Source organism: Myotis nattereri (genome assembly GCF_964212035.1).
Source record: "Myotis nattereri genome assembly, chromosome: 1".
Taxonomy (NCBI): domain Eukaryota; kingdom Metazoa; phylum Chordata; class Mammalia; order Chiroptera; family Vespertilionidae; genus Myotis; species Myotis nattereri.
In genome coordinates, this window is record NC_138075.1 from 223,864,948 (window position 1) to 224,009,126 (window position 144,179).

A 144,179-nucleotide genomic window follows, 5' to 3' on the forward strand; every position below is an offset into this window, starting at 1 on the left:
AGGACACTGAGAGCGAGGTGAAAGGAGGGACTGACTTTAGACTGTGTGGACACAGGAGGCCTGTGGAAGCTAAATCTGAAGACTCAGAAGTGACCTTGGGGAACAGCATTGCAGGCAGAGGGAACAGCTCATGCGAAGGCCCAGTGGTTCTCAACCTTGGCTGCACATTAGAATCACCTGGGAATCTTTTTAAAATCCTGATTTCTGGGCCTCATCCTCCGGAAATTCTGTTTCTTTGTTATGGGGTGGGGCCACAACATTAGTAACAAAGAAACAGAATTTCCGGAGGATGAGGCCCAGAAATCAGGATTTTAAAAAGATTCCCAGGTGATTCTAATGTGCAGCCAAGGTTGAGAACCACTGGCCCAGAGGAAGAAAGAGCCTGACAAGCTAAGAGGCATCCACACAAGACAACTGGGCACGTGAAACAGCATTTTACCTTCGTGACTGATGTGACTGAAGAGCAGCTGGCATCGTGCAAACCAAATCCCCTTCCTGATGTGGAGGTTGCATCTGCTTTACATGAGGAAGAGTCACAGTGCGAGGAAATGCCTGCCATCACTCTCAGACATCCATCCTCTTCTGCCCTTGGACCTTCGAGTGTCTGGTTCTCAGGACTTCAAACTGGGACTGAATTATGACACTGGCCTTCTTGGTTCTGCAGCCTGCAGATAGATGGTGGCATATGATCGCATGAGCCAATTTCCATAATAAATCTCCTCCCATATATCTCCCTACAGCCCATTGGTTCTCTCTCTGGCAAACAGACTATTGCATTTGTATTGCTAACAACATCTAACTTAGCTGATGGCTTTCCTTGCTTGGCAAGTACTCAGTTCACAGGTAATTGGGTGAGCAGGTGGGTGCAAGACCCAACTTCACTGTTTGGTAGAAAATACTTTTCAAACGTACCTTTAAAACATTGTAAAGTATTCAAGGGTGTAGTTCCTAAAATCTCAGGAGCCTATTGTTTCTGATTAAAAATTTGCTTAACATTCTGAATCAGACAAATTTGATGTTTAGATACGAACAGAAGTTTAACTTTGAGTTTGCCATTGCTAAAGCTGACACCCATAGTTGTAAAGAACTATAGTCTTTTGAATTATGATAGAACTTATGTAGAGACAGAGCCCCCGTAACTTACCATGTTACTACCTGTCTCTTGATATAATTGCCCTGTGTCTGCCATGTGGCATCTGATGCCTGGATGCTGACACAGTGCAGCTTCTTAAATCTCAGACACGCAGATGAGAGGAGACTGCAGAATGACTGGTCGCTATGACACACACTGACCACCAGGGGGCAGACACTCAATACAGGAGCTGCCCTCTAGTGGTCAGTGTGCTCCCACAGGGAGAGTGCTGCTCAGCTAAAAGCCAGGCTCAAGGCTGATGGATGAGCACAGTGGCGGTGGCAGGTGGCAGGAGCCTCTCCTGCCTACACGGCAGTGCTAAGGATGTCTGATTGCTGGCTTAGTCAGACACCCCCCCCCACCCCCCCCCACCCCCCCACCCCCCGCCCAGAGCTCCTGGACTGCGAAAGGGCACAGGCTGGGCTGACGGATACCGCCCCCCACCCCACCCCCAGTGCACGAATTTCATGCACTGGGCCTTTAGTTATAAGAGGGTAGCACTAGGGATAGAACTCATGTCTCTTAACTTTTCCTAATATGCCCAACTTTTTTCTCAAACCTGTTGTGATCATTTTCCAGACCATAGCAAGCAGGCATATATTTGTTAAATGGTTGCTTTTCTAACAAACTGGATTAGCACTGTGGGAAGCCCACTTCATGATCCCACCGGATCTGGGCTCTGTCCTGAATGCCCTAGACACAGCCATCATTGCTGCCCATGGAGGGCCAGGATTTGGGCATGGAGAAATAGCAAAGCAGTGAGGTCGAGAAGATGAGAAAATGGTGATCCCAGCTTGAGTGGGTCGGGAGTGGAGAGGAAACTAATTCAAAGGCAGCTTTCCTGAGAGAGGTGGCAATGAAGCTGGGTCTTGAAAACTGCAAGCTGGCACTGTGAGATCTCCTGCCTCGTTGTCTGCCATACTCAGCTTTGCAGTTTGCCCCAGAGAAGCACAGAGTAGGCTGTTTTGAGCTCTTTGCTCAGACTCTTACCTCTCCCTGAAATACTCATCTCACCTGTGTTCTTGTGGTTGAGTCTTACATATCCTTCATGCCGAACCTGTGTTCATCTCTTCCAGGAAACATTCTTTAAATCATTAGGTTGAGCTACTTACCTCTTGTGGCCCATTGTATGCATCTCACCCTTATGTTAACACTAGAGGCCCGGTGCACAAAATTTGTGAATGGCGGGGTCCTCTCAGCCCAGCCTGCGCCCTCTCCAATCCGGGACCTCTCAGGGGATGTCCGACTGCCTGATCCTCAGGATCGGGCCTAAACCAGCAGTCGGACATCCCTCTCACAATCCGGGACTGCTGGCTCCTAACTGCTCACCTGCCTGCCTGATCACCCCTAATCACCTCTGCCTGCTGGCCTGATCACCCCTAATTGCCTCCCCTGCCGGCCTGGTTGTCCCCAACTCGCCCCCCCCCCCGCCCCCCCCCCGCCAGGCTGGTTGCCACTTACTGCCCTCCTGGCCGGCCTGTCATTTGTCCCTCACTAACCTCCATGCAGCCTGCTGTTCATTTGTCCAGTTGTTTTGGTCATGACAGCCTCTGGCTTTGTGTATATTAGGATTATTGAAATTGTCAGTCTGTTACTAGAATTAACCTTGTCTTTTTCATATTTATATTTCCATATCTATCATCTATCTATCCATCCTTCTAATCTTTATATCCACTGTCACATGCTTGATAACATTTTGAAGTTGAACTGCATGATGACTTTTCACTAAAATTCCCCTTAAACTCACTGCAGGCTTGGTTAATGTTTGCTGGAGTGGACCTTGGCTCTAATGTGGAAGTGGTCGGGAAGCCTTGCTTTATTGACTCCTGACCTTGGTATTCTGCACAGCTGTTGCTTACTGGGAACTGAGTGCAATACGTAGGCTTAACAGCTTTTGTTGGCATGGCAACTGCTTCAACGTGTTGGGTACTGTCACTGACTTCGCAGTGTTGAGTCTCTTCCTTATTGGTCTGTGGATGACACATTCTTTTAGCTAAGCTGTTCTTGGCTGGTCTTTGGAAAGACCATCACATGGACGTGCTCAGGTAGACCAACAGCTAATTCTAGAATCTGAAGCAGTTGTTCAAGGACAAGTGGATTTAGCAGCTGTTGTTTGCAAATGCTAGTCAAACAGTAATCCAGGCTGTGTGGTACTGATATGACGACAGACATATAGATCAATGGTTTTAGGAGCTGTTGGCCAAAAATGAGGACTAAGTATGTATTTCTTATTATAAATCAGTGTTGCCGTCTTCCTGTTTCCTGGACATGTTATCTCTCCCTTTTGGTGGAATAAATCTCCAAGTAATTCTGTCAGAAGTGGTTTGAGTCCTAAACTTTGAGTTCTTTCTATTCTTTGCTCATTCCAAAACTGAAGTCAAATGCTAACTCCTATGTGAATGTTTAATCAAGTAACATCATTTTAAAGACATTAAATCCTTTCAGTAGAAAATCCTTCCGATCACACCTGACAATTACTATAATGTATTTTATCTTTGAGAGTATATTTCATTGATTTTAAGTTAGCCTGATTTTTCACCTACCAGGCTATGAAATGGCCTGGCAACCAAGGCTCCCATATGCTTATTGTCCTATGCTTGATCAATATTCAAAGTGTAGTCTTTTCTTACATAACAAAGGATAGGGGAGCCCAGGGAGATAAATGGTCTTCATGCCAGCAGCGAAGACAATGTGAATTTCTTGTCAAGTCTTCCAAATAAGCCAGACTGCAGAGCAAAGAGGCTTTTGGCTTTTGTTATGGAAGGGGATTTGTTAGGCAAAAAGAAAATAAGATTCCAAATCGAAAAATGGCAGCATATGCTGAATATAGACATGTGATGATGCATCGTTTTCTTGGAGGATTTGGATGATAGCAGCAGGTTATGAGGGGCTGAAAAGGTCAAGTTAGCCAATTTCAAGAAATTTTGATGTCTTGCAGAATATGAAGAAATACTGTTTTACCTTCTCTGGGATACCTATGTCCTCAGAGGTACAACAAAAAGTTGGTTTTGATCTCTGATTCTAAAAAAGGATTGGGCTACTTTCCTTCGGCTGCCCCATGCTTGCACACTGATTTTCAGTTAGAACTCCAACTTTGTTAAAGTTAAAAGTAGAGGTGATCGAGTTATGAGCATGAGGAACTGGGTCCCAGATTACGTACTGCTATACCTCTTCTCTCTCTACCATGTTTTCCTGAAGAGCTCATAGGCTGTGCAGAAATCAAGTAGAAAAATTACAAGGAGTGGTTTCCAAGTGGAGGGTATCTGAGGAAGCATCATGGAAATTGTGCATTTAGTAAAATGGTCAGCAGTTTTTCATGTTTTTTTTTGAGTACTACATCAATTTAGATATGGTCACAATGATGATCTGTCATGACTGCAATACCTACCCACCGTGGTACGTATGTGGGGGTGGAGGGTGAGTGTGGGAGAACTGATGCAAAAGGTCTTTGGGGCAGAAACGCTAGACTGGACAATCTCCACAAGCCCCTCCCAATACTTGTTCTAAATGTCGAATTGGCCTGGGCCTCCTAATATGTTCATGTCACTAAACTCTTAATAAGAGTTTACTAGTGGTTGATGGTTATTTTGATAAATTTGAAGAATAAGATTCTACAACTATGCCAATAACTTAATAGTTTATTAGTCAGTCAACAATATTACAAATATTTAAAAATTACTTAATATAAATAGTTGGCAGCAAACTATTCCATTACAGAGTTAAATTACCAGTACAACAGACAGACTGGAGATTTAGACACCTGGGAGTTAACAATAAAATAAACTAAAATATTTTAACAAAAAATCTTAAGCTGAAGGCGTTTACCTAGTGTCCATAAAAGCATGGGTTCTCTTTTTATTTAGAAAAAAATAAAAAACGGCTTTAACACCCCATTAGGAATATAAAATAAAATCAACTGAAAATATTAATTTGCATATCAAAGAACCATTTATAATTACAATCCAAACACTCCATAAACCACTTGTGCGATTCTATACAGAAACTGGGAATTAGAAACTAGTTGCTTTAATATTACAAAGATTTCAGCTCCAAAAATAATTCAACATAAAATAAACTTTAGCAATTAGTGTCATAAAATTATATATTTCCACATAAAAATACAAAATAATATTAATGACAAGAATATGAAAAATTATTCCAAGTATTTTACTACTATTAAAATAAAATAAAACCCAAAAAAACAAAATAGAAATATGCATGAAAAAAGTCTCTCCTTTTGTTAGCAAAACACTATCCAAAATAACTACAATCATTTACATCAGTACAAAGATTTCTGGATTTAAAAAATAGTTGCAATGACAAAAGGGGTATCTTTTCTGACAGTAAAAAATGACACTGTGGATAAAATCTGCAAAATATGCAATGAAAAAAATAAATTTGCATTAAAAAGGTTTACACTGTTATTTTTTTTATACAAACATTAGAAACAGTATTGCACATCACAACACAGAATCGAGGTTAGTCAGCCTTCCAAAATGTGTTATATTCAAGTTTTGTAGCATCTTTGAGGAGAGGCTCTATGCGGCCAGATGCAACAGGGATAAAATATCAAGTGTTTTCCATACACAAATATATAAATGCTAAATGTTTCCTTCTTAACAAAAAGTGTGGATTTTTAAAGTATTTTTTCCTCCACAGTCATACTTTTGGGCAGCAATAAGAACATTTAGAGAACACAAGTGAAGAAGCTTTGAAAATACAAAAATACAATCAAAATTAATAATTTTCTACAAAAATAGTAAAATAAATATGATCTGTAAATTAAAAAAAAAAATTCCAATACAGTGTTCAACAGTTAGAAGATAAGAATGTAGTACATAAAAGGCAAAAAAAAAAAAAAAAAAAAAAAAAAAGAGGTAGGGGTCAGGTGGGGAAGGAACAAACTATTAAACTAGTAAGCTTCAATTGTAACAGAAATGAAGGTAAAACAAACCATACATTTCTGTCATTTTTACCCGTGGCGAAGAGGGTGTTCTATTACATTTCCCTTCATTCCCAATATTCATTTGTTTAAGAAGGGAAAGTGATTTTCAACATCTCCAATTATTTTCATCATATAATTTATTTCTAGTGTTCATTATTTAATACATGAAAAGGCTCTTCAATTTTAAACATTAAGCAGAAATTATGAAAATAAAGTTTTAAAATCTGCGAAATTAAATATCTAAATAATTAACATTGCAAAACTACTGATTTCTTTTCTAAATTCCAAAAATTGAGGTATAGCAAAGGAGATGTCATCAGTCAAAAAAAGTGTGCCATAAAATAGCTGACTGTTGGAAAAATCTCTCACAGAGATATAAAAATAGTGCATAACAAATGTCAAATGGATCAAGGTTGGCAGGGTTAAGGTTAGAAAAGAATACTCCAAAAATCTGGAGGATCATGGTTTAAGTAACAAATAGGGAACATCGACAAATAAATTAGTAAAAAGCTCTTCTGAAAACAGCATCAAACTTTAAACATTAAAAACTTGAACCACAACCACAATTAAAACAGCAGAGTTAGACATGAACCGTATTTTACAGTACAAAAGCACACCAGAGACAACCAATGTTAAGATCAACACTTTGCTCACATGAAGGATTGTCCCAAGGGGTTGCTCGAAGACAATACCCCTTGTAATTTTCTCTCTTTAGAGTCAAGAATCTTAGTTCTGCATTTTTTAAAAAAAACATTTACCATTGTTGGTGCTTTAGATTGCAGAGTAACTCTGACTTTAAAATATAGGGGCTGGTTACATTAAAAATGCTCTAAAGAGAAAAAGCATTCCTACTGATATTCTAATAGTGTTCAGTACCAAGAGAAACTGATTAACTCTCGCTTGTTTCCATGCCACTTCCCCAAAACTGCAAGCAAAGCCATTACCAAAATTCCTTCATCAAAATTTAAAAAAAAAAGCAATTCCTAACCATTAACAATGTTCCATGCAACAGTGACCCCAGTTTAGACAGAAGACCCCAAAATACATAGGTCAAACATGTAAGCAAGTTCAAACCAGATTTCACCATTGTCTTTAAGGTAAAATTGAATTTTATGCAACTAGCCATCTGTATATTTCCCCATCTCCATTTTGACTTTACTTAGGTTTACCAAAGTTTTGCATTCTTCTATCAAGTTCGCTCGTTTAAGTATGGGCTTCTTGTGGGTCGTACATTTGGTGACTGGTTAGCAGTGTGCTGGCCATCTTTGGTTTATAAAGGATGTCTTAACCATGAACTATCAAAGGGGCTAAAATCAACTTTCTTTAAAACTCTAGTATTTCTTTTATTCATTCTTGTATCTATACTATATCACTGCACATGAATTAGAACCGCACATCACAAAATTGCACAGAGATTACAAGTATTATATCCAGTCTGCATAAAAATCGAGTTCCACTAGGGACCAAATCACAAAATGGCTGCACTCTCTAAAACTAATATGCATATTGTACACATGTAGGGCAATTTTTTAAACTTGAAGTCACAATAATGCATGCAAGTTTGCTTTTTTTAAACAAATTTTATAATTTGTTCATGCTACCTAGATTCAAGAGAGCTGTTTTTGAACATTTGCAATACCTCACCTCTTGTTATTAATAATTCTAGTGCATGCATATGGTGTATACAGGTAAGTAAACATGCATTGATTTTTCACATTCTAAAACTATGGCAGTTTAGGCCATATTGTGCTGCCTGCATTTTATCTGCAATGCAGTGTGTCTCTAACGTTTTCAATCCCGTATTAATAGGTGGCATTTACACATAACACCTATATAGCAGCAAAGCTAATACAGCTTGTGATTAAAAATGTTTAAAAATAGCTAATAAATCAGATTATCTTGAGGTATTATTTCTTGCAAGTCAAAATGGAGAGCAAAAAAATCAACCCTAATTTTAGTTTATGTATACACTGAAAATAGCAACAATAAAAATAAGCATTTGTAGCAGACATATTCCATCTTCACTATTATTTTGCTACCTTTGGTAAATTACTGGGGCAGATCTTGAAGTTAAAAACCCACGTTTAGAAATAAGTGCACGCTTCACCCACTATATAGCAGCAGACTGTTTGCCCCTACGCAAAACATTCTCATATCTAATTTTAACTTTACATATAAAAATAACTTGGAGAAAATACAAAAAAACATTTTATTTTAACATGAAAATATCACAAAAATTAGTAAGCCTGAGATGTAGGGTTTTGGTGAAAAACAAGAGGCTTGTAGTGTTTTGGCTGCTGATAAAGATGCATGTATTGAGTTGGGTGAAAGCAGAAGAATGCACTTATTTCTTCCGCATGTCAGTATCTTCAGACACAGTAAGCCACATGCAGCCTTTCTCTCCTTGTCCAACAGAGGCAGGTTTGCTACTCCTAGTTCCAGCGGAAGTGGATCTGACGTGGGCGGTCAGCACCTTCCTTTACCAATGGCTTATGGAACTCACGTCCTGCACGAGAGTGGATATTTGCCCAACAAAACTCACAGTAATACTGCAGGCAAGTGACATTGGCACAAAAAAAGGGAGCAAATTTTCCACCACAGCGTGCGCCCTGGCATTCATCACACATCTGGTCATCTAGCACATATGGCTTTACCTCCACCTAGAAAATGAGAGAAAAATGTCTTAGTAAGTCTGCTTCAGAAATCATTTTAGTAATAATTTAAAATGTGTTCTAGAGAAAAAACAACAACACAGCATTAAATGTTGAGAAAGTAGGCAGTTTCCCAGGGAAATGCTTTACCACACAGTAGGTAAAAAAATTGATTTTGTTCTTGAACTAATCATTTTTATATTGTTTCATGCTCATAATTGACCATGTGATTAAATAAGCACTTAGTTTGGTAATTTTGCTGTATGTTTGGCAATGTAATCTTCAGAAGACTATAAACTGAATGGTACTTACTATATTTTCCACTGACAGAAAATAATTTTAAAAACTACAAAAATCTAACTGATTTGTAAAACATTCCACCCTGACTTTCTGTGTGTTACTATTTTCAGAGGCTACTGTGAGTGAAAACGCAAAGGGATATCAAGCAGTCATGGCAGACAAATGGTTTTTACATCTCTGTCCCTTTGTTTTAATACCACCTGTGCACCGGGACGGCACCGACCCTGGCAGCATTTCTCCTCCGCAGGAGAGCTGTGCCTGCTTGTACGTAACTGGTTCAGAACCAGGACTGTGGATAATGTTGTTATGGGCATGTCTAGACTTTTGTGAATTTATAAGATAGAAAGTCAAAATCCCACTGTGAAGGCCTGACTTGGTAAAAGACCTCAGATTGCAGTAAGGTCTGATTCCTAAAACTCTTAACCTCATCTGTTAAACAAGGATTAAAGAACCTGCTCAATCGAGTGAAGACTAGATAATGCAAGTAAAAACATTTAAGACAGTGCCACCGTAAATACTCTGCAAATTAGCATTAGCTACTATTAGGTAACAAGATGGCCTTGTTTTCTTGCTTCTTTCTTAACCAAAGGTTACTACTACCTTTGTCTGAGTGAATAGTGTCAGGCAGCCTAAGACCTCAGCCTTTCCTGAGGTGGGCAGAAAAATTGGAGTGTTTTAATAGCTTGGCTTGAGATAAGGTAGTGTTTGCCCACAGTAAAAATCAGTGACCCAACAATTTCTACTCTGGATGTATTCTATTGAAATATTTGCATTTGTGCAGAAATTGTATATATAAGGGTGTTTTCTGCAGCATTATTTGTACTAACAACAATTATAATTGGAAACAACCTAAAAGTTGATAAAAAGAACAGTAAAAACAAACCTTTCACAGGAAGGCAATGGGTTTGCATTGTTGATATTTGCAGTTCATTTCAATATTTATTTCTTATTAATACTAATCTCTAACTTTGTATGTGTGAAACAGTTTCATCAGTTCTTCACCTAGTCTTATTTTCCATAATACCTTAGTAGCACATATCTGGAAAAATAAACTTCTCTTAGAGATTCCACTGCCTGTGTAAGAAGGAATGTTTCTCAATTCACCTGCTCTGCATATGAGTTGCTACTTAAGAATCAATACTCTGCCCCAAATAATTGTCCTTCATTCTCATTTTTGAAACAAATAGGTATGAGGTATGACAATACAACAATCTTTTCCCTCTGCTTCTGAATATTAAACAACTACAAATATATACAATATAAATAATTTCCTCTGTGACTGCAGCACCTCTCTGCAGGAGTGGGGTCGGCCTACATCAGAGGTCTATAGCATGGCTGCACATTCGAATCACCTGGGGAGAACTGGCTGCATCCCAGACTAATTACAGCAGAATCTCTGGGTGGGACCCAGATGTCAAGGTTTTTTTAGAGCTCCCATGTGACTTTAGTGTGCAGCCAAGGTTCAAAACCACTGAATCAGAGAAATTCTAAGGTTCAAAAAAAATTTCATATGCATATTTGAATAAAAGCAGAGCCCGTTCTCAATTTTTTCCCAATACTTTAAGTAACAATGCAAACAAACAAAACACTCTGCATGTAATGAACAGAACTTATGCTATACTTCTTTTCTAAATGGTATGGTTTGGTAATTAAATTAATGACACTTCTAAAGTCCATGGTCTAGTCCAGTGGTTCTCAACCTTGGCTGCACATTATCATCTGGGAATCTTTTTAAAAATCCTGATTTGTGGGCCTCATCCTCCGGAAATTCTGTTTCTTTGTTATGGGGTGGGGCCACATTAGTAACAAAGAAACAGAATTTCCAGAGGATGAGGCCCAGAAATCAGGTTTTTAAAAAGATTCCCAGGTGATTCTAATGTGCAGCCAAGGTTGAGAACCACTGGTCTAGTCAATTAGCATTAATCAACTCCCCTGTCCCCCAAATAGTCTTTTATTGTGCAAAACAGTCTCCAAGAAGAAGCTTCAAAACACTGTTACACTGGAAAATAAGAACACACTTAAGTTAAAGCTACTAATTAGAATATAAAAAGTTAATTTACTTAGTAGTCCTAGTACAGTGGGGCCTTGACTTACGAGTTTAATTCCTTCTGAGACCGAGCTCGTTAAGGAGCTTGTTAACTCAAATTACTCTATCAACTCAATGCAAAAAATTGGCCAAGAGACAGCTGGTATCTCAAAAAACTCGTTCGTCGGGACACTCGTAAGTCAAGGACCCACTGTATATCTCTCATCTGTACTATAAATGTAAAACATGATCATTTTAGAATACTGCTTAGGTTTATATAGAAACAATTCACAGATTTTAGTATGAAATAGATTTGTAAGTGAACCACTGAGTTTTGTCCACTCCTTTCCCCTATTTAAGATGGTAATCTGTACTCAGAATTACACAATGGGGCGGCTGGCTTTCAGTTAGCATTTGTAGGACTTCCTAAAAGTTCTTATTGTGATGATCTCACAGTACTACTAAAGAGTAACTGTTTTAAAGTTTAGGACAATTATTTTGTATATGCAGTTTATTTGCATATTTATTATTGTGTATCTTTAGATAAATATGAATACATTTTTATTTTAGACTAGAGGCCCAGTGCATGGATTCCTGCACCGTTGGGGTCTCTCAGCCTGGCCTATGCCCTCTTGCAATCTGGGACCCCTTGGGGGATGTCAGAGAGCCGGTTTTGGCTCAATCCCCGAAGGCCAGCCCTCTAGTAGGCATATAAGATCTTTAGTTAATCTCTTCCCACCCTTCCCCCTCCACCCTTCCCTCTGAGATTCATCAGTCTGTTCCATGTTTCCATGACTGTGGTTTCTACTCCTGTTTTGAGCTCCTGTCCCCTGGTGGTCAGTGCATGTCATAGCTATCAGCCGGTTTCTTAGGCATATATGTATATATTTCATACATATATATGAAATTTGTGCACAGCGGGGTCCCCTCAGCCCAGCCTGCACCCTCTCAAATCCGGGACCCCGCAGGGGATATCCAACTGCCAGTTTAGGCCTGATCCCTGGGGATCAGGCCTAAACTGGAAGTCAGACATCCCTCTCACAATCCTGGACTGCTGGCTCCTAATCACTCACCTGCCTGCCGGCTTGGTTGCCCCTAACTGCCCCTACCTGCAGGCCTGATCACCCCTAACTGCCTCCACTGCCCCCTCCCTGCTGGCCTGGTCACTCCTAACTGCCCCCCCCCCCCGCCAGCCTGATCACCCCTTACTGCCCCCCCTGCCAGCCTAATCACCCCCAGCCAGCCTGGTCACCCCTAATTGCCCACCCCTGCTGGCCTGGTTACCTCCTACTGGCCCCCCTGCCAGCCTGGTCACCCCCAACTGCCCCCCTCTGACGGCCTGGTTGCCCCACACAGCCTGATCAACTGCCCCCCTCTGACGGCCTGGTTGCCCCACACAGCCTGATGCTCAGTCATTTGGTTGTCCCTCACTAACCCCTTGCCGGCCTGGTCGTAGGTAGCCATCTTGTGAGGGTGTGAGGGTTAATTTGCATATTATCTCTTTATTATATAGGATAGACTTTATAACAAATGAAAAATAAGTAGCACTTAAATAGCACTTAGTACCAAGCTCTGTTCTCAGTGCTTCAACATATGTGAATTTATTTAATCCTCAAAATAACTGTGAGCAAGCCCAGCCAGCATGGCTCTGTGGTTGAGTATCGACCTACAGACCAAGGAGGTCATGGATCGATTCCTAGTCAGGGCACATGCCTGGACTGTGGGCTTGCTCTCCAGTGTGGGGCGTGCAGGAGGTAGTCAATCAATGATTCTCTCTCATCACTAATGTTTCAATCTCTTTCCCTCTCTCCCTTCCTTTATGAAATCAATAAACATATATTTAAAAAAAATAACTGGGAGGGTCCTAATATTACTTTTTCCATTTCCTAAGTGAGGAAAAAGAGACACAAAAGGGTTAATTTTGCCCAGAATTACAGAGCAAATAGTGGAAAGGAGACCCCAGGCAATTTGGCTCTAGAATATAACCTCTTAAACCAAGCTCCACCTCTATGGTTAGAAGAATATTAAGACCTTATTGGTTAATAAAAATTTTTAACATGCCTTAAAACGACACTTATATTTTTTATACTATACCTAAAGTTCAAAGTATGTTGAAAACTTTGACATTTCAGAGTATAAAATATTCAATATTTGAATTATATTAACTCATCATTATTATTATCAGCACCTTATCATAGGACAGAAGTGATTTCCGAATTACAACTTACACGTTTATCAATATCACCATGCTGAAGCTGCACAAACCGAGCACTGATGGCAGCAATATAGCTCTGTTGATTGGAGAAAGCAACTCGACCAGCACCTTTTGGGTATTTTAGCTCAGGATCTGTATCAATTCCTGCATAACAAACTCCACCATACAGCCGGTCCATGATCATAGCAAGTTCCACTTCAAAAGAAAAAGAAATTTAATGAAATTCGAGAGAACACAGTAAATCAACAACTGTTAAATGCTTTTTTAAAAAGTAAAAGTCAATTGGATAAATAGTTTTGAAACCATTGTAATTAATCTAGTTATTAATAAGTAGAGGCACGGTGCATGGGTCCCTAGGTCTGGCCGGCAATCAGGGCCTTTTGGGGCAGTCTTACCCAGTCCTGATCAGGGCCAGGATGGCCAGGGCCTGCTGGACTGGGGGAGGGACTGCGGGAGGTTGGCTGTGGAAGCACATGGACTGGTTGACTGGTTGTTCTGGTCACTTAGGCTTTTATATACATAGACTAGTGGCCTGGTGCACAAAATTCATGCACATTAGAAGAGGATTAATTAGAGGAAATATTTTAATATTGCTATTTTCCCTTTCTCTATAATAGAAGTGTCAGAGATGAAAGGAAATTAGTAAAATGTATATGAAAATCTTCCTCCTGTCAGAGTATGGGGCACACCATGGGACCCAGAGTCAGGTCCCTGCCCACCCACAGGTGCCTCAAAATCGCACGAGACCCAGACCCGGCCAGCCACACCCTCATTGGGCTAGATACAGACCTGGCCAGTCCCACCCTTGTCAAGTCCTGCTGGGCAGGGGTGCAGCCTCAGGTCCCCTGGCCCCGTGCCGGGGTGGGGGGCACGGCCTGAGGTACCCCAGCCTGGGCCGGGGCACAGGAGGTGTGCTTTGAGGTCCCCCATCAAGCCCCACCAGGTGAGGGACGCGGCCTAAGATCCCCTGTCAAGCCCCGCCGGGCAGAGGGTGTTGCCTGAGGTCCCCTGGCCCAGCAATGGGGTGGGGGTCGCACCCTGAGATCCACTGTCAAGCCCTGCTGGGCGGGGGGCGCAGCCTGAGGTCCCCCGGCCTGGTGCCAGAGAGGGGGGTGTAGCCTGAGGTCCCCCCATCAAGTCTTGCCAGGTGATGGGCATGGCCTGAGGTCCCCCAGCCTGGCACCAGGGTGGGGGGCACTGCCTGAGGTCCCCTGTCAAGCCCCATTGGGGCGGGGGTGGGGGGGAGAGAGCAGCCCCAGGTCCCTGCTGATTGCTCGTTAAGGCTCATTACGGGAACTCAGCCTCTGCTTTGGGTGCAGCTATCTTGTGTTACGGAACCACCCCCCCCCCCCAATGGGTGCCGCCATCTTTGTGGCAGAGTGATGGTCAATTTGCATATTCCCTCTTTATTATATAGGATAGGAGAGGAGAGAAGCAAAGCGGGAAGCCAACCATTATAGGCATGTCATTTGGACAGCTTCACCAGAAGCTACAACTTTACACTCCTCAGGAGACTGGACAAAGACAGGTACATGCCCAGTAAAGTTGGGGGACTAGGGAAGGCACTTACTGTCAATCATTCCTGGGAGCAGAGGTCACTGGCCAGAATGGGCATGGCCACTGCAAGGGGGCAAATTTGGGATATTTAATCCCCTGAACAAAGGAATTCACTCCGTGTTCTTGGTTCCTCTTGCTGCTCTTGGGAATCTTGAGATTTGTGTGACTCTGGGCTGTGGGGCTCTCCTGCATTCACACCACACAATGGACTAATAGACTGCAACTAGACTGATGCTGAACGGGACCCAGCTCCAACATGGAAAGGAAACTCTGGACACTGACTCTGCTTCTAGCTTTACCGAAGGGATGTGATTCCACAGAAATGGAAATAAAGCTTTCTACCGCAACTCATCTTCCCATGGGGCTTCCAGAAATGCTTATGCCAGAGGTACCCCCCTTCCACCTAATAACAGTTTAATGGTCTTTTTTTAAACCAATCCTTTCACTTTACACTAGGATCCCAATTGCTCTCACTACAGAAGAATTACTTTAGCAATTCTCCTCTCAACTTTCTGTACCACTGGTTTTTCTCTCTATACTGGGCCTTTCCCAATATACTGCAATTTGTCCCATCTTAAAAATATATATATATATCTTAACTCTATTTATTTCTCTATGTGATTGCTTCATTTCTCTGTTCCCCTAATTGCTAAAAAATGTTTTCTGTACTCCCCAGTCTCTTGCGTCTCTTCTTTGTTCAACCATTCATAATCAAACATTCACCCGATAACTCCAATTTAATTGCTCCTGTCAAGGTCATCTCCCCCACTGTCAAGTTCAATGGTCAATTTACCTGTAAGCAGCATTAAATATATTTTCTCCATCTAGCTCCCAGGATACGTTATTCTACTAATTCTCCTTCTACTTCATTGTAACTCCTTCCTGGCCTTCCCTGCTAGTCCTTCCTCAACTCCTTCAGTTTTCAACATCAGAGTACCCCAGGTTTCAGTCGTCCTTGGACTTCTCTACAATCGTGGATTTGGTGACTTGATCCTGTGTCATGGCTTTAATTACCACCTGTTTCTTCTTAGCTGCTACATTCCTCTAGTCCAGGCCACCCTCTAGACTCCAGACTCATCTATGCAACTGTCTACTGGACAACTCATTTTGTCAATTTCATAGACACTGCAACACTCAGTGTATTCAAATGACACTCCTGATCTTCCACCATCCCATTAAACCTAACCATTGAGTTTTTGCTGATTCAGTAAGTAAGCAATGGAAAAGATGAAGTTGCCAAGTCATAACTCTTGGCTTCATCTTCTTCCCGACTGTACATGTACTCCTGTGAACCCTATTTTCAAGTCGTATCTAGAATCCAATCACCTCACTTCCATCACCAACATCCCGTTCCAATTTTCACCTGTATCATGGCAATAGCCTTATCTCTTTGCTTCAGATCTCTCCCCCACCCGAAGTTTATTTGCAAAAGAGCAGCAACTGAGACTCTCTCAAAAAATATACAGGTTTCCCTCCTATCTGAAAGTAGAGGGTTCCCCATGGAAACTTTTGTAAAGGTTAGACTTATTTTTCTCTTTGTATTTCTTTTGGTCAGCCAAAACAGGTACTAGTTTAAATGTAATGTAAGTACTAATGTAAAAGTGAAGTAGTATCAAGTAAATCAGCTCTTGAAAGGCAGAGATACCTGTATTACATACCAATGGCTTAACTGAAATTTCTACTTAGGAGCTCTGAATGGTGCCATAGCTTTCAAAACCAAGACCCAAATCTTCCCTCCAACTGGCTCCTTCTCCAGTGTTCCTTAATTTGTAAAAGGCACCACTATCTATCTAGTGTCTTAAGACTGAAAGCAGAGATGCAACCTTTGCATTCCCTTACGGTAGCTGTTTACTTGACTCTTTCTCTACTACCACCACTAATCCAAGCCACCACTATCTGAATCCTGGACTTTGATAATAGGCAACTAAATCTGTCTACTATCTATTCTCAACTGGGCTCTCCCTCTGTGAGTCATTAAAGTCAACTTTCAAAAGTGCAAATGTGATCATGTTTCCTTCTATTAAAACTCTTCACTGGTTTTCCCTTGCTCTGAGAATAAAGACCAAATTAACCTATTAAACCTGTCTGTCCAGACTCCTGCTTATTTCTTCAGTCTTCTGTGTCTTTCCACTCACTCCTTATACCTCCAAGTCAGGCACTCTGGGCTTCTTTGGTCCCTCCAATGCATTCTGCTTCCCTCCACTGAAGACCTTTGAATATGCTGTTCCCTTTATCTGATAACTCCTTCTAACCTTCCTGACCACCCCAAACTACTTCTGTGCAATCTTTACAAGTCAGCTCAAATACAAATATATTTAAAGCATCAGACTATATCACATTCCCTTGCCATATGTTCTTCTATTCCTTACTATCTTTCCTTATAGCAGTTATGTTCTATTACTATTTATATGTGAGAATGGTTCTTTAACCTAAATCTCCCATACTGGATGAAGATGCAGTAATGGAAGGCACTAATATACTTTACAGGATATATGGTATCCTAAAATGAGCTTGTATAGTGGGCATTTACATCTATAATTATGTTTCTCTATGACATCTTCCAGTAAATCTCTGGTTCCTGGTTACTGACAACATATGTTTATCACTTACCTAAAGTGCTAATTTTTTTATAAAACAAAAAAAATAAATAAAGGAGCTCGTTAACGCAAAAAAAATAAAGTGCTAATTTTTTAAATTCCAAATTTCTTCCGTAGATATGAAAATCAATCCACATAAAATAGACAGGTCCCAAATTCTCATATCTTAGCAAGTTACGCTTAAGAAGTCAGAAGTATTTGAGTGGATTTTCCTTATGAGTCTGTTTGGAGTTAGCTATTAATATCGATAGATAACTGCTCAATTCTCTAGTTACTTGATGGTTTCAAGAACAGTTCTCAGAATTCTGTAGTTAGCAACTATTGGAGCATGAGGAATCTGCACCTCACCTGCCCAACACGCCATGCACACAACAGCTACCAAATATTTACTCAACTAATTCATAAATGATTTTTTAAAGCACACAATTTGTTAGTATTCTACTTACCAGCTCTTAGTGGTCTAGGAACACCTCCAACAAAAATTGTTTTCCGGGGATCCAGAGGCTGAGAACCATCCATCACAAAATCACTATCACTTAAATTCCAAGGACGGATCTGAACCTATTAAGAAAAGGACATTATTTTATTGGGTCTTATTCGCTTTACAGCTTATGTTGTTTTGCAGCACTGGATTTTTCATTGTTTAAAATTTTGGATAGTAGGATTTAGAAACAAATTATCTAGGAACTATAAATTATTCAAACTGACATGGTGGTTTAATTGTTTTCCACTAACAATCACTTCAAAACGTTTTTGGAAAACTTTATCTTTGTAGCTTAGAGTTCATGTGGTGCTTACTTACTGGTTTGTCTTTGATGGTGGGACTATCTTTGTAGCTTAGAGTTCATGTGGTGCTTACTTACTGGTTTGTCTTTGATGGTGGGACTGGAAACACACAGATAGAGTTTTCCATCTTCTTCAATGCAAGCGTCAATCAGTGCCTGAACTGAGCTCTCTTCTTGAAAGAGAAGGAACGCATAGCCTGTAATAATTATGAACAATGAGGCAATATGTTAAGGTAAGTGATTGCACCCCAAATTTCATTACTGTTTAGAAAATTTAAGTTTTGTTAAAGGAAAAATCTTATAAATAGAGGTAGCATCATTATATTTTCTATAGAACACAATATACTATTGGAATGCCCATGAAAACATATACTCAGTAAATTAGCTATTTTATATGCAGCACTTACTATTAAGTACTGTGCTAAACGTTTTACATTAACTATTTTATTTGATGCTCACAAGTCTGTGAAACATTATTCCCACTTTATAGAGAAAACACTGAGGTATCAAGTGGTTAATTACTTGTTCGACATCAGTCATATAAGCAAGTACCTGGCTGAATAATTTCAAATTCTGGTCTGTCCCATTCTCTTTCTAGTAGTGATACCTCCTTCTCAAACCATTTGGAATGATTAATCAGTTGAAAATATTAGGGCCTGAAGTTTCCTATAAATGCCTTTAGGGTATGAAGATCTAGAGCACACTTTTGGACTACAGAACACTTGGAAAGGCCTAGGAATTTCCATACACAGAGAGAAAATTCCCCAGGCAACTTGACAACTTTCACATGATACTAAAAAACTATCTTAAGGAGGCTAGAATAAAACCGGTTCCTTCAGGGTGGGTCAGAACTTTTAAATCAAGTCTCAACTTGGACAAACAATTTTTCAGTCTAGAGACTATTTAGACTTGTAAATCCAAGCTCTTGCTTAAATTCCTCTTTCACTGGGAAATATGCACTTCCTCCTTTCCTTGGGATACCAACTGTCAATCTTTAATCAGCCATGCATCCAGCAGGCAAAGCAGACTTCATTATAAAATGGCATCAGCATTTACATTCCTGGTTTACTACTTTGTGATTTTCCCAGCAGTTGATAGCTATGAATGATCTAAAAACATCCCTTTCCTTGACAAGATTCCTGTGCAAACAAACATGGAGACTGCCACCCAGTTCTAATATGAAGAAGCCATCAAGCAGTCCATGCACATCTGTTCCAATAAACAAAGGGAAGCATGAGGTCATGTTTTACATAGAAATCAAAAACATTGCTTGCTGCCAACAATGGCTTTTACTGCCACAAAGGTCTGATGTGACACAGAAGTACTTCATTTTAATAAAATTACATTACTCGATTGCATAAATAAGACATCAAACGGACCCACACAAATAGAAATTTCCAAAGGTACAATTATGCAAGATTAAGAAATGCATTTTAGAACTATTTTAATTACTAGAAGCAATTTAAATATGGTTGAAAAATTTTTTAAAAATAAAGACTGGTTTTCTTTAAGTGAAAGCTTTAATTTTGATACAAAGCTGAGCATTTGAGAAATATAACTGTTTTATAATAATAAAGAGAATATGAGGCTAATTTAGTAAAACAATACTTAAATTCAATATTTTAATGCTGCTTATGTTTTGTGATATTATTTTTTGATATAAATTATTTTCACAGTACTTAATTTTAAAACAATATTTTAAATTCAAAATTTTTAATAGTGCTTAATTATTTTTGTGATTATTAGGGAAGAAATGTTTATATTACAAAAATTAATTAAGCAAACATGGCAAATAAACTATGATCTAGCTAAGGAAAGCCATTAAAGATGAAAATACTCTTACCAGAAACAAACCCTCTATGGTTCTCTAGAATTTATCAGAGTAAGCTAATATTCACACAGGTGAAGCTCACATACTGCGAAGTGAAACGTACATACATGTGTGGCTCAGTGTCCAGGGCGCAAGTCACTGCCTTAATTACATGTTAGCTCCACAAACTGGAGGCTTCTACAACCAGTGTTTTCCAAACCGTGAAAAATTATGAATTACAGGAATGATAAAAATGCTTGAAAGAACAAGGTTTGGGAATACTGGTCTTTGGCAATGGCTACAATTACCTATAATTAGACAAAAAAAACAAAAACCCAAAACTATGATTTGCCATACTAATATATATATTTTTTGTTATAAGTTTGAGGAAATCAACTGACAACCACCTCAAAAGCCACAATAACAGCCCTGGCTGTTGTTGCTCAGTTGGTTGAGCATCACCCTTTACACTGACAGGATGCCAGCTTGATTCCCTGTCAGGGTACATGCCCGGGTGGCGGGCTTGGTCACCCATAGGGAATGTGCAGAAGGTAGCCGATTGACGTTGCTCTCTCACATCAATGTTTCTCTCTCACTCGCACTCTTCCTTCCTCTCTCTCTCTAAAAATCAATAAAAATATTAAAAACACACACAGTAACAATGACAACAGTCACAAAGACAGCAAGTATTCTGTTTCATTAAATTTGTGCCAACCCATTTTCCTAGGCTTATAGTTCACCATTCCCTTAAAAGAATATGAGATTCATGTAAAAAATGTTTATGTCTCCACAAAAACCAATTCTAATTCCTTTTTAAAATTATATTTCAATTCCTGCCTGGAACTCTGTTCAACAACTGTTTATTTAAGTTGCAAAGCACCTTTTAGATTTAGCTCAGTTTTAATAGAAAAGAAAACACAAAGTAATTTATATTCTCTTTTGCTTATATATAATTGATTCCCTAGCAAATATCAGCAATAAAAACCCTTACCTTTTGGTGGAAAATAGGACTTGCTTTCTGCTTTATGAGGCCAATCTACTACCAGAGGCCCAAATCTTCTGAAGCTAGCAGTAATTTCATCTTAGGAAAGTATAATAATATGCATTAGGAATTAGTTTAATAATTCATTCTAAAACCCCATATTTTATAAGTTACTTTAAATATTTAACATTGAAAGTACCAAATGGCCTAAAATAAGCTAGAATATAAATACTAAAAACATGTTCAATATCCTTATTAAAATTATTCATAAAAATAGATATTTTGTCCAAATAAATTCATTTTCAAGTAGCACACTTATCAGAAAAATCAACATAAAATTATGTGGATAATAATGAACATACAGACTACCAATCCTTAAATATCATTGGCTTGAAAAACATGCCAACATTATGTTAAATTAAATAAAGAGATCAATTACTGCTTGACAAGTAAAATCTTGTAGAAAAAAGAATGCTGAAACAAGATGTGAAAAATCTATAATACTCATAAAATATACTACAGTCTAGCACAGGTCAGGCAGTTTCATTGAAACACATATAGGCCAAACCCAATATATGCTCCAGGTAATTTCAGGCCATAGAAATCTTATTACATTGATTAATACACAGAATAATCTATTAGTTGTGAAAGAGAATAGCACCAAATCATCAACTTACCTTCATCAATATCTGGAGGGAGACCACCAACAAAAACTTTTCGAGAGAAGCGTTCTATTCGCTCTCCATTTTGATGAGCTGAGTAACATGTGGGTGAGTTTAAAACCCCAACTTGATCATTATGACCATCATCCAGCAAGCCATCATCGATTGGGAAGAGGGAAGAACGACCTAAAATATAAGAACAAATATAACTTGAATCTCAGATGTGAAAAAAGAGTAAAAACAGCAATGACAAATTCAAAGACTTAACAATGAAGGTGACATATGCATAAAAGTGTAAGGAAATTCAGATAGTTTGAGGTTTTAATTAGTTAGATTCAAGAGAGAAGCAGTCTGAGAAATGACTTAGAAATAAACAGTAATATAACAATTAAACCACAAACACTAGATCACTTCAAATTTTTATGGAAAGCAACAAGAATCTAATGTATGAGGATGGTCAGACTGGATATGTAACTGGAAGAACTTTTAGAAACTGGTAGCAGAAAGAAAATGACTAACTAGATCAGAGGACATAAAAAAACCACTTGCAGACTACAGGAAGGGCAAAGGCATCAAGCATTACTTGCATATCATGTCTTGAATTAATTATACTTGTCAATTATATGAAAGGATAGGCAGGGCTTCTGCACATGTGCAAAACAGAAAGCCACTCCCTCTGGAATTGGTTCCGCAGCTGAGCTGGCCCTTTGGGAGTGCACCCTATTAGAGGGCACATCCTCTGCAGCAATCATGATGAGCTAGACCATGTGGGGACAAAGAAATAAAAGTGACCTGATAAATACAATCCCTGCTCTCCAGGAATGTACATCAGAAAAGATAAGAACTCTGTATGCACCTGGGGCACATATCCAAACGAAAACTTCCCAATGCTTCAGAAGTATGGTGAAGGGAGGGAGTAGTCTAAGCTTATAAATGGTAATTTCTTAAATCCTCAAGTGAAACTGAATAGCATCTGTGGTGAAATTGGAAAGGTCGCAGTGCTTACTGAGAGCATTAGAAAGGACAGAATTTTTAAAAGTAAAAATATTGCTCTAACCGGTTTGGCTCAGTGGATAGAGCGTCAGCCTGTGGACTGAAAGGTCCCAGGTTCGATAGCGGTCAGGGGCATGTACCTTGGTTGCGGGCACATCCCTAGTAGGGGGTGTGCAGGAGGCAGCTGATCAATGTTTCTCTCTCATCGATATTTCTAATTTTCTATCCTCCCTCCTCTTCGTAAAAAAATCAATAAAATATATTTTAAAAAATAAATAAAAGTAAAACTATTTGTAGGGGCATGGTTTTGAGTACATTTTTCAAGTGGGAGAAAAAAACATAAGAGAAAGTAGGAAAAATAAATTTATTTGAGAAGTAGAGTAGTCAAGCTGGAAAAGCACTTTGAGGTGAGAGTACTCATCCTTGAATGCCAGTTTAAAGGAGATATTTCATTTAGTAGGTGAAGGATACAGGGATTCAAGCAAGATGATAACTTTTTTCTTGTTCTTTAGTAAGACAAGTTATCTTAAGTATTTGCTATCAGAGATAAGGACTAATAGAAAGCAAATGTCAATATTTTTTGTAATCAATGGAAAGAAAGCTCTTCAAAATGAGCTATTTTACTTTACAAAATGAACCTTATCAAGATCTATTAAAAACAATATTAATTGTAATAAAATGGTTCAACTTTCTAAGGTTGGACTTTAAATAAATAATTCTATATTTAAAAAAGGAATAATATAAGGTAGAGAAACAACATGTATGCTAATTTTTGATTAAAAATGACAGATCCAAATGTTATACGTATTTCAGATATGATAATACTTTGAAAATTATTTCACTTTAAAGTGTTCTAACATACATACTAATTTAGCAGTCCCATGAATACAAAGTCTAACGTATTTTTATCATAAGAAAAAATGTAGATCATAAATATTTAGGATTCAAGAATGCACTGACGAAGGAAATCACTAGATAAGCAATGTCAGATAGAGGGGTGACTCAAAATGACACTTTTTATGCTAATTATGATACTATAAGTATAAAACTACATTGACAATTATTCCATACTGCTAACTATAATAATGTTCTAACTATAATAAATAAAATATTATAGTTAATAAATAGTAAATATCTATATTCTATTAACCAGAACAAAAGATATAATGAAAAGGCTAAGAACATTCACATACTAGCCATACTAAGAATCTTCATTGCTAAAAAATAATAACTGCTTTCTTTCTAAAGCCATAAAAGCTATAGTTATTTAAAAGAGAAGTTAGCTGAGTAAATACCACTAACAAAAATATCACTTTTTGCCTTGCCAATTATCCTTTCATATAACCCAAATTAATTTGATTATAAAAGGGAACCACTAAATAATTATTCATGTCTTCCATATGCAGTATATTTTAAACATATTTTCCAAGAATTATACACACATATATTTAGTGCATGAAAATGGCTGGTGATAAAGGTAAAATCATATGTGCTTAGAGAAGTAGAATTTGTTTAAAATTTGATTTGGACTAAAATATTTACAATAGTTTTCAACCAAAATTAAATTACCTTTCTTCTTTTTTACTCTGAAACTAGGATACGTTTTCAGGTTTTTACACCCGAAAGAGTGAAACTGAACAATAATAAAAGCACAATATAAAATCTGTGGGATGTAGCAAAGCTACATATGTAGAGAAAAATCTGCATACTTAGCAGGAAATTTAGTTTTAAATGCATATTAGAGAACAAAAAATATTTAAAGTAATCCTAGTTTATGCCATAAAGAGAAAAATAGCAAATTAAAAACAAAAAGAATAAAAGGAAAAAAATGCAAAAAAACATGACATAAAAAAGACTAACAGGCCCTAACTGGTTTGGCTCAGTAGACATAGCGTCGGCCTGGGCACTAAAGGGTCCCAGGTTAAATGCCAGTCAAGGGCACATGCCCAGGTTGCAGGCTCGATCCCCAGTGTGGAGTGTGCAGGAGGCAGCCAATCAATGATTCTCTTGCATCATTGATGTTTCTATCTTTCTCTCCCCTCTTCCTTCCTCTCTGAAATCAATAAAAATATATTTAGACTAACAGAAAGATAACCAATAACTTATCAAATTTATATCTCCCTAAGTTCAAGAAAGAAAACTCAAATTACGAATACTAGGTATGAAAAAGGGGACATTAATCAATATAATCTATGAACATTAAAAGGCTAAAATGGAAATATTATAAGCAACTATGCTAATAAATTCAACTAGAGGAAAGAAATTCGTTAAACAAATAAGCTTTGAAAATTGACACAAGAACGCACGCACACACACAAAATATATAGATACAGAATTGAATAAACTTTTGTTCTTAAAATTCTGATTCGATCACCACTAAAACCATCTAGGGCTGAAGCTTTTTTTGTAGGAAGTTTGTTTTTAAATATTTTAAATATTTCATATTTTTAATAAATGTAGAACTATTCACACACATGCATGTGTATAAACATACTGTACACACAAATAAAAGGCAAATCAAAGTTTTGCAATAGGAAAAGATAGAAACAGAAAATATAACAATAAACATAATGTAATATGAGATTAGTTATAACTAAGATTACACTGAGCTTCTAACTCTGGCTGTGGTGATTATGCTAATAATATGCCTAAACATTAATACTTATATTTGACTTTTCATATTTTTAGTCTTATTCTGGAAGCCCAGAATAAAGACATTTCCCAACATATCAATGGGTAAGGCAGGAAAGAAAAAAACATTTGCACAATTATTCAATTTATAGCTTGAAGCATGGTTCTTTGCTCTCAATGTATTATCCTGCTCTTTTATTTAATAAAAGTTGTTCTAAAAATAAAAACAAGACAAATTATATGAATTAAGTATGAATAGGAATATTCACCCCATCTTAAAAGATCCAGAAATCATTCTATTAGGTAGATAATCCACTATTGTGATTTTTATTTAATAGGCAAGGATAAAAAGACTATCAAAGCAAAAGGAGTAGGTCCAGGACCGATTTCTCTCAAACATCATCTGCTTAATCAGATATAATTACTTATCAAATCAAGCATGTTTCTCCAAAGAACTTAGAATGAAATTATAAGGTACATTCATCACTTTAAAATATTTTGCCCCATTAATAGGTTTGTTCTTTTCTCATAGAGGATGTAATAAGATATGCAAACTGAATAGAAAGGGGGAAAATGAGTAAAAAATAGGAAGAGAACCAGGTTACTTCTAGACCTTTCTGAGTCATTCCTTTGTGTGTGTTTTTTTATATTATGGTATAAAATATTTTCAAATTCATATCAAATCTACCAATAACTATTTCTAATGGGCATTCTTTTCATCTGACCATAAAAATAAAAATTTTAAAGAAGACTTCTACTATTCACAGAATATCAACTAAAAAAAATTACTGAATGCTATATAATTTGAGAGGAAAATTCAGGCATTATATCCTCCCATAAGCTAAATAAGTGTGACAACTATCACTTCTGTCCCAAAGAAAGCTTCTACTTAAAACATGAGAGTCTTCTTTCTTCCAATACTGGAGGCAGCTTGAAAGCAGAGGAAATCTTTATAGGTCTCAGAGGATACAGATATTTAGGAGTAGCAGCAAGTTCCTATCTAAAAGCAGAAACTGTTGCTTTTCCTTAAAATTATAACCATAGTCTACAATTACAGAACTGAGATGAAAGAAAACAACTAACATGATAGTCTGTTAACTTCCTCCTAAGAACTTCCTAGATCATGACATTTACACTGGCATATGCCTAATAAGACTAAACATAAATTGTTAAGGCTAATTAGATAAAAAGTATATAATAAGAAAATAATCCTAAATTGCTCTATAGTTTCAAAAATACTTTAAAATCACAGGTTGGTAAGTGGATCTTTTTGCAAGAGAACTGAAGCTCCATATTAAAACGGCACAGTGAAATGAGACAGTCCATAGATATGAAAATAGACACTAAAATTCTAAACTTTCCCTCTCCTCAGTTGCTAATAACCATCTTCAGAGAGTTATTTAGGTTGTTTTCTATAGCTCTAATTTTTTAGATAGAAAACTAAAGAACCAAAATATTCAGTCAAGCATTTGAAGCTTCAGATTCCAAAAATAATGTTAAATTCACACAAAGTAAAATATAAAACTATAAATCCTACTTAAGAATTCAAAATACCAGTTTCTGTTCTCAGTGGTGGCAAATATTTTTTCTTGTTTGTTTTCAAAGTACATGCACTCATGACTACATAAAAAGAAACTGAAGCACTCACACACATGTAATATTTATGAAAAGGCACTATTATTGTCTATTCTCCATTGCTCAAGGGGGATTTTAGGGGTCAAGGAAAATCCTTTCTATTTAGTTTGCACTTTTAACAACTATGTAAATATCATGATCATCGCTCACTTTAAGAATAATGTAGTAGTATAAAGTTACTTTTACTACTTCTCCTGACAAAGACATTTTTCCCTCTCAAATTCTGCACATGAAAAAAAAAAAAAAAGGCCAAGTTTAAGCCACAGAAACTGTCAGCTGCTTTCCTAGAATGTTTATTAGTCCAGCATCACACAGTTGTAGCTTTTTCCTTAAGATAATAAGAACCCTGAAGGGAAGACTACTCTGTGTGTGTGTGTGTGTGTGTGTGTGTGTGTGTGTGTGTGTGTGTGTGTGAGAGAGAGAGAGAGAGAGAGAGAGAGAGAGAGAGAGAGAGAGAGAGAGAGAGAGAGAGAGAGGAAGTTTTGTGTGTTAGAAGGAAGGGAGCAGTGTGTGGGGGAGGATTATATTCTTAGAAGACAGAGAATATTAGCAACATGATTTCTATATATCAGTGTCAATTTGTTATTTTCAACTGGGTCAAACATTAAAATAATAAACTCGATACATAAATCATATACCATAGCTTAGGTAATCAGTTATAGATTTAGAGTAGAAAAATCATATTGCATGTCATCTTCACTAGTATGTATTAAACATATTTCTTAAACAAACTATAAATGACAGCTTTATTTTAAAAGATAAAATAACTTTAAAAAGAGTTAAAATCTGGACAGTTTAAAAGGGATACTTTTATTAAATAACCTTATTAGTATGAAATGTTCTTTAAAGGTTAAGAGATTTAGATTGGAAACTTTGATAAGTGCTCAAATCAAAATACAATTCTTCTGTGAGTTTTCAGACATCGCATAAGAAATCTGTGATAATTAATACATTGATCAGTAAAACCCAATTAGAAACATTTATACCATAGCAAACAGAAATGAATTACCTCGTCTTCTCCCATAACTCCTTGCTGCATGTAAACAAAGGACAAATTGTAAAATGTCAGAACTAAAAATAAGCCCACATATACAAATATCTGTGACATGAAAAGCTGTGTGGGCATCTGAAAAATTAGTGCTACTTTGTTTTCAAAGCTACAATAACACCAATATATAACATGTGCATGATGTTTTACCATTTACAGAGCACTTTTATTATATATCCCACCTGAACTGTATAAAAACTGTGAAATTAAAAGGAAATATACATTTTATTCTCATTTATGTTAAAATTCATGAATAAGTATTTGTCTCATGAGAGCAGCATAGGAATATGTAACACTTAAACAGCTAAACAGTTAAACAGCATCACAGTTAAACAGCATCACAAATAATTTTTCCAATGAATGGCAACAATTTGAATTAAATCTTCATTTTCCTACTTATTATATATAGCATATATAGTCCAACAAATAATTATTCAGATTCAATTCACATTATACCAAACTCTGCTTGGAAAAAGTACTGAAGACACAGTAAAGAAATCAATCCATATTCAAACTTGCTTAGTTGAAGAAATTATCAATGACATACTATAGCTAATAATGTTTTCTCTTCTTTTAGTACATTTTATACAGCTCTCTAAAGTGTTTATGTCTTTACATCTGAGATAATAGGGATTCATATACAAACTATTATTGGTATTATCATAGAATAGTAGGTATGTTAAATATTGTAAAGTATAAATTAGTAGGACATTTTAATCTGTGACTAGCAGTTTATATAATTCCTTCTGAAAAAAAAATATTGCAATTTATTTTTCATAAGAAACTACCAGTTAGATAAAATTCACCACTCGTTTTTAAATAACTCCTTCCCCCCCAAATTTGAGTATACAGCAAGTACTTTTACCCTGAAATTGATATATAGAACCAAGGCAGTAAACAAAAAATGACTGTTGAATTTCAGATCTTATTTCATGCTCACAGTGTCTTAGGCCTGGGAAAAATTGATGTTGAATAAATCTCAAATCGAGATATATATTACAGTTATCAGAAATGTCTCCTTAAAAGTATAAAACTTAAAGACCAAAAGAAAATATTTCATCTCATTAAATATATTCTACTAGAGGCCCGGTGCATGAATTCATGCATGGGGGGGGGGGCGGGGGATGTACCATGGAGGTTGGCCGGCCAGGGGAGGTTGGGACTGCAAGAGGGATGAAGGGAGGTTGGCTAGCCGGTGGAGGGACTGTGGGAGGTTGGCCACTGGCCCCAAGAAGGAAGCCGGCTCTTGGACCCCCTGGGAAAGGGGCTGCATCCACTGCCACCCAACCCTGGTTTCCTGTCCTAGCCCGGGCCCCAGGGCCCCAGTGGGGTCGGGAGAGGAAGCAATGGTTGCTGGGCCAGGTGCGGAAGAAACAGACGCAGGTCGGGGACACCACTGCTGGCGCCCTGACACCACAGGGTTTCCCGCCTGCCCCCCTCCACTTTCCTCGCTGCCACACCGGCCACCGTGGCAGGCTGGTGGCCCCCAGGGAAGTGAGAGGACTGGAGCAAGACAAACTTGTGTTGAGCGCTGCCTTTCAATAGATTGCAGCAAGGAGCTGCTCTGCTACATATGAAACCCTGACCCAAGCAGGTCTCTATGAATGATTTAACGCCAGGGGCCGATCGGTATTATCATATTGGTATTATCATAGAATAGTAGGTATGCTAAATCTTGTAAAAGTATAAATTAGTAAGGGGGTAGGGGCCATGGGAGGTTGGCTGTGGGAGCACAATGACCACCAGGGGGAAGCTCCTGCATTGACTGTCTGCCCCCTGGTAGTAAGTGAGCATCATAGCGACTGGTTGACTGGTCGTTCCTGTCATTGGGTCATAATGGTCACTTAGGCTTTTATATATATACTAGAGGCCGGGTGCACAAAATTTTGTGCACTCAGGGGGTCCCTCAGCCTGGCCTGTGCCCTCTCACAGTCTGGGACTCCTCGGGGGATGACCACCTGCTGGCTTAGGCCCGCTCCCCAGGGGATTGGGCCTAAGCTGGCAGTCAGACATCCCTCTGGCAGCACGGGAGCCCTCGGGGGATGTCCACTTGCCAGCAGGGAGCAGGCCTAAGCTGCAGTTGGACATCTTTAGCGATGCTGAGGAGGCAGGAGAAGCTCCCACCACCACCGCTGTACTGGCAGCCGTCAGCCTGGCTTGTAGCTGAGCAGAGCTCCCCCTGTGGGAGCGCACTGACCAGGGGGCAGCTCCTGCATTGAGCGTCTGTCCCCTGGTGGTCAGTGTGTGTCATAGTGACCAGTCATTCCCAGTCGTTCTGCTGTTAGGGTCAATTTGCATACTACTCTTTTATTATATAGGATAGAGGCCTGGTGCACGGGGAGGGGCTGGCTGGTTTGCCCTAAAGGGTGTCCTGGATCAGGGTGGGAGTCCCGCTGGGGTGCCTGGCCAGCCTGGGTGAGGGGCTGAGGGCCAATTTCAGACTGGCCACACTCCCTTCAAGGAGGGGGGTCCTGCTGGGGTGCCTGGCCAGCCTGGGTGAATGGCTGATGGCTGTTTGCAGGTTGGCCACAGCCCCTTTAGGGTGGGTATCTCCGCTGGGGTGCCTGGCCAGCCTGGGTGAGGGGCTAATGACTGTTTGCAGGTTGGCCAAGCCCCCCAGCGGGGACCCTCACCCCATGAGGGTGTGGCCAGCCTGGGTAAAGGGCTGATGGTTGTTTGCAGGCTGGCCACGGCCCCCAGCCACCCAAGCTCCCAGTATAGGCTGGCTGGAAGCAGGTATCTGGGATTTATTTATCTTCTGTAATTGAAACTTTGTTGCCTTGAGCTGAGGACACAGCCAGCCAGGGCAGGCGGGAAGCTTGGCTTCCTCCATCGCGGGGTAACCAAGCCTCCTGCTTGCTCCAGCTCCGTAGCTGCTGGCCGCCATCTTGGTTGGGTTAATTTGCATATAGTTGCTCTGATTGGCTGGTAGGCATGGCTTGGGTGTAGCGGAGGTGCAGTCAATTTGCATGTTTCTGTTTTATTAGAATATGTGTGTGTGTGTGTGTGTATGTATATACATATATATTATTGAAGTTTTCAAAATGCATTTTAACACATTGTATGCAGGAAACGTATTTATACATTCTACCAGTGTAGTAGAGCGCGGGACACGTATTAATATGTTTTTTATAGACTAGCGGTGGAATGCGGGTAACGTATAAATACGTAAACTAAAGTTATCGTAATTTTACTGAATGTTGCCATTTGTGCAAAAAATTAGCAAAAATGGCCCGTGCCACCTGTTAGCGCGCGATAAAAACTACCCGCAAACAATGTGTTAAATTTTCGACCAAGGCTTTAATATAAGGTATCTATAAGGTGAGAATATAGCATTAGTTCCTCTGTAATAAAAAGGGAACAAATAAATTTGTCAACTACCTTAGTCATTTACAGTTCAAGAAATAAGTAAAAAAATATATAAGGTTTACATCAGTCTTTTATGGAAAATAACTTCATTTGCAAATCTGGCATTCTATCTTTATCCTATATAATAAAGAGGTAATATGCAAATCGACTGTCACACCCTTGCACAAGATGGCCACACCCATGTGGTCACAAGATGGGCACCACAAGATGGCCGGCAGGGGAGGGCAGTTGGGAGGGACCAGGCCTGCAGGAAAGGGCAGTTGGGGGTGACCAGGCCTGCACGGGAGGGTAGTTGGCAGGGACCAGGCCTGCAGGGGAGGGCAGTTGGGGGCAACTGTACCAGCAGGGGAGGGCATTTATATAGCAAATAAAACTATTCTCAAGTTTAAGTCACATTACAAATTTTGATGAAGTTCATAATCTGGCACATAATTCTTAACTTACTGAAAATTATTGATACCATAACCTGTTATGTTCTTAGCTGAAGCTGCTCAATACTAAAACAGTGAAGATAAATACAAGTGTTCACAGCACCTTAGATTTCATCTCATTCCTGGGCTTGAACACAATTATTTAGAAAATTTCTCCAACTATCTCATACTGAGGAATTTTAGAATCCTATAGAATTATTCCACTTGTTTTTTGGACAACTCTCAGATTCCAAGTCTCTTCATTACCAAAAATAGAACTGACTGCACATGGAGTTAAACCATGTGAAACATTTCCTATTCCTTGTCATGGAAATAACCAATCTGCTGCCATCACCCAAAACAATGATGGGTGTACTCATTTCCTACCAATGTTTCTACATGAATTTCTGGGGTATATTCTGCTATAACTTTATCAAAAAACCCTAGGGAGAAAAAAATTCAGTAAATTACTATTTATTATGTTTTTAAAAAGTCTTCTTTAAACAATATACCCTTCCAATCTCATTTATAATATGATTTAGAAAAAAGTGAGTACTTTTTTTAAGTATTAAAAACTGTATTTAGAACATACAATTTCAGGTACATTATAAAAATACTTTATACAAAAATGGGGAATTGGCTATTTAAAATACATGTATAAATATATATTTTTGTGTGTATACACATGAATGTTAAAATTATATTATGTATTTACATATGTATCTTTTCTTTCCTTTAATGAAAATAATAAGAGGGGCTGTAAGAAATGCCTGAAGGCCTTTCCTATGCAAGTGGCTTTACAATTTGGTCCTGGGTTACCAATATTATTATTAGGTTCTAATCCACAGCTACAAAAAACAAACAAACATGCCCTAACCGGTTTGGCTCAGTGGATAGAGCATCAGCCTGCGGACTCAAGGGTCCCAGGTTCGATTCTGGTCAAGGGCATGTACCTTGGTTGCGGGCACATCCCCAGGAGGGAGTGTGCAAGAGGTAGCTGATCGATGTTTCTCTCTCATCGATGTTTCTAACTCTCCATCTCTCTCCCTTCCTCTCTGTAAAAAAATCAATAAAATATATTTTTAAAAAAACAAACAAACAAAAATACAAATAATTCTAGCATTCTCTTTAGGATCTTTTGCCCATATGTATTGGCTCTTAGCTCAGTTGTGGTACTTGAGTTACTACAGCAGGAGGAAGTGACAGATAAACAAATCAAATCAGGTGGAAATACTTAAAGGTTAAAGTTACCTTGGTGTGAAGCTAAAAAAAAAAAATTCTTATTTCTTAACTCTAAAATCTTGAGCCATAACCCAGGAGAAAAATATACCACCCCCTCAACTCTTATCATAATCCTATTCAAGATCCAAAATAAGTCTGTTGTCTACACTCACTTCCATCAGCATAAAAAAAGAACTGATTGCATGCTTAAGTTGCCTATGTTTGTGACTTAATATAGTCCATTTAGAGTTTCTGCCTTCAGAAACAGAATTTCATTTCTGAGTTAATTTTCTTAAAAGAAACATAACTTCTTTCCTCCCAAAAGCACATCAAGCTCTTGATTACAAACATGGTTCTAAGTGGCTAATAACTGCATATTTAAATTTCAAACTATGCTGCTAATCCCATCCTCCCATACTTCTACTCTATCTGTTCTCGTTTCGAAAAGCCTTATGCATTAATAAAAATACTACTTCCTTGATGCAGGGGTTAAGGGGAAAACATAATTCAAACAGAAACCAATACATGAATGTTCTGTACTACTATGAAAAAGAGAGTATTTCTGTTTTGTATTTTTTTTTACTATTGATAATAAGAAGTGTAAGATTTATACACCTATATAAATGTAAACATTCAAGCTGTTTCTGACTTCAAAGTGTACTTAACCTTTGGTTTTTAAGCATCTACCAACTCCTATGCAAGGAGGCTTTCCTAAAAAGCCTCTGGATGTTCCAGCTGGACTCCTACAACGTTTGGATTACTCAATAGTGGCAGAGTCTCCACCAGTCAATTCCACCTGATTTCCACTTGATTTGAGGAATATGGTCTGTTCAGAAGTAGAAGCTGCTTGCAGTTATATTTCTTTGGTATTTTTTGTTGTTACAATTAAAAAAAAATTGATACAACTTCATGAGACATATGGGTGTGGGATTATACCTCTTTTACTCTATCTGTGTTAACAGAGGCTCGGAGTTAAAGATTTATCAGAGATACATCATAGTTTTACCAACTTCCCGACCTTTATCCCATACCTTATTTGTCCCTTAATTAAAGGAATATTTAAAAGTTTAACCATAACACTAATTAACTAGGAAGATAGGATCATAAAATCTTTATAATATTCACCTTATCTGCATAACAACTATACTATTTATATATTATTTTTTATTAAATGGACACAAGCCTAGTACTACTGGAATATCACAGATTTCTGCCAGTTCTGTAATTTCTAAAGAATGACCTTAATTTGTAATGCATTTATTTTAATGCATATTTGTGTACCATCAAAAGTCATTGTAACACGGGCAAGCACACCACTCTTTAGGAAACTGAGTCATTTTGCTTTTACTGACCCAAATTTGTCCCTATATAGCTTCTTCAAAATGGTTCTGGTTTGGCTTTCTGCAATAACAAAAAACAAGCCTCCTTTGTTCATTATATGTAACATCCTTCAAATAATTGAAAATATAAGTTTATGCTTTCTTTAATTTTAAATTATTCAAAATAAACAGACCCAACTCCTTTTTCTATTAATAGGACATGATTTTTACTCTTTCAAAGTGATTTTTGTCACTGTTCATCATCACCCACTGCCACAGCTAACGTTTCCTTCCAGGAACTGTTCCAGATACATACTTTATATGAATGAATGCTTTCACTTCTCAAACAATCCCTTGGGGCAGGCAGCATGCTCTCTCTTAGACAGAAAGAATCTGAGTCAGAGTGAAGTTAGGTAAGCTGCCCAAGGTCATATAGCTAGAAAGGGCAAATGTGAGCTTAAGCTCAGAGAATCTGGCTCCAGAGTCTGTGGTACCAACCACTATCAACTACTATTAAACTACCACACAAAATACTAATGTATTATTAAATATCGATTTTCAAAGTAAGTAATATTAGCTATGCTTATTGGTTAAATAATACAACTTACTTAATCAACTGTCTTATAGTTAAATCTTTGACATACTAGAGTGTAATTATTTTAGAAGCAGCTCTATGCATGAGATCTACACTTTCTTAAAACAGTCAATAATATCCTAATATATAAAAACCCTGGGTTGTAACGATCAGTAACGACCGAGGCTTGACCTACTGGAAGTCAATCCTGCAGTCACAGCACTGATTGCTTCAGCTGCAGGTGCGGTGCCCCAGCACTGACTGCTGAGGGGGCTGCGAATCAGGGCCAGAGAGAGGCCTGAAGAGAGAAGCAGGGACTGATCCACTGCCTCTGTGGCAGCTTTTGATCAGCACTTACCTCTCTCTTTCTCTCCCAGTCTGGCCAGCAGCCACTCCTCCATTTCTTTCCAGGCCTCCACCAGGGCTTCTGATCAGTCCTACCTTTCTGATCAGGCCCCGTTGATAGGCCCAGAGATGCTGACTGGCATAGGAACTGACCAATCAGAACCAAATGTGGGTGCTGTGGGGAGCCAATGGCTGCCTAGCAGGCAGAGCTTTTGATGCTGGCATTGAAACCAACCAATCAGAACCAAATTGGCCAGCAGAGGAGGGCAGTTGGGGGTGAGATCAGGCCTGCAGGAGAGGGCAGTTGGGGGTGATATCAGGCCGGCAGGGGAGGGCAGTTGGGAGCAACCAGGCCAGCAGGGGAGGGCAGTTAGGAGTGATCAGGCAGGCAGGCAGAGGCAGTTAGGGGCAATCAGGCAGGCAGGCAGGTGAGCAGTTAGGAGCCAGTGGTCCCAGATTGCAGTCAGACATCTCCCAAGGGGTCCCCAATTGGAGAGGATGCAGGCTGGGCTGAGGGAACCCCCGCTCAGTGCACAAATTTTGTGCACCAGACCTCTAGTTTAATAATAATTTACCATAAGTAGAGGCTTGTTATTAACATCACTTAATTTCCACATTTCTCAGGGAGACAATTTGTTAAAAATATAGTTGAATTACAAGCTGTTACAAACTAGCTCAAAAAATTTCCCCTTATGTTTTAGTGCCCTTTGCCTAATTTTCAATAAATCTTGATGTCTACAAAAATCTATTTAAATTTTTAATATTTAAATACTTCTTTATCCTATATATATACCCAATTTTCTGACTCTTGCTTCCCCCTCTTAACCAATGATCTCCAAATGAGCAAAATGAATGTTTTGTCTTTGAATAAAACTGTCTTGCTGCCCTAAACACATTTTAATGTCCTAGCTTCATGATCTTTTATCTGCACAGTCTCTTATCAGAAAAAGTTTTAAAAATTTTCAGGATGCTAACTGAGTATGTAATGTGGCCATAAAGTGGCAGACTATGAAGACTGCTCACATGATTAAAAAAACAGATTTGCCCACAAGATGCAACTCTTTCCTGAAATAAAATGTACTTATTTCTACTATGTGATGAAACATTTTCAATCTAACAACTGGATTATTTAGAAAAATGTAAGCAACTGTTGAAATAAATTCATTTAATTATGTTTAGTGTAACCAAAAGTATAAGTTGTAAAAACAGTTCAGCAACTAAGCCCTTTGCTCGCACATAACTGACATTATTCTAATGTGACTACAATATACTTCTAAATTTTCCTAGCTTATTATACATTTAACAATCTAAGAACATCTGTGAATGATCTAACAGATTATCTCAGATATATTTTCCTTCAGATGGATTTTGACAGATTATATGAAACATTTGTAAATTCAAAATTTTCAACTGAATTGCTTTGTTTAGAAGTTAATATAGAAATGTGAATGATCATTATTTATCACAAAGAATATTTTTTAAAAATGTTTAAAGAAGTAAGGATCAATATATAAATAATTTATTGTTACCTAAATCTATCATTATTTTATAATTCAAGCCACAAGAATAAGAAAAATTATTATCTATTTTTGGTTTTGTAAACTCAATTTCAATAATATAAGTTATAGTCATAGATTTAAAGGTCAGAGACCAGCTACTCAAATAATGTTTTTTTAATTCTGTGGTAGAAAAACAGTTGAAGTCCTGGAATGTAATTTCTAGTACCAGAAGGTCAAAGTCTATATAAACACTGTGATTCACTGGATTAATAAACTTGGCCTAGTGGACTGTTTTTGAGGTCCAGGGTGGATGCGGCTTCAGTGTAGAGTACACAGTCTGGCCCCGGAAATAGAACCTTGACAGTTCTACCTCTAACTGTCCTTACAAACCTTCACTGATAGATAACCCAGTGCTCAGGCTAAGCTGACGTGTGGTGGGCAACTCAATACATAATGGTCAAACACAATGAACCGATCACCATATCTAATGCTTTAGTTACTCTCTCATTTGAAAATCCATTCCACCTTGACAATCCCCCAGGTATCCTGGACTTTATTTCCACCTTTCTGTTACTAAAATAGTCTTCACTTATCATTGGTGCACATGGTCTAGCTTTACATTGGCCTTTTTTCAGCATTTGTCCTCCAACTTCATTGCCATCTTTTTTCAACTAAGGTGTAGCTGAAATAGAAGTCAAGCCATTCTAATGATATAATTATGTATTTTAAAGTAAATACTATCTCTATTATTACTTCTTCCTACTTCCTGCTCATCACCCACCTTCTGATTTAAAAATACCTTTCTGAAGGATATTTTAATCCTTCATGCCTACTCCCACAGTCATGAATGTGTTAGTACTGTAACTCTCTGAATACAATGTTTGTCTAACAGAAAGAAAACAAAGTTTAATGAAAGTTTATTCTTTTCCTACCTTTGGTGAATTTCACATTGTAAACGTTCTAGTTAGAATAAATAAAGTTAGTGTGACCACCATGTTTACAAAATCACCAGTATATTCCTTAGTTGGACATTAACAGAAGTGCTATAGTAATAACAAATTCTATATATTTGCAAACATTAGCTCATTTAATTCTCCTAATAAACCTTTAGATGTTATTCCCATGCTCACAGAAGTTACTTCATCAAGGTTACTCCCATTGCCTGGAAAGCTAATATTGAAACTCAGGACTGTCTCCAAAGACTGTGATAACTGAATTAGGTCATACTATCATAAATATACTTCAATGGCTGCTTTGCCAGCCAGAATATATTCAAACACCCAATTCTGCTTTCTGTACAGAAAGATTTGTAGCTTTATTTTTGTAACTATAATATGACTAACATATAGTATAGGAAAGGTTTAGAGAAAGGCATTCAATCATCTTTATTTATGTAAATTGGAAAAATAAAACGGTTTCGTACAACTTACCATTTAACATCAACAGATTGTCAGTTCCTGGATGTGGATAGCTCAATCGACCTTTAAAAAGACAGGAAAGTTTGAAGATTATTGAGCTATTTGCAAATTAAAAAAAGAAAGGGGTAGAAGGGGAAAATTATTGAACACAGCATATTTCTTAAGGACTAAAAAGGTAATGCTTAACTCAAAGTACATTAACTAAAATGATCTTTGAAAGTTGAAAACAAAAACAGTTAACCTACTTCCTAGATCATAAGAGCACAATGAGATTTGGAAAAAAAATCCCTATAGAATAAAGCCTATTTATTTTGAAATGTAAAAACAATGTAGGTATCCTAGTCTTTCAAACTTAATAGAGGATGTGAGAATTTCTTAGTATTACAATGTTTGTAATTTTGTTTTTCTAAAAATAAAATTTGAAAAAAGTAATTTCTATTTTTAAATAAAAAACCTAAATATTAAAATAATAAACATTAAAAATTCATGATGACTTGCCATTTAATTCCATATCATTTTATATAGTTGTATTTGAAGAAATTTAATGAAAATGTCTTAGAAGTATTATTACAGATACTGGAAATCTAACTTGTTTTAAGTTTACAGATGATATAAAAATAAAAATATAAAAAATGAAAATAGTAAGGCTTAAGAGAATAGCATAGTATTTCCTTCGAGTCATTCTTCAGTTAGGAGTTTTGCATTAGTAAATGCAGAAAGGACAACAGTATATAAATTAAGAAAAAAAGGTATGCATGAACATACTGTAGTTTATCCAGCATTTTTACATTCTAGCTTGTTTGGTGAAATGCCAACAGTGAGGATAATCACTGTTTTTAGTTCATTAAAATATAGGGCTTTTCTCTAACACCTAAATCTCTGATAGACTATTTAAGAGGTACATTAAAAACCATTTAGAAATCTGCTGAAAATTAAATGTCTGTGAGATTGCATTTTAGCAACTTTCAGCACAGTCCCTTTAAAAAGACATTATTGGGACCTGGAGAGTAATATGCTGAGCAAAATAAGCCAGTTAGAGAAAGACAAGCATTACATGACCTCACTCATATGTAGAATGTAAAGAACAAAATTGATGAACCAAATAGATCCAGAGACACAGAAGCATGGAACAGACTGTTGAATCTGAGGAAAGGAGCGTGTGGGTGGGTGGAAAGAGATCAAAGAACTTGAATGCATATATGCCTAACCCATGGAAACTAACAATAGGGTGGTGAAGGCCTGGGGCAGAGGGCGGGGGCAGGCTAGAAGGGGTCAATGGGGGGGGGGGGAAAGAGGACATATGTAATTCAACAATAAAGATTTTAAAAATAAATAAATAAATAAATAGGGTAAAAAGCCATTATGATAACAAATAATGTATTGCCACCAGAGGGGTGACCAATAAATATCTGAATGGAGTTGGTGTGATTAGTGAGGAGTACAGATGAACTGCATTACCTTTACCACCTCTGCAACTACTCTACATTTCTGGGCCCTTTATTCTGTCCAAATATTCCATACAAGATAAATCTTAAACAAAGGTGTCACTCTAACAGCACAGAAATATGTTTATTGTTGTGATAGCTTAGTATGTACAGAAAGCAGAGCCTTCCTAAACAGGATTCCAATAGCATGGAACATTACTTTGAAGTATCATAGTTTATTATGGAAATATGCCTGTTTCTAAACATCTTGTTGCAGATGAGTAAATTTAGAAAACAATATAAGACCACAAAAAATTTACTGTTATTTCTGACTTGAGACTGAACATCAAAACTATGAAAGTGGCAACCTGTGTTGCTGTTCTGTATAACAAGTTCATAAAGTCTTGCACACTGACAGTGTGTGGGAGGCTGAGAATACAAATATGCATAATATACAGTCTTCCCTTGGTGCTTATGATGTAGTAGTGAAGACAGACACAAATATACAATTTCAATAAAATCTGCCAAATATGAAGAGTTATGTATAGTATGCTATATAAAGCCCCCCACAAAGGTATTTAACCAAGTCCAGGGATTCAGGCAAAACTCCCTGGAAAAAGTAAACTGAACAAAAGCCTTAATCCTCGCTCCACTTAAAAAACCCCACTAACTTTCAACTGCCACATAACTACCTTCTAACAGATTCATTGTTCATTTTATTTATCCCAAGACACAGATAACAAGATATTTTTATTGCTAATAGATTTTGACTTCTTGGCTCTAAAGGGACTTAAAAGGCACACATGTGGAAAGTTCAAAAGACAGCTACCTATTTACAAATGAATATATATACTTGTGTATATGTTCTAAAATATAGATCTCAAAATGAAAGAATTTAGACTATGTTGAAATTAAACAATTACTTTTTCTCTACTTCAGTGAAACTACATCTTTACAAGTTAACTTTTACAGTTACATTTTACTTAGGATAGTTTAAAATTACTTTCACTAAGAACCTGCCAATTGATAACTTAACATTTAAGGGCTTGTGCCAGAAACTTTTCTAAGTTCTTCACAACCAGTTATTTAGCCCTCACAACAATCTATGAGTTAGGTACTATGATCTTCCCATTGAAGATAAAGACTCTGTGCCACAAAAGATGAAATCACTTGCCCAAGTTACACCTGTCAGGTAGCTCTGGCAGGACTCCAACCCTGACAGTTTGGCTCCACACTCTTAATCACTATCTTATAATGACTTCCTAGGAGGTAACGTAATTCAAAAGAAGGTGTATATGGCTAATTATAGGAAAAAATCAGCCATTAAAAAAATTCACAGAATTTTCTATAGTATATTAGAAACATACTTCAATATAGGTAAAAATACATTGCTGTAAAACCAATTTCTTCTCCCTATTGTCCAAAAGCCCTGTGGTGCAGAGACTAGTAGTCGTATACTAACACCTGTTCCTGTGAATAGCAGGACCCCCAAATGCCTAGAGTAAAAATCTACATTTCTCAGCCTTCCTTGTAGTTACATGTGCCCATGTATGTAAGATCTGGCTAATGAGATGTAAAGCAGAATTGGTATGAATAGTTTCAGGGAAGATATTACCTTTCCTTTACCTTTTTCCTGCTTGCTGGAATGAAGATGAGATGGCTAAACTAAAACAGCCACGTTATATCATGATGCAGAAGCTGGGTGTTACGGATAAAAGAATCAGACAGAAGAAGCCTAGATCCATGAAAATCACCATAACACTTCTAGGGGCCCTATGTTTATGTAAGAGAAACAAAATTCTATTTTATTTAAGCCATTTATGAGTTTTTTGTTGTCCCAGAAGATCCTAATCTTACAGATAGTCCTCTAGTAATAAATGTGGTCAAACTGCTCATTATTGTGAAAATATAATGTGTAATTTTATAATAGTTTAATACACCTATAAATAATAAATATATTACCCCTTGACACTTCTTTTACATTAAGGTATTATGAAATTTAAAATAAATAATTTTGAAAAATATATATTTATTCTTAGGTGTCAGTGAATAGCTAGAGGACCTACAGTATCTTGAAATTATCTTATTAGTCTATTTTGGTTTAATAGTAATGTGTATAATACATATACATGATATAATTCATGTTAACCATTTTAGATGTATATTTGAGCAATGAAAACACTGAGAAATTGACCATTGCACTGCATATAACTTATCACATATAGACAAGTTGTCACAGTTACTAAAATTTTAACAAAGCAGTTTTTTTAAAAAAATATACTTAAGTCAGGCCAACATTAATGAGTTCTTTCTCTAAAACAACTGCTACCAATTTTAAAAACATAAAATAGTGATGATAAAATAATAAAACTTCTTATGCCACTTCTTTGGATTTAAACCTTTTAACTTATAGAAATGTGAACTAGAAAGAATGAAAATGAAGTCAAACACTTCCCTGACATCTCTTCGTATTTGTAAAACTTTAAGCTGAAGCATCTCATAACAGGAATATATCCATTTGATGAAGCATCATCCTATTTCTCTTCCTGGATATCACATTTTCTTGGTCCTCCTCTATCACCAGCCACTCTTTAAGTCCCCTTTGCTGTATCCTCCTCCTCTTCTCAACTATTTAATAGTGAAGCCCCCATGTTCAATCCTTGAATGTGATGTCTCTTTTCACATGTCCTCCCCTAGGTGATATCATCTATTACCAAAACTGCACTCATCACCTCTAAGCAGAGGAATTCCACATTTATGCCTCTACCTGCAATCTTCCTACCTCAACCCCCACATCACTGAATAGCACTCTCTTCCATCTGGATGCTCATCCCAAAACCTTGGGTTACTTTTACCTCTCTGTCTAATTTGTGTACACATCTGTCACTAAATCCTGCCTGCTCTATCATCAACACAGACCCAAATCTAATTGCTCTTTACCATCTCCCTGTTTCCCTAGCTCAAGCCATTCCCATCTCTTCACAGACTATGTGATCCTGTTAAAACATAAGTCAGCTGCTGTTGCTCTATTGCTCAAGACCCTCCGACACTCAGAATAAATATCTGTCTCTTCACCCTCTACCATTCAGAAACACTGGCCTCTTTTCCATTCCTCAAACATGCCACTCATATTCTCATTTCAGGGTCTGAATATTTCTTCTTTATGCATAACATGCATTTGGCCAGATATGACCAAAACTTGCACCTTTCACTAAATTCTGGTCCTTAGGAGATGCCATCCCAGACCATCCTGTCTACAACAGCAGCTTCTTTCTCTCTCCCTTGACACTATGATTCTTCTTCACACCACTGGTTCTTTTGTCTCTACCCTTCACTAAAACAGAAGATCAATAAGGGCAGGACTACGCATTTTTGTTTTCCTCTACTACATCTCTAGCATCTAAAACAGAGCCTAGTGTATAACAGGCTCTCAAATATTTGTTAATGGATGAATAAAATCTCATTCCATTATGTGAACCATGTATATATATACATACACACACACACACACACACATGCACACACGTTTTTTATTGATTTCAGAGAGGGAGGGAGAGGGAGAGATAGAAATATCAATGATGAAAGAAAAACATTGATTGGCTGCCTCCTGCACGCCCCCTACTGGCTATCAAGCCTGCAACCTGGGCCTATGCCCCTGACCAAAATTGAACCCTGGGCTCTTCAGTCCACAGGCCAACACTCCATCCACTGAGCCAAACTGGCCAGGGCTTGGTAGAGTTTTCTAATATTTTTTTCATTGTCTATATTTCATCTCTATTTCCAAATCTAATTAGAAAAAAAAAATGGTTCATAAGAAGTCTGGTAAAATCCCCATAGAATGTGGTCATTACCAACCTTGAAAATCTCTAATCTCTGTGCTCAGATCCAAGAGGCAGGACAGTCATTCCTACTTCACTCCCAAATCTCAATACATACCACATAAAAGCCTAAGAATAAGATCATACAAACATAGGAAAGACCCTGGATCCAAAGAACCAATACAATAAAGAGGTAATATGCAAATTAACCCTCATGCCCTCACAAGATGGCTGCCTACGACCAGGCCGGTGGGGGGGGCGTGAGGGGCAACCAAGCTGGCAGGGAGGACAGTAAGAGACGACCAGGCCAGCGGGGGGGCAGTTATGGGTGATCAGGCTGGCACGCAGAGGCAATGAGGGGCGATCAGGTTGGCGGGGAGGGGGGGCAGTTAGCAGTGACCAGGCAGGAAGGTGAGCGATTAGGAGCCAGCAGTCCAGGATTGTGAGAGGGATGCCCCACTGCCGGTTTAGGCCTGAGATCGGCAGTCAGACATCCCCCAAGGGGTCCCGGATTGGAGAGGGTGCAGGCTGGGCTGAGGGGACCACCCCCATGAACAAATTTCATTCATCAGGCCTCTAGTCCTATCTAATAAAGAGGGAGTATGCTAATTGACCCTCACGCAAAGATGGCGGCACCCACAGCCAATAAGGAGGGAATATACTAATTGACTGCCACGGCCTAAAAGATGGTGGCACCCAGTCCCCTCAGTCCTACTGGGGCAGCAGGAGTGCCTGCCTCCAGAGACCTCCAGTCCCGTCAGCCCCTCAGCCTCTCAGGGGTGGCCCGAGGTGCAGGCAAGCCTCAGATGTCAGCTGCCCAGCTGCCCAGCGCCGCCCAAGGCTCAGGTAACCAGGGACGGCCGAAGCTTGCGCTACCAGCAGTGGTAGCAGCAGAGGTGTGATGGGGCGTCACCTTCCCCTGATCACCGGGTCGCCTCCCATTCCTGAGGGCTCCCGGACTGTGAGAGGGGGGAGGCCAGGCTGAGGGACCCCCCGCCCTCCAATGCATGAATTTTCATGCACTGGGCCTCTAGTATCTAATAAAAGCCATCAATCTACTTTAGTTTCCAGAAAAATTACTGTTCAACTCATTTTTAAATCAGGATCCCATCATAATTGTTTTACCTAATCATTATTTATAACTCTTAATGTTTTTATGTGATCTATACGAAAACGTATATCAAGAAATATCAAGAAATACAGAATATCAAAAATTTTGTTTCTTGTAAAATATAATTACAAAAGACTAAAGAGAAGTCATTAATCATCTAGTATGATAAAATTGGTACTAATTAAGATATATGCAATTAATACTGAAATCAAGTTGAAGTAATGGTTGCAAAATTTTACATTGTAGAAAGGCAAAGATCATATTAATAAGCAATGGACATTCAAATTTGCCAATGGCAGGGTAAACTGGCATAAAACAAAAAGTTGGTAATATATGCCTAGAGCTTTAAAAACAATTGTATTAAGTCTATTTTATGAAAATAAAAACAGAAAAAGCTTAGTAAATTTTATTTAAAAATTTGAAATAACTAAATGTCCAACTGTACGGGAATGGTTATACAAACTATTTCACATGCATGTTAATAATTTTTTAAAATTCTAAATAAATATTGAAAAATATGAATAATTTTGGAACATGTGTAATCATTCAGCCAATGGTTTATTAAGCCCCTCTTATCTGCTTGACATGTAACATCTTGTTGATCATAAGCAATGGACAGATGTTGATCAAGATAAAGCCAAAACAGAGGTTGCCATTGGTCCCATGACACAGTATCCTGTGGAAGATGTAGGAGCTGTGAGCATGTATGGTTGAGTGATAACTGACTTTATAGACCAGAAATCACTGAACACACTGAAACCTAAACTGGTGGGTGCAAGGGGAGACTTGCAAGAAACAAGCCATTTACTGTAGCAGATACCTGGGGAAAGGCTCAGAAACATGAGGCTCTGGTTATCACTGAGAGTAGATGTGGGAAGGCTGATGAGTGCTTGTTAGTTTTTACCTGAATGGGAGACACACAGCCTCTTCTTGGCTCTTTTAAGGATACTGGCAACCAGGCGTACAGCTGGTTGAAATGAAGACCACAGATCCAGGCCCATTTCACAGACCAATAGAAAAGACTGAGACACAGACATTCTGAGAGTTCCAGCTGACTGGCTTACTTACAGCAATGTTCACTACTAAACCCCAACTACTGTCTGTACATCAAACTTCCAACCATCATTTCTGTCTTTGCTTTAAATGTGAATAGCAAAGAATCATAAGATATTTGATGAAAGCCTCCAGCATGAGCAAAAAAACCCCTAAAAAACAAAAAAATAAACAAACAAACAAAAAATAGAAAAGAGGAAATTAGAAGAAAAATAAATAATACAAGGAACTGGAAAAATAACCTTCCAACACTATAATATAGTATTTAAAGATAGACACTCCAATGAATAAGGTAAAAGAAGAATAATGAGAAAGCCCTAAGAATATTTTTAAAGAGGATCTTAAAAGGTCAGAGAAAAATTTTAACTGAAAAAAAATTATAGAAGGATTGAAAAGTAAGACATGAGGAATTCACTCCAAAAGCAAAACAACAAAAGGAAAAGCAACAGAAAACAGAAAATCTGATGATGAGAACAGGAAGTTTAGAGTTGAAGAACAGGAATTACATAAAGAGGTAATATAAAAAATAGAAGGAAGTAAATTATCGCAGAAATACCAAAATTTTTAAGAACAGAAGGAAATTAATGTCTGAAATAAAAGTTGACCATAACATGCATCAGAGGAAATAAAACAAAGAAATGAAAGGAAGGAAGACAGGCAGGCAGAGCCTTCTACCCCCACCTCCCTCCAAACACACACTGAAAGACCCATATAGTAAATGTATATAAAATTTCAGAACCACAGGCATGAAAATACCCTGAAATAGCTTCCAGAACGAAAAGCAAAATATTCAAAAACACAAAACAACCAACCACCATCCAAGTGGACAGGTTTCAGATGGTATTACAGTAATTCTGAATATAATGAAGATTTGTTCGTCCAGAGTATATAGGACTTTTTTTTTAAGTTTCTGTTCTTACTACAAAAGTGGTATTCATTAAAGGAAATCTAAAAAAATGATAGAAAAAAAAGTTAAAATTATAATTCTACGGTTCCACAAAGTAAAATAACCATGTTTGATATTTTTGGTATATACTTTTGTAATCTTTTTTTTTCCTATTTTTGATTAAGATATTCTCAGTATTCAAATCCGCCTTCCCTCCAATCTACTTAACTTAAAAAATGAGTTAAAAAATGTATGTACTTAGACTAAAAAGTTATATAGTGCCATATGGCTCATATAACAAAAAACAGAAATCTTCTCCCTCATTCTGTACTTCTGATTACCATTCATTAGAGGTAGCTACCTGCAACTTTTTTAACTGATTCTTCATGTCATTATCTGTAAGTAATATGCTTCTGCTGTTTCCTACATTTTAGGTATTATTTGTTAACTGTCTAATTTGACTTACCTATCCCCTAACACTTTCTCTGCTTTGTCCTCTCAAAATGATTATAGAACCATTTTTGTTTAAATTAGGAGTCATGCTACTGTGATAATGCAAATAACATTCATAGATGAACCATATGTTTTATACTATAACACAGCGATTTTCAACTGATATGCTGCAAGAATTTTTAAAACATGAAATACCTGACTATTATTTAGTCATGGGCACTGGCCTCTTTTCCCTTAGATAAAAAAATAAAAAATAAAAAATAAATGACAACTGCCAACACAATAGCCGTCTACTGTGAATGAATCAAAATTATACCTAGACTTTGTCAGATCAGCAAAAAATATATTTCTTGGTGTGTGTATAATTTTATTAGTTTATGTGTGCCATGAGATGAAAAAAGCTGAAAATCGCTGCTATAACATATTCTTTTTCCTATAACTGTTTTTCCTGGAATTAATCATTGTTTCTTGTTATGTACTTGTCACTAATTTGTCCCAAAATTTAGAAGAACTCAAACTTTCTCTATACATGAAAAACCATCAAATAATTATCTAGATGGAGTTTTTTTCTGCCATCAAAGGCATGCTTTTTCTAGCTCTCTATAACTGTCATTTTGATAAACATGCTCTCAAAGTTGAGAACCTCTGTCCACCTCAAAAGTTCACAAGTCTAAAATGTAAGTTCTCTCACAAAGACTTTCAGAAATTCATACAAGTTATTTTGTGATTCAAAATGGTAAGTTCAGGTGAAGAGAATCAGAGGAAAAAGAAAAGTATAAAGAAAGAGGCAAAACTATTTGGTATTATCACAACAATTTAGTAACTCAGAGAAGTATTCCTTGTTTTCTCAGGGGTTATTTCTGTCAAAATTAGGCAGGCATTCTTACTTCAGGAGCCTTGGAAATAGGTGTTGAACAGTGAAGTAATAAGAATGAAGCTAGATACAAAAAAAACCACACAGTCAATAAAAAGTTTTAAAAGCATCCGCTTCTGAACATTTCTTGGCATAAAATCATGCTCTAAATTATTTTTCCTGAATTCCTTTTAATTGTTCAGGGAACGCTGGTAATGGCATTGTGACTTGCCAAGACAGATCCTCCCACGAACTGTTATATAAAATGCATTTCATCCTATAATGTTCAGTCAACTCTTACGAGCTAAAATTAAATTTTTTTGTTTGCCCTTATACTTTGAGCAAGGGGTAAGCAATTTTTGGCAAAAATGCTTACACAGTAAGACCTTTTTACAAATTGCTGAGGGCAGGAAGAGAAGAACGCTTAACAATAATCACTGTCTTGTTCTTTTGTTTAAAGTAGAGTGAACTGACCCACACATACATAAAAGATCCCAGATTATTTAATATAGGTATGCAAAACAAAACTGCAAAGTCACAAAAGTGCACTTGGCAAAGCATGATTTACTTTGGCCATTAAAAGAATCCATATTTATTTCTTTGAAAAGGAAAATGTTTGCCAAGAACACAAACAGTTATCAGAAAATGGGATGTTAATGGTAAGAAACGCCTGCAGAATAAACAGTTGGTCAGTGCCACTCATACTAAGAAAAACACAAAACAGTGTGTTCGTGTTCACAATCTGGAGCCCAACACAGCACACACTCCGCAGGGCAGGCTGGGCAGTGTTGCACCCCATCACATCAGGCTCCCCTAAGGAAGCTATGCCAGGACTAGTCCGCTTTCAGTTCCTCAAGTGACAAGCTCCTCCATACTTCTGGTCCCTTCATCTAGTTGGCACTTTCCCTCAATATTTTTCACCTTTGTACTGCTTAGGGCTTCAGGTCTCAGATTCCTTTACTTCACATCTAAATTAGGTACTCTCTTCTCTCCATTTATTACCTCCCTAAGCACCTTATCACCTTATAATCTTACTCCATAGTATTCCTGACACTCTGTATAACTATATATATGTAACTATATATTACATCTATATGTTATATTATGTTAGCATATTATGTTTATACTAGAGGGCCGGTGCACAAGATTCGTGCACTCAGGGAGATGATTCCTCAGCCCAGTCTGCACCCTCTCGCAGTCTGGGAGCCCTCAGGGGATGTCTGATTGATGGCTTAGGCCCGCTCCCCGCAGTCAGACATCCTTAGAGCTGCTGTGGAGGCAGGAGAGGCTCCCGCCACAGCTGCTGTGCTCACCAGCCTTGAGCCTGGCTTCTGGCTGAGCGGTGCTCCCACTGTGGGAGTGCACTGACCACCAGGGGGCAGCTCCTGCGTCAAGTGTCTGACCCCCTGGTGGTCATTCTGCTGTTCAGTAGATTTGCATATTAGCCCTTTATTATATAGGATATTATATATACATATACATGTGCATATATATATATGCATATTATACACATAACTATAAAGTTTCTCTTTCCCCAATAGGCTATACATTCCACAAGAACAAAGTTCATGTCTGTTTCACATAACATATATGGCCAGAATCTTGGACACTGCCTGGCACAAAAGCAGGCACACTTAGTGGTTGCCATCACTTCACATCCATAGAGCCCCTACAAGATATGTTTAAATTAGGGGTCATGCTACTGTGATAATGCAAATAACACCTTACCCATTTGATATGCTAAACTATAAAAATATTAACATTAAACAATGGAAGTTCCCTACTGACCAGTGATAAACACTGGAAGGGGGAAAATAGAAATAAGCTGTAGTAAAGCATTTTGGGCTTAAGTAGGGATGGGAGGGTCCCTCTGTCAGTACAATCAGTTTTTAGCCAGGCCAATAATCTGCCACTGAAGTTCTTTGGATTCCAGAGATCTGCTTGATTGCTATTCTTTCTAACGACACTAACTCTTACCTTGAGTAGTTTATGCCTTTTCCTTTAGAAAAGAATTGAATACAACTTTGCAGCTTCTGCCACCTCTGTGGAAGCCAGCATCCATGATGGCCTCCAGTGGCCCCTACTTCCTTGTCTTCACCTCTCCTGAGCAGCAGACCCTTCCCCAGTTGAGCAGGACTAGTAGGATATCCTGGATGATGGTGTGAGACTTCTAAAACTAGGTCATGGAAGACACTGGGGCATTCCCCTTGAGATTCACCATTCTCTCTGGGGGAATCAAGCAACTACACTGTGAGAACACTCAGCAGTCCAGTCGGAGGTCCTTGTGGTGATGAACTGAGCTCTCTTGCCAACAGCCATGAGTGAGTGATCCTGGAAAAGGATCCTCCTGCCCCAGTCAACCCTTCAGATGACTGCAGCCTCAGCCAGCATCTTGACTGCTACCTCATGAGATCCTCAGCCAGAACTGACCAGCTAAACTGCTCCTGAATTCTAACCCCAAAAAATTGTGAGATAAGTGCTTATTCTTGTTTTAAGCTGCTAAATTTAGGGATAATTTGTTATGCAGCAGTAGATAACTAACATCACTCAAGCACAAAAGCAGTAGATAACTCATCACTCAAGCACAAAGACATTTTTCAAGAAAACGTTCACCATTAATATAAAGGGAAACAAGAAATTCATTGAAATTTTTTAACCTATAACTCCCTTCTCCTTTTTTATTAGATCCCATAAGGCAAACAAAGTAACTGTCTGGTTACTTGAAAACCCTTTTAAAGGATAAAGTAAGATTCATCCTATTTTCTGGAAAAAAGAACTGCCTGTGTCAAACAGAAGACAGAAATTTCTGAAAGGGAGGAGCAGATGAGATATAAGAAATGGGGCAGAGGTGAAGTGCTGCCCTAAAGATCAGGGGTGGGGAAAAAGGGAAAACAAATCAAATCCAGGAACTGGATTTGTCACAACCTTGCCTTAGCAGATTTTATTGAAGTCAAGCCTCCCCTATACCCCACAAAAAAAAAAAAAAAAAACAACACCCATGAAATGATCAGAGTGCAGGGAGGAAGTATCTATCTATCTATCTATATAAAAGGTAGGATGTGAGGGCGATCTGGCTGCGACATCTGTCACCCCATTGATCGCCAGGGTTGATTCGGCTGATCTGGCTAGGCGGGTGTCTCCCTCCTCCCTCACCGATCCATGTGCGTCCCTCCCGAAGCTGCGCGCTCGGTCGAAGAGGACGACCTTCCCCCCCGAGGAGAGGACCGGTCTTCGGTCAGGGTATACGAGTAGCTGCGCTCCCCTGCTAGAACCTCCAAATAAGCTCTCAAGGTCCATTTATATAAAAGGTAATATGCAAATTGACCACATAGCAGAATGACCAGTCGGCTATGACATGCATTGACCACCAGGGGGCAGATGCTCAACGCAGGAGCTGCCCCCAGCCTGCCAGCCAACCTCTATGTCCCTCCCCGCCACCGGCAGGCTCCAATAGCCCAATGGGGAACAGGGATCCAGGGGTGGGGTGGGTGGCAGCAGATGCGGGCAGCGCCGGGGCCCCAATCGCCCTGCCAGTTGCCCCACACACAGAGGGCGACCGGCAGTGGAGGCAACGGGGGTACAGGGCCAGCTGCCGGCAACAGGGGAAGATCGGCCCTGACTGCAGGCCAGGCCTAGGGACCTGACCTGGGTATGAGTTTCATGCGCTAGGCCTCTAGTATAATATGATACCAGAAGCTAGTAGAGTATACCTATTCTGGTGAGAAAAGCAAGAAAAAATTTCAAGTGCCAGCACTTGGGTATCAAAATTGTTTATTAGGTATATGATGGCAATTTACAGAAGTGCTAGTCTGTCTTCTCTATTCTATGTACAGAAGGTTTCTCAAATGTTTTTGTCTTTTTATTCCCTTTCATAATAAATGTGGAACATAAAATACTCCAATTAAAAACAGATTTGATTGCTAAAGGTAGTGGTGAGCATGTTTTGACCATTTACATGGTCAGAGATAATTTTTCTAACAAAAGGATTTTGAATTTACTTGAGATTTTTTAAAAATACATTTTATTGATTTTTTACAGAGAGGAAGGGAGAGGGATACAGTTAGAAACATCCATGAGAGAGAAACATCCATCAGCTGCCTCCTGCACACTCCTTACTGGGGATGTGCCCGCAACCAAGGTACATACCCCTTGACCGGAATCAAACCTGGGACTCTTCAGTCCACAGGCTGACGCTCTAGCCACTGAGCCAAACTGGTCAGGGCTACTTGAGATTTTTTATTTACTAAACTCAACTTAGCCTTGCACTGCTTCCATTTGCTTTTTCAGTCTTTCTAGGTTTCCCTCCACTTTCATCATAACACAGACTAGAGAACAAGAAAGTCTGAGATAATTAATAGTGCAGCAGAGAATGTTTTCTCTGAACATCTTCAAAAGGCCTTTTTAAATAAGACAGGGAAACAACAATAAAAAACGTTTCATTATCCTTTGGTAATAATTAATGTTGGCTTTATATTGTATTAATTTCCAAGAGTTTTCTTTCTAGGTAGTCAAGGGAATAGAAATTCTTCATAATCAGAAGTTACTGGATTCTATTATTAAACAGTAGATCCAAGACAAATGCTACTGGAACTGTCAACATAACAGTGAAAAATAACAAGACACCCAATACTGTACAAAGATTTAAAAAATTATGCTAAATTTTGGTTAAAGCAAAGAAAATACCCACTCAGAACAAAGTATAATTGTCTCCATTTATTTAAGAGAATTACCATTGCCACATGTTGTCAACAATCACTAATGATTCCTTGAGCTTCTCAAGCTCCTTACTAATAAAGAAAGTAGAAAAACCAGAAACCCCTTTACAAGCAAAATCCAGAAACAAAACAAAAATGTTTAGATATCTAGTATTGTCAAGTCAGTCCTGAGCGTGCTCCCCCTCCTTCCCCCCGCCTTCCCCCCCGCTCCCCCCCGGCTGCCCACCCTTGCTGCCAACACTGAAGTCTAGAGTTTTAAGGTTAAAATTTGTAAGGGAATTCTTACTTGGCTTTATAGAACTAAAAACATGAAAAGCTTGCAAAGTAACTCATGGTTTTGATTCAATGAGCGATCCTGAGGCAAACCAACCAGTGAAGCTGCTCCTGAATTCCTGAGTCACAGAAACCACATAAAGTAATAAATGCTTGTTGTTTTAGCTGCTAAGTTTTGGGATAGATGCTTTATTGTGCAGTAATAGATAACTAATATTTCTCATCACTCAATCTCACAGTTTGCTAGTTTTCACCAATAATATGAAAAGCAATGAGATCTATTTATAAAGAAATGTAAATTAATTTATTAAAGACAAATGAAAACAAAAGTGTTAATGAAATTCTTCAGATACAGCTAGTTAACAATAAGGCTGATTATTTTCCCTCATCTGCACCAACTCTTTGAAAATCTGTTCTATACCTCAGAGAAGCTACTGTAAATATCCCCTTTCAAAATCCTATGATATGAAGAAGAAGAAAAATAAGGAAGTAAACCTAGGAAAATTCTAGGTTGGAATCACTGCAGATTGTGAATGAAAGTACTCTTAAGAAATTAAAAAAAAATGTGTCTGGTTTTTATAGAATTCTAGAAAAGTGACTATACTATACACTTTTGTTTATTTTATTTAAATGCTAGAGTCCTGGTGCATGATATTCATGCACAGAGGCAGGGGTCCCTCAGCCTGGCCTGCACCCTCTCCAATCAGGGACCCCTTGGGGGATGTCCCACTGCCAGTTTAATCCCTGTGGGATCAGGCCTGAACCGGCAGACAGACATCCCTCCCGCAATCCGGGACCTCTGGCTCCTAACCGCTTATCTGCCTGCCTACCTGATCACCCCTAACCCCTCTGCTTGCCTGATCGCCCCTAACTGCCTCTGCCTATCAGACTGATTGCCCCTATCTTGCCCCCCTGCTGGCCTGATTGACCTTAACTTGCACCCCTGCCAACCTGATCACCCTAACTTGCCCCTGCCAGCCTGATCGACTCTAACTTGCCCCCCTAACAGCCTGATTGCTCCTACCCTGCCTCCCTGCTGGCCTGATGGACCCTAACCGCATCTGCCTCTGCCCCCAGCCTAAGCCACAGTCTGGCCTCCCTCTGTGGGAGGCGACCTGGCAGATCAGGGGAAGGCGCCTCCCCCATTACTCCACTGCTGCTGCCACTGCCGGCCTGAGCCTGGGCCCTCCCAGCCACTGTGGGTTTGTCCGGAAGGATGTCCAGAAGATGTCTGCTGTAAGTAACACATTACCCTTTTATTAGTTTAGATGTTTTTATTGATTTTAGAGAAAGGGGGAGGGAGTGGAGAGTGAGAGAGAGAGGGAAGGAGGGAGGGAGGAAGGAGGGAGGGAGGGAGGGAGGGAGGGAGGGAGGGAGGGAGGGAGGGAGGAAGGGAAGGAGGGAAACATCAATGTGAGAGAAAAATCAATTGGTTGCTGAACCTACAGCCTGAGCATGTGCCCTAAGCAGGAATTGAACCCACTGTGACCTTTAGGTATATGGGACAACACTCAACGAACTGAGCCACACCAGCCAGGGCTATACTATACACTTTTAGATCCATTCTTTATCTTCTGGTGGACTTCAGAGTATCTCTAAATGGTATCTTTGTCTTAAAAAAACAAGCCCAGAGAGGTGGGTTTATATTTCTCTCTATATAAATCAGCATAAATTAAAATAAGCTTTAAAGAAAAAGGTATGACATTTCACCAAAACAAGTTTCTTATTAATAGTTATCATAGAATGTTATAGGCGGCACAGGTGCTACTTAGTGCTGCTCGAGCTCTAAACTTCTTTCATATAAAAATGGTAAAATAATCAGACAAATCGGTAGATGTATAGAATTTTTTCAAGTCACCTACCCTTCAGAGGATCATGCTCTGCTCTCATAATATCAATAAGCGAATTTTCCAAAGAGTGCATATTCAAACTGTCATACATTCTACTTCGATCCTAGAAGAGAAGAAAAAAAAAAAGACTCAATATAATCTATGCAATTTTTCCCAAAGTATTGATTACTATACTATCTTAATCTTCTTACATAAAATAGGACATCTGATTGATATACTATTACTAATGAGTCTGCATCCCAAGAAAATATCAATAACTAAGGATCTTATAAACTACAATATTTCTTGTATAAAAGAACAATATATTTAATATGTTTATCTGCAAAATCACATATCAAAAGCAATCTTATTTCATTGGCAGTATTAATTCAACACAGTAAAATAATTTCTATTGCTATCATTCTCAGCTTATAAAGATGATTGAAATGTGATACACACAGAGAGCGTTTTTAGCTATTATTTAACTTCTATACTTTTCTCATATATCTAGGAAGACTAGCACTTGAAAAAAAATGTTGGGGGAAAGGATTTAATTCAATTGCACCATACTTTAAACATCTATCAAACATTGTACATTATTTGACTTATCAGAATTTCACAGTAATGAATGCATAAACATATTATACACTAAAAATCAAAAGCATGAAATACCAGTATCAAAACAAAAACACATTTCCTACCTCATCAAGTCTAAGAACAAAGTCTTTTGTGTCATTAGAAGTCGTTTGCTGAATAATGTTAAATCCCCTCAACTTGCCTAGTAGATTCTTTAATGTTCATTAATGTATACAGTATTTTGCCACTATAAAATCAATATACTTGAACAAACATATATAGGGAACTACCACAGCAGGTTCTGCCCAGGCCCTCTAAATCACCCGGGAGATTTTTACCAAAATATATCATCTCTAACCTCCACCCATTTGTGTGTGTGTGTGTGTGTGTGTGTGTGTGTGTGTGTGTACATGAGTTTGTGCAAGCATATGAATATGTGGGAGAGGCAGGGCAGGCGATTTTTGACTCTTAAATATGGGTCCATGAGCTTCAGGAAGGATCATGGCATATCTGTATGTGCATGTACACACCCTTTTTTTCTGAAGAAAGGTTTATGTGTTTCATTGGTTTTCCAAAGGGGTCTACAATCCAGAAGATTCAGAACCAGTCTTTTAGAAAGCTGAAGAAAAACATAAGAAGCTTTCCTGAGAATATGTTGATTTATTTACTCTACCTTGACATTTAAATTAGGGTTGTGAGCTTTATAAAGCTAGAGGACTGGAATCAGTATTGCAGATTAAACAAATTGCTGTCAAGGAACTTAAAAGTAACACTAATGATGAAAAGGTGACTTACTAAAACAGAGGCTCTTATTCCAACTTTATTAGTGATGAACTATAATTTAACCCCTTATTTTTAGTTGGATTCCTCAGGTAGAACACACCCATCAGTAAGAGGAGTTCACTAAACAGTGACCTTGATTGGCGAGAGAGGCACAGAGAATTACTGAACTGTTACAGCAGTTCTCAAACTTGAGCATGCTTCAGAATCATCTGGATTGACTCCTGGGACCCACCTACAGAGTGTGATTCAATAGGTTGGGAGTGGCCCCTGGTGATACTGAGGCTGTAGACCTAGTAACCATACTTTAAGAAGCATTGAGCTTCTTGATCTTAAATTACTAAATAAATCTCTTCAGGCTCCGTTCCACCTTCTAGAAAAGAAAATAACCATGTCAGACAAGATGATGCCTAAAATCATCTTTTAAAATAATAAAAGTAACAGAAAAGCAAGACCATCTATATATCTATCTATATATATATATAAAAGCCTAAGTGACTGAATGACCAGTCAACCGGTAGCTATGACGTGCAATGACCACCATGGGACAGGCACTCAATGCACAGGATCAGGCTCCCTCCTGTCTAGATTGGGCCTACGGGGATTGGGCCGAAACCAACTATCCAACATCCCCCAAGGGGTCCTGGATTTTGAGAGGACACAGGCCAGGTTGAGGGACCCCACTGGTGAACGAACCCGTGCACCGGGCCTCTAGTAATAAATAAAACTGGAACAGAGAAGAGCACAGCCCTTCAACAAATATAATTTTAGTAATCTATGCAAATATTTTCATTTTCTATGCTTCCACTATACTTTGTTCACAACTAAAAATTGTCCTACCTTTCCCACTAACTTCAAAGTTAATCAGGGAGAGAGACCTTTTAATTATGGAATACAGCTAGTTCTCAAATGTTTGTTGAATACCACTTTTTCTCTATCATAAAAACTTAGTAAAATTGTTTAAGGTGAGGTCTGTGAGGACAAAGACTGAATTTTGATATGGAAATAGCATAAAACTAAATATAAAGCCTCTCAGAATCCTCCCCAGAAGAGGTACTCAAAAGTTAATTAACTAAACTGAGACAAGCATCAGATTTTAATGTGGCCTGTCAACTTGAATTTCTGACCACACAAAGGAAGATTATATGCTAATATATTCAAAGTTTTCAGATGTATTTAAAATAGATTTAAAAATATAAACTGTCATGATAGAAGCTTTATATAAGTGAAAAAAACCTCAGAAGGTATGCTATAGCATATAGGTTCTAAGATACAATACATTATAAATTCTTTATATTCTTTTTACCTTAAATTCTCACAAATAAAATATTATATAGTTCAGGGCTATCTTCTCAGGGTGATTTTTTTTTAACAGAATCAGACTATGTCTCATCTTTAGTCAACCTATGAACTTAATGGTGACTATTAACACCACCTAAATGGTATTTCCCACACAACCTTTTTTTGTGGCCACCTTCTAACTCCATTTCAAGGACTGTGATCCTCTCTTGCTTTAGAGCACAGTAAAATTTATGAGATAATTCTAAATATTTTTAATATTTTTTTTATTAATTTCAGAGAGGAAGGTAGAGGGAGAGAGAGGTAGAAACATCAATGATGAGAGGGAATCATTGATTGGCTGCCTCCTGCACACCCGCTACTGGGGATGGAGCCTGCAACCTGGGCATATGCCCTTGACTGAAATCGAATCTGGGACCCTTCAGTCCGCAGGCCAACACTCTATCCACTGAGCCAAACTGGCCAGGGTGAAATAATTCTATATACACTGTCAGTGGCATGTGCAATATTTAGGGTCTGAAGGGGAAAGATCTAGGCAAGCTATTCATAAGTATCAGTCTCCACTATACAATCAACTCTGACAAGTATTATGCAAAAATGCTGATATGTATTATGAATAGCTTTAGCTTTAATGCTTATATATCCAGCTGAAATAGTGAGATGCCTACTTACAAGGTCTCTTATTTTCCTTCCCAGACAAGTCTTTCATCACAAAACAAAGTCCTACTTTAGAAAAAACAAACAAACAAACAAAAAACCTGGCAAAACTATTTAAAAAGGATTAGCTTAATTAGCTTAGTTTACTTTTGTTACTCATCAGCTGCTTCCCACATGATTTTTAAAACACCAAACACAAAATAGCCCTGAGCAGGCAAAGAGCTCATGACACCCCATGTTATTTAGACTTACATGTTCAAAACAGTACAGACAATTTTATTAAATAGAATGAGGGAATCAAAATATGACTTCTGAAAAAAACAAAAGGCAGAAACAAGTCTGATTATAAAACAAACATTATGCATCCTTAATAAACTACAAATATAAGAAAAATTTGTGATTACACAAACTGCCATTGGTTTAAAAAACTAAATTGCGCCCTGACTGGTTTGGCTCAGTGGATAGAGCGTCAGCCTGTAGACTCAAGCGTCCCAGGTTCGATTCCGGTCAAGGGCATGGACCTTGGTTGCAGGCACATCCCCAGTAGGGAGTGTACAGGAAGCAGCTGAATCAATGTTTCTCTCTCATCGATGTTTCTAACTCTCTATTCCTCTCTTTCTCCCTTCCTCTCTGTAAAAAAATCAATAAAATATACTTAAAAAACAAAAACTAAATTGCAATCCTGAAACCATTTTAAAGTAACCATGAATATGTCAATGCTGATTAGCATAACTAGAAAATCATAACAATGTAACTAACATTTATTACTACATGACTAACTGAAAATGGCCAAGATATTTAACATAAGTAGGAATCTCTATGAGGAAAGTTTACTCCAATCTATTTTAAATATGAAAACTATATGGTCAAGAATCAACTAACCGGGCTTTCAGAAAATTAGTAGTTTATGCTCTGCCGCTCTGCCTTACTACTGAGATTACAGAATCCCACAACAGGCAAAAATTAGAATGCACTGGTGGGGAAAACCAATAGTATTTTATATTCTAATATTTTATTGTTTTTTGTAAACCAAGACACATTTGTCACAAAGACTTAGAGGAGTGACAATAAAATCCTAAAAAAAACTAAAAAACACAACGTATCTACAATCTTAAAAGGATGGCCTGAGAAAAAGATTATTAACACTGAAAAAGAACGAAGGAAGTCAATGATATTACAACTAGTTGCCCTGCGCAATCTGTGCGCCAGTAGGTCACTACCGCCCTCCTGTAGCTCTCCGCCCACTGCCCCACCCCCCTGTAAGTCCCCCTGCCCCCCTGCCCCCTCCCCAGCCCCCCTCATAGCTTGCTGCCCTGCCCCCTCCTATAGATCTCCACAGCTGCTTGTACCTTGCTGGCCCACCCTCCTGCTGATCCATGATCTGGTCCTGATGCACTTGGTCCTTACTCCTCAGGGGTAATGGCTAATTAGCATACTCCTCTCTTATTATATAGGACTAGTACAAGAGGAATTCCAACTGAAAGGGAACTTTTATGGCATGTCACAGTTTTGCTTTGACATATTCAAAACCCTGTGCTATTTCAAGTTAAGGAAGTGGTCAAGTAGAACCTTTCCCTCTTGACAATGAAGTATGCTTCCAAAGAAAAAGAGAATGGGTTATAGAAAAACCCTATATCCTCATTTTTAAAGATATACCAGATGCTTGAGCATGTGTTCTTCCGCACAAGTAGAAAATTCAGCTTTTAAAAACTCTATTTTTTAGCTTAGTTCTCCAGTTTTAAAATAAAATAGCAAAGTTGTGCTAATATTTTCCTCAATTTTAATACTGATTATCCTCTCCTCATCACACACTGTTATTGCATGGTATTAGTAGTTTATGCTCTGCCGCTTTGCCTTACTACACAACCCAGCACTCTCATATTCTGTAGTTGTTCCAAACAGATACCCCCTCTCTTCATCCCACAGGACTTTCACGTTTCAATGGTCAAGAATATTATTACACTACCACATACATAACGGACATTCATTTCTCAAACTCTCTATTATTCTGATAATAAGAATGCTGTAACAGTGATTCTGATTTTTTTTTAAAGACTCCAAATGGCCAAAGCTATTCTAGTACCTAAAAGAGTTAAAGAAAATGGAGAGGCAATAGAAAATATTGGTGTAAGAATATTATCAAGTTGCTCTGGCTGGTTTGGCTCAGTGGATAGAGCGTTGGCCTGCGGACTGAAGGGTCCTAGGTTCAATTCCGGTCAAGGGCACATGCCTGGGTTGCAGGCTCGATCTCCAGGAGGGGGTTGCAGGAGGCAGCCAATCAATGATTCTCTCCCATCATTGATGTTTCTATCTCCCCTCTCCCTTACTCTCTGAAATCAATAAAAATATATATATTTTAAAAAGAATATATCAAGTATAATTAAAGAACTGGACACAGGATAGAACATATAAAAAAAAAGTATCCATTTACCTATATTGTATGTGTAAGAGAGCCCGTTCTCTTTCATTTTTCAATAGGTGTAAGGTTTGGTAACTACCAATGTCCCTAAAGCTCATCTAGTTTAACCACCACAATTTAAGAAATCCTTTATTAAATAAAAAATTGGACTTGGTCGAATACAGTACATTTTTTGTGTGTGTAATGTGAATAAAGACTCTAAAGAATACATTTTTCTGAAAGAGATGCCCACATTATCATTATAAGCTAAATTTTAAAGATTGGTGAAAAATACCTTCAATTACTCAAGGTGGTTCATGTGACATGCTCAAAAGCTGCAGGGAGAACTTCCATAAGAACAAAAATCTAGAGATGAATATATTGATAATCACTCAGATTAGAGGACATGGCAACACACATCTTATAGGCTTCATGGGCTATATTACAGTTTTAAAGGCCTGATGTTGTTTTGTTTGCAGAGAACTGATGGGCCATATAAAAACTTGTAATAACCTCAGCTACTAGTATATTTACTCTTTGATTTAAAATATTCAATTGTTAATGAATAAACATATTGCAACCTTAATATCTAAAGGAAATTTAAACTCATACAACTTAACAAAAAAAAGATAAACAACCCAATCAAAAAAATGGGCAACGGACCTAAATAGATACTTTTCAAAAGAGGACATAAGGAAGGCCAAGTGTCATATGAAAACATGCTCAAAGTCACTAATCATCCGAGAGATACAAATCAAAATGACAATGCAGTACCATCTCACACCTGTCAGAATGGCTATCATCAACAAATCAACAAATGACACGTGCTGGCAAGGATGCGGGGGGGGGGGGGGGGGTCGGGCGGGGGGGGGGGGGGGGGAAGGAACCCTCCTGCACTGCTGGTGGGAATGCAGACTGGTGCAGCCACTGTGGAGAACAGTATGGAGTTTCCTCAAAAAGTTAAAAATGGAACTGCCATTTGACCCAGTGATCCCACTTCTAGGAATATATCCCAAGAAACTAGAAACACCAATCAGAAAGGATATATGCACCCCTATGTTCATAGCAGCATAATTTACCATAGCTAAGATTTTGAAACAGTCTAAGTGCCCATCAGCAGATGAGTGGATTAGAAAACTGTGGTACATCTACACAATGGAATACTACGCTGCTGTAAAAAAGAAGGAATTCTTACCATTTGCAACAGCATGGATGGAACTGGAGAGCATTATGCTAAGTGAAATAAGCCAGTCAGAGAAAGATAGATATCACATGATCTCACTCATTTGTGAAATATAATGAACAACATAAACTGATAAACAAAAACAGATCCAGAGATAGAGAAGCATCAATCAGACTATCAAACCTCAGAGGAAAGGTAGGGGAGGGGAGGGGTAAGGGGGAGAGATCAACCAAAGGACTTGTATGCATGCATATAAGCATAACCAATGGACACAGACACCAGGGGGGTAAGGGCATGAGTGGGGGAGTAATAGGCGGGATAAGGAAACATATGTAATACCTTAATCAATAAAGAAAAAAAATAAAGGAAATATTAAGGTAATTTAGAATTCACACTTTTGAATATGATTTCTTGCAAGGGTAACTAGGTAACAGAGTTTTAAAGAAAAGGAATTCTTAGCCTTAACATTTTAACAGAAATATATAATATTCATTTTAAAGTCAGAAATATGCAGAAGAATTTATATTTGTTTTTTAAAAGTTTTTAATTTGAACCTTTTCCATAAAAATTGATTATTTAAAATAAGGTCATACCAACCCGAAAAATTTTACCTACATCTGAAATAAAATCAACCTATAAAACTATTTCTTTTCCATTTACTGAATTCAATTATAGGTAAGGCCTGAAGTAATAACAATTAAGACTTCAATTCTAGAATTTAGTATTTTTTAGGCCTAATCAATACTAAAGGAAATAAAAACTTAAATGTTTTAAAATAATGTATTTTTAACTAAAATTTTAGTATTGAAATGTTGTAGATGATGCAAAAAGATGAGAGATGAAAATAATCTCTCCAGATATTTCATTACCTAAGTATTTTCTATAATTTTAACTTTGCCAAATAGTGAGGAGCTACACCACAGTTTAAGACGCCAATTGTAGTTTGTAGCCGCTGCTATATTTTTAAGAATCTCAACCTTTTACGGTAGAAACACAGAACAGATTTTGTGTAAGTGCCCTCGGGGCACTAAAAGGTGACGGCAACGTTGGGAAGTTACACACTACACTCCTGTGGCTTGGGACCAATACCCATGCCTTCAACCCCAGTAAACCAAGGCCCGTGGATTCTAAAAATGAGGGGGAGGGATGGGTAGCAGGGTCCAGGGAGGAGGGAGAAAAAGCAACTGCCAAAAGAGACCAGAGGATGTGTAAGAACTAAAAAGGTCTTACACGACCTACTCCAAGGTCCTCTCATAATAGTGACCCAAATCGGTGAAGGCCCATAAACTGCGGTGTAATGTCATGAAGATTGTGAAAGGCAGGGGAAGATGACTCAGGTTTCAAACCTCCTTCTAGTTTAGTTCATTTCTCACTATCTCTTTGTTTTCATTGCTGTTTCAATTTATAACATCACACCTCTTGGTCAAGAGTCCCTAGGGAATGCCAATATCTCAGCAATTTACAACAAAAAATCTTTAATTACCAAAATGAATTTACCTAAAACCCTAGGTTATAAAATAGGTAAGAGCAGAGTGGCTTTGATTGTGGTCTACGTGGGAGGGTTGGAGGCCCTTGCACTGGGGCAGCCCCAGAGGCACCTCTGCAGAGTCCAATTTGCAAACTTGCCTCTCCTTACCACCTCTGCTCTCTAGCATTCCAACAACTGACACCATCTCAATAACCTATTTTCTCAACATATGGTCCCCCCCACCAACCCACAGACCCTTTATGTAGCAGCTAATTTCTCTTCCTTCTCTGGAGAGACATATCCCTCTCTCATGTGTATTCTGTTATCTTGGAAAATATTTTGTCTCATCTGCACTAAAAATGTGTATCTTGCCACCTTCAAAATAATTATCATTATTTTCCTCTTCTAACACACCATTTCCTAGGCATTTATATATATTCAATACAAACGACATAAAAATCCAAACATAAAAATGACACTGATATGGCCTAAAGGAACCAAGGTGAAAAGGATAGTAGAAATAGATGGGTAGCTAGCTTACATTAACAAGACAAGAAGTTACATATTACATGAGACAGCTACTTATTTCTAAGTGAAGATCCTGGCAGGACTACTTTGGTAAATAGGTAGAACTTATAAAAACAAGTGCTAATGCTTGATTATTAAAGTTACTGTTAACCCTCCAGGTTAGAATGCTAGATTAACGCATATTATTAATCTGTTTACACAGTCCTTACTTATAAAATAATCCCATATTGATGAATTAATTAAGGAAGAGCTTTAGCTAAGGATAATAGCTCCATAATGTCAACTCTGCTCAAACTTGGGTTCTGTAGAAAAGAACCCCCATACACAGGACTGAGTTATCTATGTATCCTGTAATAATCACCCAGTGCCCAGTATGCATTCAAATTTAGTCTGCAGGAAGAGAGATAACCTTTTGTATAAGGGCTTGACAGTAATTTGATTAAGACTGCCTCCCAGTTTTCTGGCTCACGGTTTTTCCTAGAGTAACCGGTTATTTGGAAGAAGATAATATATAAGAGCAGTAACAAAATTTAGAAAAAAATATTGTATCGAAGTTTTTTTACCAAGTTGAAAAAGCTAAACTAAGATAGGGCTTTCTAAGAAAGTTTATCAAGACGAACATAGCAGGGTTTATGAAAAATGTTACTAAAAATTATGTAAAACATTGATGAAATTGTAAAGTTGGAGATTGAGTAAAAACAAGATTTTGTATCTAATTGCAAATAATTCTGAAAGGAGATAAAATCTCTGTTCCATTTGACTGATGTTTAAAGCCAGGTGCTCTTGGGTGTATAATTCCTTTTTTCAAAAAGTAATTTGTTATGTTTTGGAAATATTAAATGATTATGAATTACATTTAAATATAAAAATGAAGCATTTTATATTAAATAGTTTAAGTCAAGTGACCCTTTAAAAATAAATTGCTTTAAAGCTCTCTGACATATGCTTAAATAGATACTGAAAGTAAGTAACAAATCCTCCTCGTTATATAAATACTACTAAAATCCTAGCCAAAGTCCTGAAAAATATACACTGTGCAGCCTACCTGGTCTATTCTGGATGTTCCGGCTGCAGTGCACCAACTATCTTGGAGTGAATCTGAGCCCCAAGCTGGCAACTGCAAACTAGATCTCACCTTCAACAGCATAGAAGTTTTCATCAGAAATATGCAGTTCTCTTTCCCATACCCAACCACATCAAAAAGAAAAAAGAAAATAAAACAAAAACCAAAATTCTACCTTTATTCCTTTTTCTAAAGGTTTCAGGAAAAGAAAACCACCAAAAAAACCAACCACCTCATTTTAAATAGCCATAAGAGAGTTTCATTAACCTGCAATATCAGCAAAATACTAAAAGGCCTGAAAAACTGTCAATCATCATAACTATTAGGCCACATTTAGAAAAAAAAGTCATTGAACCAGTAAAGACAAAATTTAATTCTATGTAAAAAGCCATATTATTTTGCCACAATCATAGCTGTACTGAGTATATTCTAATACACTACAGCTGATCATAGCCAAATCTATGCACGATTACGAACATTTTAGTTCAGCTATACTGTAGGAAAAACTCATTTTGGTGGCCCATTAAAGATTAATAAATTAAGGCATTCTTAAGAAGTTGCTAATTAAAAGCTTCAATATGTATTTAAGAAGTGCAGCAGGTGTTTCTACATTTTTTGAAGCTTATTTACTATTGTGTGTTTACAGATTTTTTTATAGTGTCAATTTTCTTCATGTAGATATTTTATCCTTTGATAATGAAATTATATATGCTTAAAAATGACAACTTTCTCTTTTTGAATCCATTAATTTTACCATACTACTGCTACCACCACTCAGTTTCCAATCCTGAAAGATTAACATTAGAAATAAGCCATTTACATACCATTCTTACCTGCAAGGGTAAGAGTGTATTACTATTGTTGTCTGTTCTGAACACATTATCTTCAATCCAAGATTTTGGCGTCAGTGATGGAGTAGAACGAGTAAATTTCGGTGGTGCTATGACATTACCAGAGAACGGTTTTTTCAGTGGAGATATCTGATTCATAGTTCCTGGAATCCCCATGTTTCCAGTTCTACGATGATCTCTGCCATGCATGGCTCCCCAGGACATACTTCCGGTGCCCCAGCCACTGCTCTGGTGGTTGCTCCAAGGAGACTGTTTCAGAAGAGGCTGAGAAAAACATATCTCTTTAAATTACAGGCATTTAAAGAGCTTATCATCGAAATTCAAATTTTAGACCTGAGCTAAGATTTTTAAAAAATAAAATATAGAATACACAGAATATATCCTTAGCTAGATAACAAAAAGTAACAGGCTTGAGATCGTGCTATAATATAATATTAGCTTAATGTGAGGCAGTTTTCATCCTCTTGCCTACTATAAATTATACTGAACAAGCAGATATTTAATGACAATGACTAAAATGGAAGCATGTGGTTATTTTCTTTCCCTTCAGAGAGAACCATATACTGTACATGAGATATACATTTAAATTGAAATTATCTCTGAAGATCCTTAAAATATACCCTACATTATGTTCTTAAAGCAACCACATTCCACTAGGCACACAACTAAAAGCATGATCTTTATTAATCAAAATATATCAACCATATGGGTGAAATATTTAGACTTTGGTTTTCCACAACAAGTTGCATCGCTGCAAAAGTGAGTAATAAGGTTTGGTATTATTCTGTTGTACAAATTAATAAAGGCCTTTTGGGATGGGGACAAAATAGGAAGTATGTCCTTTTCTGTACTGTTTACTGTACTTTTAAGATCTTTTATTCCAGATTGAGTGTAGCTTCTTTTAAAATGTTTTTGTTTCTTTTCCCTTAATTATCCATGAACTGTTAAGCAATTATCTGATGTCGCCCATAGGTGGATCCACTGAGATATACAAAAACAAACAGCTATTTGACGATTCGGGTAAAGATCCTAATAACACAAGTCTCCACTAACTTCATTTTAAAAAGTAAACTGTATTCCAAACTAGAATGCTATGTCATCAATGAATGGAAAACCCACCAAAAGCCTATTAACTGTAGGTTTTTAAAATGTTTTCATTGCTAGCAATCATATGGTCAATAAACTTATACTCTAACAATTTTGTGCTAACTTGTAGCCAAAGCAAGTATGAACCGTGGCGCTACTGTAAGTCAATAAATAGAGCACCCTTAAAATAAACCTGTTTTTTTACAAGACAAAGAAACCTAACCTGATACATAGTACCTATTTTAAAAATCAATTTGAATGGGAATATAATGACGAATATATACAACAACAGTTTCACCCTCCACACAGTTCAAAAACACAGGCGTGGAGAAACCGCTTGTCACGGATACATGCTCCAAGTTCCCTTCCAGTGACCTAAATTCCATGTGACAGTAGTGCCACCGCTCACACCCGACTGCCGGACCCACCTTTCCACAAAAAAAACAAAACAAAAACAACACACACACACACACACACACACACACACCAACTTAGAGCTAAATATGGATCATGGCATATGGTCTTCCAATGTTCTACAATCTACATCATGTCTTCAGGAAATAAATTTTATAAAAACCCCACAAGACCCTACAATTTTCTGTGGCAAGTTTCCAGTTAAAAATTATGCAAATCATGAAAAAAGTGGAGCATTATTTCAAAATTCCCCATTTTCAATCTTCATAGACCACATTCTCCTTTCTCAGGGAGAAACCTTAGGTTCAACAAAAAGCTGTTAACTGTTCCTCGGGTTCATTTAAATAGACTGTTAACTGTCACTTTTGTTAAATTCAGACGGGTTTTCACCCTTGACACTGGCTCCTCGCTGGGCACTTGGGTCAAAGGGAAAAGCGAGAGGCGTCAGAAAGCCCTGGTTAAGGTCCCTCCATCAGGAACTGGCCTGGGGCGGCGGGGTCCCCGCAGCAAAGGCTGACCGTCTCCGAGATGCACCGAACCGAGGCTCGGGCTCCGCTCGCCGGCCCGTGGGCGCTCGGACCCTGTCCCGGGGACAAACCAGAACGCGGTCGAGAAGGCCCCGGATGAACGACCAACCCGCGGGTGAGTTCATAATTACAGGACCCACTCGAAATAGAAACGCCCGTCACCCGGGGCGAGCGGCTGGGTCCGCGGAGCTGTCTCGGGGCCCCCCCTCTCCAGGCAGCGCACCGATGCGGGACTCGGATTCAGTTTGGAGTTAAAACCCTCCCCCGGTCCCCAGGCGCGACCGAGTCCAGCACCGGGGGCACCCAGCCGGGCTGCCCGTTAAGGAGTCGCCCGACGGCGCGGAGGCTGCGGGAGCCGGTCGCCCCCGCCTCCTCGGCGAAGCCCCCACGCTGGCCGGTTCAGAACGAAACAGACCCGACACGCACCGTCCCCAGGAACCGCGTCCTCCCTGGCCAAGTTCGCTCCCGCCGCCCGCGCCCCCGGCCGGTCCCCGCCGCCACTCGCCGGCCCCGGGAACCCGACAGCGCCCTCCCGGCCCCGGGCGTCCGCGGGTCGGGGTCGCCGGTGGGCGGCAGCGAGGGGGCACGAGAGCCGCCGGCCCCCACCCCGGGCTCCCGGCGTTGGAGGGGCACCCGCCGGCTCCCAGCGCGATCCGCCCCCGCGCCCGCCCCGTCCCTCGCTCAGGCAGCCCGTCCACGTCCCCGGGTCCCCGCTCGCGTGCCCGGCCCGCGTACCTGGTGGTGGTTGTAGGAGTTGCGCTGCTGCAGGAAGGCGGCCGCCGGGTGCTGCTGCTGCAGCTGCGGGCTGACGGGCGACCGGCGGCTGGGCTGCGGCGCGGCGGGCGGGGGCGGCTGCTGGGGGACGTTCAGGGCGGGCGGCGGGGGCACCGTGGCCGCCGAGAAGGGGCCGCCGAAGCCGCCGCCCCCGCCGCCGGCCGGCACGCTGAGCCCCGCGCAGCCGTGCGGGGACACGGGCGAGAAGCTGGGGAAGAAGGGCGGGTTCATGGACGACGGCAGCCCGGGGTAGAAGCCGTTCTCCGCATCGGGGCTGGGCGGCGGCATGGCGCTGAGCGAGCCGCCGCCGCCGCCGCCGCCCCCCGGGGTGGCACTGGACGAGCCGGGCTGCGGCGGCGGCGGCGGCGGCGGCTGCTGGGGCGGCGGCGGCTGCGGCTGGGGCGGCGGCGGCGGCGGCTGGGGCTGGGGCGGCGGCGATGCGGTTTGCACGGACCAGGGGGTGCCGAAGCCGGGCAGCGGCGGCGGCGACGCGGAGCCGCCTCCCCCTCCGCCTCCCGGGGGTCCCCCTCCCCCGCCGCCGCCCGGGTGCGGAAGGTCCGGACTCTGCAGGCTGCTGAAGGCGCCCGCGCCCAGCGCCCCGCCGGGCAGGAGGCTGCCGGGGCTGTTGAGCAGAGGGTGGTTGGGCGACTCCATGGAGCCCGGCGCAGGGTTCACGGGCGGCGTCGAGGGGGCCAAGCCCGCATTGGAGGGCTCGGCGGCAGCGCTGCCCTCGCCCGCGGCCGGGGTCCTGCGAGGGCTGCCCGCGCCTCCGTGGCGGCGCCGCGGGGCTGCGGGCGGCGAGGGCTGGAGCTGCGGGAGCGAGGGCAGGTCCGCCGGGCGCTGCCGCGGGGCGAAGTCCTGCGGCGGGAGGTGCGGCGGGTGCGGGAGGCTGAACGGCTGCGGGCGCTGGGCGAGCGGCGCCGGCTGGAGGGGCGGGCCGGGCGGCGGCGGCGGGCTGAACCGGCCGGGGCAGTGGAGCGGCGGCGGCGGCTGCGAGTCCGGAGGGTGGGGAAGGCGGGGAGGGCTGAACTCTTTCCTCTTCTGGCTGCTCAGCTGCTGCTGCTGCCGCTTACTGAAGTCCTGCGGGGAGGAGGTGCGGCAGCCACAGCAGGAGGAGGCGGAGGAGGAGGCGGGGAGGTGCAGACTCGGTTTGAAGTCCTGGGAGGGGAGGAGGTGGGTCACACCCGCGTTCGTGCCGCCGCCGGGGTGGTGGTTGGGGAGTTTCTCCGCGGCCGCCGCCCCCGAGAGCGGCCGCGCCGGCTGCGGTGTCAGCCCCAGCAGCAGCTCATCCTGCATGGCCTGCGGGTGCGCCGGGAGCTGGGAGGAAGAGGAAGCGGCGGCCGAGCTGCCCGCGCGGCCGCCGCCGAGGGGCGCGGGGAAGGGGGAGGCGGCCTCCGAGAACCCGGTGACAGGCAACGGCGGCGGCGAGAGCGGGCCGAAGGGCGTGGCGGAGGGCGGCGGGGCGGCGGCCGCGGAAGGCCCCGCGGCGTAAGGACGGTACGTCCCGCCGCCGAAGAGGGGCGCGGGGCTGCTGCCTCGGAGCGGGGCGATCTGCAGCACCCCGAACCCGAAGTCCCTCATTTATCAGGCCGGCGGCAACGGGAGGAGACGCGCCCCGTCCGCTGCCCGCCGAAGTAGCCGCCGGGTCTGGGGCGGCGCGGCCGTAGTGGAAGGAGGGGGAGTCAGGGAGGGAGGGGGGGACACCGTGACTGAGGCTGGGGCACCCACTTCGGCCCCGCCACCCCTCTCGGCGGCCACCGCCACCTCCCGAGACCGGCTCGGGCGCCGCCGCCTCCGCCGCCCTCGCCGCTTAAGAACCCCGGAACGTGCGTCAGCGCCACCTCACAATCGCCCCGCCCCCCGCGGTGCGTCCCAGCACGCGCTGGCGCGAGGCCGCCGCGCCCCGTGGCCCCGCCCCGCCCGCGGCCCCGCCCCCGGATGCCCCGCCCCTCATTAATATGCGCGCTCGGCTGGCGGCGCGCGCGGGGGGCGGGGAGCGCGAGGACGAGCGGCGCGTCCCCCCTGCTCCCCTCCCCAGCCCTGGGCGAAGGCATGGCCGGTTGGGGCGGCGGGCGGCCGGCTGGATTCCGAGCCCGGGCGCGCGCGGAGGAGGAGGAGGAAGAGGATGAGCACGCGCGGGCTGAGTGCGAGGCAACGGCCCCTCCAGCTCTGGGTGGAACGCGCTCCCGGCCCCGCCTCCTTCGTGTCCCCCTCCTCCCCACTCTCGGTCACGTGGGGCCCGGCCTCTGGGACCAGGACTTCCCTGCGACGGGGACTGGGACTGGGCCTTCCTTGGGTGGGGCTGGCCGGCAGGGGAAACTGAGGCCGGGGAGTCCGGCTGGGTGCGGTCCCTAGTCCCGGAGGAGCTGGGACCCCGACCCCTCCCCCGGCCTGGCTCAGTCCTGGGGTCTTTGGCCAGCTCGCTGGTGCGGGCTCTGCCTTCCTTGCAGATGGCCAGCTGGTTAGCCTGCACCTGTGTGGCCCCGACCTGGCGCCCTCCTGGTTGTCCTAGAAAGTGCCTCGCAGGCTGGGTTCCGTGCTGTCACCGACCTTCCTACAGCCACGTGGAGGTGTTTTCTGCAAGGGTAAACCCGCGGCTGCCGCGGTATACGGAGCGTTTTCACTCCGGTAATGAGGAACAAAGTCCTGGGACCTAACACGGCTCCCTGCGGGGTTTTACACACACATATGCATATAATGGGTTCCCAGACCGGCTCCATGGTAACCCTGGGCCGGCTCCAAGTCCTCCTCTTTCATAAACGCGCTCAATGTGCTATGGTGGGGACTGCTGTGTGTGGGACTCCTCCCTGCCACATGCAGTCTGCCATCCCCACCCCTTCCCTCTAGGGAAGCTCTAAACATTTCCGAAGCTTTATGAATTCCAGGGAGAAGGATTTCTCACATCAGGGGGAAAGGAGGCTCTGACTCAGCAACAGACTTGTTGAGGCTTGCAGAATGGAAGGGGCAGAGCCTTCCACGGTAGGGCTCTGGTTGGAAGTAATAGAAGAGGAACGAATCTTGTATATGTCCTGTCATAAAGAAAAACTTTACATACAGAAAAAATCATGAGTGTCTACATAAACAATAGCAAAGTGATCCATACTTCATAAAATAAATTGTGTGTGTGTGTGTGTGTGTTCCTGTTTGGCAATTTTAACATTTTCTGAGCACTTAGAGAAGTGAAACTGCTGAATGAATCCTAGAATAGTACTCCCAAAGACAGAAAATGGATTCACACTACTTGATTTGATTACAACTGGGCTAAGATTAAATAGTGTCATAAATTAGCATACACTTAGTGATGTAGGCAGCATGTACATTTTTGAGCCCTCATTCTTTTAGTGAAATTTCATTTCCACTTTTGTTACTCCAGTGCTTCAAATTTAAATAAATCAGAATAAATACAGTAGAAAGAGAACAACATTGCAAGGAGAAAATACATTTTATATACAATGTGCTTGCATGTCTGATATCTCGTCTAATGAACTAACTTTGATACTGCCTTTACAATAAGGAAAAAGTACTTAAGAACTCATAAATGATTCAGAAATTGGTCAGGTGCATAGAAAATTAGTCCCAGTGAATAATTTCAAAACCATTTTCAACAATCAGGCAAAATATGGAGCTGGAGAAGTACTTTTATTATTCTAAATTACATTGTCTTAAAAAATAAACTGAGCTCATTAGAATTAAAACTATAAATAGTTATTTTCACAGCACCTATTGACACATTCTTAACTATTATTCATTAATGTATTTTACAGAAAAATACTTTCAACAATCAAGGCATGTAAAGTCTTTAGAATGAATACTTTTTTTTTTCTCAGTAAAGTTATAATTGATTGGAATCAACAACAAATCTTGAAAGAGGAAAGATACATAGGCACAAACTGTAGCCCAAGCACCCATTAAAATGGCAGAGAGCATACATTTAAAAGACAACTGGTTCCATTCTGGGCTAAAGTTTGAAGAAAAAAAGATTTTTTTTGGTTTCCCGATACGGGTCTTGTTTTAGAGAATTTAGAGCTCGTTGAAATGGAAGGAAGCCATCAAGGTTGGTATTACATAATAAGGTCAAACTTCATATGAAGTACACCAAATTCCAGACTCCCACTGCCAGACCCTCCACACCGCAGAGAGTGTTCATGAAGGCCCCACTTTTTAATAAGAGGGAATGATATTCTGAAATCTAAAACTTTTAATCCGGTGAGCATCCTGTCATTGAAGATATTCACACAAAAAGGTTTCCTGTAGGGTCAGTGGTGGTAGGGAGGGTTTGGGCTCCTCTAAGAGGTCCAATGTTTATATGAGTCTATCTTATAATCTTTTCTCGCATGAAAATGTTGGCTCTATAACTGTTACCTTGGTCCCTGACTTTATTTGACAGCCCCTTGTTCATTTCTTCCCACTGTCCTGGGCCAGTGTTTTAAATTTTTTTTTTTTTTTCCTAGCACCCAGGGAAGACTCAAACACAAGCACATACTCATGCACATACACAGACATGCAACTGAAATAAAGCTTTTATTAAGCAAATCTTACTCTTAACACATGCAATAAACTCTACTTTAAAATTCTGTTCACTGTTCCTTTTTTAATTTAAATTCTTTATTGTTGAAACTGTTTGCCTTTTTAAATCACTAAGTTGATATTGGGACCCACAATTAGGTCATGAGCTGACTTTTAAGCACAGTGTCCTAGGAAAGTAGTTCACACCTTCTTTATCTTAAAACCGTGTCTTCCTATTCTCAGCTGCTGAACTGGCTTCCTGTGAAACTGAGAGAAAGCAGCAGTTACAGGAGAGCTTCCACAGGTTCTCGCTGCCCCCTTTTCCAGTCACTCTGCCCCTATCCACCTCATCTTCCTTCCTGCTACACGAAGGGCCTGCCCATGCCCCACGCTCCCATCTGAGGTCTAAGGCCTGGCCCTCCGATGGTGCACCAGATCCTCCCCCACCTGCTAACGACATGGCCTCAAAGACATCTATGTCTCATAACATCCCAAATCTCACATATCCAAAATTGAGCACCTCCCGCCCCTTCCAACCCCCCCCCCCAACTCCCCCTCCCTTCCCGCCCCCGCCCTGTCTCAATCCCCATCTCAGGGAATGGCACCATGGCACTCCATTGTGCCGGCTGCTCAGACCAAACACCTTGGGGTCATTCTCCTATTTTTCTTACAGCATATCTAAACCATCATTACAGGCTGCTTGGCCATCTTTTATATTTTATCCAGAATCCAACAATTCCTCACCACGTTCACCACAAGCTAATTGGCCCAGGCCATCCAGAAGGACTGACTCAATGATGAAGGCAAAGGTTTAGACTCTTGCCCTGATGATGAAGGATAGCCCTCAAACATGATGAAATAGCTTCCAGGCGGCGTCACTCTTTGGAGTGCTTGGAGAGTTGGCATACCGTTTTAGTGAGCTCACCTAAGAGAGAATCCTTCCACCTCCCCAGGTGATTCTTTTCATTATGCTCATTGGCCACTTGTGTAGACTGACTCAACTGTTCCATTGCTTCTTGCCTTTTGTCTTTAATCCAAATCAACTTGACTAGATTATAAGTCTCCGAAGGGAGTGGCTGTGTGTAATAGTTCTTTAATTTCCTAGTTCTTCTTGATGCACTTTTGTATCTAGAGAGTATGTGTTGAGTACCTGCCATATGCCAGACACTGTGCCTGGAGACCTGAGATATAACTATGAACAAAACAGGAGACACACGTTATTCTCTGCATAATCAGAGAGGCTGTAAATAAGTGTTTGCTGTTGATTCTAGTTATGACAAACCCCAGCCCTCATGGTCTAGACAGAGTCACGAATAGTGAGATTCTAGGCTGAAACTGACCTACTAAATTGGAGTCCTTGGCGCTGCAACATAGCCTTGCTGGGCTGGTCCTGGGTGGAGCCCTGAGATGACTAGGGAATGTTGAGGTAAGGCAAATTCAGCAGGAAGGCAGAAGAAATTACATACTGGCACACATTGTAACTGTAGCTTGAAGTGAGATTTCCATTTATTATCTCCTTGTTACAAGATACGTTGTGAGTAGAGAAAGAAAACACTATTCCCATTTTATAGTTGGAAAACCAAAGCGGAGAAACAAAGTAATTTACTTAGTGTGTACGGCCTGGGCTTAAGATTCCTATGGGCCCATTTCTCAGTCTGCTGCTCCCTGAGTTATCGTCCCTCAGGCTGTCCCCGGAGGTGTGCAACATATCTGAGCAAAGCAGAGCCACGGTGACAGGCCCTAAAAACAATGCCTGCCACTTCTATCAAAAGGAGGGACAGAAAGGATAATCCTTCAAACCCTCTCAGCGACACCTAACTAAATGAATAACAGTTGGCAGCGGTGATCTCAGAGTGGAGCCATCTTCTTTTCAGAATACATATGTCACGAAAATCCAGCAGTGCTCCTCAAATGCGCTTCCTCATTTTTCTCCGATTAGAAGAATGAAGCCTGGTGGTATAGGCCGGATATCCTGCATTGTATTCTTTTATTTTTACACCAGAGGCCCGGGGCACAAAAAATTGTGCACTCGGGGGGGGGGGGGGGGGAGGGGGGCCCCTCAGCCCGGCCTGTGCCCTCTCGCAGTCTGGGACCCCTCGGGAGATAACGACCTGTTGGCTTAGGCCTGCTCCCGGGTGGCAGAGGCCAGGCCCAATCCCTAGGTGCAGCCACTGGTCGGGCTCAGAGCAGGGCCATTGGGGAGTTGGGGCACCGTCCCCTGTCACACTCAAGGCAGGGTCGATGGGGAGGTTGTGGTGCCACCCCCTGTCACGCACAGAGCAGGGCCAATCAGGGGGGTTGGGGCTCTGTACCCTGTCACACACAGAGCAGGGCCCATCAGGGGGTTGGGGCGCAGCCCCCTGTCACGCACAAAGCAGGGCCCATCAGGGGGTTGGGGCGCCGCCCTCTATCACCCACAGAGCAGGGCCTATCAGGAGGTTGGGGTGCCGCCACTCTCACACTCAGGGCAGGGCCGATGGGGAGGTTATGGCTCTACGCTGTCACACACAGAGCAGGGCCTGTGGGGAGGGGGCGGGGGGTTGGGGCGCCGCACCCTGGCACACACAGAGCAGGGCCGATCAGGGGGTTTGGGCGCTGCCCCCTGTCACGCTGATCCCGGTACCGGGAGGCCTCGCGGCTCTGCTGATCCCGGTGCTGGGAGGCATATTACCCTTTTACTATATAGGGTAGAGGCCTGGTGCATGGGTGGGTGCCGGCTGGTTTGCCCTGAAGGGTGTCCTGGATCAGGGTGGGGGTTCCCACTGGGGTGCCTGGCCAGCCTGGGTGAGGGGATGATGGCTGTTTGCAGCTGGTCACACCCCCTTCAGGGTGGGGGTCCCCACTGGGGTGCCTGGCCAGTCTGGGTGAGGAGCTGAGGGCTGTTTTCAGGCTGGGGGTGACTGAAGCTCCCAACCGCTCCTTTTTTTCTTTCTTTTTTTTTTAAATTTTGGGCCAGCTTTAGCTTTGAGGCTTGGCTCCAGCTCTTAGGCCTCCTCATGGCTGCAAGTAGGTTTCTGGCCTTTGCTTACAATGTTGCGATCCTGCTGGCTGGTTTCTGGGGTTTTGTTTAGCTTCTATGTTTGTTACATAGTTGCTTGCAGCTCAGAGGCCTGCAGCGGCAGGTGGGGAATGTTGGAGTCCTCTGTCAATGAAGCAAGCAAGCCTCATGTTAGTTTCAAGCTGCCTGGCTGCCGGCCGCCATCTTGGCTGGTAGTTAATTTGCATATTGCCCTGATTAGCCAATGGGAAGGGTAGCAGTTGTACGCCAATTACTATGTTTCTCTTTTATTAGATAGGATTCTAGAAAGCTAACTCCTTCAATTGGTAAGTTGATCTATGCAGAGAGAAGTGAAGATGCATTTTGATTAAATATTAAATATTCAGGGTTTATGAAGATGAAGAGTATTGCATCTATCAAGTTTGTCCTAATATTTTTAGAATCTTAGAGAGAAGATTAAAAGTTTTAAATGTTTATTTTGTAGACTGTGAATGTTCAGTAAAAAGGAAAACCCAGGAAGTCTATTTGGTAGCAGGCATTATCACCAGCCTTTGTTTAAGGATTCACTAATTGGAAAGACAATGAATGAAAAGCATTCTGAGGAAAGAGGAATATTTGATTTCAGTTGAGGTTAGTACCTCATCCTCACTGCTCTCAATTCACTTTTACTAACTCTCTACGTTGGGCCTGGTGCTTTACACAGTACTATGGGACTTTATCCCAAATTCATACCAGTGCATGTCATTGCATTAGGTTTGTAGGACACAATAACAATACGAAGAAAAACAGAGCTCAATTGTCCATGGAAAAAATGATAAACATTTTATAGTAAAAAGAAACTTCAGAAAATTCTCACAAGGGTGTGAGTCATGTGAAAATACTACTGTTTTTAGGCCCACAATTGATCCCTAATTCACCTGGAGGAGTGGTGTGATGAGCTGGGAGGGGCTGTGGAGCCAGAGACCTGGCTTTTAGGCCCAGCTCTCCCTGTTACTGAGTAACTTCAGCAGTTAAACTTTGAGAACCTCCGTTTTCTCATCTTTGAAGTGAAAAGAGCAACAACCATCATCTGTGAGGAAGGGGTTGCTGGGAATGTGATTAGCAATCTTTTAAGTGGAGGGTCTTCTATAATGTTTGACTCAGAATAGGTGCTTAAACAAATACACAAACCTGTGCGGTCATCTGCCAGGCAGCTTAAAGTAAAAAGCCAGCTAGAAAGCCATGTGGAAAGAGTGGCGGTCCTGCGGCCTGGATAGCAAAAGCAAAACCAAACCAAAACAAAAATTACCAAAGGCGTGCAAGGGGATGATGGTAATGGTAGTAAAACCCCATGGACAGGAATGGAAAGATAAATCCAAACGAAAAATGGGAAATGAGAGGCTAAATTCTTTATGTGCAAAACAAGAAAGTAACACTAAAAGTTAAACATTAAGCATATTCAACGACTACTCCATCTCCAAGGAAGACCAGAAATCTAAATAGGCCAAACTCTGGCTTTCAGAACAGAGCTGAATTCCAATACCTGTTCTGACACTGGAGTGTGTTAACCTGCTTATGTTAACCTTTCTTAGTCTTGGTTCGACCTCTGATTAGTAAACTAGGGAACTATGCATGAGAGACCCCGGCTGCAGTTAAAGCACTTGCCTTCAAACTAAGATACATGGAGACCGTCCCAGTCCAGGAGAAGTATAATGTGCGCCACCAATGTGAGATAGATATAGAATGTGAAGTTTTCTAGTAGTCACCGTATTTTAACACAACATATACAAAATATTATCATGTAATCAATAAAGTTATCACTGCTTTTTCTGCATGTATTGGGAAGATCGCGGATCGACTCTCTTATTATCATGTCCCTTTTGGGGGGACACCCTGTATATGTATAAAATCCAGGGAGAGACTAATGGAAATGTGAGTTCAAAGAGAAAAAAAAAAAAAAAAGGTCTAAAATTTCCAAATGTTACAAAAATAATGTTTTCATGTATTTTGGAATAGCTAGTCATGGGCCCTCTTAATAAGAAAACGGGAAAGAGAACAATGATATGGAATTTCTACAGGCACTTTTTTAACTGAGTCCCCTACCACACAGAGACGCTTCTTTGATGGTTGGTCCCCTTAGTTGGAAGAGACCTTCTGAAGAGTTCGAAGGACATGAAAATGAGATAGATAATAAGGTTTACACTTGTGCTCAGCTTATTCCAGTTTAGGGGGAAAAATGTATTCTGGTGCATCCGACATTTATGGCCCCGTTTGACTTTTAATGAAGCATAGGCAAGGCTGTCCCACCACCTCTCTGCCATCTTGTCAAGTTTCAGCATTGCTAACACAGATGCAGCTTAAAGTAAAAAGTAAGCTTAGAAAGTCATGCAGAACAGAGCCGTTGTCCTGGGGGCCGGCTAGCAAAAGCAAAACCAAACCAAATACCACAGGATTAATAGATGGGAAATGCTGTTTAGTAATTTGAGTGTAGACGTTGTCATTTATACAGAAGGTGAGTCTATAGCTTCAATGTGGCCAATACATTCAATCTCTTAACTTCTAAAATAAGCATTGCTGTGCTAATGAAAGCAGAGGCAACTACATTTTTATTTATTTATTGTTTTTTTAATGTTTTTATTGATTTCAGAGAGGAAGGGAGAGGGAGAGAGAGAGAGAAACATCAGTGATGAGAGAGAATCATTGATAGGCTCAGAGGCACCTACATTTTTCCCATTTAAGGAAAGATGGAATGAAGGAAGGGAATTCAGTAGTTCTTGTCTATGACCTTAACTAACACATAATATTAACAATTTATAATATCAAATATTGACATGGATTTAGTACGCTTCATGTGAGGAGCTATTCCAAACATTTACTCTACTCTACAAGTCCAGGTTAAGAACTGTTACTGTCCTCATATCACAGGCGAGCAAACCTGTGCTCAAATTATTGTGAGTCTTATGACTTTGGCTCCACTCAACTAAAAAGACTTCCAAGAAGTGGTGGGACCTTAGAGAATCTTTCAAAGAATGGGAATACATTTAGAAACCTGGAAAGCTAGAGAAATTGCAGTGTTTGAAAATGAACTCTCTGGTGTAGCTTTGCGGGATTCTTCTTTCACTGCCTCAGACCACTGAGTGTCACCAAACTCTGGACAGAGTTTCTCTGTGCAGAGGCAGGACAGTATCCTACATCCATGAGAAGCTGATGGGTTTTGTGCTAGGATAGTTTTCCTGTTGATCTTACTGGAACCCAGGGGCCATAGATACCCACTGATGTGTTCTTGCCCACTGATGGCACCCCTCCTCTCTGTAAAAAACCTTACAAATGGATGCCATTTCTTCTTTCCTCCCTCCCTCCCCCCCTCTCTCCCTCTCTTCCTCCCTCCTTCCCTCTCTCCCTCCCTTTAATTTTCTGAGTTAATGAAATTAAACTATCTAGGCTCTGTTGCCAGGTGCTGATTCTTAAATAAATAGATATGTAGTAAATAAGACGAAGACTCAAACATGGTTTTAAGAATGGCCACTTATCTGTTCAAGGGATAAAGAGGTATGAAAGAGGGGCTGGTTACTTAAACCTGGGGCGCTGGGGAAAGCTTCATAGAAGAGGTTAGTACTAGAACTGAGTCCTACCAGTAAAAGATGTGTAGGTTGGGGATGGGATGGGCAGAGCAAAATGAGAAGAGCATTCCAGGAAGAGCATCAGCAAAAGCAGCCAAGGCTGGGGCAGAAAATAGCAGGACTGGTGGGAGAAGGGGAGGGAAGGTTGTCTGGATGGAGGACGGTGTGAGGCAAGGCCATTAGAATAAGGCTAGAGAAGTAGACAAGGGCCAGACCAGGTGAGACAAGGAGAAGACCCATCGCTGAAAATCCACCTCCAGGACCTGAACCCAACAAGGCAACTATAGATGGTGATCATGTTTTTAAAATTCTTACATAAGGTCTGAGCTTCAGTGCTTCAGAAATATCGGATACTTCAGCTAACATAATTTGTGGTATCTTATACCGGTCCTGGCAAGATGAACACATTATCTCCCTTGATGAGAGATAGGTAGTTCGAACTGAGGGCCAGTTTCATCTTTGATATAAGGTCTAAAGGGTGTTGGCTTTTTTTTGTTTTGTTTTGTTTTTGTTTGTTTTTTGTTTTTTGTTTTTTTTTAACAGTCATCCCAGAACTTCCGTACAGAGCCTATTTTTCAGTTCTAATTTAATGCAAAAATATGTTACTGAGATTCAATATTAACAGCTAGCATTTCATTTTGAATATTTCCATATTAATATTTTTAAACAAACATAGTACTTACTACATACCAGGCATTGTTTTAAGCACTTTACAAATATTAAATTTCCCAATGCTCTGACAACACAGTTGAGAGGTAGGCACCATCCTTACCCTAATTTTACAAAAGAGGAAAGAGTGATTGAGAAACCTGACTGAAAATACAAAGCTGTGAAGGGTAGAGAATTGAGTGCAGGCTTCCTGTTACAGAGCTGCTCGACCACTTCTGTGTTCCTGATGGTCATTTATCTACTCTTCCAAGTTACTTTCCCGCCCAAAACTAAATTACTAGACAGATTTTGAAATTCTTTTGTCCATTTGTTTAATTGGCAACACACTACTAGTATATCATGCGGATATCATTCAATACAAATATTAGATTTCTATATTTTATGTACAAGTTATTATAGCTCGGTAGTTCTCAACTCTTGCTACACATTAGAATCACCTAGGGAGCTTTTAAAAAAAAATACAGATATGCTGATTTAATTGGTTCGGATAAAGCCCGGATGTCAGTATTTTAAAAACTCCCCAGGTGATTATAATATACAGGATTGAGAACCTCTGAAATTGATCAATCATGTATTGATTACTTAAGGTGCATGCTACATATTTTACACACATTATTGTCATTTATTATGACAGCCTGATTGGATATGTATTATAATTATGTGTGTTCTACAGATGAGGACATTGAGGAACTGAGAGGCTATATAATCGGCCCAAAATTACACATTTAGTAAGTAACAGAGACAGGAAGTATAAAGTGAAACCACATTTTCTTAACCATAACCACTGTGCATCTCACAGCATAAAAATTAACCTACAATGTCATAAATGGATCAGCATTCTAGAATGTATTTATTTTATATGTAGGTAGTAAGACAGAAAATCTGAATAATTTAACTACCTTACCATTCAGTTTTTAAAAAAATACTTTTTAAACTAAATTATGCACAGATACACACTTTTTTTCTGTTATATACATCTATTTTTACTAGAGCCCCAGTACATAAATTCATGCACGGGTGGGGTCCTTCAGCCTGGCCAGTGATCAGCCAGAAGGACTGTGGGAGGTTGGCCAGCCAGCCCTGATTGGGGATGACTGGGGCTGGCTGGCCAGGTAGAGGGACTACAGGAGGTTGGCCAGCTGTGGGAGGTTGGTTGGAGGAGCCCTCCTGCTTTGAGCATCTGCCCCCTGCTGGTCAGTGCACATCATAGGTACTGGCCAGTCATCCAGTTGTCTGGTCTTCCAGTCATAATGGTTGCTTAGGCTTTTATATATATAGAATATTATTCTAGAGGCCTGGTGCACGGATTCATGTACTGGTGGGGTCCCTCGGCCTGGCCTGCAGATATCCCCCAAGGAGTTCTGGATTGTGAGAGGGTACAGGCCAAGCCGAGGGGCCCCACCAGTGCATGATCAGGGCTGGAGAGGGACTGCGGGAGATTGGTCAGCTGGGGAGGGATTGTGGGAGGGCTCCAGGGTGTGTTCAGCCTGTGTCGCCCAGTCTCGATCCACTGGACCCCAGCAGTAAGCTAACCTACCAGTCAGAGTGTCTGCCCCCTGGTGGTCAGTGGGTGTCATAGTGCCTGGTCGAACGGTCGAACAAACAGTTGGACACTTAGCATTTTAGGCTTTTATTATATAGGATATTTTATATATGCCATGTGTTTGTTATGTTAGTAGAGGTTTTGCTCTATTCCTTTGTATTTCTGTATACAAATACATAAATGATCTAAATAAGTCTCCAAATCATGACTAGCTTATTAAGACTACCAAGCGCATTACTATTGAGAAACACATGATAGAAGTTCAATTTGTCTTTAGTAGAAAAGACTTGAGTTACACTGTGCGAAGAATGTCCTAACTGTAAGCAACATCCTATGGGCACATTTGCTACATGACAAGTGAAGTATCTGCTACTTTCCTGCCGGAAGCCGGTCCACCCTTGCTGCTTGACACAGTCGCTGCAGGGAAGAAACATCTGCACAGCATGTTTCAAGGGACCTGGCATATGGCATACTGTTCTTAATATGTTTGTTCCCCTTCTTGGTGCTATGTGTTTTAACCAAGGTCACCTCTCCGAGAAAGGTTGTTTCCCCAGGTAGGGATTTTCCCCTGAAGTTAGGGAGGGAATAAAACCCCTTAACTAAGTGCCAGGCGGGTAATTAATCACTTTAACTATGAACAATCATGCTTAAGCTACATAATCTTTACTCCCTGGAATGGAGATAAGAAACGCTCTAACCTTTGGAATAGAGATTGATAGGATTAAAATCAACTGGTATAAATACAGATGTAACAGGACAATAAAACACAGACTAGAGTCTGGTTCTCCAGGCTGCAGCAGCAGCAGCTGCAGTGGCTCCTGAGGGGCTCCAGCGGCTCCTCCTCTGGTGGCAGCACTGCCCCCAGCTCCCTCTCTGCCACACCACCCCGAGAGCCCCCTCATCCTCCAGCGCCTCGGGGGAACAGGAGGCTCTGCTCTCGGAGGCCTGCAAGTGAGTGACCCTCGTCCCCTGTCCCCCATCTCAGCCCGCCCACCTGCTGGCTTGGCCGCTTCCCCCACACACAGCCCCCAACCCCCCTCGCCCAGGCAATGGCAGCGGCTCCATTGTATCCGCAGCAGATCAGGGACCGGCTGCTGCAGGCCATCGATCCCCAAAGCAACATCCAGAACATCGTGGTGGTGTTGGAAATCATCTCCAGCCTGGAGAAATACCCCATTACCAAAGAGGCACTGGAGGAGACGCGACTTGGGAAACTCATCAATGATGTCGGCAAGAAGACCAAGAATGAAGAGCTCGCCAAGCGGGCCAAGAAGCTGCTGCGGACTGGCAGAAGCTCACTGAGCCTGTGCACCAGAATGAGGCAGTGCTGCGGGGGCTGGCAGGTGCCCCTGGCTCTGCCAACGTGGGTGCCCGCAACTGCCGGCCAGAGGCGGGGGTGGCCAGCACACCCAAGAGCATCCATGACCTGAAGCACCGCAATGACATCCAGAGACTGCCCGGGCTGCGGCTGGACAGGCTGGGCAGTCCCAAGCGCCAGGGGGACCAGCATGACCTTGCCCACCCTGGGCTACCTCCCAAGGTCTCCAAAGTAACCCATGACTCCCTGGTTCCCAACTCATCACCTCTCCCCACCAATGGGATAGGTGGGAGCCCCGAGAGCTTCCCAGGTCCCCTGCACAGTGGCAGGCACCAGGGCCCTGAGGGCAGCTGCCTGGAGCAGGGCGAGAATGACAAGCAGGGCATCAAGATCCCCATCAATGCTGTGAGGCCGCACACCAGCTCCCCACGTCTGGGCAAGCCCTCCGGGCCCTGCTTGCAACGCAAGGCTGCAGTGCTACAGCAGCTGGAAAGAGCGGACCAGACCTCGGGACCTCCCCACCCCAAAGGGCCACCTCGCTGCTCCTTCAGTCCCCAGAAATCACGGCACGAGGGCTCCTTTGCCCGGCAGCGGAGTCCATACTCACTCAAGGGCTCTGTGCCCAGTCCCTTGCCTCGGCCCCAGTCGCGCGATGTCATGCAGGTACCATCACCACAACCACTTGCCCAGCCATGCACACGCCCTGTGCGGCGGCGGCTAGAGCTGTTGCCCAGTGCTGAGAGCCCAGTGCACTGGCTAGAGCAGCCTGAGGGCCACCAGCGACTGGCAGGGCCGGTCGGCAAGGCAGGGCTGTCATCAGCTGAGTCCATCCTACCCCGGGCTGGCTTCTCCCCAGACTCCTCCAGGGCGGACAGTGATGCAGCCTCCTCTGGTGGTTCAGACAGCAAAAAGAAGAGGAGCCAGCCTCGTGACGACACGGTGAACTTGGGCGGCCAAGTGGCCAAGGCCGGCGTCAAGCCTGCGTGGTTAAAAGAGCGGAAGCTCACCTTGGACCCCTTGACAAGACAGATCAAACCTCTGACCCAGAAAGAGCCAGTGCGGGCCGACAGCCCTGTGCACACGGAGCAGCCCAGGACAGAGCTGGACAAACCCGAGGCCAAGACCAGCCTCCAAAGGTCCTTTGAGCAGAGGAACTGGAAGGAGCTGCCGCGCAATGAGATCATTCAGTCCTACCTAAGCCGGCAGAGCAGCTTGCTCTCATCTTCGGGCGCACAAACCCCAGGGGCCCACCACTTCCTGTCTGAGTACCTGAAACAGGCGGAGAGCGCCCGGCGTGGGGCCAGGACTCCACAGGTGCTACTGCCTCCAGGCCCATCCACTGACCTCCCGGGGCTAAGCTGCCAGGTCACGCAGAACGATCTGGACAGAATCCACGCCCACCAGTGGCCAGGGGTGAATGGGTGTCTGGATACACTGGGTAACTGGTATGACTGGACGCAGTGCATATCGCTTGATCCGCAAGGTGACGGCGGGCGATTGAACATTCTGCCTTATGTTTGCTTAGACTGATTGGCCCCTCAGCCTCTAAGTGCATTCCCACCTTGCAGTTAGCAGGAGGGTGGCCAGGCCTGGAAGCCTCCAGTGGTTTGGAGCCCAGCTGAGGCAGAAGGGAGGGGCGGGGGTCTTAGGTCTCTCTAAGCTCTTCCCTCAAAATTCTCCTTCTTTTGTGAAATGCTGCTACCAGTTTACTAACAAAATTACAAAGGAAGGACTGCGTGGAAGGGAGGCCGGCAAAGTGAGTTCAGAACTCTATAGCAAACCAGCTATAAAACGCATCAGCTCCCCACCCCAGGAGAGGTGCGGACACTTCCCAGCATCCATGAGCTGGGACCTCAGTTGCAGGCAGGCACAGAAAACCTGTGGGAGAAGTTACCTTTAACACAGTGACAGAAGCATGCATCTCATCTATCTGCGCTTTCTGTTCTTTCATTTGGCCCTGAGTGTTTGAGGCAGTGGGCAACCCCATGGCCTATGGGCACCCCATCCAGCCCGTGTTTCCATCATGGTGCCAGATGGAATGAGCTGCTGGCATCGGGTGGGCCCCTGGCCAGCCTGTTTGACCCACACTCCATGGGCATCCACACATGAGTGTTTCGTTTCAGTTCAAACTCACGTTTTAAAGAAATGCTGCAAAAATGTGTTTTCTAGAGTTTATTCCATTCCATTTCACCACCAGCCAAATAATGTTCCTTTCTATTTTTTCATTTTCCCTTTTCTGCACATATCTAGAAAACGTCACCTTTCTAGAGTCTCATCCCCAAAACAAAATGCCCCCACAGGTGCTACCGGTGTGTAAAGCTGTGCTGTTGGCAAGGAGACCTGTCTGTGCGCTGGAAACACTCGTGACCATTCCTTTAGATTCGTTTGCCTGATGGTTGTCATAACGCGATTTGCAAAAACAAGGAGCCTTAGTGAATGTACAGTATCTAGACTTCTGTGTTCTCAGGATGCAGAAGGGAGCAACTTTGCTATTTGGTCCAGTAAGTGGACACCTTGTGATATAAATGTGGAAATAAAAAATAAAATAAAAACCATTTGCACAAAAAACAAAACAAACAAACAAACAAAAACTCTATAAAAAAACAACAACAACAAAAAACACAGAACCTGGCTGGAGAACCAGGATAGGCTGCTGATCAACTGAACGCTGTCTCAGAGGCTGTCTCCGTAAAAAGAACCTGGCTATGATGATCGACTGAACGCTGCCTCCATGTCATTCCTTCTTTGCTGACTCCGTCCACACCTTTGGGAACCCCTGGGCCTGCTGGGGTTGGACCCCAACATTTTCCATGCATTATTTCCAGTAAAACATTTAATGCATAAATTCATCTCACCCATCTCTATATTAAAAATGCCCACACCTACGTATCTAGCTCAGGACCCCCTGCTGAAGTACAAACTTGTTTGTCCAGCTGCCTACATGGTGGCTCCACTGGAACATTTTTTAGGCATCTCAAACACAACATGTCCAACATGAAACTTCAATCCTTTTTTCATTTTTAAAATCCCCTCAGGCTTCCCAATCTCAGTAAATGACTATGTCGTCTATCTTGCTGCTTCAGGCCAGAAACCTAGGACTCATCCTTGATTTTTATTTTTCTGCTCTTCTTAAAAATAGTCTTGTTGGATTAATCTCCAAAGTGTTTCTCAAATCCATCCACTTCTCTACACTGCCATTGCCACCAAGATAGTTCCATTCATCAAAATAACTTAAAGGACCATTACCATAGCCTCCTAACTGGTCTTCTTGCTTCTTCTGTGCTCTCTCTCTCTCTCTCTCTCTCTCTCTCTCTCTCTCTCTATTTTATTGTTGACAGTATTACAAATGGCCCCTCAACCTTGCCCACCTCCACCCAGGCCCCGCCTCCTCTTCCCTCTGGTCATCACCTTACTGTTGTCTGTGTAGATGGGCTATGCATATATGTTCTTTAGCTAATCTCTTCACCTTTTTCATCGCATCTGCCCTTCCCACCTCCCCTCTGTCAGCTGTCAGTCTGTTCCATATATCCATGTCTCTATTTTGTTCATCAGTTTATTTGCTCATTAGATTCTACATATAAGTGGGATCATATGGTATTTGTCTTTCTCTGACTGGCTTACTTCACTTAGCATAATAATTTCCAGGTCCATCCATGCTATCACAAAAGGTAAGAATTCCTTCTTTTTTTATGGCTGCATAACATTCCATTCTGTTTCTACCGCGCACCCTGCAACTAGTGTTGCATTCGGCTTCATCATTCACTTGCTTAAATCTTTCAACGGCTTCCTGCCATGGCCTGTCAGGTGCTGCCTAATCTACTATTGACCCATCCTACTCTCCCCATCACTCACTATGTACAACCACACTGGTCTTTCAGTTCTTCAGCGACTCCAAGGTTCTTCCTCTGCTCAGCACACTCTTCTCCCAACTGCATCATTGGATTCACATCTTGCAAGTCTCATCTAATATGTCATTTCCTCCTAGAGACCTTTATGGACTCTCCTCTCCAAACTACCTCACTTCTCAGACCAGCCTTTATTTCCTTAATAGCATTTATCACCAATTTATAAGATCCAACTTATTCATCTATTTTATTGTTTATTTTATTGAATGTAAGATCCATCATACACTTATCTCTGCCTTGTTTTGACTTATCCTCAACTGGTTCCTTAGAATACAGCACAGACAAGACTCACAAAAGAATATATTTTAGTTCTGTTAAATGCATGTAAATGTTATGAATCTTTGATGTGTAATAAAAAAAAGCCATAGTGTTTGTTGTTCATTATATTTCAGAAATGAGTGAGATCATGTGATATTTATCTTTCTCTGACAGAGACAGAGAATCATTGATCAGATGCTCAAACCTCAGAGGGAAGGTAGCGGAGGGTGGGGGTAAAGGGGAGAGATCAAACAAAGGACTTGTATGCATGCATATAAACATAACCAATGGACACAGACACCAGGAGGTGAGGGCATGAGCGGGGGTTGGGTGGGGGGAGCAATGGGGGAATAAGGACACATATGTAATACCTTAATCAATAAAAATAAATAAATAAAACAAACAAACAAACAAAAACGCATATAGTGATCGCTTCTTGAGCTTTTAGGAGAAAATGCTAGACTAGTGGTTCCCAAGCTGTATTTTATGCAGTGATGAATTAAGAGGGAAAAAAGGGAGGAAAAATTGTGTTGCCAGGATTTTACCATTACTATTGAGTAAGTGTATATTGAAACAACAATAAAAAAAGCCACACTTTCTATATCCACCTTCATTCTACCAGACAGAATAGTGGAGAGCTAAGGAAATTCTAGGACAAAGACACTCTCAAGGCATGGAAATGGAAACAGTATGGTGGCTTTGCGAAAAATCTGTAAGATTGTTAGAAGAGAGTTACCAATAAAGAATTAGAAAAATTTGATAGGTTGAGAGCTTTATGCACTATGCAGAAGCATTTGGACTTTATCCTCTAGAATGAGCAAATCTGTAGGAAAATGACATGGTTCAATTTGCATTTAAAATTATTGTTTTGTGGCCAATGTAGCAAATGGTTTGGAGGCAAATGAACACAAAACAGTTAGAAGGTTGTTATAATAACTTATGAGCAAAATGTTGGCTCAGGCTTGAGGTAAGGCAGTAACACTGAGGATGATGGGAAAAGACAGGTTTTTTTGCTCTGAGCTCTTCTTGGAATGGTTTCTCAGAGGCCTCAGCTAAGTCCCATTTCCAGTTTTGACTTGTATTATCTACCTCTGGGCTTTAGAATGAATGTCATATTATTTATCTGTTGACCTTATAGCTCCCTTTTTTGATGAATAATATATTTTTAAAAACCACTACACTATAGAGCCTATACTGTGAGGATTAAAATAATAAATGGATGTGAAAGCACTTTGCAATGTACCACACAAATGGAAACTATTTTTATTACCAGTAAGTCAATTTAGTTTGCAAAGAGAAAAATCACTTTCCCACATGTAAGCTCCCAGAAGCAGACTCCCCAGGCAGAATGAATCACTCTTATAACCATAGCACTTTTTCTTACTTCTATCATAACACCTCCATTAATTATAAATTGTTTATGCATTGGATTTTCTTTGTAACATATAAATCCTTTAGAGGCAGGGAGAGAGCCTTATGAATCTTTGCAGCCTGGTTTGTGGTAGACAGTAAGTGCTCAGTAAATGTTAATTGCACGCATGAATGAATGATTCGCTCCCAGAAAAGGATAAAGGCAGGTGGTAGGGAGCTGATAGTGACTTCAAAGTTAAAATAAATAATAGAGTAAATACATTAAAGTGAAAGGCTCAGAGAGATGATCATATATTTTATTTTAGTCTAGACAGGGGTGGGCAAACTTTTTGACTGGAGGGCCACAATGGGTTCTTAAACTGGACAGGAAGGCCGGAACAAAAGCATGGATGGAGTGTTTGTGTGAACTAATATAAATTCAAAGTAAACAACATTACATAAAAGGGTACGGTCTTTTTTTTCAATAGTTTTATTCATTTCAAAGGGACCGGATCCGGCCCGCGGGCCGTAGTTTGCCCACGGCTGGTCTAGAAGATATACATAGATTTACTATACTGCCAAAATACTGTAACAACTTGATCTTAGTAAAGTTATATATTTTATAACACTGATACTTAAAAATCCTTTTGTAGTGTTGTATTAATTTACCCATTCATTTAGCCAATCTATTTCCAATGGCTAAATACAGAGCATTGTGCTATGGGTTTTAAATAGACATGTCCCTGCCCTCATAATGTTTACTATCCAGTGGGGGCTGGGGAATTTTATTAATTTAACTGAGATCACAGAACTAGGAAGGGACCAAGGCAGGTTGATTGACTACAGTGAAGAACCTCAAGGGTTATTTTTTTAAAATTTATTTTTATTTGTTGATATTAGAGAGAGGGAGAGAGAGAGAAACATTGGTGTGAGAAAGAAACATTGATCAGTTGCCTCCCACATGCTTCCTGACCAAGGATGGAACCCAGAACCTGGGTATGTGCCCTGACTGGGAATCAAACCTGCCACCTTTTGGTATATGGGACAATACTCAACCAATTGAGCCACACTGGCCATGGCAAGGGTTATTTTTTGTTTCATAATTAGTGACCCAGTGCACAGATTCATACACATTGAAAGGAAATTAATTAGAAGGTGGCTGGCGGGGCGGGACTGGGTGATATGGGCCAGACACACCCTGGAGTCAACCTCCCTTAGTCCCTCCCTGGTGTGTGGAGTGAGCGGGGTCCCTCTGGCAGGTGGAGTCCCTTGGTCTGGCCTGTGGGGATCAGGCTGAAACTGATTCTCCAACATCCCCTGAGGGGTCCCGGCATGTGAGAAGGCACTCTGCAAAGTTGCTGTCATACAGGGTGTGGACGCAAAAGCAAGTGTGCAGTAAACCAGATTCGGGGCCCACAGTGTCCCAGCAACAACATAACCCATGCCTGAAGGTGGAATCGCACGGCCCTGCACTCTGGTTTCAGGGTGCATCACCTGAGAACCACCACTGCCAAGTCACTGCAGCTCAGCAGCTCCTGCGTTGAACGTCTGCCCCCTGGTGCTTAGTGCACATCATAGCAAGTGGTCAGACGGTCAGACACTTAGCATATTAGCCATATTAGCCATTAGTCCCTTGCAGTCACTGAGGTTAAGTCAATAAGTACTAATGAAATACCAACAGGGACAGATGTATAAAATTATAATGAATTATAATGATAATGTTTCCATCTCGTGGAGTTTTTGGTTTGGTGGAAAAATTTTAGAAAACTGACCATAATCATAAGATGGGATTTTAATAAAAGATTGACAGATCTTTTGGGAGAAACAGCTTGTAGGAGCTGAGCAGGATCAAGGTGTGGTCTACAATGTGTCCTGGGCATACAGAGAGAAGACTACTATTTCAGACTTTGCTGCACTTAGTATAATGCTCTCCTATGCTAAGTGACATAAGCTGGCCAGAGAAAGACAAATACCATAAGATTTCACTTTTATGTGGAATCTAATGAACAAAAGGAACTAACAAACAAACAAAACAGAAACAGACTCATAGCTGTCAGAGGGGAGGGGTTAGAGGTGGGTGGGTGAAAAAAGATGAAGAGCTTAAGCAATAAAATGAAAAAACCCTCATAGACAGACAACAGTATGGTGATTACCAGAAGAAAATGGGGTGGAGAAAGGCAGAAGGTAAAGGGGGAATAAGTGGTGATGGAAAGAAACATGACCTGGGGTGGTGAGCATCCAATACAATATACAGATGATGCATTATAGAGTTTACCCCTTAAATCTATGTAATTTTATTAATCAATGTCACCCCAATAAATTCAATTTAAAATGTTCTGGGTAAATAAATAAATAAATAAATAAATAAATGACTTTGCTCCAGTTCTCCTGGTTGGAGGACTATGGGAAAGACACTCACATTTTTGGGCCTCACTGTCCTCATTTGTCAAATATGAGCAATAACAGGTAATGTTTCTACTTTATTTTAAGAATTAATTGGTTGAGATAAGGGAAGGAAAGCAGTTTCTAAAATGCAATACAGATATATGATAAAGAAAGCCAATTTCCTTGAACCATTGTTCTGGCATATGAGCCATCAAATAAGAAAAAGCATAGAGAAGTGATTTATAAATTCTTATCCTTAGTATGTAATGTGGTGCCTGTCACATAGTAAGTGCTTAATAAATACTTGTCGAGATTGGTTCCTGAATGGCTGAAACCAAGCCTTCTCTCCTCTGGCTTGCGGGGAAGACATATTGCACCCAACCTCTTGTAACCTTTTCAACACATCGAGCCATTGTCAATAGAGTAGTTATAATCCAAAGTGCCCTTTCAATTGGGTATTTTTGTTTGTTCATTTGGTTGTCAGAGATGCATGTGTGTGACTGTGTATGTGTGTGTACAAGAACATATTGGAGAGACCTGGTGAACTGTCTTCACATCTATTTAGTTCCGTTAAGCATCTCTTTGCTCCTCTTTACTGGTGAATATTCATTGCCTGCAGCACTACTGGTGTCTAGAATAATAGCACGCATTCTCCGTGGATGTTTATATTTCAGCAGGCATTATAGACATAAGCTAAGGAGATAAAGCTTAAGCCTGGTAAGGCTATCCACTAGCCAGAGAGAAGATTTATCTGAGGAAGGATGGCTTACTTAGCACCAGCAAAACACACACCCATAGGCAGTTATCAGTCTGCCTACCAAGATAGCCGTTAGCTTGGATCAGTGGCTGGACATGTCCATGCCTTTGATATGGATATATTGCCTGCAAATCTTAATCTCACCTGTAATTACAATGTTAATATTAGTAAAAATTATAAGAAGTTTTTTTCTAGTCTTAACATTTATTTAATGTCACTCAAAATTGTACAATAAAATGTTATTAAAAGAGAATATGCAAAACTTTTGCTTCCATGAAGATGGAATAGATGATTTGTCCCTATTCCTTCCACTAAGAACAATTAACAATCATTGAAATTCTGTCTAAAATGAATATAGAATATCTAAAAGCTGGAGAGAAGAAGGAAAATTGCCAGGAACTTGGAACCTGCGAGACAATAATATGGTGAGGTCCTTGGGTGTTCTTTTGGCTCATATATTCTAAAATTGGATCTGGAGAAGCTCGAGCACTAAAAATGCCAGCAGGTACAAACAAAACGGCCCCAACCCTAGCTGGTTTGGTTCAGTGGATACAGCGTCAACCTGCGGACTGAAGGGTCAAGGGCACATGCCCAGGTTGGGGGCTTGATCCCCAATAGGGGGTGTGCAGGAGGCAGCTGATCAATGATTCTCTCTCAGCATTGATGTTTCTATCTCTTTCTCCCTCTCCTTCTTCTCTGAAATCAATAAAAATATATATATTTTTAAAAGGCCCCAACAGAAGCCTGCTGTCTGTAGCCCAAGGACCAAGGAAGGGCAGTCTCACCAGCTCTATTCCAGCCAAACACTGCAGAAAAATCATGGCTTCACCCTCACTGGTATCAGCAAAGACAAGTGGATAGCCTAGAGATTCACTCTGGCTGGGATGTAACAAGGGTGGTATGAGAGAAGGTGAGCAGGGAGCCAGGACTTCCAGTCCTGCTGAGTAGTCACAAAGCTCTCCCTTCCATCCACAGTGTCAGGGGAGACCATGTGTGAAGCATGGACTTTCACCTGCGCCTGCAGTAATGAGGCTCTCCTGCCTCTCCCTACTGGGCTGATGGCAGCGGAGACCTAGAGAAGAGTCAACCACTGGCTGGTGTGGCCCACTGGTTGAGTGTCTACCTATGAACCAGGAGGTAAAGGTTCGATTCCAGGTCAGGGCACTTGCCCAGGTTGTGGGTTCAATTCCCAGTAAGGGGTGTGCAGGAGGCAGTCGATCAATGATTCGCTCTCATCATTGATATTTCTATCTCCCTCTGCCTTCCTCTCTGAAACAATAAAAATATATATTTTTTAAAACAAAAGACTTTTATCAGTATCCAGTGGTCATGCAGCATACAAGTCCTGTGGTAACAATGGAGGACATGTGGGGATGAATAATGGGCACTCTTAATCCTCCAGGTCAGGGGGTCAGAGGAGGCCTAGAAGGCAGTGGGTCTCCCACTTCTCCCAGTAGTTCTGGGGAGCCCCTGCCCTCCTTAGGTGTCAACAGAGGCCAAGAGGACCCTGCGCTTCTCTCTCCACCTGGCCATCATGAAGCAACACCCCACTTTCCCTGACAGAGCAATACTACAGAGAGGTAGCCAAGATAGAAATAAATCTGGAGTTTCTTAATACAACCCCGAAAATGTCTAGGTTCAGGATGAAATGATTCATCACAGAGAGAACCAGGGAAATTTCCACAAGAGTGAGTAAAGGCAATGAATGCTAACACCGGCATAACAGAGATGCTCGAAGTCTGCAGCCACTTTTTCAGCTCTACCCTCCTTTTCCTCTCTTTTCCATATCCTGGTGACACAAATGTTAAAGCTTTTATGATGGTCATGCAGGTCTCCGAGTGCCTGTCTGTCTGTCTCTCTTCAGTTTGTTGTCTGTTATTCAGATTGGGTAATTATTGTTCTTCCTTTCAGCTCACTAATTCTTTTTTTTTCTGTCCTTACATTCAGCTGGCATGATTTTAAAGCAGCCATCATAAAAATGCTTCAATGAGCAATGACAAACATGCTTGAAACAAATTAAAAAATAAAAACCACAGCAAACAATTAGAAGTTATACAGAAACTTAAGTTTTAGAACTTTGAAATACAATAACCAGAATAAACAATTCCATGGATGGACTCAACAGCTGAATGGGCAATCAGAGGAAAGAAGCAGTAAACCGCAAGAAAGAAGGATAGAAATTACCCAGTCCCAATAATGAAAGAAAATAGGCTCAAGTAAAAATGATCAGAAACTCGGGAACTTGTGTGGCCAGCACAAAAGACCTAACATTTGTGTCACCGAAGCTGGGAGGAGAGGGGGACGAGGTTGAGACAAAAAAGTGTTTGAAGAAATAATGGCTGGAAACTTCCCAAATTTGGCAAAAGACACAAACCTATGGATTCAAGAAGCTGAGAGAACATCAAACAGGATGAACAACAACAACAACAAAAATCCATGTCAAAACAAGTCATGCATGTAAAAATTAGAGATGAAGAGAAATCCTGCAAGCAGTGAAAGAGAAATAATGTAATATCTATACAGGAAAAACCATTCAAATAACAACAGATTTCTCATCCAAAATCACAGAGGCCAGAAAGAAGCAGCACAACAATTTTTATGTGATGAAAGAAAAAAACAACAACTATCAACTCAAAATTCTAGATCTGTAAAAATATCCTTCAGAAATGAAGGGGAAATCCATGGTAAGGCAAAGGACCTAAAATTGCTAAAACAAATGTAAAAATTAGGACTGGAGTATGAGGAATCACCTTACCCAGTTTCAAGATTTCTATAGCTATTGTAATAAAGGCTGCATATTACTGGTGGAAAGACCAATGGATTGTACTGGAGAGTGAATTCATAAGTAGACCACAAAATATTGCCCAACTGATTTTTGGCAAAGATGAAGATTCAATGGAGTAATGATAACCCATTGGACAAATGGTGCTAGGACAATTATAATCTACTAGAGGCCTGGTGCATGAAATTTGTGCACTGTCCCTCAGTCCAGCCTGCACCCTTCCAATCTGGGACCCCTCGGGCCTAAACTGGCAGTCGGAAATCCCTCTCACAATCCGGGACTGCTGGCTCCCAACTGCTTGCCTGCCTGCCTGCCTGACTGCCCCTAACCACTTCTGCCTGCCAGCCTGATCACCCCCTAATAACTCCCCTGCCAGCCTGATTGACGCCTAACTGCTCCTCTGCTGGCCCGGTTGCCCCCAACTGTCCTCCCATGCCAGCCTGATTGCCCCCAACTGCACTCCCCTGCTGGCCCGGTCACCCCCAACTTCCCTCCCCTGCTGGCCCCATTGCCCCCAACTGCCCTCCCCTGCAGGCCTGGTCCCCAACAACTGCCCTCCCCTGCCGACCATCTTGTGGTGGCCAACTTTGACCACACGGGGGTGGCCATCTTGTGCGAGGGCGTGATAGTCCATTTGCATATTACCTCTTTATTATATAGGATAGACAAATAAATGAACCTCAACCCAAGCTTCATACCTTATACAAAAATTAGTTCAAAATGAATCATATATTTAAATACGAAGCACAAAATCATTAATCTTTTAGAAGAGATCATAAGAAGAGACTGTTGTGACCTCGGGTGGGGTGAAGAGTTCTTAGACATAACACTGAAAGCATGAGCCATAGAAGAAAAAGTGGATGAATTGAACTTCATCAAAATTAAAAACTTTTGCTTTGGGAATAATATTCTTAAAGAGATGAGAAGGCAAGATACAGACTTGGAGAAAATATTTGAAGACCACTTATCTGACAAAAGACTAATATCTAAACGTCTCAAAAACTCAACAGCAAAGAAACAAATAATGCCATTACAAAATGAGCAAAATCCATTAACAGATATTCCACCAGGGAGGAAAAACAGATGGAAAATAAACTTACGAAAGATTGTCCAACATCATTTGCCATTCTGGAAATGGAAATTAAAACCACAGTGAGATAATACTACACAGCTATCAGAATGGCTCAAATGAAAAACAGGGACAATATGAAATGCTGGTGAGAATGTGAAGAAACTTGATCTCATGCATTTGTTGCTGGTGGGAATGTAAAATGCTACAGCCACTCCTGGAAATGGTTTGGCAAGTTATTTATTACCTAAACATACAACTATCACATAATCCAGCAATTCTACTTTGGGATATTTGTCTCAGGGAAATGAAAACTTATGTTTACATAAAAGCCTATACATGAACATTCAAAGACACTTTCCTTATAATAGGCAAAGTGGAAACAGCCTAGATATCCTTCAATAGGTGAATGGTTCAACTGAGGTACATCCATATGTTTATTCACCATCTGGTGTCAGAACCCTACCAGGTGCTTAAATACTTTTGTGACTTACATCTCGGAAGGTAAATATTATTATCCTCATTTTGTAGATTAGAAATTTGAGGCTTCGCCAGATTAAATGGCTTATTCAAGGTTATTCAGGGCAGAGGCTGGAATTTGCTCATTCGCTTTCCAGTGCAAAGGGTGTCATGTAAGTTAGGTGAGGAGACTGCGTGTTTGTTATTCTTTCTGATCTGGAGGGATGTAGCTAATGATGTAATATCCTGTCTGAGGACTGGTTCTGTCAGCCGACCTTCAGTACAAAACCACTGCCTAAGAACAGACTTTCCTTCTCTAGAGTCCATGTCCATTGCCTTTACCTGGATATCTGTGAAGTTATGTCATAGCATTTGAGGAGTCTTACTTCTCTAAGAAAGAGGGTGGGCCCAAACAATCTCTCCTCTGTTGACTCATTCCATCATGTAAAAGAGTAAATGCTGCTCTTCGTCCTAATTAAGTTTGCGTCTGTGGAGCCCAAAGCACTTAACAGTGCTTTGTTTGAAATGACTTTGTTTTGCAATGTGTATGCCTGTCCTTCAGCATCAACTAAAACAAGACCTGGATGTCCATAATTATCCAGCAGGTGTGACTAAAATGTTGACGCATCATCACATTTTGGTGCTGGAAGGAATTAACATTCAATTAGAACAATCACCTCATTTCGTAGAGAGGCAGAGCGACTGGTCCAAGACACGCCTATGTGCTGAAAATTACAGCACAAGTCTCAGATTTTTCATGAGGCTTAGATCGGAGTGTTCCCAACACTCCTTTCTCCACTCTGTACTTGGAGCTCTAGTTGCTACCAGTTCAGGTTTTGCAAAAGCAGTTCATGTTTTGTGACTCAACCATCAACAAAATATCTAATAATTTATTTAAAAATGAAAAAGCAAAACTTCATGGTCCTCCATTTTAGAAGAAATGGCAGCTACCATATCAAATGGGGGTAATCAAAATCTTATGATTAGATGATTCTAGAAATTGCAAACACAGTGTAGCTGGAAAAGCCCAAGAATTGGGAGTCTTGAGTTGGATGACTTGCTATGCTACCCAAGTATCTCTTTGTCCTCAGCCATATCTTTTAATTTTTATTTCTTCAACAAACAAATTCTTATTCAGTGCCTGCTTTATACCTTGCATTTTGCTTGGTTCTGGAGATTCAAGTGTGATCAAAATAATAATGATGCCTGCCTTTACCTAAGCCAGTTTTGGTGCATGAAAGAAATGAGATGGTAGATATGAAAGCTCTTTGTAAAGTGTACAATTCCATCAAAAATTAGACATAACCGCATACCATTTCCAATTGCAAGTATATACGGTATCACAAATGGGGCTTTGAAGATAATGAAAACTCCCTGAGCATAAACAGAAAACACATTTATATTGTGAGATTGTGAAGCCCAAAAATTGAAATTGGACAGAATGCTTAATAAACAATTGCCAAGGGCCAATCACTTGCTTATCATCTATGTATTCCCCACTCAAATATAAGAACACAAAACTTTTCTCTCTTTTACAACTATTATTCCAACTTTTAAAACAGTATAGGCACACAGCATGCACCAAATATTTATTGAATATGTTAAACTTTTAATTAATCTCTTTTTGTGTATATGTGTTATATTTTTAGGGTAAATGGCTAGAAGTAGAATTAGTGAACATAAGGTTATATACATTTAATCTTGATAGATATTGCTAAATACCTCCTGTAATTAACTAATATTGCTAAATACCTCCTGTAATTAATTATCTAATTTATTAAAAAAGGTATTTTATGCCTATGTATTTTGACCCCTTTTATATCTGGCTAGCGTATTTCACTTCTAGGAACAGCATTGCCTTCTTCTAGGACTTATGCCTTCTCTTATCCTCTGGTGGGAGATGCCAAGGAAATGTGTACTCATCTTCTGATAAAGTTGATTGTGTCAGGAGTGGGCCCAGATTCAAGGAATGCTATCTCTCTGGTCATCAATTATTGGTCTTGGCATGGTCATTGATTCTAATCAGGAACAGTGAGTCCCTTCCTTAGGATTTTTGGACTTGGAGAATTTGATACTTAATCAGTAATTTTCTGTTACTTGGAGCTGTAAGACATAGAACTCAGCTCCAACATTGCTGGTTGCCATGTTTTCCATCCAATGGAGGAAGACAGTCAGCACCAAAAAAGAGAAATCTGAACCCAAATAACAGAGAAGAGTAGAAGGGATGAGTCCAAATGCAATTTGAGTGCCTGGTTCCCAGTCTTTCTGCAGTCAAACCGCATGAGCTTCAGGGGATATCCTCACCTCTTTATTATGAGAATAGTAATTATCCTCCCCTCTCCCCTCCCCCCACCTTACATTAGTTGAAGGGGTTTGTCCTACATCCAAAAGATAAGAAGTCTAACTTTCCATTTTGCATATGTATACATTTATTTTCTACATTTCATTTTACTTTGCCAATAGTCTTTGCCTTCCACGTATATGATTTAATACATAACATTGCAAGATGTGTTATCCTTACTTTTCAGATAATGATGAGAAAAATGAGGTTCACGTCCAGGTCATACATGTGGTCAATGCTGAGAATCATGACGCAACCTCCTTCTCTTTCAACCTTGCCATCTGGGCAACATGCAGCTGAGAAAGAAGGTCCTTTGTAATTACTGGAATTCACCTTCTTTATCCTTCCATTCATTCCCAAAGGGATCCGAGTTGGCTAATATTACAAGTTAATATGACAGAATAGATACTTATTATGTAAGGAACCTGGTGTTAGTACAAGCTGTGATCTAAGTGCATTCCGTGCTTCCTATGTCCTTCATTAAGGATGGGTGGAGGATGGATGAGTGAATGAATGATGGTATCACTCAGGGGTGGGGTGGCAAGGATCACACTGATTCCGTCTGCACTGGGAGAGCCAAGGTTAAGCTGGAAGCCAAGGTTTGGAGTGAGATGAGGAAAGAGCTGACTGTCAAGTGTGTGCAGCAGCCTGTCAAGGCAGAGCCGGCTGTCTGGAGGTCGCAGCTAATCACTGACATTCCCAAAACCATTATCTGTGACTCACTCCTCTGAATTCCCAGAGGACTTCTAAACATTCGTTCCGGCTGTTTTGTCCTTGTCTGTTCACTCAGCAGTCTGTGTCCTCCCCGGCTTGGCACTGAGTCCTTGTGTTCTGTGCCTTTACAGTGCCAGGTACAGTAGAGATGCTGTCAGCGCACAGGGGAGAGCCAGCTGGGGCTGCCCAGTTTTGGAATCTTACTTGTGATCTCATTTCAAGAAGAAAACTTAGAAAGTTACCTTATTACTGATGCTTTAAAAGAAGTCTGAATGTTACAAATTTGGTGGCTAAAAAGCAATGCCAACTTTTCTAATGACATTCTTCTATTCAATCAAATAGGTAATTTAAGTTCCAAGAATAGATGTATTGTATGTGGAACCCAGTAAGGCTATTTTTGTTTTGAATGAAAGAAATACAGTTTCTAAATACACCTCCCTCATGCATGCACCCACACACATAGTCATATACATACATACATACATACATACATACATACATACATATTATTCCTGAATTTGCCTTCATGCAAAAAGTGGTTGCTCATCACTGGAGTCCATGCTTAGCAAACACCTAATCCAGGAAGGTTTCAATGAATTAGTTCCCAGACACATGCCACCAGCAATGCACTGACTTTCCCTATGGATGGGACCCATCAGAGGGCCACTAGCTTCAGCTGCCTCTTCCTGGCTGGTCCCCAAACAATAATAAGGAGTGTAGTAACACCCAGTGTAGTGTCCACCTCCCAGCGAATCTCTTCAAATGATGGTCCAACAAAGTGTTCAGCAGACATTACATTCTGTGTGCATTTCACCTGCATAAATGAAATCCCAGGGCTTTGGCAGGCATGGGGGCGTGCCACCCAGACCTTCCTCAAGAGAACCTACTTCAGGGAGCTCAGCTGAGGGCAGCTGCTGGACTTCTCACAACCGAATGCGCCAAGGCTGTGCTTCCCCTGGGCTCCTCCTAGTCAACATCCGAGCTTGGCAGGTGCGCTGGAGCCTGACACAGGGTTCCTCTAACAGACAGTGCCTTCTTTGGATGCCCCCTGGCCTGGCTGAGACTTTGTGAGAACTGCTCTGTAATCTGTGGCTCTTCCTAGTCCATCCTCCCTCCCTCCCTCCCTCCCTCCCTCCCTCCCTCCCTCCCTCCCTCCCTCCCTCCCTCCTTTCCTCCCTTCCTTCTTTCCTCTCACAGGTGTCTGACCTGTCTCATGTCCAAATGCTCTCCCTACCCACTCCTGCTCCTACAAGTCATTCCACCAGTGAATCTCCTGTACATCTAATCCGTTCCAGGTGCCTGTCTGCAGGTCATGAAATGGGGTGAAGCGGGAAAAGAAGATTGATTTAATAGAGTAGGCCCAGTTGTCTGCCATCTACTGAATGGGAACATGCCCAGAGCAGGGATGCAGATATGCTTTGCTCTTCCCTCAACCAGTTTCCATTTGTTTCTCTAAGTCCATTTTTTTTTTTTGTAGCATAAGTATTTTGTAGCACTTACTCCATGTCAGGCATAGTTCTAAGCATTTTGTACACCCTGAACAATTTAGTCCTCGCATCAGCCCGGTGGCAAATCGTTACTTCCATTGTGCAGATGAAAACACAGAGGTACACAGAGGTTAATGTAAAGTTGTCCTACCTCACGGCGCTAGTAGGTGGCAGGGCTGGGATTTACCTCCATTGCACTGTGTTCTCTCTCATGTTAGGAGCTCTTTGCTGCGCTGAGGTTGCAGTACCTAAAGATAAGTATTTTTAAGTAAAATATGTCCTTAAACTTTAGTCAGTTACCTTGCATGACACCCAGCTAAATAAATGAGGTGTTTTTTCTAATGCTAAAAGAAAAACTGGCTGTACTGAATTTGCTAAGAAATTCTTCAATGTGGTAACTTCCTAAGGGAAAAGAATGTTGAAGTCTCTCTCTCTCTCTCTCTCTCTCTCTCTCTCTCTCTCTCTCTCTCTCTCTCTTTCTCCTCTCATTTTCTTACATTAGAACATACCCCCTAGCCCCTCTCTCTTGTCCTGCAACTCCCTGAAAAACCTTGTCTGGATGAAACAAGTCTATGAATTTTCACTCTAAACAGCTGACTTTTCCAGACTGCTGAGAGTAATTATCAAGTAGATGCTAAGCTCTGGATAACATACTAGGTGATGTACATGCATCTGATAATTTAAACCTCACAGCCACCTGTGGAATTGCTCCCCATTTCAGAAAGAAGAATCTTGCCTTGTAGGTGTTAAATTGCCCAAAGTCAGAGCCAGTGAGTGGCTGAGTCAAATGAACACCCAGCCTTAGTATCATTTTTGCTCTCATCTTTTTTTTTAATTTTTAATTTTTAAAAATCTTTATTGTTGAGATTATTACAGATGTCCCTCTTTTTTTTTCTCCCCATTGCCTCCCTTCACCTGGTTCCCACCCTGCCCAATGCTTTCATCACCCTATTGTCTGTGTCCATAGGTAATGCATATATGCATATAAGATTTTTTGTTTAACCTCTCCCTGCTCCCCCAACCCTCCTTCTCTCTGAGAATTATCAGTCTGTTCCACTTCCATGCCTCTGATTCTATTTTATTCACCAGTTTATTCTGTTCATTAGATTTCTTATTCATTTATTTGAATTTTAGATTCAATTGTTGATAGGTATGTATTTGTTGCCATTTTGTTGTTCACATTTTTGATGTTTTTCTTTTTCTTCTTCTTCCTCTTCTTAAAGATTACCTTTCAGCATGTCATATAATACTAGTTTGGTGGTGATGAACTCCTTTAGCTTTTGGTTGTCTGTGAAGCTCTTTACTGACCTTCAACTGTAAATGATAGCTTTGCTGGGTACAGCAATCTTAGTTGTAAGTCCTTGCTATTCATCACTTTGAATATTTCTTGCCACTCCTGGACTGCATAGTTTCTGTTGAGAAATCAGCTGACAGTTGTATGGACATTGCCTTGTTGGTAACTAACTGCTTTTTTCTTGCTGCTTTTAAGATTCTCTCTTTGTCTTTTGCCCTTGGCATTTTAATTATGATGTGTCTTGGTGTGGTCCTCTTTGGGTTAGTCTTGTTTGAGACTCTCTGTGCTTCCTGGACTTGTAAATCTATTTCTTTCCACCAGATAGTGGAAGTTTTCTGTCATTATTTCTTCAAATAGGTTTTCAATTTCTTGCTCTCTCTCTTCTGGCACCCCCATAATTCAGATGTTGGTACACTTGAACTTGTCCCAGAGGCTCCTTACACTATATTCATATTTTTGGATTCTTATTTCTTTATGCTCTTCTGGTTGGGTGTTTTCTGCTTCCTCAAATTTCAAATCACTGATTTGATTCTCAGAATCCTCTCCTCTACTATTGAATCCTTGTTCTTTATTTCAGTCAGTGTATGATTAATTTCTGACTGGTCCTTTTCCGTGTGTTTGGCATTCTCACTAAGGTCCTTGAAAGTCTTACTAAGTCCCTTGGAGGTTTCTAGAATATTCTTGAGTAACCTTATAACTGTGGTTTTGAACTCTATATACAGTAGTTTGCTTTCTTCCATTTCTTTCATTGGTGACATGTTTCTTTGTCTCTGCATTTTGGTTGCTTCCTTGGGTTTGTTTCTATGTATTGGGTAGAGCTGCTATGTCTCCTTGAGTTGGTAAGATGGCCTTGTATAGTAGGTGTCCTATAGGGCCCACTAGCTCAGCCTCCCCAGTCACCTGAGCTGGAAACTCTCGGTCAGAGGTCCTCAAACTTTTTAAACAGGGGGCCAGTTCACTGTCCCTCAGACATTCCACACATGCGCACTGTGGGCCCGGGATGAGTTGGCTGCTAAGAAGGACAGGCAGCAGCGGCAAAAACACCCAGCGGGCCAGATAAATGTTTTTGGCGGGCCATAGTTTGAGGACCCCTGCTCTAGGTGCACCCCTTTGTAGGCTGTGATCATAGGCTTATAGTTGAGACTTGATTGCTGTTGGTATCACTGGGAGGAATTGACCTCCAGGCCAATTTGCTGTGAGGATCAGCTGTGACTACAATGCTTTACTGGGGCTTTGGTGCTCACTGAGTCTGCCCCTTGAGTGTGTTGCTTGTAGATGTGTAGAGTTGTAATCTGGTATGGTCTGATACTGACCACTGAGTATACTGGCTCTTGGGTCTCCAGGGAGGTGCAAAGTCAGCCACTGCCTGGGGCTACCCAGAAGGAGCTACAGAGAGATCTTCAGATTTCTCCTTTTTGTATCAGGTTTGGAAGGGCCCAGACGAGGCTCAGCTGTGAAGCAAGGCAGGTTGATGCTGGTGCAGGATCTTGGGTCTTTTATTGATAGGTTTGGGCACCCTGACCCAGCTGTAGCTTGTTTGAAACTTTCAAGGATAGACCATTCTTATGCAAAAGCCACTGCAGGCAGGTTGGGTAGGGTTGTAAATTGGATAAGGTGGGGCCTTAGGGTATCACCTGGGTGAAGCAAAAAGAAATGGCTACCAGTCAGCCCAACCGGGAGGTCCCAACACAGGAACAATGATCCCTGTAAGTACCTCTGTCTGGGAGAAAGTCACCCCCAAGTTCCTGTCCTGATGCCAGATGAATGTGTCCCCAAGTGCCTCGCCCTGACACTGGAGCTCAGAGGAAGAAGGACCTTGTAAGTTCAGTTTGTAGTGCCGGCCTTTTAAGAGGAACAGCTGGGTCTCCAGAAGCCTCTCTGTCACTGAGCTCCAATTTGCACTGGTGTTTACAGCCTGTAGTTATGGGGACTTCTTTTCTCAGCTCTGGGACCTGAGGCTGGGTGTCTGCTGTGGGGCTGGGATCCCTTGCTTGTACAGGCAGTCTCTGCTGAGAAGATCTCCCTCCCAATTAAAAAAAAAGCCACACAAATGGTTGCTGGGCCAGCCCATTCTGCACCTCTGCACCTCCTTCCAGTCTCAGTGTGCTTTTTTCTTTACTTCTCTAGTTGCAGTACTTCCATTTAGCCAACTTTCCAATGGTTCTGGAGATAGTTGTTCTGTATTTTAGCTGTAATTTGATGTGGTTGTGGAGGCGGCGAGTGCAGGCGTTTGCCTATGCTGCCATCTTGGTTCCCTCCTTTGCTTTCATCTTTTTAAACTTTGTTAGCTAATTAGAATTTAATCTTTCTGAGCCCTAAAATGTAAAGAAAAGATAGTCTTTCTTTGATGGAGCATGACAATTCATATCCACTTTAACAATTTTTTAAAATATAGGTTTTTATTGATTTTTAGGGAGAGAGAGAAACATTGATCGCCTGCCTCCTATATGCACCCCAACCAGGGACTGAACCTGCAACCTGTGTATACTCCCTGACTGAACTACAACTGTCCAGTGCCTGGGGCTTTTCTCGACCAACTTGAGCCACACTGGCCAGGGCACACTTTAACCTTTTCATGATGTCATAATTCCTTCAATGCTAACACTTGTGAAATTATTAATGATTTTAGATGAGCACATTTGTTATTCATTGTTTTTAATACAACAAATGCTTGCAGAATACCTTCTGTGGTAGTCACAGTTCTACAATGGGCCAAGATTCCCTCCCTGTGGTGTGCACATTTTATATAATCCCCAGAACTGTGCATATGATGGATTTAGATGGAGTTATGTTACTTGGCAAGTTGACCTGAATATATGGAGATTATCCAGGTAGGCCTGACTGAATCACATGACTCCTTTGAACACAGAGAGTTTCCCAGCTGGTTATAGAATAGGAGGTCAGCCCAGCTTGAGTGATTCAGTGGTTGAGTGTCAACCTATGAACCAGGAGGTCATGGTTCGATTCCTGGTCAGGGCATATGTCCGGGCTGTGGGCTCAATCCCCAGTATGGGGAGTGCATGAGGCAGCCAATCTATGATTCTCTCTCATCATTGATGTTTCTATCTCCTTCTCACCCTATCCCTCTCTCTCTGAAATCAATAAAAATATATATTTATTTAAATAAAGAGGAAGTCAGATATTCAAAGCACAAGGGGGATTTGACATGCCCTGCTGGCTTGAAGAAGGAGGGGAGCCCTTGGTAAGGATGGTGGGTGGCTACTAGGACCTAAGAATGGTTTTTGGCTGACAGTCAGCAGGGAAATAGAGATCTCAATCTTACAGCTTTATGCCAACAAGCTGAAGGAGCTCGGAAGATTCTTCTCCAGAGGCTCCAGACAAGAACTCAGCCTGGCTGACACCTTGATTTCAGCTTCTGATGCCCTGGCCAGGTTGTAACACTTATCCAACTTACCCCTGGATGCCTGACCTCCAGAACTGTGAGCTAATAATGAGTGTTGGTGTAACTCACCAGAATGATGGTAATTTGTTATGCAGCAATAAAAAACTAATTAGCCCTTTATGTTCCAGGCACAGTTCTTGGTGCTGGAAATATAGTAGCCTCCACAATCACAGAGTTTATATTTGAGGAGGAGGATGGGGGATGAAGGAGATGCAATGAAGGGAAAGTCATACAAAAGCACACGGTGAAAGATCAACTTGTAGTCAGTGCTGTGGAGGGAGTTATAATGGGGCTCGAACCAGAGTGATTGGGGGTTTCCTTCAGATCACTTGGTCAAGGGAAGTCTCTTGTGAGGCAGCTGTATTTGAAAATGCTTGCATGACAAGAAAGTTCTAGCCAAGTTCAGTCTGGGGACAAAGCTACCCAGGAAAAGAGCTTCATGTGGGAAAGAACTTGTAATTTTTACAGCATGTTTGTTCCTGTCTTAATAATTGTTACTACTGGGTCATATTAAGTGAAGCAGAATATTAACCTGGAATTTTGGGCTTGGAGCAAATAATAGTACTACTGAATTTTCTCTATTCTTCCATGGCAAATGAGCTTGAATAGAAATAAACTCGTTGTTGCTAGTTCTGGAAAAGAACTTTGATTTAAATTTGGCTTTAACCTCTGGGAAGTCAAAGGTCACTGGGATTAAGTGACCTCAAACCCATGATTGAGAGAGTTCCCTTTTCGGTCTTTGCTTGGTGTAAGGAGCACTCAGCTACTGAGAGTAAAGAAAAAAATTAAACAATGGGAATTACATAGAGTAAGGCGCTGAAAACAGAAGTACGTTGGCAAGATATGGAGGTTGAGTTTACAGGCATGGTTTGGTTGATTTGGTAGCATATCATGAAATTGGAAACCTTTGTCCTAAGTGTAAACCTCAGCCAAAGTTCATAAGTAAATTCAGTAGCCCGGGTTTGCTTTTTAATGAAAAAATTTAAGATACTAATGTGGATGTTTAGTTCACAATAATTAATTCTTTCTAAAATAAAATTTCACTTTATTGTTATCTTATTACTTAGCCATCACCTTGATTTTCTGCCTAATGTAGAAGGCTGCCAGATTATATTATTAAAGGAAAAAGCATATCTTAAAATTATGAAGTGTTTAGAGGCCTACTTACTCCTTCTATGGGGAAATGTGTACTCCATTATAAGGAAAGCAAGAGACCAAGGAGATTCACACTTGGACTCCTGTTATGAGGCAGAAACTATATGAGGAGTCTCTATGTGCATTGCTTTGGTTTTCAATTTAGTTATGACATATCATTGATCAAGATGAAGGAACAGAAAGAAGTTAATCAACTGGGCCCAAATCACACAGCCAGTTACCATCAGAGCTCATATATAAACAAGGGTGTGTGTGTGACGCTGTCAAATCTGACCTAGGAGGGAGGCGTGTGTGCAGAAGGAAGCTCTCATTCTTATTCCTTCGACATAAGAATTGTGTTGGGGACAAACAACTTCAAATACTTTTGAGAGCAAGGCAGAACATAAATAAATAAAACAAGGTTAAAAAGTGACAGTTCATGTCAACAAGAGCAGTCACTCACAGTTGGATCTCAGCCCACATCTCCAACCTTGTCCCTTTGGTATATACTTTTCTTTCAACTCTGTCTCACCTGCAGGAGGACTGGCTGTTCTCTGGATGTGCCTTTATGAGAGCACCTGCTGCCACCTATCACCACAGTATCTTGTTCCTGAACCTTAACAGGAGTAAGCACTTCTTGAGGAAGGTACACCTGAGCTTATCTTTTAAAAATACATATATTTTTTATTGATTTCAGAGAGTAAGGGAGAAGAAGAGGGAGAAAGAAACATCAGTGATGAAAGAGAATCATCCATTGGCTGCCTCCTACATACCCCACACTGGGGATTGAGCCCACAATCCGTGCATGTGCCCTGACCAGGAATCAAACAGTGACCTCCTGGTTCGTAGGTCGAGGCTCAACCACTTCGCCATGCCAGCTGGGCGTCTTTGTAAAAAATGCTCCCTGTACACCTTGTACACCATCTCTCCATTACTGCAGCCACGAGAAGGCTTTGTAGCTGGTTATGTGCCTCCTTTAGGCAGGAAGTTCCTCGAGGGCATTCACTGGCTTCTTCACCTTGAGTGCCTGGCAATTAGCAGTCCTCAGTCTACTTATAGAGTTGGTTGTTTTTCAAAGTAAGCAACTGAAAACTGAGAAACAAAGATTCATTGGGTTCTTAGGGATAGAAGAGGTTGAATCCGAGAGAATAATCTACCTTGTTCTGAACCGTGGAAAAAAAGCTCAGAAAATCCAGGTTGGATTCTATTATTTGAGTATTAGAAGTAGGAGGGTCCTTAGTTTAACCTTCTCAGTTTTCAAATAAGGAGGCTGAGACCCCGAATGATGAGGTGACAGGCCCAGGTTATATAGCTTAGTAGACTCAGGGCCAAGAAGAGAATTAGGTTTCCTTTCTAGATTGCTGCTCTCAGCCCCTTCTGTGACCTTGACTTCAGTCACCTAAACCTGGCCTAGTCTTTGTTTTTCCATTGCAAGAACAGAATTATTCTCACTGGATTACTAGGTAGAACCAAATGATATAAGCGCCTGAAAGCCCTTTGAGAAGTAAAAATGCACCATCAGAGTATGAGATTTCATCATAGGATGCTTTTCGACCCCAGGTCCTATGCAGAAAAAGTCAATCACTCCCTTCAGTGACAGAAAAGTTTTTAGAGTCCTGCATTTTGGCAAGTCTACAAAGAGTGAAAGTTAAGACATTACAGAGAGTATCTTTTTTTTTACATTTGCTTTAACAAGCATTGTTTCATTTTAATCATCTGCGACACAATGTCTAGCTACTAAGAAAGTATGATATGTGCATTAGGTGGAAAGAAATACAGTTAGCCCTGTAGGCTTTTTCGGAAACACTTTGCTACCAACCCTTTTTGCAAAATGGGGGACCAGTGCTGCTGGGGAAGCTCCCGTGGAATTTGCCAACCTGGGAGATTTGTGAAAAGAGTTGGAGTAAATTAGGTTGTTTTGTTCAGTGCTGCTCAATGTGCCTAGTTTATGAATAAGACACTTCGTAAAAAAAGTAACTAAAAGGCTGAACACAAACTATTTACAGGCATGTTAGGACTTGAACATGAAATGAAATGCATGCTAAACTTCCCATCACCTCATTTATTTTAAAATGTATTTATTTAGAGAATTTACTATAAAAATGATTGAGTACCAGACACTGTGCTAGGTGCTGGGGATGTAGATGAGAATTAGACCCCCTGGGTCCCTCCCGTTAACAGTGATGGTCTCTGTGGGGAAGAGAAGAACAGATAATGAGATGTTTAAGATATGTACAAGGCCCCTGTAGGAGAAAATAATGGGAATTTCTGTAGGGAATTGGATGGAATAGAAGAGTGTACTGTTGGCCAGTTTTTAAGCCTTTGGTGCTTAATCTCAACTTTCCATTTCTGAACTTTGAAAGTGCCTTATTTGTCCTACTCTTATCGCATGTAATAACAATGATAACAAAATAGCTACCACATAATGCATACCTATGTGATTGGTTCTAAAGTAGCACCTTACACAAATACTCATATTTAGTTTAAGTGTTCAGATAACTCCAGGAAGCAGAATCCAATGTGAAGCTTTCATAGCTCTATTGCCGATTTTTCAAACAAATTTCTTTTCTACTCATCTAAATTATTGTTGCCATTCTCTTTAGTCAGATTTTTTCTATTATGGTGTATTTGCATTGATAATGATAATGTTGATGATGATGATCATTTGTTTATTTGGTGCTTACTGTTTTGCTAGGTAGCGTGCTACACTCTTCACAAAGCATTGCCTCATTTAAATGGCTCAGTAAGTTTTGAGGTCGATCCAGTTGGCCTCCATATTTGACAGTTGAGGAAATGAAAGTCTAAAGGGGTTAATTTTTCTGGTAGATACGTAGGTACTAAGGGAGAGACCACAGATGAAGTCTGTATCCCTCCAGATCTTGAGCTTAAAAATTAAGTGCTGTGCTACTTCGATGTCTCTTCTGGAGCAGTTAGAAGGTCTTCCCCATGGATAGATCATTTTATGTGTCTGCCAGGAGATAACCATGCAGCACTCTGCCTGGACTGCTCTCTTTTCTTCCTTTGACTAACTCCAATGTTCCTTCACAATGGATAGGGTTCTGGTTAATCATAATGCTTTGGCCACACACGCTTATCTTTCCCTCCTCCTCAACCCTTGAAATGGTGGCAGAAGAGTAAAGAGACTAGTCTGCAGGGACAAGAGGACTAGTGGGAGAGATAATAATGAAGGAAGAATTCAACCGCTTTGCTGATTATAGGAAACAGAGGCAGGTGTGGCAAACAGCTCAGCACAGTGGAGAAAATTCTCACTTAAATGCCTCCGTTGACTTGCCCAGGAGCCTCTGAGTGGCTCTGTAGGAGGAGTATGGGGAACAGTGGAAGCTCGAACAGACTAAAACTGGGTGACCAGCAGACCCCCTAGGTCCTTCCATAATCCTTGAAGATTTCTTCCTTGCCTTTGGAGAATTAAACTAGTGAAACTCTGGTTTCAGGGACACTTAGATCTTGGGAGAGCAGGGTAGTGTGGCATTGGGTTGCAGTAGAGGAATAAGCATAATCTAGGTAACAGGAGACCCTCAGCACACTTCTGCTTTTGCCTTAGTGGGCCAGCGCCCAGACATACAGCCTTTTTCAAGATCTCTCCAGCAGCAGACTGGAAGGCCACTTTGCAGAGAAATGAAGTAGGCCCAGAGAAAAAAGTTCCAGAGACAGACATTTGGAGCATCTCTTCAACAAGGATGACATGCCCTTCTATTACCCCCAGTAAAACCCGGCCAGTCAGTCTCTGCCCATGCTCACAGAGCTCCAGGTAAAACATTTGGCGCTTTACTCTTTAAAAAACATACAAATGTACAATCCAAGAGAACTATTTATTTGAGACGGTGTTCCACATGAAAGAGATGAAACTACACCAAAACCCTAACTAACCACTGAAATAAACCACCAGAAGACAGCGATGAAAGGGAACTCAGTAAAAGAGAGACCATGATGGCAGTAGAGGAAAACGTTTTAAAAAATCTGCAACTAATATTTTCAGAAAGATCAGAAAACTGTTGCATCTATGGAATACCAATAAAATACTTGGGAAAAGGAACCATCAGAAAAAACAACAGCTCTTGGGGGAAAATAATGTTTTTATTCCTCCCCCAACCCCAAAGAAGTGTAAAAGCACATAAAAGTTTTGCAAAATAACTTTGTTGCACGATTAAAGGCAAAATGATAGTCAAAATGGAAGAAAAGATAAAAAGAGTAGATGCTCAATCCAGGGACTTCCACATCTATATATTAGGAGATTCAGAAAGAGAAGACAGAGAAAATGGAAAGGATGAATTATCAAAGGAATAATGCAGGAATCTCTCCCCTAGGTGACTTATATAAATGTCTTGTCAAGTTCCCTGACTGATCAGCACACTGTGTGCTAAAGGACATTACACCAAGGCATGTGGTTGTAAAATTTAAGAACACCTGGAATAAAGATGTGTGTGTGTGTGTGTGTGTGTGTGTGTGTGTGTGTGAAAGAGAGAGGAGAGAGAGAGAGAGAGAGAGAGAGATTCACAATTCACAATGGCTTCAAAATACATCACCGATGGATGCTAAAACAGAAGAGCAACATTGTCAAAATGCAGAGGGATAATTATATTTAACCTAGTATTCAATATTCAGCCCAAGTATTGATTGTAGGTTCAAAGTAGTATATAGACATTTTCTAACATGAAAGGCTCAAACATATTACCACTACACGTCTCTTCTTAGAAAGCTACAAAGGGGTGTAATTTATAAAATGAGGAGCTGGTAAAGAAGAAGGAAGGCATGGAATTAAAGACCCAGGACATTTAATGCCTGGTGTAGAGAAAGAAGAGTTGAGAGACAAGGCTCAGCAGGAAGGCTGGATAGGAGGCCCAGAGATCAATAGGCCCAGATAGGAGCCCAGGACTGAGGGCAAAGGGAGAGAGGATGCAGGGTGAGTGGGAGGAGGAAGGGAGAGAATGAGGCAGAAATGGACACAGTATTTGAAATTGTGGTTGAACATTTGTAAAAATTACTGATAGATTTTGAAATGTCTGTTGGGGTGGTTGGGAGAAAAAGTACAATGATAAAAGTAGTGATTTGTTTATTGAAAAAATGAATACATTTCACTTAGCATAATAATCTCCAGGTCATTTATGCTGTTGTAAAAGGTAAGATTTTCTTTTCTTTTTTTTTTATGGCTATGTAGTATTCCATTTGTGTAAATGTACCACAGCTTTTTTTATCCACTCATCTACTGATGGGCATTTGGGAGTAGGACTGGGAATTTGATGTGAATGAGGCAGGTGATTACCATTTTTTAGTATAAAATGATTTATTTGATTTAAAAAGAACATTTATTATTTAGGTAAAATGACTAATCTTAGCAATATTCTTCCTGTACATTTGTCTCATTCCTTCCATATCACCTAATTACCTGTCTTCCCCACATCCCCTCCTAGTACACTTCCTTATTTTGTGGTCATCTAGAATGTGTGATTTATTACGCATTTATTACGCTTGTTTCATTGATTCATTTATGGTCTCGTTTTTGCCTCTAGACCACAAGCTATTTGAGTGAAGGGACTATGTGAGAAGTTTCTGCCAAATCCCCTGGTTCCCAATGCTCTTATTGTCTTAATAATTTCTTTATGGGGTCCCTAGTCTAAATACCTAACATGTCTGCTTATTGAGTAACTAGAGGCCCTGCGCGGGATTGAAATCGCGCAAGAAGGCACCCCGCGAGGGGGCTAGGACCCGAGCCTGACCCGAGCCTGACCCGTATAGCGCCAGCCCCTGCATTGTGTCCGCTGGGGTGGGGGCAGGCGCTCCTGTGTGTTGTGCCTTGGCTCAGGCCCACTCCCAGCCCCAGCCTCCCTGCAGCTGCCGCGATTGGGGCAGCAGGCAGTCCCCTCCCACCCATCTGTGCGCAGCTCCTCCTGAGAGGTCGTGACACTTGACTAATTAGCATATTCCCTGAATAAATATATATATATTAGGTCCAAACAACTTCAGATTATCCTTTATAAAAAAAGTACTTTGAGAGGGCACACTAACAGCTTACAGTACATGTTCATCATATTGGAGAGGCCCCAGTTTGTGCTCCTCAGAGTAGGAGCAGGAGTTAACTTCCCGACAACAGGCCTTGCTTCACCCACTAACACAATGATAACAGAAATCAAAAAATTAAAAAAGAGAAAGACTAACCTAGAATTCTGCCAGTCAAAAAAAAATCACATTTTCATTTCTCTATAACTATCTAGTGCTTGCTCATATGCCTGTGCAGACCCGCAGGGCGATCAGGGGGTTGGGGAGCTCCCCCCTGTCACGAACAGAGCAGGGCGGATAGGGAGGTTGTGGCCCCGCCCCCTGTCACACACAGATTTTTATGCCCTCTCAGTGAAGATGTAATGTTGTGTTGTAATTTATTCACTCGATATTTTATCGCATGCAATTTTTCTTGCTGGTACATGGTTTTCATAATGGTCATTTTAAGCAGCTGTGTATTTAATCACGTGGTGTTTATTTAACCATATCCCAGTATATGAAAATGGATTTAATTTTTCTTAGTCTACAATGAACAGCTTCTTACACATTTATCCATTATTCTTTTTGATTATTTGCATAAAATAATTTCATAGAAGAGGCTAAAATGGGTATACATTCTTACAGTTTTAGAACTTAAAACTGGAAGAGAAGTTGCTACATCAAATCTCAAATTCGAGGTAGAGATGCCTTCTAAAGCAACATGTCTCTTCCTTACTCCTTCCAATAAACCTCATTTTCTCATGTAGAAGTTTGTCCAATTTAAAAAAAAAAATTTTTTAAATCGTTACTCTTAGGAGCCCAAAGTGGCACCATTTAATCTACTTATTGGTCATAATTCTACCCTCAGGTGCGGCCCACAACTGCTATGTTCTCTCTTTCCACACAGCAGCCTGGCAAATATTTGAGGAAGAGGCTCATGGACAAGTGACCTTTGCACATTCTTTCCACTAAAATATTCCCTGTCCATGACTGTGAATCTTCCTACTCGTTCACCTTTGCCGTTTTCTGCCCCCGTTACCCAAACCTCTTCTCTCCCTGCCGTTCACCTGCAGATTCCCCCAGCCCCCTTCATGACTGCCTTTCAGGTCTGAACCTCTGCATTCTGTTGGGTCAAAGATGCCGTCAGTTCTAAGATGCACTGTTGCTTTTATGACTCACTAAGAAACAAACAAAAACCATTGCCGATTAAACTCCGGCATGACATCAATTGTAAGGCACACTTCATTTAAAGAAATGTTAAAATGTGACAAAAATGTGTGTCTTAGGATCAGTGAAATTCAGCGAGGGCTAGGCCATTGTTTCTTTCTAGGTCAGATTCAGACTGTCAATATGCACCAAGCTGTGTGGCTCTTGGATGTGGAGATAGTATTCAGGGTGGTTGGCTTCCCCTGACAGTGGTAGCTGTTCTACCCAGGCCTGTTCACAATTTGTTCCCTAGTAAGTGGGGCAGTGAGGGGTTTCCTAGTTCTGTGTGATGTGGTTATGTACTGTGTGTGTGTGCATTTCAAAGGCATGTCCCTCTGCTCTAAATATAACAATGCAATTCGAGCCCAGTAATCACTGACAATGAGAATAATAGAAACCATAATGCCAAACTGCTTCATTGCAAAGTCTGAGTTCAGGAGTGGAGAAACTGTGGTCAAAGTCCTGGGGGTAGATATTGAATCAGATTCAAAACAGATCAAATCTGAAAACCTGTTGAATTTATGCTCACAGTTCCAATTACTAATGACATAGCTTCTGATAAGGCTACAGTAACCATGTAACACACTCGGGGTGAAAGGTGGAGGAGAGATGTGTATGCCAGCAAGTATGTATGTTCCACTGTCCGCGTATCAGAGGGTCCGTGAATGGTGCATTGAAGCACAGTGTACAGGTATGATGTCTCCAGCCTCTTGGTAAGTTCAAAATCATTTTCATCCCTTGAGATTTAATAATGTAGAGGGATCATTTAAAAATTGAGCCCTGCTGGTGTGGCTTAGTGGTGAGTGTCGACCCATGAACTAGGAGGTCATAGTTCCATTCCCTGGTCAGGGCATATGCCCTGGTTGTGGGCTCAATCTCCAGTAGGGGTTGTGCAGGAGGCAGACAATCGATGATTCTCTCTCATCATTGATGTTTCTATCTCAGCACTGATATCGTGTTAGGAAGATAATTGAATAATTTTCAGCAAATCCTTTAATTCTACACGATTTATGCTTTTACTGTTAATTCAAGTAAAATGAATTTAATATTATTAATAGCACTTATAACATGATCCATTAAAAAATCTTATTTCTAAGTTTTCTAAAGCACAGCCCATTCTTGATATCCATGGTAGTTATGTGCTACAGTCATGGCAAAAACTTAATTAGCAAATATGGAACCATTGCTCATAGGGGGAAATACAGATTAGGTTCCTGTGAGCTTCTGATCACAGCATTTTCACCCACTGATCAGCACATAACCCTGTTTTATGTGTGTTTCTGTTTTAAAGAGACCTTATTCACTATTGCAGGCTGTTGAATCCTTGACAGGGAACTCATGGCCATTGGCACTGCAACTCACCTCCGAACACCCTTATCTAACACATGGGTCCTTAAGGCACATCACAGCCTTCCTTCACTTAGGAACACTGGCCAACACGTTAGCCCTTCAACACCTAGGGGCCAATTTAAATAATTAAATCACTCTAAAATGCTCAAAAATGCAGAGCATTTGGCACTAAGTAAACTGCCCAGAGGCCACTTATTCTGAAGCAGGAAGGCAGAACATTTCCTTGTGTGACCTCAGTGGGGAACAGTGCAAGTCGAGTGACTCAAATATTTTGCCCCTTTGTGCATGTCAGGGATTGACCATATAAAGCATCAAGAATATGGATGTGGGGGTTATGAGTGAATTATTATTTTTAATTTGTTTTTTCTTTAAAATTTTAAATCAAGATGTAGTTGACATATAGCATTGTATTAGTTTCAGGTGTACCGCATAAGGATTAGGTAGTTGCACATATTGTGAAATGCTCACCACAGTGCCACATGCAGGCAAATGTGAGAATACAGAATCCACCAGTAATGAGAACTGACTATTCCTAATCAAACTTTATTTCACCCTCTTCCTTCTCTTCCTATCTAACTACCTGTCTGTCCTTATAAAAGATATCTGAAAATGTACTCAGAAAGAGTTGACAATCACTATTATTAGATGGTGAAATTCAGATTTTTACTGAAAACAAAAATATATAATAGCACATATTTTTACAAATATAATAAACTAATCATTAAGCATTGATATTAAAATATAGTATTACATATTACAAAAATAAAATAATAAGATTTTGTGAGTGTGTACCGCAATGGTATTTGTGATTTTTTTATTTCACACTGCAATTCAATATTTCTTGAGAATGTGTGAAAATAAGCAATTATACACTAGCAATTTTAGTGTAAATTAGGGAGTGTTTTTGGAAGAGAATTTGGCAAAATGCATAAAAAGTTTCAGTTGTTTTAATTATCTTTTATCCAGTAATTCCATTTGGACATTTCACCCATGGAAATAATGACAAATTTATTAACAATGCTATTATGGCTGTAAACATGTAAATCAGCCCATAGACCACCCATAAGAGCTCAGAAAAAAAGAAATAGAGCTTTTATAAGTCCTCTTCTTTAAGAATTTGAATGACATTATTAAAATAAGAACAGGTTAAAATACCATACATACATGTTAAAAAGGTGTGAAAAATATGTAACCAAATTGCCAGCAGTGATATCTCTGGGAGGTAGGTAACTTTCATTTAAAAAATATTTACTCTATCCTATCTAATAATAGACAAACATGGTAATTGACCGTACCTTCACTATGCCTCCCATTGGCTAATCAGCACGATATGCAAATTAACTGCCAACAAAGATGGCAGTTAATTTGCATATATAGGCTCCAAGCGGTGGAGCGAAGCCTGATGGCCCAGGGCCGGCGGAGCAGTGAGGCCTGATGTTTCTGGGGCTGGCAGAGCAGCGAGGCCTCACGGTTCCGGGGTGGTGGAGCAGCGAAGCCTGACATTTCCAGGGCCTGCCAGAACTCGGCCAGAGCGAAAGCCTGGGCCCCGGGTGCCAGAGGCAAACTGGTGCCAGAAGCTAGGGGAAAGGAAGGCCTATTGCACGAATCTCTTCATGCAACAGGCCTCTAGTAAGTTATATAAACGTCTAAGCACTAGGTTATACACCTGACACTAATTTTGTATATAAAATGTAATTGAAAAATTAAAAAAAATATTTAATGATTATTTTAAGAGTTCACAATTTTTATTTACCATGCATTTATGATTAGGATAAATAAATGTTATTTAAAGGATAATAAATATTGTTTAAAACTGTACTTGACCTCTTAGGAAAGCATAAAGATCAATGGCATAATTTACATAAATGCAGATGTCTGCATTTTTTTTTTTTTTTTTGAGGAACTTGTACTTGATTGACAGGCTCATAAGCATGGTATCATTTAAAGCAATTTGCATTATAACCTTGTGAGACTGGTTTAATTATTTTCAATTTATGGATGAGAGTATCTGAGTCAGAGAGATTATAAAAGTAACCTAAGGTCCCCCATTTAATAATTGGGAACAGAATCAAAACTTAAACACAAACTTTCTGACTTCCACCTACAAATGCCAATGTCAGAGTTTTTGTGAGGTCATTATCCTTGCAGAGACAGCAATCTGCCATTTTTATTACACACACAAAAAAACAGACATTTTCTAAAATGTCTTATTTAAACCTCCCAGTAACCCAATAAATAAAATGGTAATACTACTAAAGATGATTCTTTATAGTATTAAAATTATTTTAATCAGGGATATATGATGTTCAATATATCACTCGTTCATCGAACCAACATATTCTAGGTGCCAGTAATGTGCCAGGCACTGTTCTAGGCACTGATGATACAGCCATTAACAAGACAGAGCCCCTGTTCTCATGGAGCTTTCAGTCTTGTTTGGGAAGACAGATAGTAAAAATACTAATGTATGGCCCAGCCAGTGTGTCTCAGTGGTTGAGCATCTACCTATGAAGCAGGAGATCTCAGTTCAATATCCTGTCGGGGTATATGCCTGGTTGTGGGTTTAATCCCCAGTGTGGGGTGTGCAGGAGGCAACCAATCAGGGATGCTCTGTCATCATTGATGTTTCTCTCTCTCTCTCTCTCTCTCTCTCTCTCTCTCTCTCTCTCTCTCTCCCTCCCTCCCTCTCCCTCTCCTTTCCTCTCTGAAATAAATACAAGTATATAAAAAACACACAAAAAAACTAATGTATGGTACAGGCAATGGTGATAAGTTCTGTGAATAAAAGCAAAAATGGAAAAGGGCTTTCACCATTTTATGATCTTTCTCTATTTCTGGGTTTGGGGTTTTGAGGCTACTTTGGCCTGAGGTGGCGAAGCTGGGAGAAGAGTAGTTTTGGAAAATCAAGGCTTTAAACTTGGGATGCCTATGAGGCACCTAATGGAGAAGTCAAGCAAGTGGGAACATAAGTCTGAAGATTAGGTGAGAGGTCAGATCTGGAGATGTAAACTTGGGAGGCGTTGACTTATTGGTGGTACTTAAAATCATGGAATTACATGCCATTATGTAGGGAGATGGTGCCCTGGAGCACGCCAACATTTAGAGGAAAAGAGGAAGATTGGGTGTCACTTAAAGAAGACTGAAAAGGAAAGACAGGGAGAAGAAAGCCAGGGATACCTGGTGTTACAGAAATTTACTGAAGAACCTCCCAATAACCCTTCAGAACACAGGCATTCTGACTCCCAGTGCTGTGCCACCCCTGCTATTGAAGATTTTTATGATGCCTTTTTAATTTTTATATAGTCTTATCACTTTTTTGTCCCTAAAAGAGTTATTTAAATAATAATTGCAATGGTAAATTTGCCAGGCGGTAATTGCTGAAATGACTTTCTTTACTCTTTAAGTCTTTTGGGCACCATTCCAGTTTCCTATAACCTTCAAACATATGTGTAAATAGTTCAGTGAGTTCATTATCTAACTCTCTGAACAGCAAAGCATGATATACTCTGAAAGCCAATTCCCACTCCCATAAAACAGAGCAGTGAACCATTTACCTTAAAGGACCTTCACTAGAAGGTCTGCATACTTACAGAATTCTTCAAAATTCATGCTTTGTTATTTACTTTTATCTTCACATTTTTAACTCTCCATACAGGCCCAACCTTTGTATAATAAATTAAATTCATGTTAAGCTCAATGAATTTCTACACCTGTATACACTCACCTGCTCACCATCTAGATCAAGATTTAGAAACTTTCCAGCATCCAGAAGCTTAGTCAATGCCCATCCCCCTTTCTTCCCCCATCACTATTCTGTCTTCTGCTATCATTGGTTAATTTTGCCTGTCCTTGAACGCAATGTAACATGGAATTTTACACTGTTTCCCTCTCTGTGCTTGATTTCTTTTATGTAACATAATGTCTGTGAGAGGCATTCATGTTGCATGGAGTTTATTCTTTCTCAAATTTCTCTCTAAAGTTGCATTTTATGAAGGTACTCCAGTTGATTTATCTATTCTACTGATGATGGACATTTGAATTGTTTCCAATGTTTGGATGTTATGAACAAAACAACGATGGTAGAAATGTACTTAGTTCCATTGAGTATCTTTCTAGGATTGAATTGGTGGACATATGTATGCATTTAGGAGTGGAATTACTTGGTCATAGTGTAGGTATATGTGTGTTTTTTATTCCAGCCCCTAAGAAATACAAATTAAATAAGATGTTATATATTGCTTATGAAATTAGTAAATGTTTTAGTACACAAAATTTCCACCATATACCGTTTTCACGTTTGCAAATTGGTGGTGGGAGTATAAATTGGTATTCTCCTTTGGAAAGCATTGTCAGTGTATAGTAATAATAGCCTTTAACATTTTTATACCAATTCGCCCATGAATTTCTTTTTCTTTTTCTGTTTTAGAAGTAATTCTAAAAAATAACTGTAAATATTGTTAAAAGTTTATGAACTAACATATTTACTGTTTTAGAAGAAAAAAACAGTGGAAATGACTTATTTCCAACAATAAGGAATACTTATGTAACAACCTCTCAATGAAATATATGATGTTTTGCCTATGAAGAGTTTACAATGGTATAGAAATATGGTTTGTTACAATGCTAAATTTAAAAAGCAGAACATGTTTTTAAAGTGTTACCATAGCTTTGGGGGGAAATAATATAAAACACACACACACACACACACACACACACACACACACACACAAAACCAAGAAAAAAAGCCTCAGGAGAGAATATCCACAAAACGCTAATGCTGACCAACTGAGTGGAAGATTACTTGGTAATTATTTCCTTTTCTCAATATTATAAATTCACATCTTATTAGTGGAAGGATGGGATACTTGTTAAGAGTAAGATTCCTAAAGCCATATTACCTAATTTCAAATCCTTTAGTCCTGGTTTCACTGCTTACTGGATGTATTACCTTGGGGAAGTCTCAGTTCTATTTAATTCACCAACCATTTATTGAGTATCTAGTATGTCCCAGGGACTGTTAATCAAACAAATAGGTATAATTCCCTGTGCTTATGGAGCTTCCAATTCATCTATAAAATGGGCATCAGCAGAGTATCTAACATTTAAGGTGGTGATGAGCCAACATTGGGCAAGTGTCTGAAACATATGAGCCCTCTAGAAGTGCTAATAATACATAGTATTTTTTTCACTTAGTTTGAATACTTCTAAAGCAACATTTTAAAATATGCTGTTTGCAATTATTTTAGCTTAAAAAGATTCTATTTTATTCTATTTTACTACTACTAGTTTGCTAAGCATTTTCCCTTGAATAAATTTTGAGTTATGTTGTATACTTTTCCATATCTATTGAAATTTTTTTCTTTACATTTTAAAATATAGTGTATTGCATTAATGGGTTTTTGTATTCTCCCTTTTAAATTTAACTTGATTTATTATATATTATATGTAATATAATATAATATATACATACAAAATTTCTTTTGCTTCCTGCATTTTATTTTATTTTTTGAAATAAGAGTATTGGTCTGCTTATTATGTTAGAAGTGTTCTTCAAAAACCGGTGATTCTTTACTATTTACTCATATTGTAAAATAAGGCACTTAAAAGCTAATTGAAAGCCCAACACATGGTCAGGGCTTGTTGAGTGGTGGGTTTCACTTTTGGGCAATTGAGCAAATAATCAGCTATATCCTTGCAGACTCTTTAATTATCCAGTGAAGGTAGATCTTTTCACTGGGGCTTATAGGGTTCTATGAAATCCTAGTATCCTGTAGTCTCTTGACTGTGGGGATAAGCCTGACTGACAGCCTTCTGGGAGTTGAGTGAAAGAAAGGTGCTGGCTCTCATTTTAGCTCGGCTATTGCTGGTGTTCCTGAGTCCACAGTTCTGTGGTTCAGTGGCTTCAATAATAACCTCTCAGTCTTTTGTGGCCATGCCAATGAGTGCAATGGGAAGAATAATTATACAATTTTGAATACTGGCAGTGTCCTGGGAGCCTAACTGCTTAAACATATACTAGGAGCCCAGTGCATGAAATTTGTGCACAGATAGGGTCCCTAGGCCTGGCCAGTGATCTGGGCCTATTGGGGCCTTTCCGATGCTGGCCAAGGACTTCCTTCGTTCTGTGCCTCTCCCTGGTGGTCAGTGCACATCATAGTGGGCGATGGAACTCCTGGTCTCCCTGTCGAACTCCCAAGGGGATACTATGCATATTAGCATTTTATATATATAGATAGTCAAATGCCACATAAAGACATTTCAGTCAATGGCAGACCATGTACACACTGATTGCCCCATCCTATCTAATAAAAGTCTAGGTGGCCCTCGAGCCTTCGTGTGACACCCTCATGTCATCACAAGATGATCACCCCCACGTCATCAGAGATGGCTACCACAAGATGGCTCCCCCCACATCATTACAAGATGGCCACCACAAGATGGCCAGCAGGAGAGGGTAGTTGTGGGCGATCAGGCTGGCAAGGGAGGGCAGTTGGGGGGAACCAGGCTTACAGGGGAGGGCAGTTGGAGGCCATTTGGGCTGGCAGGGGAGCAGTTAGGCGTCAATCAGGCTGGCAGAAGAGTGGTTAAGGGGGCAGTCAGGCAGGAAGGCAGGTGAGTGGTTAGAAGCCAGCAGTCCTGGACTGTGAGAGGGATGCCCAACTGCTGGGTTTAGGCCCAATCTCTGCGGCAGTTGGACATCCCCCAAGGGGTCTCAGATTGGAAAGGGTGCAGGCTGGGCTGAAAGACCCTCCCCCTCCCAGTGCATGAATTTTGTGCACTGGGCTTCTACTAAGATTATAATGGAGCTAGAAAATTCCTATTGCCTAGTGACATTGTAACCATCCTAACATCACAACACAATGCATTACTCTAGTGTTTATGGTGATGCTGGTGTAAGCAAACCTACTATGTTGCCAGTTGTATAAAAATATAGCACATACAATTATGTACAGTATGTAACACATATTTAGTAATAATAATAAATGACTGGTTATGTATTTACTACACTATACTTTTTATTGTTATTTTGGACGACTCTTTCTACTTATAAATAAAATGTTTGCTGTAGAACAGTATGTCATGTTACACAATTAGCAGCCCTATATATCCCTGTTTATCACCTATCTTGATGGTATCATTTTCTCTTGTGCTTGATTTAATCTCATTTTGTTTTCTATAGTAACATGCTGTATAGGCTTGTCACCTAGGAGCAATAGACTATACCCTACAGCCTAGGCATGTAGTAGGCTATACCATCTAGGCTTGCGTGAGTGCACACTATATGTTCATACAATGAAATCACCTAACAGTACATTTCTCAGACTGTATGCCTGTGGTTAAGTGGTACATAACTATTTACTTTTAATGATTCCTCCCAGTTTGTGATCCACTATATTTCCAACTTCAGAGGTATTGAGTATTTCTGATTCCTGGTTTCTATTCCATTAGGATTAGATAGGAAATAGAGATAGAGTTAGGCCTAGAGTTAAAGGAGATAATTTTATTTATTCTCTCCATCTGTGTTAATCCCACCTTTTTAATGACTTGACAATTGCCTTTCTCTTGCTCCCAGGCCCACCTGTAGATCTCTAGGTATCACCCTAACATCTCAGAAATCCTGTCTCACTGACAACCATAAAGGCGATGTTGTGGGTCCCAGTCTCCAAGTAAACACGTTCCATTCTTTGTTTAGAGACGGTGCCTATGTCCTCCCGGTTCTCTCATCCACAGCTCCAGGGGTGGGGGTGGGTTGGATCACAGGTATTTTATTTATCTTTTTTTTTGTTATTGTTGTTAATATTCACTTGAGGACACTTTTTCCCCAATTGATGTTTAGAGAGAGTGGAAGGGAGGGGGACAGACACACACAGAGAGAAACATCAATGTGAGAGGGACACATCAATTGGTTGCCTCCTGCACACACCCCTACCTAGGATCGAGCCTGAAAATGAGGTACATGCCCTTGTCCAGAATCAAATCCACAACCCTTCAGTCCATGGGGCAATCATCCAACCACCAAGCCAAACATGCCAGGGCTTTTTGCCCATTTTCTTAAGTGGGAAAACCCCCTATCGCTATCCTCTGGCTATGAGTGGTGAGCCTAGTTCTGACTCCCCAGCTTGTGGGGTGACAAGTGTTATTTCAGTCACCCTGCAGAAACTGGCTATAGCCCTCTCACTTATTTGTGTCTTTCATTCCTTATCCAAGGAAGATAATCTTTAATTTTTACTTTGCTTTTTATTTTTTATTCCTGGCAATATATTATATATGTATCCCACATTCAAAGGCTGTTAAATCGCGTTGTTTACCCATATCTTCAGAAAAAAATAACTTCTACTGTCATGGTAAACAGCCTGCTTCCCTATTTATAATGGTCTGGCCCTCTATCAACTTCAGCGCAAAATTATAGCTAATTTGCCTACAAACGTCAGGTGGTCATAATAATCTGGCCGCTCAGTGTGTGTGTGTGTGTGTGTGTGTGTGTGTGTGTGTGTGTGTGTGTAAAAGAGGAACACAGTGTGAGCACAATACTCCATTTTCACAGAAAGTCCAAATATTGGTTCATTAAAAGTTAACAAAGAGCAGCAACAACCAAAGCCAACAACCAAATGAAAACCCACTTCCTTTTGCTTAGTCAAAGCAATCAGATTTGATGTGGGTGGATTAATCAGGATACTGCATATGGCTGTGCCTCATGATATCTGAAGCCCCTCACGAATCTTAATTATTTATTTTATGTTTATGTGTCCCTGTCACCTCACTAGGAAATCTTAAGAACTTCCTTGCAGAGGCTCCATTTTTTATTTATGGGCTAAACATGGAAGATAAACTTTTAAAGATCTGCGATTTCTCTCTGTCTCAGACGTATTCCCGGAACTTTCAATGCAAACAGAAATACATTTTCCTGGTTCGTGAGTCCTTGAGCAATGTTTGGCCCAGAGAAGCACAAGAGACGGTTACAAGGGCGTTCTTGACAGGCGGGAGGGAGCCGGAATGGCCTCCTTGCTGCCTGGGCTCCGCAACCCTGGCTCCGTGTCAAGAACGTAGTTCACCAGAAAGACAAACAGCGAGAAGTTCACCAAACACTTGGACTTTAATTTGCTTCTTGAGATGCCCGGCTATTTTCTTTTTCTGGCAGACATTTTTGCTCCTCCTCTAAACCTCACAGATTCTAAAACCCTAGTCCTACTCTTGTAGCATTTCCCCCTGAACTTAATCAATTCAATCCAACAAATGCTTATGGAAGTATGTCAGGCAAGGCTAGGTACTGGGAGGGTTAGGATGCATACAGCAGAGTTCCTGTCCCTCATGGCCTCACAGTCTGATGTTAGGGGAGACAAACAGGCCTGTGAGCCAAGAGAATTAGCACAGACAGCAAACCTTTGCGCTTTCAGCCCTGGCTGTGGCATCCGGTAGTCCTGGTTCACACACATCTGCAGGAGTCATTGTCCACCATGAGACTGTGAACGAGTCATTTAGTCTCTTTGTGCTTCTTCTGTTTAATGGTATCATATAGTCCATATGATTCTACATGTGTGTACATACATACATATGTATTTGTGTGCATACATTATACAGCATATATTAAGGTACCTACATACATGTATGTATCTAGATGTATGTGCATATGTACACATGCATATATACTCATATATATGTACATATGTTATAGTCTGTATATGTGTATAAATATATACTGTATATTTCTATGTATGCTGTATATATAAAAGTATATATTGTATGTATATATTGCATATTTTGCATATATGTGTTTGTGTATTATATATAGGTTAATTAATTCATTACATCAATACATGTTAAATATTTGTAATTGAGCGTGGCAAACCGGAAATACTCCATAAATGGAAACATATATTATTATTTTAAAAAATATATATTTTATTGATTTTTTACAGAGAGAAAGGGAGAGGGATAGAAAGTTAGAAACATCGATGAGAGAGAAACATCAACCAGCTGCCTCCTGCACACCCCCTACTGGACATGTGCCCCCAATCAAGATATATCCCTTGACCAGAATCAAACCTGGGACCCTTCAGTCCGCAGGCCGACACTCTATCCACTGAGCCAAACCGGTCAGGGTGGCAACATATATTATTATGTACATTTTATCTATAGGGCATGAAGGAGAGATTGAGTAGTAATGAATGGTAACATGGGCTTTTGAATCAAACAATACATATTGAATTTTGGCTTTATATTAACTTCCCATGAATGAGAAAAAACAATGTTGAGGCTTTCAACCCAAGTATTAGTTTATCCAACTTATAAAGTTTATTTGTCATAGTTTCCTTGTTGAAGATAGTTGTTTTCATTATTCTGTTCACTTGTGATCTGAGTTTATTTAAACTTTTTTGAACATCATCTATAGACTATTGGAATTACAGACCAGGAAGAGAACTAGAGAGGATCTTAAAATCCTGTTTTTCAAGTTGTGTTCTTAGGAACCCCAGAGGTGAAGAAGGGTGCCTTCTAGCTTACCTTGGACATGAGACTTGTCAGAGTACAGGTAAGAATAGAAACCTCCATGTCACACCCACCCCTGTTCTTCACATAGCTAGATTCACACTGATTCAGTTAGCCTCTAAGGCTTCATTTGAAGAAAGGATTTCACAGATCTATGTCCATATCTATGTGGAAAACAATGATCTAGGTCAAGGGTTTGTAAACTTTTTCTATGAAAGATATGGCCTTCCTTGTTTCTGCATAGAGTAGGTATGTCCCCACATTAGGGCCTTGTGTCTAGTTACTCCCCTATCTGTATTCTTCCCTAACTTTATATCCACATAACTGCCACTCCCTCACCTGCTTTACATCTCTGCTCACATGCCTCATCTCAGTAAAATCTACCTTGACAACCTTATTTAACTCTGGTCTCTACTCCCCAGACCCTTACTTGTTTTATGTTTTCTTTCTCCCATAGCACTTATCAGCTTCTAATATACTATATAACTTATGTGTTATATTTATTATTCATTGTGTCTTCCTCTCCCAGGCTCCAAACAATCAATGTCATTGTGTCTTCTTCTCCAGCCTCCAACTAATCAATATAGAGGAAATATATTTTGTCTACCTTTGTTCCCTTAGTGCTTTGCTGGGCACGCAGTAGGCACCAAACAGATATTTCTTGAATGAGTCACTGAACCTGTTTCTCTTATTTCAAGGCTATGTTCTTAACTACTATATTATATGGCCAAAAGAACGAGGGATTTAATGAAGGAGTGAAGAGAAGGAATGACTCCTGTACTAGTTTGGGAGTTCAGTGAGGGATGGGGTTGTCTCTTAATCATGTGAGTGCACCTGGAACAAAGCAGGTGCTTCGTAAATGCCTGCAGAATTCAATTACATCCCGCAGGCGCCAGTTCTGACATTCGGTAGGCCCTGTTTCCACGTAAAAGACTTCCCTCCTGTTTTGGCCCATCCTGACCACAATTGCTTCTCTTAGCCAGAAAAAGCCCTTTGTCCCTTGGCTGCAGTTCAGACCCTGCTGCTTCCAGCCAGACTGGGCAACAAAAAGGAGCTTCAGAGGGAAGAACAACAGTCACTTTCTTTCTGCAGGATCCCTCCCAGGCTGTTTAAGCCTCTCCCCATGTCCCCTGATTTCAAACCTTTTTGCTTTCTTTGCTCTGCAGGATTCCAGCTGACAGCCCAGAGTGAGTCTGCCTGGAAAGTGTGAGGAGAGTAGGGGTGCCTGGGGAATCATTTCTCTAATAAATCCTGAAATAGCAGGGCTCTTTCCCCTGAGTTTTGTAAAAGATGTTCCGAAGCCCAGATGTTGGGGCAAAATCAAAGAAACTAGCAATTTGGTAGAGCTTAGAAAACAACAGTTCTGTAGCAACAGACACATCCGTGGCAAGTTTAGGCCAAAGACAAAGCCCTGATGAACCCTTTCTAGTACTATTGTATCCAACTCTGACCTTAAGGTTTCTCTCATCGACACGTGCAGGTACCAACCAGCTCTGCCACTCAGGAACCATGTCATCTTAGGCAAGTCACTTAGCTTTTCTGAGCTTCATAATACCATCTGTTACATGGAAATATTAAACCCACAGCATCAGAACAGTAAACAAGATATTATGCTACCTTTGTGAATCCTTCCTTATTTTATTTAACAATTATTCTCTACATCAGTGTCATAGTTACACACACACACACACACACACACACACACACACACAGCATATAAAAACAGGGGAAGTGTGAATAAGACCTGTAGTTGAAACTGACCAATGTCAATTTCTTTGTTTTGATGATGGACTATGGTTATGTAATTGGTTACCAGGGGGAAGGGTACACAGGAACTTTCTGCATTATTTGGCAATTTCTTGTAACTCTAAAGTTATTTCAAAACAAAACTTTTTTTTAAGAGTTCGTTTCTGCTGCTTTTTCTTCCCTGTAACACCTTTCAAATGCTTCTAATAGAACATTTCACACCTAGAACTGTGGGATCTGCTTCTCTCCAGGACTCTGTGCTCCCTGGGGACACTTTCTTATCTGTTCTTACTGGCCTAGTATTGGGCTTGGCACTGACTTGGTGGTCATACATATTTATTGATTATTTTAGTCTACAATATCAAATTAAGCAGCCTCTTTTTTTAGATACTCTTAGTGCTATCTCTAAAAACATTTAAAGAAAATTAATGTTTATTGAAAGCCTCTTTTATGGCAGGAACTTTCTCTGAGTTAATCCCCATAGCAATCTTATGAGATATACATGATGATTTCCATCATACAGATGAGGAAACTGAGCCTTAGAAAGCTTAATATGCCTGCTCAAAAGGGGCAGTGTGGAGGTAGAGTCAAACCCCAAGTCTATTTGGCTCCAAAGTCCATTTTCATTCATTCACTCATTTATTCATTCAGCAAATGTTTATAGAGCACCCACTGTTTGTCAGGGTCAAATCTTAGACTTTAGAATGTTGTCATGAACAAAACAGGCAAAGATGGCTGCCTTTGTGAGGCTGCTATTCTAGCGATATAATACAGGTGATAAAGAACAAACAATTGAAAAAGAACATGTAGACTCAAACAAGAAAGAAGAGCAGAGAAAGGAAATGGAGACTCAGAGTAATTTGCAGCAGGAACTAGGACATGCAGGGTGGGCCTCCTTGAGAATATGAGATTTAAAAATTTTTAATATTTTTTTTATTGACTTCAGAGAGAGGGAGGGAAAGGGAGCAAGATATAGAAACATCAATAATGAGAGAGAATCATCAATCAGCTGCCTCCTGCATGCCCTCTACTACTGGGGGCTGAGCCTGCCACCTAGGCATGTGTCCTGACTGGGAATCGAACCCTGACCTCCTGGTTCGTGGGTCGATGCTCAACCACTGAGCCACATCGGCCAGGCAATAAATGAAATCTTAAAAAGGAAAGCCTTGAAATCTCGGGCCTGGGCATGAAGGAACCAGTGAGTCAAACCAACAAAGTCTGCAGTGTCTCAGTCAGTGCCCGGCTGCAGAGACGGGACACCCAACCCAGGGGTTCCCACAGCCTGTTGGGGTGCTTTCCCTTGCCTCATAGAGGGCAGGGGTGTGTGAATGCTTTCCCATGACACCAAAATGCAGCTAAGCAGAAAGGACATGTAGCTGGGCTGGGAAAACATTTATGACAACCTGGCGATACAATGAATGCTCTGGCACAGACCAGCAAGGTAGAGCAAGTTGGGGCAAGAGTCGCATCTAATGATAAAAGAACTCCCTTTCATTGTGTGGGTTAGGTCTTCCCTACTCCCCACAAGATGCAGGGCACATGGGCCAATGGATTGTGCCCAGAGTGCAGGAATGCACTGAGAAGGCGGTGCCCAGGTAGCCCTGCCCTGCATGTGGTAATCACCCAGTTGGAAGGCCATTTGTGGTAATCACCCAGTTGGAAGGCTGGTTTGCACCTTGTCAGCACTTTAAAAACTTGTAATTCTCTCACCCAGACAGTATAATTTCACTCTTGCCAGAATCTGGAAAGGAAGTCAAAGAAGTTTGCATCTTCAAAGCCAAGAGCCTTTTTCTTTCTTCTTCTGCTGCAAGAGCTTTCTGGATGCTGGTAGAAGTGTGGCTATGACGGTTAATTGTGTGAATCAACTTGGCTAGACTGTGGTGATCAAGTTGCCTTCAGAGCAAAGATTGCATTTTCCCAAAGGAGGAATTCTGCATCCAGACTGCAACATGGAAACCCTGCTTGAGTTTCCAGCAGATGACTTGATATTAATATTGCTATAATTGCTTGCCTTTTGTCAACTGGTGCCTGTCATATAATTTTCTAAAGTGTTAATTCTTTATTTTACGTTTTGGTGACTTTGTTTTAGGAGTGTGCATGACAATTCACTAATCTGTATTTTTAAAACAAACAACCCTCAGACTGTCCTTGGGACTCACACAGCACTTGAGGGGCGTCTGCTATTTCACTGCAGACTGGGGAAGGGAGACTCTGTGCCATCACCTGCTGGGTGCCACGCTGGGGTGGGGGCTAAGCAGCCACGCTGCAGGATCCTTAGTCACTCAGCCTTTTGCAGCAGCCTTTCCTTTTGTAGGACAGAACTGGTTGAATACAAAAGAGCATGAGTGTTAGAGTCAAAGAGCCCAGTGGTATGTCTGTGGGCAGATTCCAGAAATTCTGCTGGCCTCATTGCAGTCCTTTGAGAACTTTGGACAATGTTGGGGTTCCCATGCTTGCCTCTAGAGGACCTCCCCTTGTATTTATTGTTCCCACAAGGAATCTATATCTTGAACGTTGTTTTTCACCAAATACATTGAGTCTATTTACTTTTTATTAGTTTATATGTATTTTATTAATTTATTTGTACTTTGTGATAGTATTATATGTATTAATTTACTTAACTTTTATTTAGGTAAATAAAATGCTGAAATGCCAATGGAATAGCTGCTGGTCAGCAGGAGATGAACTACATTAACATCTCATTGTATTGATAAAATCCCAATCATTAGCAAAGAGGCGATTTTATAGTTAAACTAGGTGACCTGATATTAATAATGCTATATCTGCTTGCCATTTGTCAACTTGTGCCTATCATATAATTTTCTAATCTTTTATATTTTACTAGTGGCCTGGTGCACGAAATTCATAGACATTAAAATGGAATTAATTAGAGGAAATATTTTAATATTGCTATTTGTCCTTTCTCTATAATAGAAGTGTCAGAGATTCTGCGAGGAATGGGGCTCCCTCCTCCCTCCTGTCAGGGTCCTGGGTGCAGGTGAATGGGATTCCTGGCTGGCAGGCCGCTGATAGCAAGCTGTTCAATGGCTGATTCTGCGAGGAATGGGGTTCCTTCCTCCCTCCTGTCAAGGTCCAGTTTGAAGGCCAGCCACGCCCCTGATCCTGTGAGACCCAGAGTTCCACTGGGTCCCAGATCTCCCTCTGGCTGCCGCCATGCCCTGGCCGGGGCCGGGAGGTAGCTCCCTCCTGTCGGCAGCCTGCTGCTTGGTCATCTGTCCAGTCGTTTAGGTCGTGATGGCCCCTGGCTTTTTATATATTAGGATTTTATTTTTTGGTGGTTTTGTTTTAGGAATGTGTATTATGATACATTAATCTGTATTTAAAAACAAACAACTCCCAGACTCTGTCCTTTAATAGATGAGTTTAACCCATTTGCATTTTTTGTGATCTCCATCATGCTTAGCCCATGTGAACTTAATTTGATAAAGGTAAATTTTTTGTAAGGATATCTGAACTATTGAAGTAGTTTGGGGATTGCTAAAGCTCCCTTCAGAACTCCTGAAATCCTTTAGGGTTCTAAATTCCACAGAATTCTTCATTTGCACCTAAGGATGCTGGAACTCTGTCCTGAGTATTCCCTAACATGACACCTAGTCAAGAAGAGGGTACAGCTGAAGGACAGAACCATGGCCAGTGAGTCTTCCCTTTGTGCTCTTGCTAACTGCTTCTCTCTTTGCTTCTGGATCTGTCCTTCCAGGCTCCAGGTTGACACAAGGACTGCCTGAGTAATACTGTTTTTTTTTTGTAATACTTTCTAATCTACAATTTTCTTTAAGTAATCCTATAGCAGCAATTCACTCACTCATCCATCCTTCCATCCATCCATCCATCCATCCATCCATCCATCCATCCATCCAACAAATATATATCCAGCATGCTCCATCTACCAGTTCTTGTTTTGGGTACTATTAGAGGAGATCACACAAGTGTATAGATAAACTATTTTGGAGGTCTGTGGTCTAGAGAAATCCTAGCCTTGAGGACAACAGTGCGCAGTTCTAATCTCTTTTTCCCTAGACAGCCTCAGCCCTGCAGACCATAATTCTGAGTTTATTCTGGCCTCTTTCTCTGAACACAGGGGTGTGATCTGCAGCTGAGGCTGAATGCTCTTCTTGTCCTTGGCTTCATGTCTTCCTCTTAATTCCTGACAGTTCAGAGTCTTGGAGTTTCTCAGAGAGCACCTACCTCAGCCTTCAGTCACCTCCAGCTGTCACTTTATCCCAGAACCATGTCTCACAGTGAGAACTGATGTTGGCCCATCTCCTCTTTGAGCCCCAGGTTGTTTGATCATTACTATATTCCTCCAAGTTGTTGAAGATTCCTCTTTTCCTGGTGTGACCCTTCTAAGGACTGACCCAGCCTGAAAACCCATGGGGAACTCTGGGAAAGGAGCATTCAGAGGGACACACCGGCGGTCTCCAGGGAGGGCCATACCTGGACCTCACTGCTCACACTTCATTCTTGCAGCTCACGCATCACTATAGCTCTCTGCACACTATGGGTGGTGGCACAGGCCAGGTTCCTGACTTTCACTTCCCTTCTGGTGTGACTTCATGTCTTCCCTTTGGGAGAGAGACTGATGTGGAAACCAAAATTAGAATAGTGTAATAAGCGCCATGACGAGACAGCTGCAATGGTCTGAATTGGCTCCAGAGTCCCAGGTGGTGGGTCAGGTCAGGAAAGGCTTCCTAGCAGAGGAACATGGAAGATGAGGCCTGACCGGTCCAAAGGAGTCAGCCATAAACTGGAGGGGAGTTTCAGGGAAAATGAATACCTTGAGAGGTGGTCAAAACCTGGAATCAGTTCACTGTGCCAGGAACACTGGGTATGAGGGAGAAAGTGATATGAGAAGGCAAGAAAGGTAAGCTGGCATTATGACAAAGAAGCTGTTTCTTATTTTTTTTTAAGTGTTTTTATTAACTTTTTAGAGAGAGAGGAAGGGAAAGGAAGAGAAGGATAGTAACATTAATGAGAGAGATTTATGTTTCATTTAAGGACATTTACTTTGATCGACTACCTCCTGCATATGTCCTGTTGGGGATAAAGCCCAAACTCTGGCCCCTGACCAGGAAAGTGAACCAGTGACCTCTTGGTACATGGGTTGATGCTCAACCACTGAGCCACACTGGCTGGGTTGTTTTTTAATTTTATTCCTGATATATTCCTACTCATTTGGAGGGAAGCACCTGAATTCATAATCCTTTCTTTAAAGAAATGAGTCTCCTCTACAGGGTACTTTCTGGTATCTAGGCAGGTGGGTGGGGCAGGATGGACACAACTTGAAATCACCTCCCGCTCTTCACTGCACCTCCCAGCACGCCAACCCAGTGCTTGAAACTCCACATTGCAAAATCCTATGGCTACTCTGACTTCTGCTCATCAAAAGCAATCATGTGAGAAGCAAAAGGCCAGAAAGCCCTTACACACAAGGCAGGAATTGTGTTAGGGTGATGTGTTTGGTGGTAGGTTTTATTCTCGCCTCTGGTGTGTGCTTTCTTTGGTTTTGTTTTACTAACTTGGAAATTCTATTTAAAAAGAACTACGTTTGAATTATACTCAAAAAGATCTCCGAAGGACATCCTGGGTCTAATTTCTAGGACACAGCACGAGAAACTCATCTCCCAGGTGGAACTGGCCTTGGTCTGTGCTATATTAACCGAGGCTGTATTAGGAAATGAGAAGGCCACATACTGAGGTCTCTGGAAATAGAAGTGATTTCTCTGCCCACGGCAAAGAGTGTTTTTCTATATCAGCCTAATGAATTTGCTCTTTTCGCATTTAGGGTGCCCATTAGGGTGTCTCGTCTCATTTGTGGCGGTTGCTGTTTCAGAAAATGGAAGGAAATTCAGCAACGCTGTTTGTGACGTGGCCGTAGACTCCCCTGCTGGCCGAGGGTCCCAGAGAGCTGTGTGTCCAGCATACACATCCTCCTTTGTTTAAGCATCTGCATCTTTCCCCTCAGCAGGCTGTCTATGTGAGGGAGCAATCATGCTTCCTAGCTCTCACACAGCCCAGAAATCCAAGCGCAATTGGTCCTCTTTGCCATTTTCAAACATCAAATCTGCCTGGGGACGGAGTTCCAGCAGCAGCTGTTTCTGCTTTATGTTTAATTTAAGGGCGTTTAATTTGAGCCCTATGTGCTCTCATTCTGTGTGTGGCAGAGCGGACTGTGCACGTGTCTAAAATACCGCCCGTCTGTGTGCAGTGGTGGCTCATTAGTGGTCAGTGTTCTTTAGGACAAAGTTAGATTAACTACAGTTATTCTAGTTACTCATTGCTTTTTTGTTACTGACTTAAAATGGTAGCAATTGTTCATCAAATACATCAAACGTTTACTCTTTGGCAAGCTCTGTGCCAAATAGTTTACATACATTTTCTCTTTAAGTCTTACCAGAATCTTATAAAGTAGATGGATAAATTAATGTGCATTTTATGGATGAAGTCTCAGAGTATATGTCTTGCTCATATTCTGACAAGCAACAAATAGGAAGCTTAGCTTTGAACCCAGGTGTGTTTGACGCCACATAATATATATGGAATATAATCTATGAGTATTACATTTACAGATATGTATAAGCATGTGTTTGTGCCTATACACTATATTATCTATATATATGACATCCAAACTTTCAAATCACATTTTCCCTTTCTCCCTCTCCATTTTCTCACATTCTCTACCTCTGTCCTGTGTTCCTTATGATTTTTAACTAGCCCTTTTGTTGTTCATGGAATGTGATTGGGTGGGCAGAGTGTCAGACCTGGGCCCAAAGTGAGCAAGGATCCTGATGCTGATGCCAGGCACCTGGGCGTGTGTCTCACTCTGCTCTTTGCTAGCTGCCTGTTTTTGGCAAGTCCCTCAGATTCTCTGAGCCTCTGCCTCCTTGTCCCATGTGCTGGTTGGTGCCAACGAGTTGGCAGCCTATGTGTCTTGTTGTGAGAGTTAAATGTGAGGATGGATGTGACAGCCCCTATGTGCTGCAAAGTGTGTCACGGTCACTCGGTCATGCTCTTGGCTGCCAGTCCCCTGTGATGAGAGTTTTTATTTCAAGAGAGACAGGGAAGTAAGGAAAGCAGGAGTCGCCGCAGAGCCAACTCTGCAGAAGAGCAGGGTTTAGGAAAGGTCACATGGGATCCAGCAGAGCTCCAGGAAACAGGATTAGTCACCATCCAAGAAGGAGGCGTCTGTGTTTTCCTACTCCAGGAGCTTGTCATCATAACAGCTTCATCACGCTCTGCCTATGCTTACACTGAACCTGCCATCACTAACAAAGGTATTTCTATTCTGTCTCTGCTATGTGCCCCTGCTCCCCCATAGCTTCTGCTGTCTCATGTCTTCTGCTCACAGCCTTCTCTTCCGAGGAGTTCCTCTGCTTTTGTCTCTGTTAAGGACCACTGGCTCATTCTGTGGGCCTCACACTCAAACTGCTAGGGGGGGAAGATTCAGCTTGTCAGCTCAGTGGGGTGCTGGTAAATGTTTAATAACTGGCTGTCTGTGGAGGCTTGGGTGGAGGAGAAGCCCTGGTTTGTAATGTTTGCCAATTTTCTTGGTGCAAGCACTCCCACTATAGTTTATTTCAGTCTACCAGCATGATGTCACCTGGCTCCTCAAAGTGTGAACATTGAACCATTAAATCCTAACAGTCAGTATGAGCCAACTCTAAGACATCACTTTCATTTACGTCTGCCACTGCACAGTGACTGGTCAGTCTAGGGACTGGTTGGCCTTGGACTGGGTTCCCATCCTGGCCCATTCAGTGGTAGCCACGATGTCAAGCTCACATGTTGACACTATCACAAAGTCCTGTGGACATGGGGTTCCCAATTTGTAATAAACCAACAGAAATATTATTTAACTCTCATTTTATTGGTATCTATGAGCATTTAATATATTAAGAGAAAAGATATAAAAATATAAATTAAGAAATGACCAATGCTACAAGAGAGATTAAAAAATATGGAACAGCATTCAAAGACAAAAAATATGTCACTTCCAGGTGGCAGTAAGCAAGGGAGGCTCTTTGGATCAGGTAGCATTTGAACTGAGACTTCAAGGACGGCAGGGCTTGGGGGTGTAGAAGTAAAGGAGAAGGTCTTCAACATCCAGAGAACAAGAGCTGGAATGAAAATGTGGACTGGATGAAAGCACGGAATAGGTATGGAATTAATGAACACTTTATTTAATTGAAGCAAAAGGCTTGTGAAAGGGCGGAGAAAGTAGTCATAGTATCAAGGAAAGTTTCTGAGGAACATGGGAGTCAAAATAAGGTGACTCAAATATACTACACTACTTTTCTCTGTTGCTATTACCAAATAAAAGTAAAATATAAGTTTGTGTGCCTGTTACCTATATTATTATATGGGTCCATTGGAATAGAATATAGAAATGATAATAAGACTGTGCTGAGTTGCAAAAATTAGTTCTTGACCTTCTCTAACCCTGTTAAGTAGCTGATGTTAACATTTGCATTAATTTCTTGTACTGAATAGTGTTAACTGGATGATGCCGGATGCCGGTCCATCCTTGCTGCTTGACACAGTCGCTGCAGGATAGAAACATCTGCACAGCATATGTTTCAAGGGACCTGGCGTATATAGCATACTGTTCTTAATATGTTTGCTCCCCTTAGCGCTGTGTGTTTTAACCAAGGTCACCTCTCTGAGAAAGGTTGTTTCCCCAGGTAGGGATTTTTCCCTGAAGTTAGGGAGGGGATGAAACTCCTTAACTAAGTGCCAGGCGGGTAGTTAATCACTTTAACTACAAACAATCATGCTTAAGCTACATAATCTTTACTCCCTGGAATGGAGATAAGAAACGCCCTAACCTTTGTAATAAAAATTGACAGGATTAAAATCAACTGGTATAAATACAGATGTAACAAGACAATAAAAAGCAGAACCTCTCTGGAGATCCAGACCAGAACTTGGCTGGAGATCCTGGCTAGGCTGCTGATCAACTGAACGCTGTCTCCGTGTCATTCCTTCTTCGCTAACTCCGTCTACGCCTTTGGGAACCCCTGGACCTGCTGGGGTTGGACCCCGGCAGGATGAACTAGATCATTGATGAGAATCAGAGTGGGATGAATCTGAAGACCTGGGTACTAGCTTTAGCTTTGTCACCAACTCAAGAAGTGATCTGGGGAAAATAATTTGTTTGCTAACCTTGATACACCCTCGCATGTGTAATCTTGCTGAGTGGTTATTTGATGGTTGTGATCCTAGCCCTTCCAGGTCTATAATCACATACCCATGACCTCTCCAACTTTATTTCAAATAAAGCCATTCATTATTCTGGGACTGGCAAAGAGCAAAGAACTCCCTGCCCTTGGCATGGATAATCTCCCTTGGGGAAACAGCTACTACAGACAGCACTGCCAAGGTTCATGCGTGCTGGGGGAAGAGAACCTCTGGTTAATTGACCTTTATTGTTAAAGTGAAGACTAACTGGCAAAACCTAGTTAAACGCTTGCTGTTAGCAATATGTCTCAAGTGTTCTAATTTTTTCCTTTACTTAAAAAACAGTTTTTAAATTAGGAAACCAAGTATTAAGAAACTATATATGTGCCAACTTCACAATCACTATAGAAAAAATACTAATGCTAATATTAATACCAGGTATCATTTATTGAATATATATCCTCTGCCAGGTACTGTTCTGAGAGCTTTACATACATCATCTCATTCAATATTCTCAAGAAATATAAGAGCAAGGCTACCTATTATAGTACCTTGTAATGGGTTGAATGGTACCTTTTTACCCTCCCCCCAAAATGTTATATCCATGTCCCTGGAACCTATGCTTGTGACCTTACTTGAGAAAAGGTCTTTGCAGAAGTAAGTAAGGATTTTTAGATGAGGACAATATATGGATTATTAGGATGGGCCATAAACCCGATAGCAAAGATATTTATAAGAAACACACATAGGAGAGACATTTAGGGAAGAGGGGAAGGCCATGTAACAATGGAGGCAGAGAATGCAGGGCATGGCCATGAGTTAAGAGACACTCTGAGCCACCAGAAGCTGGAGAAGTCCAGGAACAGGTCATCTCCTATAATCTTCAGAGGGAGTACCACCCATCTTGCTGACACCTTGATGTCAGTCTGTGGATATCAAGGACTGGGAAAGAATGCATTTCTGTCATGTGAAGCCACCAAGCTTGTGGTGGCATGAGAGGGTCAATTAAACATATCTAAGATCCCATAGTTAGTAAAATTGAGGAGTGCAGTGGTTAAGCAAATTTCTAAAATTCAGACAGCAAGTAAGTGGAGAGGTGTGATTCAAAGCACCCTTCGCCTCTTTGTCCAGAGGTCAATGTGAAAGAAGATGGGCTGTAAAGTCAGGCTCCCCAGACTTGGATGAACCCTGTGACCCTGGCCCAGTTACTAAATAATTTTTACATTTTAATTGGTGTTCTCATTTGTGAAATGTGGATACAATTTACCTGAAAGTCTTATTTTTGGGAGTTGAATGATATTTTTAAAAATGTTAGACACCCCATAGGTAGTATGTAGTCTTCCTTCTCTTGGAGTACATTGCACATTCAATTTGTACTATAATTGTAATTCAAAAGCCATGGTCAATAGGTATATATTCACATATTCAGAATAAAACCCATTTGAGATCCTCAGTCATCAGGGAAATATTCATTTATGCCCACTATTGCCAACCCCACCTCTGCCACTACCTCAATTGTGCACCGCTTAGGTCAGCAGATGGCATCATCATTGACCCAGTTCCCCCAACTGGAAAACTTCAAGGCAGCCAGTGCTCTTCCTTCTCTTGCCCTTGACACCCAATTAGTCATGAAATCCTACTCATGTTACCTCCTATAAATGTCTACTAAGTGTGTATTCCCCCCTCCATCACCACCTCCAGTTCTCTAATGCACGTTTCAGTTATTGCTGTGGGATAGTCTGCCTCTGGTCTCAACTCATGCTATTCTGTCCTCCCAGAAATTTTCCACTGTAAGTCTGTAGGAGACAGATTTGATCACAGAATCTCTCTTTCACCAAGTGATTCAATCTCTCTAACTCCCCAAGGAGTCCACAATCTCTAAACTGGGATATAGACCCACCATCAGCTGGTCTCCACCTTGATCTACCTTCCACCTCATTGCCCATACTTCTTCCAGAACCTCTCTGTATCATGTCTAATGATTATCATTCCCTAACGATGCTTTGTTCTTTCTCATTCTCTGTGGTTGATCTCTCTGCTTGGAAAACTTTCTCCATTTAATTTCTTGAAAAGTACCTTCATCATTAAAACTCAGCCCAACATCATCATTCCCTCCAGGATACTTTCCCTGACCTCACCCCCAAAGGCTGAGTTATCTGGGTTATATGCCCCCTCATGTGCTCCTACAGCACCTTGTGCTTGCCCAAAGTTTTCAAAGCATTTGTCAGAGTATACTGTAACAGGTAGTTTATAGATCTCTATGAAGATAAAGTGTTACAAAGAGAGATCCAATATTCTATTAAGGTCAAGGCAAGCTCTAAAGCTACGTAAGTTAGTCTCTTGCAACATTAGGATGGTCTTGGTTCATCACTAACCTCTATCTGATTCTAAGGCTATTTTTTTTTTCCTTTGGAAAGCCCAGCATAGGAAAAGAAAGAGAACTGTAAAAGCAAGCACGCAGCAACAGATTAAAGTTAGTGGCACTGCCTTTCCGAAGGCATGGTTATGTGGGGGCGTAAATGCCAAGTAACATCACCTTCTATCATATTAAAAAAAAAATGTGTGAAGAGGTAACGGAGCAGGAATATCAAGAGGACAGTTGTGTAATTAGCAGAATAAATTTCTTTTCTCAGAAGGGATAAACTGTCTTCATTACACAACTTTGCTGAAGTCTCTACAGGGTGATAAAGATAGTAGGGGATAGTGGAAGGAAAATTAGCCCAGGAAGCAGAATGATTTTTTATTTTTTTGGTCTTAGGCTCTTAATCTAGTTGGCATTGGATTTTTATTTTTATTACATGTAACCAAAAGATCCTTGGGACTGCAACAGTAAGGTATGTGGGATAGAGGAAAGGTAAAAATATGCTAGAGTCCATTCAAATCTAGCTAAAATAAGAAAATTTACCTTGGAATAAGTGATCTCAAGCTTTTAAGTAATTCTAATTGAATTTTTGGGGGCCCATTGTCCAAAATCGAGCCAATAACTGAGATCAGAGTGATAGAATCCTCACATTCGCTGGGTCTGGGTGATTTGTTTACTCTGGGAGCTCAGGTGAAAGAGTAGACTTATAACCTTTTGGTCTCCACAGGAAAGATGGCCTTTGTTTCCAGAAGAAGGGGAAGTGAGTGTTGGACAGACAAGAACAACAGACATCTATTAAACATTTCTCATTTACCCGTCTTCATGTGAAGGCCACTACATTATCCAAGATCATTTCTGTGGTTCCCACCAGGCTTTCCCCATTCACTGTCTCCCACCTGGAATCCAATCTACTCACCACCATGCCTTTGTCTTCGAGGACTCGGCTCCCGTTTCATCATCTCTATGGCATCTTCTCAGGCAGCTCTTTTCTCTGACACAGCACATGCTTTCAGATAGCCTGTTCACCATTGTCTATGGAGCCTGTCCACATCCACTCACTTTCTAAGGCCATTTGCTTCCCTAATGCATTGCATTTCTTCCTTCTTTTACTTCCCCTACCTTAGTTTGGACATTCATTTATTCTCATTTAGATGACTGAATATTTTCTTAACTTCCTGCCTTCAGTCTAATTTCCCTTTAATTTCTCATTTTCTGCAGTAATCTTCCCCAAAGAATAGTTTTGACCATGTCCATGCATCCCTTAAACACATAGTAGAGCAGAAAAGCAGAGATGAGTGAGACTAACACCTAGTATATGCTGGGGGTGCCTTCCTGAAAAGCTGAAAGCTTACCTCACACCCAGTCTAAAGGTCTGATATGAAATATTGCAGCAATGTCAGAATCAGGGGACAGGTGTTTCAATAGCTGTGCTGATATCATGCAACAGGTGTAAGGTGCCAGAAATGGAGTGAGAAATTGGGAGAGATTATAGCAACTACAAGATGAAGAAAGTAAGAGGAATTCCTAAATGAGGATGTTTCAAAGAAGGAAACACATACTAATGGTCATGGTTTGGCTGCTTTGAGTTATTTTTAAAGAAAGAGGCATCTCCCTGCCCACTTGTACTATGGGGTGTCTTGATTATGTTTGGGTAGACCTATTTATTTATTCACTAAACTAGTATTTATTGAGTGGCACCTACTATAGGACAAGCACATAGGAACTTTGGAGGGTGACTATGGTAAAATGAAGTGGACCTTGGCAGAAAGAAAAGAGACATATTTCGAGCTTCATATTTTCAACACATCCAGCTATGTGTCTCCTGTCCAGTAGGTATTAAAAATAAATTTACTGAATTGAAAACAAATTCATGCCACTGAGTTTTCTTTGGATTCATAGGAACCAGGGAAGGCATAATAAGCTCTTTAGTGAGCTAACAGCATGTTCATGACCAAAAATTACAATTTTGGTTTTGTCTGACTTTGATCTGTTGCTTATTAACTAGAACCTAAACTCCCTTGATGTGTCTTTTTCTTCCTTTGCTACCCACTTTTCTCATTTTTCCTCTTTGCAAAGTTCTCATTAACACATTTTAATGAGTATAAATGAGGACTCCATATCCCAAGAAAGAGAAAAGTCATGCAGTGTGAGGAGAAAGAGAGAGAGAGAGAGAATAAGCAATTATCACTGTGGATTTTTATATTTTAGGGCCATCCTGAATATCTGTTGCTTGCCAAGTCTGAATAAGTCAACTCCTAATTGCACAGGAAAGATGAGATTAGTGATAAAAGCACAGATATAAATACAGATATAGTACAGATGTGGATTTAAATATAGATATAAGTATAATCTCCCTGGTATATCTTCAAGTCTGTGCCATTCATTTGACCTCCCTTTGTTCTTCTCTTGTATGTTACTTTGATATATATCTTTTTAAAACTCAGAAACCATAAAAGATTCCTGAAAGCCATTCTCCTATCAGCCACTGTGAGATCCTGTGCTTAGGAAATGTTGACTTTGTGTGTTCTAACCTTTCCAAACAGTTTTAGAACTTCAACATGTAGGCAGGTCTGGTCTATCACAGCCTTTATCAGGGACCTAGGAGGATATCTGGCACAGCCTTGCACCAATCTCTGTTACACAAGATGCTCTTGATCCAGAGCCCACCCTCTCTGGTCCTGCTGGCCTTGATCTCCATGAGAGGTGAGTGTGACCTTCCTGGACCTATGATAACCCAGTCCCATTTTCTCTTAATTCTCACAACAGTCCTCTGAAGTAGGCATAGGCCAGTAATTTATAATCTTTTTATATCTGTGCCCCTCTCTCCTGTTTTTAGTGTCAACTTTGTCACACTAACTATACTTTTAGTATAATTCAATAGAAAAGTCACGATGAGCAAAATCTATTCTTTTATGTTGATATCCACAATAGTATCGCACCATGAAGAATGTCTAACATGTATTTGGCAGTTAGAATGAGACATTTCATAGTGATTCTCTTCTCTGACATTCATGACAATCCTATGGGACATGTCATCTTATCGGCTCCATTTTATAGATAGGATCACTAAGCCTATGAGACAGGTGAAGTCATTTGCTCAAAGGCACTCATCTAGTAAGCATCAGAACAAGAATTTAAGCCAAGTGAGTCTCCATAGCCAGCATTCTTAACCACAGTTTAAATACTCATTTAAAAAAAAGTAGGAGACACCTTCATTTGGTTGGCAAATCCTGGTTGCAGACATTAGGATTTTCATGGGATGGATGGGATAATGTATGCAGAGAAAACACACAGTGCTTGGTGCTCTCAGCAAATGCTACTTACAAGGATAATGAACATCTTTGACCTTGAACTCCACTGCTTAAATAAAAAAGTGGTCTTTCTAAGATTACTGAAGAGATTGAGGACCTAGATGCCAATAGCCTTGGAATGAGAGCCTGGGTCACGAGGGTGAACTGGCTGGATGAGGATGAGACCCTTGGCATTGGCATTCTTGGTCATGAAATCAGTGTCCTGGGCCTTGGGCAGCAGTGGGCAGCAGAAGGAAACAAGGCGGAGGGCCCTTTGGTGGACAAGGGGGACAAAGTGGTCAATTTGGTGTCATTGATGATGAGTAATGGTAGCACCATGATCCAGAGAGGACAAGGGCAAAAGGTAAAAGTCAGGTAATTCTCATTCATGAGCACCTTCCTAGGGCCTGGCAGGACTCTTTTAGGGGCACTTGAGAGGGGTGGGAGCACAGAAGTTTCTGTGCTGTTCTCTCTCTCTTTTTTACAAGTATATTTTTATTGATTTCAAAGAGAGGAAGGGAGAGAGAGAGATAGAAACATCAATGATGAGAAAGAATAATTGATCAGCTGCCTCCTGCATGCCCCACACTTGGGATCCAGCCTGCAACCTGGGCATGTGCCCTGACTGGGAATTGAGCCATGACCTCCTGGTTCATAGGTAGATGCTCAATCCCTGAGCCACACTGACTGGGGCGCTGTGCTGTTCTCTTTCTTTCAGGCTAATTTGGCCCGGAGCCCAGTCATTATAATTGCAGTCATCTCTTTGGTTTGTATGAATTTCCTCTTTTAGCCATGTGGTAGACAAGATGGCCTGGGGAACGTTCCTGCTATGAAATACCTATGTGTCGAGTAAATTATAATAACACCCCCTTGCTCTTATAATAACAACACCCCCTTGCTCCCCCCCCCCCCCCGGAGACACACATATACTTGCCAGTGCATTGCTGAGCCCACAAGTAAGGGCTCTGAAAAAACAAAACTGCAAATTAACAAGCCATGAGCTGAAACAAGAGAGGTGTGTCATCATGAAAGCAGAGCAATCATGGTTAAAATGGCACAACCAAGTGCCTGTAGCTCTGAGGATTATTGATCTGATCACACAGATGATGAGAAAATGGATCTGGAGCTTATGCAACTGCTTGAGATCCCTTCATAAACCTCAACTCTTGAAGCCTCTAAACAATCCTTGAAAAGCTGCACTAAAAACAAACGAAAACACAAACAAAAGACTGTCTGCAACTGACAATAAAGTGACACTTGATGGAAGTTAATTGACAATAGTACTTGTCTTCCCTGGAGTGTGATAGCTGCAATCCAGGTTTTTCCTCATGTAAACCTAGTGTGTTTTATACCATTCATGGCTTTAGGAAAAGTAAAACCAACAAATTAAAGTGGCCTTATTTTGACAACTGTCCCTGATATCTAGAAACACCACATAAACATTCTCTAAGGGGTCAGCATCTTAAACTCAGAGCCTTGAGGATGCTCACATGTTAACTTCAGCCAAATATAAAATAATGAAAAATAACCAAATCCATGTGCAATCAGGCTTTTGAGAGGGTTGATCAACAGAAACAATTAACAAAAGGTTTTGACCCTGGAGTCTTCAGATGTTGGGATTATTAGATACAGAAGATATACTACCTAAGAATTTCATGCTTAAAGAAGGAAAAGATGGAATAAAAAATAGCAAGGAGAAAGAGACTATCAATCATGACTTAACAGATTTGGTAAAAGAATGAAAGGGAATTTCTGGAGATAAAATATAATTATTGAAATTAAAATCCAATAGATGGGTTAAAGAAAACATAAATCATAATGATGATCTGACAGCTGGCAGGTATACATTACTATATGCTCCATACTCTTTTAAGTTCCTTTCAAACACACCCAAAGAAAGAAGGGGTGAATTAGTCAGATCTAGACAAGTTAAATTATCTTTAGAGAGACAAAAAGGTAGAAAATATGAGTGTGAATGAGCACTGTGTCTCAAATTTACTGGTGTAGTATCTTAGACATAAATATGGAACCCATCCGAGGCTCAGTTTCCTCAATTGTCAAATAAAAACAGAAGAGACCATTTATTCAGAATGTCTGGGATTTGGTGTATAGCATTGTAGGACTATTTCTGTAGCTTAGGTTTATCAACAGTAAAAGAGTAAAGTAATAAGAGAAAGGCTGACTTGATCCAGCCTCAATATTTTTGGGGTACATTCTTTTGGGATATTTTCTTGGCTTTTAAACAAGTCTATTATTATGGAGTTTTAGAAATTACATATGCATTTACACAATTGCAATTCATTTCTTCACAATAGTTTTTATATCAAATTATGTAAATGGCCAAGAACTCCTAAGGCATGCACAGAGATATCACTGAGGCATTACACAGCAGGTATCTTCAGTCCATCAGATCACATCGTTCCCATGCACAGTAGGC

At 40.9% G+C, this 144,179-nt stretch overlaps 2 protein-coding genes across 9 annotated transcripts; one reads left to right on the forward strand and one right to left on the reverse strand.

Moving 5' to 3' along the window:
- Nucleotides 1–7,305: 7,305 nt before the first annotated feature.
- CPEB2 (cytoplasmic polyadenylation element binding protein 2) lies at nucleotides 7,306–69,724 on the reverse strand (the record flags this gene model as incomplete). 8 transcript variants are annotated; one of them, XM_081090960.1, is made up of 12 exons in its annotated part: nucleotides 7,306–8,737; nucleotides 13,283–13,464; nucleotides 17,870–17,984; nucleotides 18,287–18,405; nucleotides 21,010–21,099; nucleotides 21,678–21,848; nucleotides 27,931–27,954; nucleotides 38,137–38,187; nucleotides 54,573–54,663; nucleotides 64,474–64,563; nucleotides 65,325–65,606; nucleotides 68,105–69,724. In XM_081090960.1, 12 exons carry the CDS (start codon nucleotides 69,722–69,724, stop codon nucleotides 8,510–8,512), a joined length of 3,063 nt encoding a protein of 1,020 aa, XP_080947086.1. In that variant the 3' UTR covers nucleotides 7,306–8,509. The 8 variants fall into 8 exon arrangements, with proteins under 8 accessions (XP_080947086.1, XP_080947087.1, XP_080947089.1 ...); XM_081090961.1 differs by having other exon boundaries at nucleotides 65,316–65,606; XM_081090963.1 differs by lacking the exon at nucleotides 64,474–64,563.
- A 12,783-nt stretch (nucleotides 69,725–82,507) lies between these two features.
- On the forward strand, nucleotides 82,508–84,306 carry LOC308533364 (mediator of RNA polymerase II transcription subunit 26-like; the record flags this gene model as incomplete). Its single annotated transcript, XM_081111324.1, is given in 2 exon segments — nucleotides 82,508–82,739; nucleotides 82,742–84,306. Coding segments are annotated over 2 exon segments (1,797 nt in total).
- Nucleotides 84,307–144,179: the final 59,873 nt, after the last annotated feature.